Source organism: Sorex fumeus, unplaced genomic scaffold (genome assembly GCF_029834395.1).
Source record: "Sorex fumeus unplaced genomic scaffold, SorFum_2.1 ptg000128l, whole genome shotgun sequence".
In the NCBI taxonomy this organism is placed as follows: Eukaryota; Metazoa; Chordata; class Mammalia; order Eulipotyphla; family Soricidae; genus Sorex; species Sorex fumeus.
In genome coordinates, this window is record NW_026606185.1 from 10547137 (window position 1) to 10670619 (window position 123483).

Sequence of the window (123483 nt, forward strand, 5' to 3'; positions counted from 1 at the left end):
TATTATAGAAGGGACAGATCTTACCTCTTAAACCTGGTAGCTAAGAATATAGACAATAGGGTTCACCTTATTGGGAGCCCATCACATCCTAGTTCAGTGATTATAAACTGATGAACTCTCTAAACTCATATTTCCTCAGTTGTAGTGTAGAAACAATATGTGAATGTCTTTGTGCATGTGTGTGGTGTGCATATGTATACTCCAAATTATTTATATTTGTATAAGTCAATATATGTGGGATGCTTAGATCCATGCCTAACAGATTACTGAAATTATTATCTGTTATAATTAGCTATAATGTTGTCTATATATGTATGAATATTTATATAAACTATCATTTTTCTTATCTATAAATTGCCAGTTGGTATACATGCTTTACAAAATGATATAAATATGTATGTGATAATCTGGCACAAAATATTGATTCAATGCATTTCTTTAACTATTAAAGGAATACCGAGACCACCTAACCACAATTTTTCTTTAATTTTCTTTACTTTTATTCCCTTAGAATTAAAATCACTACACATAATTTTAAATATGTGCAATGATAAAATTATAGGTGATTGTTCAGTACACCCAAATATAGCATTTTAATCTTTAATAAAGTTTTCTTTTAGTCTTAATTTATTTTCTTAGTTTATGGAATGGTCTTTTATACCTAAGGCCTGAGAAATTCTATGAATAATTTTGCCTAGAATCAATGCCTTTAAGACTGAATTCTGACCTGATCAACACTAAATGGGATAAAGCAGAAACTAAGGAAGCTTCCAGAGTGAAGCTGCCACATGGATTCTAGAAAGCCCTGCAGGCTAGACCACCACAGAGGTCAACAGGGCCCTTGCTTCCTCAACTGAGGTACAGGGGAAATTTTAAGTTAGGACCCTTGGGCAATCCCCCAACTGTTACCCAAACAGTCACCAGACTCACAAGGGACCAGGACAGTGAGCGTCTATGAAAGTACTCCTGAGAGGAAATGTGACCAGGCGGAGGTGCTGGATAAAGGGAACTTCTGGCTTGGCTTCGTCCAGAAATTTCCTGTCAAGTGTTTCACTTCACCTTTAGGAAGGGATTGAGGAACTCTTGGGAATGGAGTTCATGAAAGTTAAGACACAGAGAAAAGAAAGTCTGTACCCAGGTCATTTCTCAGGGTCTCAAGATTATACTGTTTCACCCTCAAAAACATAGAATTGCTCATGACTGATTTTTGAGAAATGCAGGGTGTTTTACTTTGCAGTCTTTGAACCTGAACTTTCTGGTGGTCCTGGGTTTGCACTTGGTATTGTCTGTTCATTATTTCTCTCTTTCTTTCTCTTTTTCTATTTCCTTCCCTCCCTCCCTCCCTCCCTCCCTCCCTTCCTTCCTTCCTTCCTTCCTTCCTTCCTTCCTTCCTTCCTTCCTTCCTTCCTTCCTTCTCTCTCTCTTTCTCTTTCTTTCTTTCTTTCTTCCTTCCTTCCTTCCTTCCTTCCTTCCTTCCTTCCTTCCTTCCTTCCTTCCTCCCTTCTTTCTTTCCCTTCCTTCCTTCCTTCCTTCCTTCCTTCCTTCCTTCCTTCCTTCCTTCCTTCCTTCCTTCCTTCCTTCCTTCCTCCCTCCCTCCCTCCCTCCCTCTTTCTTTCTTTCTTTCTTTCTTTCTTTCTTTCTTTCTTTCTTTCTTTCTTTCTTTCTTTCTTTCCTCCTTTCCTTTTTTCCTCCAGGACTGAAAAACCAAAACCAAACAAATGCAGAAACAAAAAGGAAAGAGTGGAAATGCCTTTCTCCATGGCATACCTAGCTATGCAAAAGCCATTGCCTACCTCCTCTGATTCCATCGACTGTCACTAGAGCACTAAATACTATTGTTTTTTCTACATTTTGTGCCAATAACCTTGCTCCAGCCCAGACCAATTGGAATTTAAAAAAAAGGTTATGCCAGTTGCTACAATAATTAAAGTATGCATCAAATCGTTATGCAGAAAAGAATATATATTTTTTAAAGAGAGTATTTTTCTAGGATTCCTCCTGGGTGTTTAAAAGAAGCAGATTTTGGAATACTGGAGAGAAAAAAAAGCACAGGTTTTTCTTTTCATTTCATGGATCTTTAACCCATATTTAATGCAGACTCTGGATTTTAGACACAGTAAGTGTGCTTGTAATTATTTCAAACAGTTAAAAAAGCTAGTTAATGATGTTCAACATAAGTAATCATGTTAAATAGTAAAATTTAATTTCTTAAAAACTTAAATCCTCATATCTTCTGGAATGCATTGTGCTGTAGGATGTCTGAGTAAATTAAATTCTCTCCCTCACACTAAAGCATCAATTTCCTTATGGTAATTATCTGCTAGATTGGATCTGTCAGAGGCAGGGAAGCAAGCCTGACATTATACCCTCTTTACAAAAAATGATTACAAAAAATTAAGACGAATGAGTAAAATTAAGGCTGCGGCTGGTAAGCCTCTATAAAGCTCTCATGGATCACTCTACATAAGATACCATTGTGCTCTGGACTAAGCTTTTAATGACTAGCTGTATAATCAGGGGAAGTCCATTAAAGGACGGTAGAAGTAACCGATTACAGAGATAACAACGAGAAATGATTTTCCACCAAGTAGAAGCAATTTATTATACACAAAAACGCATTTCTAATGGGAGAGTCTGGATAGATGAGGAACTTGGTAAAGTTAACAGGATTTCTTTTCTCGGAAGTTTAACTAATACTTGGTCTGGTGTGTTGTCTTCTCCCTGAGGGGTGTCTTTTGGCTCTCCTGTGACTAGAAACAACCAGGACCTGTAAGTGCGTGCTGGCCTCCGAGGCTGCTTTGGGAGCTATGCTGTCCTCTTAAGTGAAGACAGAGATGTTCTTCACTTCTGAGCTGGACTGTCTCTACCCTCTGGATAAGGAATTGTTAATCGGCTGTTGTTAAATTCAGCCAAGTGTGAAAGCACTCAAGGAATATAATTGTATGGCCAGCACATTAGTTTAATTAACTCTAAGGCTAGAGAAAAAAAACAAAATCCCTATGGAATCCCAAGGAAAGCTGCATGATCTTTGGGCATAATGAAAAATGCATGGCTTGGCATTCAAGGCCTCGTAGCATCTAGCATCCCCATCCTATCTCCTGAATCTCCTCCTTCCCAGTCCTCCATATAACTTTTTGCTAGTCTGGGTTGAGCTTTTTTGTCTATGCTATTTCTTTTCCCCACATTGCTACAAAAGAAAGGATTGAGTCATTTAATTCAATCCCCACACTGCAATTATTTTCACCTCGTTGACTTACTTTCCTACTTCTTAGTTTTCAACCTGTAAAATGGAACTTTTATTGGCAGCACAAACTCTTGAGTTATTGTAAGCAGGAAAGAAATATCAAGAATGGCATGTGATAATTAAGTATATACCCTGCTTAAGGGTTTTTAAAACTCTGGACTTCACCTTACCACCAGTTGCAAGTCTATATGTTTTTTTTTATATTTTCCAATTTTTTTATAGATCCTAGTAGTAATAGGAGTTTCAAAAATGATTGTTGACTGTTCACAATCACAAATCATCCTGTTATTCGCCTCGAGCAGGCCCCAGTACCTTCTCTTTCATCCTAGCCCTGAGATTATATTCAAGGCTCTTTAGGAGAATGAGACCCATCATTGTTACTGGTATTTGGCATATTGGGTATGCCACGGGGAGTTTGCCAGACTCTGCCGTGTGGGCAGGCTACATTCGGTAGCCTGCCAGTTTGTCCAAGGTAGGAATGAGATAATAAGATGTCATAATAAGATGTCGCACAGCCGCGAATGTGGCCGCGTGGTTCCGGGAGCTGGTTTTTATAGTCTCTGAGTCTTGGCCGTTGATGGGATTACACGGAATCAGGGGGCCAGTTGGTGGGTGTGACCCCCGCCTACTGGAATTTGGAGGATCTGGGTGGAGGATGCTCGGCCCCAATCCGAGTAGGCTTGGAGATCTCGGCCCCAGAACCCACGTGGATTTGTCCCTCTGCCGGTACCTTCATGTGTGCGGAGAGTGGTCTCAGCATGGTGGTGGCTGGTCCTGGAGGTCTTCAGTTGCCGGAGCTCTGCTTGGGGCGGGGAGGTCTCCTGCCTCCGCGCATGGCTGTCCTCACCAGAGCACCTTGGAGCAGGTTGAGCTTTCCTCCCTGCCCCGACCAGGGCTCCGGCAGCCGAAGACCTCCAGGACCAGCCACCACCATGCTGAGACCACTCTCCGCACACATGAAGGTACTGGCAGAGGGACAAAGCCACACGGGTTCCAGGGCCAAGATCTCCAAGCCTACTCGGATTGGGGCCGAGCATCCTCCACCCAGATCCTCCAACTTTCAGTAGGCGGGGATCACACCCACCAACTGGCCCCTTGGCGCTGTGTAATCCCATCAAAGGCCAAGACTCAGAGACTATAAAAACCAGTTCCAGGGAAGAGAACAGTGCAGTCTCCTGCCCCCGTGCCTGTTGACTGTTAAGTGTGAATAATTGGAATTTTCCTCATCTTGAGTGAAAATTACCAGCAATGAACTCTCATTCTAAAACTCATTTCACCTCCATTTTAATACACATATCATGTTGTTTATGCCTTTCTTGAGTCTCTGGCATTAATAGTACTAACAGATTATAGGTAATAGACAAATACAGGCCATAGAGTACAGGCAGTTAAAGCTGTAAACTAAACTATTGCTTCACAATAAAAATTTTCTTGAAAAGGGAGGTAGTATTGTGTCAGGCAATTTTCCACCAATCATTTTAAGAGCTGACTCTATTTTATTTTTCAGGGGCATACAAAGCAACAATTGTGTGAATGCTGCAAGGAACAGTGGTCTTCTCTAGGTGCCCATTCCCAGAGGTGGTGTCAAGAGAGAAGGTAGAACTTCCCACTCAGATGGCTACTGCAACCTTGCCTCCATCTGTAGCCTGAATTTCAAGGGCATGTCTAGCTGCATCCATAGAATGGTGAGTATGTTTCTGATTGCCTAGTTCAATAACTTCAAGCAGTTTCTCTGTGTGGTCAGCACCTTCTTCCACAGCAGAAATATCCTTGCTCGTTCTGAAGGTATATTTCCCTCTGATAGAGGACTTTTCTGATAGGCCTAGGGAAAGTGGACTACTTTCATTATTGTTGGTCTTATATTTACACAATCACATTGATTAAATTATAATTTTGGTAATTGTTTATGTGTCTGTATCTAGAAATCAATTTAACTCAGGTGGTAAAAACTTACAGTGAATGCTATAAATTCACTGCTGAAAGAAATAGATGAGACTGATAAATGGAAATATAGTCCCTGTTCATAGACTGTGGGCTGGAGCAATAGCACAGCAATAGGGCATTTGCCTTGCATGCAGCCAGCCCGGCCAAGCCGGGTTCGATTCCTCCGCCCCTCTTGGAGAGTCCAGCAAGCTACCGAGAGTATCTCGCCCACATGGCAAAGCCTGGCAAGCTACCCGTGACATATTCAATATACCAAACACAGTAACAAGAAGTCTCAAAATGGAGACATTACTGGGCCCGCTCGAACAAAGTTGATGAACAATGGGAGGACAGTGTTTTTCATAGACTGGAAAAAATCGATGTTCTATAAATGACCTTCCTATCCAAAGCATTCTATAGATTCACTGTAATTCTCATTAAGATTTCAATAACATTCTCAGAGGGGTTGGAACAAATTCTACTAAAATTTGTAAGAAACCATAAAACTGCATTTTTTTTTTTGCATTTCCAACATTTGTATGAGACCATAAAACTCTGCATTGCATACTTTTCCAACATTTGCAAAGGTATAATAATAAAAACTTCAAGGCACTATAAGAAAGAAAGAATCTACATCCTTTTTAAGGATTAACACTGCATTCTATGTGTGTATTACTCTACTACGATTTGTATTCCTCTTCTTCTTGGATAGACACTTGTGTTCATTCTACCTTTATGATGAACAGCCAAATGATGCTAACCATGGAATAAAAATATCTCATCAAGATCATGCTTTCAACTCTTTTGTACAATATCCAGAGGTGAAATTGTATAATAATAATTTTAATTTATTGTGGAATCACAATGTTGTTTTCTATAATGGTTGTAGATTTTAGCACTCTAACTAACAAAGCACATAGTTTTCTATTCACATCTCTACATCTTTAATAACAGTTGGTTTTTCTACTTTTTAACAGTGATTTTGTGTAATAATATACTATATAATATACTATATGAATAATTATACTTTTGATTGATGTTTTTCCAAGGATTAGTGAGTGATGCTGAACTCTTTACTCATGCACCAATGACCATTTATGTATTTTCATTGGAGAACTGTGTATTCATTGTTTTGCCTTTTTAATTGATTATGTTAGCTTTTGAGCTTATTAGTTAAGGTAAAGGTAAAGGCCCTCCCGTTGATCGTCGATTTGCTCTAGCGGGCCCAGTAACGTCTCCATTGGAGATTTTGTTGTTACTGTGTCTGGCATATCGAATACTCTCGGTAGCTTGCCGGGCTCTCCGAGAGGGGCGGAGGAATCGAACTCGGGTGGGCCATGTTGGCCGCTTGTAAGGCGAACGCCCTACCGCTGTGCTATCGCTCCAGCCCAGCTTATTAATTATATAAGTATATTCTGGATTCTAACCCTTTATAATATGCCATTTGCAAATATTTCAGATGTTATACATTGTCTTGTGTTCTATTAATCATGTGTTTTGGAAGTAGGCATCTCCAGAGGTCCATGGAGGTCAGGGAGTTTCTATCAATGATCCTTGCTCCTGGGGTCCTTACCTGATGAATATGGTTGGGCCTGGAAATATGTTGCTATGCAAGTGGTCACCAGCATTACATTCAGAAGAGCTCAAAGAGTTATGTGATGTCAGGTGTTGAATTCAGAGTGTTGCACATGGAAGGCATGTTCTCCACCTGTCTTAGCTACCTCCTAGTCCTGATTGTCTTTTGATGTGCATTAATGTAGCACTGTAGCACTGTCCTCCCATTGTTCATCAATTAGCTTGAGAAGGCAATTGTGAGACTTGTTGTTACTGTTTTTGGTATATCTAATACATCACAGGTAGCTTGCTAGGCTTTGCCATGTGAGCGAGATACTCCCGGTAGCTTGCCGGGTTCTCCAAGAGGGGCAGAGGAATTGAACCTGGGTTGGCTATGTGCAAGGCAAATGCCCTAACTGCTGTGCTATCGCTCCAACCCAATGCATTGATGTATTCCAACTAAATCTAGTCTTTGTTATCATTGCACTGAGAAGTTAATGCCAAATAAAATGACATGAGGTATTTCTGTTTCTTTCTATATTTTTCAGTTTTAGATTCTGTATCTATGTTTTTATGTATTTTTGAGATAAATATAGTGTAAATTACGAGTCCAACTTCTCTCAAAGTATATTTATTCATGTCTCCCTGTATTTTATGGGGCAATCTATTCTAGGTTCAGCTACAACCTAACTTGGAATGCATGATTAAATTATTTTACATTGCAAGGTTTTCTTTATCATATTTCTAAATGAAATTATTTTGTTTTACTGACTTCTGCAATTCTTTTCTGAAAGAATAGACAACAAACAGACAAAAAAATCTGATTATAGTTCAGAACTTTAATGTTCTTTGTTTGTAGAAACTTGTAGAGACTTTTACAAGTCTTAACCTCCAAGGCATTTCACTAGGAAGGTCATGCTGAGCCATGAGGGGCAGTAGAACTATTATTATTACCTCTTCCCAATCTGTGCTTCCAGATATAATTCACTAATTACATATCAATAAACCTAACTAGCACCTGAAATTGTCCATACAGTCCTTAATAGATGCTCTATAGTTGATTGATATGCCCAAGGAAGTTCTTCTTGTTCACTATACAGATGAAATAAAAAATAGAAATTCTTTGAAGTCAACAATTTAGAGGGGTGGGCACCAGTTACCCAGATATGCTATGTTGCTTTCTTGAGATCATACGCCTGTCTGAAGGAAGAAGTTTCAGTTGCACATTATCTTTTCTATGCCACTTATATTCCCACCATCCCAAACTGAGCAGATTTAAATGTTTCTAAGCTCACCCTCAAAAATATTCAACTATCAAATTTTCGTGCATGGGTTTCAATTATACAATGATTAAATACCCATCTTTCCACCAGTGCCCATTTCCCACCACCACGGATCCCAGTATCCCTCCCACCCCCCACCCCCACCCCCCATCCCACCCTGCCTCTGTGGCAGGGCATTCCCTTTTGTTCTCTCTCTCCTTTTGGGTGTTGTGGAAAATTTGTAAGTCTACAACTGTACCTCATGGTGTCTCACTAATAAAAATTAAAAAATATATATTCAACTATATCAAATATTTTTACCTAACTAAGAATGCATTGTTACCCTAAATTTTAATTGTCTAACTGCCTGAAAATATTTTATAATTTAATTTTGTTTTTTATAGATTGGGATTCCATTAGTCATGATACTGTTAATTATGTTTTCTAATGCATATAACTACAACACCACATCCATCACTGGTGTACTCATCTCCCTTCCCTAAGAACCTTAATGTGCCTCCCATCACCCCCATCAACAACTCAGTTGTGTGGATTAGTTTTCCCATTGTGTTGTCTTTGGCTCTTTGTTGCTATTTTGCTGTGTATCTCTTTTCTCCAAAATTTTATTTTATTAAAATATCATGATATATAAAGTTATTCATAGTTGACTTTTAGACACACAATGTTCCATCACCAGTCTTGTCACTAGTGTTAACTCATCTCCAGTGTTCCCAGGTTCTCTGCCCTACTTTCTCCCTAACTCGCCATCTTGACGGGTAACTACTAAAGTCCAGGTCTTCTGGTTTCAATGCTGTTGACACAGTGGTTTGAATATTTAGCTCTGCCTTTCCTTAATGCCACCAATCTAGCTTGACCCTTGTGCCTACTGCTACTCATCTGTCTCTTTTTCTCAGCCTTTCCACTAGATCTTTTTCTTTCTCTTTCCTATACTTTGGGAACAAGGGTGATCTAGGAATCTCCCTTTGAAACATTGCCTTTCCTCATTCAGCTACTCTAAATACCACATATAAATGATATCATACTCTATTTATTCTTCTTGTGACTTAAAATCGATCTGCCAAACAACCAAGCAATTCTGCTCTGGAAGAAAAACATTCATTCAACAGAACATATGCACACCATTACTTATTGCAGCATGCAGGACAATGGCTAAGATTTGGAATCAACCTAAATGTCAAACAACAGATTAGTGAATCATGAAGATCTGAAATATATACATTATGGAACACTATGCAGCTGTAAGGAATGATGAAATCTCACAATCTTCTGAAATATGCCGTGTCTTTTAAGTCCCACATATCACGGTCCTGGTCCCGGTCCTCCCGTTGTTCATCGATTTGCTTGAGCAGGCCCACTGGAGACTTTGTTGTTACTGTGTTTGGCATATTGAATACATCATGGGTAGCTTGCCAGGCTCTGCTGTGCGGGTGAGATACTCTCGGTAGCTTGCCAGGCTCTCCGAGAGGGGCGGAGGAATCGAACTCAGGTTGTCCATCTTGGCTGCATGCAAGGCAAACGCCCTACCGCTGTGCTAAATAATTCTATACCAATCTCTTTCCTTTCAAACTCTTTTGCTTTTTACTTCAAAAACATGTTTTGATGGGTTGGGGAGATAATACAGCAAATAAAGTGCTTGCCTTGCAAACAACCAATCTTGGTTTACTCCAATGCACCATTTAAGATATACAGAACAGTGTCGGGAGTGATTCATGGCCACGGTGCTAGGAGTAAGCTCTGAGCACTGCCATTTGTGCCTTCCAAAACCCAAAAAATGTTTTGATATGAACACAGTCACAAAAAGCACCTGACTGTAAGTAGCATTAACTTCAGTAAAGAGTACAATCTATGAAACAGAATGAAATTGGAAATGCTTTGGGGTACAACACAGATATCTTGTCTTACTTGTGTCATGAAGTCATGAGAGCATGTTTCTAGATAATGGGCAGATAGAAAACTTCTTTTGTCAGAAAATAAACCTCATATGTTGATTTTAAATGAACATATTTCCCTCCCCTCTAAATTGAAGAAGTTGATTTCAAAGAACTAATTTTTAAAATTGACTTGTTTTGGGGTTTTGGGTAACACCCAAAGATCCTCAGGTGTTATTCCTGGCTCTGGGCTGGAAGGATAGCACAGATGGTAGGGTGTTTGCCTTACATGTGGCTGACCTGGGTTCGACTCCTCTGTCCCTCTCGGAGAGCCCGACAAACTACTGAGAGTATTCCGCCCACACAGCAGAGCCTCGCAAGCTCCCCGTGGCATATTCGTTATGCCAAAAACAGTAACAGCAAGTCTCACAATGGAGACGTTACTGGTGCCCGCTCAATAAAATCGATGAACAACAGAATGTGATACAGTACTATAGTGCTACTCCTGGCTTTGTACTAAGGTATTACCCCAGTCAGTGTTCAAATGACCATATGGATTGACCTCAGGTCAGTCTTGTGCAACGATTTATAAAAATGTGATTAGTGAGGTACACAGATTGGGATGAGGTGATCACAATAGTTCTACTGCTCTTCTTGGCTTGTCATGACATTGCTAGTGAAATACCCCGTAAACTAGGACTAATAAAAGTCTATACAAGTAGTGTGGAATGGATTGGTACATGTTAAGAGAAGTTTGATGTGCACTTCTGACAGATGAGGATATGTTTCAGATGTATCTGAACATAATTGGGAAATATCACATGACCTAGAAATAAGTTAAATGAACATATTTGTATCTTAGACTTATACAGAAAACACATATACACACAGAGAGACCATCAAAAGACTATTACAAATGATGAGGCCTCTGGGGAGATATCTCAAAGGGTTAGAAATCATACCTTCATGTGAAAGAACCCAAGTTTAGTCTTTAGGACTTAAGCACCACTGAAGTGGCCCTAGTGGTCCCCTGTACCCTTGGGCCCAAGCAGTGTCATGTCACCAACCCTGATCATCCAAGCATCGCACCCAGTTAGCTGAGAATTGCTGTATTCCCAAAGCATTTCTTGGGAGTCCCACTTCATGTGCCCCTTTCCTTCAAAAAGTAATGATGAGGACCCCAACTAGAGGCCACAGAAAACAGGAATATAAAGATACTTTAAAAAATTGTTAATGTATATATTCATCCAAACTTAATAAGGTTTCTTAAGTAAATAGGATGAATTTTGAATTTTGGCTTGTTCTAAGGTAACCAGCTTAGTGATTTGATCAAAATGAAAATAGGAAGTAACATGTGCACTGAAAGGAGCAGATGATGTGAGTGAATGGCATCACTTGGGTTTTTCATTTATAACAGATTCCCAGCACAAGATTTGGCTCTCTGGTTTGTATATCAATACCTGTTTATGGGTTGCTACAGGTAACTTAAAAGATCTGTTCTCAATTAAGGCAAATTTTAGCTGAATATAATTTCCTGTGTTCAGTCTCTCTATCCAAAATTTACTCTATCCTAGTTCAGAGTAATCTTAGAACAATCTGTTAAGTAGTCTTCATTTAGTTTTTATTTACAGGGAACAATCCAAAGTCCTCACGCTGATATTCAATGATCCTTAACAGTCTGACCCTAGATTGCCTACTATTATTAAGTACTGATGTACTACACAAGCTATTCTCAAAGACGTGTCTGGGGAGCTTTTTCAAAAATGCACTTAATACAGAAGTTGGCTGCATAAGCAGACTGCACCAGGATGTTCTGTCTAAGGCTGAAGCCCCAAGCCTGCTTGCCAGTAGTCCATCAGGAAGAAAAATCATGAGCAGGTTGTACATGACACATTTTTAGGTATGGCTTTGTTAGGTTTTGTTTTTGGGTTCAGACACTGTAAATAAGGCCTTACTTACTCGTGGTTCATCATTCAGAGAATGGGAACCAGGTGTGGTGCCGGGGATAGCACTCACCTGCAATACTTTAACTCCAGCCCTGTATCAGGTATTTTTAAGGTAAAATAATGGACAGGTAAATTCTACTTGAAATTTTAATCTGGTTTAAGCATTTAAAATAGAAAATAAAGTAAGTTATATGTGTATGTATATCTCATGAATGTATGAATACATGCATGTAAAGGGTTTATGTTGTATGGCTTTATACATATGCATGAACAACACATTACTTCTATCTAACACATGTACTGAGTACAGAAGAGGACTGTCTAAGCAGCCTGCACCAGGTTAATGTAGAGTCCCAAGCAATGATCCATTTAGGAAGGAAGATCATGCTCAGAAAGAAAATTACAGAACCAAGATGGAGCCATGCATAGACAGACTAAAATTCATATCTGTTCTTATTGCCTTGGTCTTCGTGGCATTAGTGTTCAATGAAGGCTAATGCCCTTCTTCCTGAAACTTTATATGCAAATATTGCCTGGGCATTAGAGACTGAAAAGAATGTGGGAGAAGAGCCTCCATCCCTGATGCTGACTGAATGCTAGAGACAGTATGCAGCCTGACTGCCAAATGCTTCCATTCTACTTCTGATTCTGATGAGACTCCCTCAAAGTCAAATCTAACTGTAAATCTTCTATAATGTACATTGTGAGAAAAAGTTGGGTAGTAAGAGGATGCACCACACAACATGACAAAGGGGATAGTGGACTAGATCTTTACTGGAACATTGTTCAATTTCACATTGCAATAAAACATGAGGAAGTTTACATTTGGTTTTGTTGTTTTTTGGGGGATATGGGAGCATTAGGCTTACTCCCGGCTCTGTGGTCAGGGATCACTCCTGGTGTTTATTTTTAATGTTGAATAAAATAACATCCATAGTTATTCAATTAACATATTCCTTTCTTTGCCAACTATGTGTCTGAGATTTTGCATTTTTGGTAACTTCAGTATGGCACCTCTTGCCATGTATATGTATGCAGAAAGATATTTAGGACTCTACTATCTCCTAGTAAGCCAGATACTTAAAATTTGCAAAATCTTAAATGATAAGACTCATTGATTTTTATTGTTTTAGAAATAAAGCTGTTTCATAAAAAGTGGACTATTCCATATTCCATAGTGCAAAAACTTAAAAAATAATCACCTCCCTTAGAAGCACATTGGTGTGTGGGTGGCAAATGGGACTGGGCAGGGAGAGTAATTGGAAGGAATACCAAATCATATGTTCTCCCAAATAAGAAATGAGAAATAATGTCTATTTTATTTAGAATATTAAAGTGAAATGTGAAATATTTAAGTGAAGTATAATTTTGATTTGGTACATAAGTGATGTTTTACTCTGTTTCTGTAAACTTTCCATCTTATGACTTAAATTTCATTCTCCAATACAGATTTAGTATTCTTCTTAGAATGTTATTTATGTCCTCCCTTAGCAAATGTCTTCCCTGAGAAAATCCAGAAAATGAGCTAAAAATTTTTAGTGATATTGATAATTAACAGTAACAACAAAGTCTCCAATGGAGACGTTACTGGGCCCGCTCGAGCAAATTGATGAACAATGGGAGGACAGCAACAGCGGCAACTAAAAACAGGTGATATTGCACTGAATAAAATATCCTTAAAATTGACTTTTGAATTATTTTACTTTTTTTAGATTTTTAACTCTATTGCCTAACCTTGCACAGTATTTCTTAATTGTCTTGACCTACAGAGCTTTCTTTTCTTTGGAACGCTCAAAGATCCTAAGTTATGTAATACATATCACATAATTTATCTCTTAGCTACACATGGTCTTATTGTAATCAAGAATTCAGCTAAAGTAACAGAGCTTAACATAGTCTCTGTCACAGATATTCCCCCAATAAATATATGCATGTTTATATGCTCAAGCAGAAGGATTCAGAGAAACATTGACTGTGATAAAGATAAAGCATTCTGACAAAGTAAAGAGAACAAAAAGAGGCAGTAGATGTGAGTATGCCTATAAAAGTAAAATCCCTGGTTTTCTGTCTTATGAGTTGTAGGTTAAAGTAAAGAACTATTCAGAGTCCTAACTGAACCATAATGCATCCAAATAGATCCCTGTTTAATCAACCATCCACTATCTATTTACTTATTGCAGAGTTTTAAGTAGCTAATATGTTGCCATGCCTTGGATTCTGATTGATACCAAAATAGATGAACCACATTTCCTTCAAAAAATGTGGAAGGAACATGCATAACCTATCTTTTTTTAAAGTGGAATAAATGCTATACCATAAATATAAAATTTATTTAGGCAATGATTTTAGAATATGAATATTATTCTTTGTTAAGAGTCTCACAAGAAGGGGACATTAGTATTGTTCTAGTGTGTTAAATCATACATTTGACTGACATGATGGCAGGAAATAGGTGAAGTGTGTGGCACTCATGGGTCTACAGAAGAAATCTATAATTACCCAAGATGGGATATTTCTTGGATTCCATTGTTTATGCTTCTCTGCTGGACCTCAAGTTGGGTGTGTATGCCTTGGCTAGGATCCCTTATTTTAGAACCATTTAATTAATTATTGCCATTTATTTAATTCTTGACACTCCAGATTTTTAAAATTTTCTTTCTATTAATTTTAAATTTCATTTTATTTTTATAAAGTTGTTCACCATAATTTATTCCAACACCAAGTCCTAATTCTGTGAAGATCAGCCATAAGCATGGTGGGGATTGGGTTCTAGAGGTTTTTGGTTGCTGTGGCTCAGTTGGAGCAGATGGTAGGATTATCCATCCCCTCTGGATGCCCTGGACGAGAGTCTGGAGTGGGGTATGGAGGCATTCTGCAGCTTGTTGCTCTCTTCCAAGGTATGTTTGTGAGTCTCTGGATCACAGTTTTATACGATTTGTGAGTCTCTGAATCATGGCCTTAATGAGCTTATATGGTGCCAGAGGCAGTTCGTGGGCATGAGAGCCAGGCTCCTGGAAGACCTAGGAGATGGGGAGAGGTCACCCATTTCCAACTTCGTGAGAGCCCAGAGATTTTCCAGATTTCTTTAAAATCTAAATCAGTTTCTCATGTATCTTTCCAAGAGTCCACCTGAATTCTATAGCAATCTGTTTTGTATCCTGCTACTCCAACACCTTTGGGATGGCTAGGAGTTGGGGAGAAAATGTGGCATATTGCCAGCAGTAAAGAGCACGGGGGCACTAGTATATACCTAACAGTCTCACGGGGTACATACTTCCTCTATGAAGGATACACACATGCCCCAACCCGTGGGACTAGTCAAAGTGGGTAACTGGGAGAGGGTGCATGAGTGGGAAAGAGAGAGAGAGTGAGCAAGAGAGAGAGAGAAAGAGAGAGAGAGAGAGAAGAATGGAAGCAAGTCAATATTCTGATCAAGCTCCAACTTTATTTCTCCCAAGCTAGCCTTATATAATTGATTACATGAGGAAGTAGGCAAAATGGGGAATTAACAAAGCATACAGATTTTCAATAAATCATGGTGTGAGCCCTAGTGGTGGGCTCATGGCACTTATTCCGGGCATAGCTAAGAAACTTACACAATGTGTTTTAACATATTTTCAAGAAGAGAATAGTCTTATCTTAAATCGCAGGTCAGGCTTTACTGACATTTTGGCTCCCGGTACATACACCCCTCGAGATCAAAGGAAAACTTTTTTCATTGGAACATATGGAAGGATTCTGCACTGGAGGCAGGTGACAGCAGATTCGCTTACTCTCCACCTTCCTGCATACAATAGGAAGTTAGTGCCAGAGAAGGAACCAGATTTCTCTTCTGGCTCTTTCCTATCTTTGAATGGTGTTCACTGCTCCCACATATGGATGAGGATCTATGTCTGCCCCTTCCACTGGTGCATTTCATTCAGCATTATGCCCCAAAGATCCATCCATGTAGCTGAAAATTCATGACTTCATCTTTTCTTACTGTTGAGTAGGATTACATTGTGTATATGTAGCAGTCATCTGTTATTGGGCATTTGGGTTGTTCCCAGATTTTGGCGATTGTGAATAATGCTGCAATGAATATAGAAGTGCAGATTTTTTTTCTGTATTGTGTTTTTGGGCTATTGGTGTATATTCCCAAAATATACTGGAAACACTAGGTCATATGGAAGTTCATTCCTAGCTTTGAGGAATGTCTATATTGTCTTTCAAAAAGATTGGACCAGTTCATATTCCCACTAGTGGTCAAGAAAGGTCCCTTTATCTTATCATTCATGCAAACACAAGTTGCTCTTTTTGATGAGTTCCAGTCTCTATGGTGTGAGGTAATATCTCATTGTTGTTTTGATTTTCATTTCTTTGATGCTGAGTGGTATAGAGCATTTTTCCATATGCCATCTGGCCATTTGTATTTCTTCTTTGAGGAAATTTCTATTCATCTCTTCTTCCCATTTTGATGGGGTTGAAATTTTTTTCTTGTATAGTTCTATCAGTGCTTTATATATCTGGGATATTAACACTTTACTGGATGAATGGTGAACAAATAATTTCTCCCAGTCTGTGTGCTGTCCTTGTATTCTAGTCATCATTTCTTTAAGGTTCAGAAGTTGCTTATTTTAATTCAGTCCCACTTGTTTATCTTTCCTTTCACTAGCTTGGTCACTGGCATTTCATCCTTGAAGATGCCTCTAGCTTCAGTCCCATGGAGAGTTCTGCCTTATATTTACTTCTATCTTCCTTTTAGATTCAGGTCTAATACTGAGGTGTTTTCTTTATTTTTATTTGGATTTTGTCACTGAGTTAAGAGTTCTGTGTTCGGTTTATTTATTTATTTATTTATTTTTGCATGTAGACAACCAGTTCTCCCAAAACCACTTATTGAAGAGTTTTTCTTGTTCCATTTTGTATTTTTTGCTCCTTTATTCAAGATTAACTGACAATTAGGCCTGAGGGTCAACCTCTGAATTTTCAATTCGATTTCATTTATCTGAGTTTCTTTCTTTATTTAAATACCATGCTACTACCATGCTACTCTAATTATTACAGTTCTGTCATACAGTTTGAAGATGTGGGAAAATGCTGCCTCACAGAATTGCTTTGATTATTTGGACTGGGGAGGTGGGATGTTGTTTCTTATGAATTTCAGATGTTTTATCTTTTCTTTAAAAAATATCATGAGTATCTTTGCAGGAATTGCATTGAATCTATATATTGCTTTGCCATTTTGATGATTTTTATCTTCGCTCCATTCCTTCATATTCTCTTTCACTTCTCTAAATAGCCTTCTGTCATTTTCTTTATATCGATCCTTCACCTCTCAGCTGATTGCTATAGTAGCATGAGCCTGGACAGGTGGCTTTAGGATGTAGACTATTAGACTATAACACCCTTCTAAAGATCATATCGTAGGTTCCATGTGGTTTGGGCAAGTTTCATAGTCATAAAATTTAGTGTTAGGACAAAGTTTTGAAAAAGAATAAACCAGTGTATTTGTCTGACATTCAATAACCTGTCATCAAGAGAGTTTATCTTGGCAATGTTTGAAATTCTGTGTCTCTGAATATGCAGAATGGTTTCTCTTTACCTTCACCCTCTCATCTGCTTTTTACTTCCTCTTCAATTTAGGACTTTCTATGTTCTTCTCATTATTGAATTGAACTTAAGTAGTCCACTCACAAAAAGGAGCTTTTGATGGAAATGACTCTAAAAGGCTTGAACCAAAGTATAAAGGGGATTATTCTAATGACTAAAGATAGCTAAGGTGTTCTGAAGAATATCTCCTGATTTCAGAAGCTGGAAACTCCACATACTCTGAAGATTGAACCATAAATAATTCAAAAGAATTAAAATAAAACCACAGCCAACATAAACACCTTCCACCATCTTAGTTAAATGTGCCTTTTAAGCAGAAGAGCATAAATTCAAGTGTCCCTGAAATACTAGAGCTCTCATCACAAAATAATGGTCCTCACAACTGAGCCTAATATTCTACAAATGGTAATCGGAATCTAATATGAGATGGTTCATGTTTAGCTTCCATGAGAAGTTGACACAACCGAGGGGCATAGCATGTTCTCTACATTGGCTTTATGGATGCATGGTTTTAAATAGAACGACCAGTATGGACAGACAGGACAGTGGGTAGAGCAATTCTTTTACACGTGGCCAACCTGTCTTCAATCGCCAGCCTTCCATATGGTCCCTTGAGCCCACTAGGAGAAACCCCAGAGCACCCCTAGTTGTGGTAAAAAAACAATACATAAAAAAAATGTCATCAGAAGATTATGCCCACATTACCACACCAGTATATATAAGAGCCCTCTTTAATGATCACAAAAATTGGAGTCACCTTATGCAGGCACTGTTCTGATCTCTGTGACATTAGCTCATGGAGACAACTACTTCTGTTAAAGGAAATCTTATTCAAGAATGTTTTAAGCCAGGCTTCCCCACACTCCAGAACAAGGAAGAAAGAAATGCTCTAACCCCATTGTCCCACTAGCTACTCCTAAGGTGTTTTCCTTCATGCATGCTTCTTCAGAAAAGGAGTAGTTTAATTTGTCCCTGGAGCCTTGGATGAGATCCAGTTCCTACGTCCCCTGGTATGAGTGGACATAACTGTCTTCCCTTTCTCTGTCATTCCACCATCTCTGCCATCTTTTCTGAGAATCTCTTTAAAATATCAGGTCCTTACTCCATGCATTTAATTGTCATGTATGTAGAGAGGTCCTTTTATTTTTCAACTTGTAAATTTATTTTAAAATAATTCTTGGAGAGATACAGGCCACTGATTTTCTACAATTTGCATCACCACACATTAGCTTATGTTGAAAACCAATCCTTTGGTACTCTTGTTTTAGAAGTATATTAATATTTCTGCGACCTTTACTAGGTGGCAGCTGAGACATATTCTTTTAAATAGCAAAACAAAGAAAACGGATAATGAAAATGCATGCTATTGACCCTAGTTTGATGAGCACATTAGGAGAGATGAATCTTTTCCTAAAGGAAAGTAAAAGTCAAGGATATTTGTAAAGTTCAAGTAGACAGATCAGACATAGCCCAATATTTTTTAGATTCAATAAGGCTTTTGGATTCCTTTCTCCCCTTTCCTTTTATTTGTACTTAGGAACCATGATTTATCTTTATTGTTAATGTTGTTAACAATAGGGTCTCATACATACAATAAATCTAATAATCCTTTGGATAATATATTAATAATTCATCTTTTGGTAAGCTATAGTGCTTTATGTACATTAAGTTTTATATTGTATATTGATAATTTGGACTTTTAAAGTTTTATACATTGAATTAGTATCTGAACTGTAGCACTGTCCTCCCATTGTTCATCGATTTGCTCGAGTGGGCACCAGTAATGTCTCCATTGCGAGACTTGTTGTTACTGTTTTTTGGCATATCAAATATGCCACGGGGAACTTGCCAGGTTTTGCCATGAGGCCGGGATACTCTCAGTAGCTTTCTGGGCTCTCCAAGAAGGATGGAGGAATCGAACCTGGGCCAGCCATGTGCAAGACAAACGCCATACCCGCTGTGCTATTGCTCCAGCCCAATTAGTATCTAGATGACAAAATAAGGATTGAAAGGCATCTTTCAGAGTTCATGAATGAACAGCCCCCAGTGTTAGAGACATCAGTAGCTCAAGGAGATAAATTTGCTCTTCAGACACGACCTGCTTTTGTTACCATCAACCTCTTCCCTGGGAGTAGTCCCATTGGTTAGTCTGTCTTTCAAACATATCCATAAAGATTCACCTAATCTGACTACAAATATAACTATGAGGAGACGCTCAGGTCACTTACTTTTCCTCTTAGTTAGCTAATTAAGCATAGAGAATATGATCCTGAATCTTTCAGTTTGAGGAACTATTTACCCAGCATGTTGATTTAAGTTGCTGATCTGTAGAAACAAGTCCACATAGTGTGGTTCATCTATGAAAAATCTCTTTGAATAAGTTCCTCCTCAACCTTTGCTTTGTGTGTCTAACTCCCTTAGAAGTCTGTCAGGGGTTCAGAATGATGCTAGGCACCATGTTCCATTGCCTATTCTTGAGATTTTTTCTTCAGTGAAAGAGTCAATGGATTCTCTCCTCCAAAGCACTAAAATTGTGGTTGTTCTGTAACTGGTTTACTGTGCTTCTTCAGAGATTCTTGCTTTTCTTGAGCACACTGATAATTCCTCTCTCCTGTTTCCTGAGGACAGAACACACACACATACACACACACACACACACACGCACACACACACACGGTCTGCTAAGTAGAAAAATAGACTTTATCTATGAATTAGCAAATTATTTCCAAAATGTGGGAGCAAGGAAGTAAAGCTTTATACATTTACAAATTACAAGGTAGAACCAGTAAGATTTGCCCTAGAAACCCTATTGGAGTGATTGACATGCCTGAGTTGTCATACATGAAATCATCCCTTTCCCTCCGTACAAGTCATCAGCAGGTATGACAAAAATGTCAGGAACTATCTTTGATTGTCAACTTGTACGGGTGTGTATACATACAAGTGAGAGAGGAACTGTTTTTATGGTGGTAATTGAGGAGACTCAAAACCAGACATATGAGTATATTAAATAAACCACAGAAATATCTAAATATCATTTACCTAAAGTGCATAAAGAATTAATTGTGATATAAAATCTCACCCAAAAATCCCCGAAACCTTGCCAATTGAGATTACAACAATAAGTGCTAGAAGAATGAACTGTGTTCCTACTGGGTGCTCTACCCCCTAATGAGTACTGATTGTTGTTCATTCTGGCCCAATACAAGTAAGTAACCTCATTTTAAGGAATAATATTCGTTTGGGTAAATCCAGTAAGAAGATGTATAAGCTCATATAATTGAGATTGAATTGAATTATGCATTAGTATATGTGTATAGAACATGTATCTTAGAATAAAAAATATAAATAAATATGTCAGTAAATAGTAAAGAATTTTATTATTTGAATAATGACATAATTTACTATATTAAAGATTTAATTTGTGTACTTTTCCGAGCTGAACGTTTAATGTACATTTGCCCTTCTTTGTAGCTTTCTCACACAACCAAATTTTAATGTTTTTACAGACTACTCCTGTTTTCTTGTTGCTAATATTGTCTGTAGATTCCCTGGTGCAGGCATTGTGTCTTGGCTGTTTAATCATACACATCAGGAAGTATACAAGTGTACAAATAACAAAATTCTCATTAATAATCTATTCTTGTGATTATAATCTATGAATTATTTCTATAATTTAACTGTGAAAATCTTATTTAGTCCTCAGAACTTAGAGCTTGGAACTGGGACATAATTTGCCTAGAACTTATGGGAGCTGATACTTGGACCCCTTTAAAGCTGACTCTGAAGTTTAAACTTATAACTAGAATGCTTCCTTTTCTCCTGAGAGTTCTATGGAAAGATAAAATAACCACCTTTGAAGATGAAATTTAGATACATTTTAGCAGAGACGCATACTCATTCATTACTTAATGATAACAATTGGCATCTGATGCCAATGTATGTGCATTGAAAGTACAGACAATCATTTTTGTCTTTCTTCATTTTGGCAGCCTAGTTTGGCCTAGAGATATTTTTTTTCTTTTTGGGTCACACCCGGCGATGCTCAGGGGTTACTCCTGGCTCATGCACTCAGGAATTGCTCCTGGCGGTGCTCGGGGGACCATATGGGATGCTGGGAATTGAACCTGTGTTGGCCATGTTGGCTGCATGCAAGGCAAACGCCCTACCCGCTGTGCTATCGCTCCAGTCCCGGCCTAGAGATTTTATCAGCCTTTCCTTCCACATCTTTCTCAACGCTGCCATATTGCTGACTCCTTCAGGGTCATGGGAATGAGATCCACTGTATTTATGCTTTTGGCATATTGGATATGCCACGGATAGTTTGCCAGGCCTTGCTGTGTGGGCAGGATATTCCAGTAGCTTGCTAGGCTCTCCGAGAGGGATAAAGGATGGGGCGGCTTCTAATCAGACTCTATCGTAGATACAACCATCCAGGACCTGATGATACAAGAACAAAAGATCAAGTACGACATCATTGGTCTGACCAAGACAAGAAGGCAACAATCAAATCAAGGCATTTTCAACGCTGGAGAACTGCTCCTCAGAACATGCGACAAAAGAGGTTTCGGAGGTGTTGGTGTCCTTGTCAATACAAACTTGGCCATGAGCATTGATTCACTGGAATGTCTAACAAACCGAATCAGATGATTACACTTAGATAGATGTGGCTAACTGCCAGCAGTTTCTATCTTCATTGTCTATGCACCAACATCCAATTATGATGAAGGAGAAATTGAGAAGTGTACATGGAGCTGGAGAAGTTCTATAAAGAAGACCATACCTTCTACAAGATCAGTGTTGGTGATTTTAATGCCAAGATAGGACCAAAAAGATCAGCTGAAGAACTCCACATCGGGACCCATGGCCTAGAATGGAAAGAACAGGGTGAGAGACTGTCTGAGTTCATCATGTTGACCAAGACCATCCACGGTAACTCACAGTTCCAGAAGGCCGAATCTAAACATTGGACATGGGAGTCTCCCAGTGGACGGTTCCACAATGAAACTGACCACATCATATTCAATTGAGAGTTTTGCCTGACCAATGTCACTGTTGTCCCAAAATTCCAAATGGGATCTGACCACCGTTGCCTTTGTGCAGAAGTCTACTTCACAGAGTGGGGAGAAAGGGCTGCAAAGATTAAGAAGAGCACTCCCAGAACGACCACAAACTGGGAGCTCTTTGGCACTATTGCTGCAACATGGAAAGATGCCGTCATTGACAATATTGACGAGGAATACAGTTGACTGGTTCAGCACCTCAATGATTGTGTGACGAATGCCAAAGAGGGATAGCCACAAAAAAAAAAAAAAACACCTGTCTTCGAAAACACTTGAGCTTGTTTGCCAACGTGGCTTGGCGCATGCCTCAGGAAACCACAAGCAAACATCCAAGCTCACAAAGCAGTGCAGAGATGCAATAAAGGAAGACCTCAAAGAGAAAAGAGCAGCAGTGCTGGTAGATGCGGCAGAGGCCAGGAAAATTATTCTAATGCCCACCTGTCCTTCATTAACTACAAGACCAAGATAACTGCCCTCCGACATCCTGATAGATATATCACATCTTCCAGAAGGCTAATGGAGGAAAATATCCATGACTTCTACTTGGATCTCTTTGATAGCCACGTCCACCTGCCCACATACCAAATTCCGCAGGACGGATATGTCTTTCCCAATACTCTTCCTTCCGAAATTTGACAAACCATTTTGGTAAAAAAAAAAAAATAAAAAAAATAAAAAAAAAAACAGCACCCAGCCCAGACAAGGTCAGACCTGAATACTTGAAGAACCTGCCATCAGTAATCATCAATACCCTGGCTCAGCTCTTCACATGCTACCTGTCTGAATGCAAGGTTCCATCCCAGTGGAAAACTAGCAGGACTGTACTACTGTACAAGAAGGGAGACATCCATGATATTGGCAAGTATCATTTGATCTGCCTATTTTCTGCCATCTACAAGCTGTTCGCTTGAGTCATCCTGAATAGGATTGGCAGAACACTAGATGAAGGACTACCGTGCAAACAAGCCGGGTTTTGCAAAGGATTCAGTACGATTGACCATATCCACATGATAACCAAGCTCACTGAGGTTTCTCGGGAGTTCAAGATACCGCTCTGTCTGATGCTCATTGATTTAAAGAAGGTCTTTTATTCTGTTGAGGTGAAAGTAGTCATCAAAGCCCTAGTCAATCAGGGCTTTCAAACTCAATACATCAGGATCCTTCGTGAGCTGTATTACAGATTCACTACCAGGATCTCACCATTCTACAAAAAAGGGATCATCTATGTCAAGAGAAGGGTTCAGCAGGGTGATACCATTTCACTGAAACTCTTCAGTGCCACCTTCAGTCATGCGATGACTGGAATGGGAAGGAATGGGAGTGAAAATAGATGGTCGGCAACTACACCACCTCCACTTTGCTGATGACATCGTTCTAATAACACCAAACATTAGGCAAGCGGCACAAATGCTGACCAAATTCGACTGTGAGTGTGGAAATGTCAGACTTCAGCTGAATCTTAAGAAGACAATGTTTATGAGAAACAGTTTCATTTCTGATGTTCCATTTGCTCTCAACTGAACGACCATTTCCAAACGCAACAGTTATGTGCACCTATGTCGAGAAGTCAATATGATGAATGAGCTGGCACCTGACTTGCGCATGAGGAAGAGAGCAACTTGGAAAGCCTTCAAGAGCATCAAAGAAATAGCTAAGGAGCTGAAAACCTCTGGCTCTGGGCATTTCTCTTTGATTCCACTGTTCTTCCTGCATTAACATACGCCTGAGACCTGGGCCCTACTCTGTTCAGATCTCCCAAAGAGGAATAGTAAGAGCTATGCTTGGAGTATCACATTTCACTCAATTGAGAGAAAGAATCTGGAGTTTTGACCACCATCATCGTTTGAGAATCAGGGGAGCTGTCTCATTTGCCAAGGCGTCGAAAATCAGATGTGCTGGACACGTAATGAAATTTGGAGACGACTGCTGGACTAGAGCCATTACTGACTGGATTCCACGGGATGTCAAAAGACTGCATGGCCGCCACCTACAAGATGGTCAGACTTCTTTGTCAAGACTCTGAACGATCGGTTGGAGGCTCTTGGTGTTCCTAGAATGAACAGTTGCTATTGAGCTACACTGGCATGCAACAAAGGACAAATGGAGACGTTACTGGTGCCCGCTTGAGCAAATAAATGAGTAATGTGAAGTCAAGTGATCAAGTGATCAAAAATTGGCATTTTATTTTCATTCACATTAGCAGCTGATTGAAAAAAATAGAGAAAAAGAGCTAATTGGAAAATGGATCTAACATATATGTTGTCATTGCTGCATCTCGGAAATTCCTGCTTCTGCATAATCCAGCTTTCAGCATGGGTTCACCCATACCAAAGCAGGTGAAGCAGCGTCACTGTTCAGGTAAGTATAGGTCTAGGTATTTCCTTTCTCAAGTTAATGCTCATTTTGTAAGATCTAGTAAGATACACATGAAATATTTAATACAGTTTGTGTCCCACCAACTTCCCCAAGGGTCTTGGGCATGTCAGAAAATGTTTAGTCTGTGGTGTTTTGGGGTTTTTTTTGTTGTTGTGTTTTGCTTTTTGGGTCACACCCAGTGATACACAGGGGTTACTCCTGACTCTGCACTCAGAAATTCCTCCTGGTGGTGCTCAGGAGACCACATGGGATGTTGAGAATAGAACCTGGGTTGATTTTTTTTATTAGAAAAAAAATTTAAATTTATTAGAATGTCCAAATTAATTTACATAACCCCGTTTTGAGATTCTTAGAAAGAATGGGAAAGCGAATGCATTTTGCTTCCATTTTAGAATTTTCTGTTCATCCCAGTTGTAATTTTATTCCAAAATATATTATAAACCACCAATTTTTTAATCGTTGAGGTTAGTAGCTTACAGTATCCTCATTTTCAGACACAAGTACTTGAGGAGGAATAAATCTTTTCTAGTATTAAAATCATAACTAATTTTTATTTGTTTTGGGGGCCATAACTGGCAGTGCTCAAGAATTACTCCTGGCTTTGTGTTTAGAGATCACTCCTGGAGAAGTTTGGGGGACTTGTATAGCTACAATGCATAATATGTATATATTATTATAATGTATAATATAACATAAGGGCTGGAGCAATAGCACAGCAAGTAGGGTGTTTGATTCCTCCGTCCCTCTCAGAGAGCATGGCAAGCTACCAAGAGTATCCTGCCCATATCGCAAAGCATGGAAAACTCCCCATGGTGTATTCAATCATGCCAAAACAGTAACAACGAGTCTCACAATGGAGACGTTACTGGTGCCCACTCGGGCAAATTGATGAACAACAGAAAGACAGTGTAATATATATATATATTTATATGTATATATATGTATATGTATATTATATCTCACCCGCACAGCAAAGCCTGGCAAGCTCCCCGTGATGTATTCAATATGCAGTAACAAGTATCACAATGCTACTGGGCCTGTTCAAGTAAATCGATGAACAACGGGAGGACAGTGACAGTGATATATAGTAGGAGCTACTTGTATAGCCTCCTATGGTGATAAATGCAGACCCCATTATCTTCTTAATGCTCATATTTTATTTAAATATACAAAAAACAGCTAATATATACTCACAGACAGTTAATTTATTGGATTTGTTTCTGGGATTTAGATTGTTTCTAGTTTGCATTTTCAAATATTTTTAAAGTGGAAAGCTTTCAGGGTTTTATGGTTTATTTGTTTGTTTGTTTGTTTGTTGGTGGGGGGCTTACAATTGATGCTGAAAATTACTTGGTTCTACATTTAAAAATTACTCCTGGCAGTGGTGATGGCACCTTATGGGATGCCATGGATTGAAGCTGGGTTGGCTGCATGCAAGGAAAGTGACCAACATGCTGTTATATCTCTCCAGACCTAGGTTTCAGTTTTATTTCCATTTAAAAGCAAGTGTAGTGCATATGCTGCTGAGCCCATATTGCTGCCTGTTCCACATATTGCTATCGAGCTCATGTGGTACCTCAGCACACATCACCCTTGTCTCCCCTCTAGAGATGTTTACTTTTATACTTTCAAATCTAATGATGGAATGTGTACAGGGGCTCCCTCTCCATGTTGGGAAGCCCACATTTGCCCATCTCTCTCTCTTTTTCTCTCTTCTCTCTCTCCCCCCTCTCACTTTCCCTCTCTCCTCCCCTCTCTCCTGCTTTCTCTCCATCTCTTCCCTCTCTTCCTCTCTCTCTCCCTCTTCTTTCTCCCTCACTCTCTCCCTCTCTCCCCCTCTCCTTCTCTCTCTTCTGTCTCTCTCTCTCTTTCTCTCTCTCTCCTCCCAACCCCCCATCATCCCTCTCCTCAAAGCTTCCAAATAAAAGCTGACTTAACTTCATTGCTTCTCTCCTCCTGAAATTCTTTACTGTGAGGGAAAGGCTAAGAACCCAAAAGACCTGGGTAAAGTCTAGGACTGACCTTCGTTTCCTGTAAGGAGAAAGGCTCACAGTCTTTGATTCCCACCCCTCACCCCCCACACCCCCGTCCACCTGCCTTCCCAGGTAAATGTTGAGGCTGTGACCTTGCTCTTCCCCACTTGACATAAGTCACCAGGGTACCCTCCAGCATCATTAAGTGGTGACCACGAAGGAATGATGATGCAATAAAGAACTTCAAGAGGAAGGAGGAAAATTTGTGGAGGCATGCTCTCTCTGGGAAAAATCTCTAGTGGGAGGACTGTACTGTTTAACCTCTGTGTGAATGTGTGGTCTCTGTGAGGAAACACAGACTATTGTGTGTCTTTTGTGCCACTAACCACAGTGGGAAGGACACAAGAAAAACCCACTAGCATTTAAAAACTAAGATTTTGTGGGAGTATGCTATAAAATTAACCCCCAGGTTGGAACCCTTCCCCTATCTCTGCTCTCAATCCAATTATGTAGTCCACAAGAGATTCCCAGGTAGTAATTGAGATGTTAATGAGGCTAGCAAGCAGTCTCAGGTTTAAGCAAACCACAATCAGGCAGAAAGAACTAGTGAGAAAAGATGCAGCAAGTGAGCAAAAAGGAAGTTTTTCTTCCCACTCCAGATGCAAGGTTTTCTAAAGCTACTGCATTATAGGCTAGGTTAGGCATGCACCTGTGGCCATGTCTGAGGTCAGGTCAGACCGCAGGGTTGCTTGGGGTGCAGCGCAGAGGCCATTGATGGATATAGAGATGGCCAATTCTATTGAGACTGACAAATTTTAGGGACACTTGATAGGATACTACAGAGTGGTGTCCTCTCCTGCAGCTTTTGAGGTTTCCTTGTCAGGGCATGGGATTGGTGTCCCCTTCTACAACTTTTAGGGACTTTTTCCAGGACATGGGGTGGCACTCCCTCCTGCAAAACTTTAAGGTAATAAAGGCTTCTTACCATAGAAGTTATGGCATGTAATGGAAGGTTACACTAGAGATGTAAGCCAGAAGGCCTTAAAAAATCCCTCTGGAGAAAAAGGATGACAACATTGCCTCTTTTAGCTTTTCCTCTCCATAGGTTGTTGCTACTTAGAAATACAGAAAACTTAGACTTCAATTCCTAACTATTCCCCCTTTAGGGTATTTAGGAAAGGTCCTGGCAGTTTCAGAAGCTCAAATATCCCTAGGAACTGCACAAAAGCTCTGCTTCTCACCCTCCCCACCAGGAGGAATCCAGGGTACTTATTGTCTATTAATGAGTCAGCTACTGATAGCAGACTGAAGGGAATCTACACTTTGGAAGGATGGGTGTTGGATCATTGTATGACTGCAACCATGAACAGATCTGTAACTGTGACTGTGACTCACTTAAAAAAAATAATTAATTAAGAAAAAAAGGGGGGGGGGCATTTTAAAATGCAGCCTCTGCTACAAAGAGCCACTTTGATTTTAGTGGTTTTTAAGAATGAAGAATAGGGTGAAAAGTGTTGAAATAACCATAGTCAGCTTTTCAGACTATACTTTTAATTAGTCTGGCCAGCACATGGACATGCATGCTATTATTTAGATAACTTTATTTCATGTCAACTTTGTCACCAGATATCAAACCTAGTCTTGACCTCACTGTCACTGTCACTGACCTCCCGTTGTTCATTGATTTGCTCGAGCGGGCCCAGTAACATCTCCATTGGAGACTTTGTTGTTATTGTGTTTGGCATATCGAATACATCACGGGTAGCTAGGGTTGGATCGATGGCACAGCAGTAGGGCGTTTGCCTTGCACACAGCCAACATGGCCGACCCGAGTTCAATTCCTCTGCCCCTCTCGGAGAGCCCGGCAAGCTACCAAGAGTATCTCGTCTTGACCTCAAGCGAACTTTATCCACAAGTTTAAAATCCTTGTTGTTTCATGGTAATTTACATGTTTTAAACCCTTTCAAATCTGTTTTCCAAGACATCGAAATTCTAAGGATGAAACTTTTTGATATGTTCTGGTAAACTCATAATGTGGAGCAAACTTTTGCCAAGTGCAGTATGTGTTTAAGATCTTTAATTGTGAGCATCCTAAAGCCTTTTGGATATCTATAGGACTGGAACATTGCATTAATTCAGAGAGATCTGCAACAAAACTTCAATAATGAGTACTGCAGTGTACAATTTTGTCATGCTAAATAAGACAATGATTAGCAACTTTGTTCCAAATTTCTTGAGAGAGCTGGTTGTACTAAGTTCAATAAGATGAGGAAATAAAATCTGTAGGCTGTGAGTATGAGGAGGATAAATTTATATTTTAAGTAGAAGAATAATATGGAAATATCATTGGGAAAAAGAAAGGAACCCTGTTAAAGTGAGGCTGGTTCTGAAATGGAATTTTAAAAAGTTGTAGGAAAGAATGAATGTAAAGGAATATATAGAATGTTGAGGTTGTATTTTAAGGAAAGAAATTATGGTGAAACTGGAGTGTTATAAGACCTTTAAATTATATCTGCAGAATTGTGTTAATACTTTCATTTAACACAATTTGTGTTAAATGTGGAAAAAGAGATTAGGCCGGTGGTCCAGACTCATGTTACAGTGCTCCTAGATAATTGGACACTTAAAACATTACAGGAAGTTAAGGTTTTCAACATGTGACTAACTGAATTAAACACAATATTGTTAAAGTATATGTTCTACTTCTACATATTTCATTTGATCTCTGACTCACAGAAAAAGAGTAGATTTTATCACACTGTGAGTAAAGTGAAACATTTTCTCTCTTTGACAGTACTTTTTTGATGCTTCGAGGCACTATGTTGGTTTGCATAAAAACAGATAGTAAGTCTTTTTCTTTTGTAGTATGGTCTCTTCCTAATAGATAAAGGAAATATCAGAGATAGTTATGAGACCCCAAAGCCCTGAGTCAAAGGTGAAGATGTTAAATGACAGGATAGTTACAGTAATAACAGGTACTGTTTCAAGTGTCCTACTAATCTAGAGGTAGTTCAACTCAAGGAAGAAATGGAAATTATCTCTGCTATGAAAAACAAGAAAACTCCAGAACTGTTAAGGATTTTGTTCCCGCTCTGCAATGACTGACCACAGCCTGGGATCTGCTCTCATTTTCAAGAAAAGTCTTGGAGATCAGGATCTATCCCAACTCTGGAAAGGGATTTCATGGTCTCTTCCTTCCACGACACTCCTACAAAAAGTGAAAGGTCTAAGGCCACCTCCAGCTCAATGTGCTTACCTCACTGTGCTTCACATCTTTACACTGGCTGAAAACCTGGGTTATAGTTCTAACTCTTGTAATTGTTAGTTATGCTACCTTGCATAAATACTTAACTCTCATAACTTTGCCTAGTATGGAATAACACAAGATTTATAAATGTCTGGTAATGGGCTTGAATAATCAAAATATCTTAGATTAAGAAATTATTCGAAAATTAACAGTATTTGTATCTATGTTACAGAAATATGAATGAAGTTTATGGATTCAGAAATATAACCACATCTGGAAAGCAAGAAGTATCCCTATATCCCACATACTGAAATGCTTCTGAAAACTGCAAGCTGGTGCTCCTAGTAGCTAGACTCTGGCAGGCTCTGTGCTGAATCTGAATGGGAAAAAGTAGGCATTCCTGCTTGTTGATACTCACAGAGCTCAGAAACGAACGTTCCTCTTTCTAAAAAAGAAAAACTTAAGATTGCAAAGGAAAATTTGTATCAAATTATCATATCGTCTAATTATCATATCATCAGATGTGATGTTCCCAAAGTACAATGAAAAATGCCACTCTCAATTGTCCAGGTTTCCTATTAATAACACATTTGTTTTCTATAGGTCATTTGGCTATGTAATGTGAAATCTATACATATAATCCCTAAAACCATAGTTATGACACCTCTAATTAGACCCAAGATTTCAACTCCAAAAACAGGATCTTATAAAATAAACTCTCTGATAGAGGTGGTTTTCAGAAAATTGGGACCAGCATCCTGGATAGGGCATATTCCAGAGTGATAAGGCTGGGTATCCAGTCCATCATACTGCTGACAGAAGAGAGCACCAATCTCTTATGTACATGCTTGAAAATTGCTCGACTCTTTTTATTTCCGCATTTTATTATCCACAAATCTTCCCTGAAGTGAGTGAGGGTGCTTTTTCAGCATTCCAAAGTTTCTTTCTGCTTCTTATTGAAGGGGTTGTACGGTTTTACAGTCGTGACCATTTTAGACAGTGGTGCCCGGTGACGAAAGAGGTCAACTTTCATTTCTTTCTGTAAGAGGCTATAACAGAGAATAGAAAAAATAAACACTGATAAACATAGAAACAATATCTCATCTATTCCCAAACAATTGATATACATGTGCAGGATGGAGACAATGTAGAAACAGAAACTGTAAATGATTAATCCATGTGTACTATACAATTTATTTTATTTCTTTGGTTTTAGTTTTATTCATTGTATTATATACATAAGATTACAGCTAGTTCCATTGACTTAAACATCTACTCCATTTCTAGAATACAGAAAATATAACTGAATGGAGATGAGTCTATTAACAGTAAGTCAAATAATCCAGAAATTAGCACAAAAAAATCCAAGAGTTGGGACTAGAGTGAGGGAAGAACAAAGAATCAACTTAGTGGGCCAGGGAACAACATATACCCAGAGTCTTTGTCAGGAATAAGATAGGCATGTACTTGTGAAAGCAAGGCAGTACAAGTAAAATGAGAAGGTGCGGCTAGATAAAGAAATGGGAATGCATGAGCATGAGCTGTACAATGAGAACCTTGGAGGGGAAGAATTGAAGAATGGTGGGCCGGAATGAACTGCTTTCGGGACTCAGAGCAATTTCACCCTATGCATGGGGCTAAGTTGAAGCTTTCATATGATGTTCTTAACCTGAGTTTGCTTGTCTATCCAGTGAAATAATGACTTACTGAATTTGTTGTTAGAATTAAAAGAAAATTTCTGTGAGAACATGGGTTAAATTTACAGAGAATGATGCTTCCCACCTCAGATGTGTTTATTCCATTGGCACACAGGCCATGCCTATTCTTTTGAAACTGCAACCACTTAAAGCAACTTTGCTATCAATTTTCTGCTTTTAAAATTACACACAAAGAACATGATAATTCTATGTGGCAGAAGTTAGAGGGAACACCCAAACCAAATCTAAAATGGCCTTCCTTTTATGTTGTGATTATCATGCAGTAATGATTTGTTTTGCTGTGGGAAATGACGGTGACAGTGAGAATTCCAGCTTTTTTGAAAGTTGTGTTCTGGTAGAAGGATGTTTCTAAGAACATTGGAATGGGATATTACAGGAGGGTGCACGTTTCTTTTGTTATAAATTGGGTGGACCACACCCAACTGTGCCCACGGGTCTTACTTCTGACTCTAAGCTCAGGAACCACTCTGGGAAGTGCTCAAAAGATTATATGGGGTTCTGTGCTCAAGGTGAGAAGGGTTGAGAATGAAAATAATAAGGGATTTGAAATGGTCCCACTTGCATTGAGAAAGTAATTGTGTCCCTCCTTAATCACTCACCCTTCAGCTGTAGTGTGTCATTCTAGATTACATGTATAAAAGACAGATATCAAATGCATCTAGAAGAGTGAGAAAGGACTGAGCTGAGAAGCAGGGACTTGCAGCCCAGCAGTATGGCAGCACCACCAGGGCAGGCTTTTGGACTCTGGGGAGGTATTCTTCTCTAATGGTAACCCCGCCCCTAACCTCGGAACTGGAATTGGTCACAAAGAGTAGCTTCACTTTGCTCCTTGGCCAGCAGTGCATTTCTTCACCACTCTGTGACTCAACCTACACGTACAAAGACATCCTTACGTAGGCTCCTAACCACACAAAAACACACAGGAAACAACTCTAAATTTCAAAGGTCACAATGGCAAAACAATGCAGAAAAACACTAGGCTTAGTGAGTGATGAAGCTAGCCCAGGTGACCCAAAGAGTAATAATGAGCTATATAATCTCTCTGCTAAGGAATTTAGAATGGAACTGTTATGAATGCATATGGAGCTCAAAGAAATCATGGAATGAACCACCAATAAAATACAAAAGGATATGAGAGCAGAAATGAGGGGGGGGGGGAACCAACAGAAACGACAGTCCTGACAAACCTTGTGGGTGAAATGAAAAACTCACTGGAAGGCTCAGCATCAAAGAAACAGCTGCTAAGGACAAAATCAGTGAGCTCCAAGATGAGAAATAAGAATTTCCAGACTAAAGCAGAAGATGGAAAAGAGCCTCAAAATAAACCAACAGATGACAAGAGAACATCAAGATGAAGTCAAGAGGAACAACATAAAAATCATTGGGGTACCAGAGGGGCTGGAAGAAAACACTGATAAAGAAGCAATTGTCAAAAACATCATGCAGAAAAGTTCCTGGATTTGCATGCACCCAAATCCAGGAGGCCCAAAGGTACCAGCTAAAAGAAATCCAGATAAAAACACCCCAAGACAAATCCTAATCAGAATGACAAAAATAGAGATAGAATACTGAAAGTGTGGGAAGCTGACCTCCTTGACCCTCCGACCCTGGCAGATGCATGTCTGGTATTGTAGCTATCTTGGCCCCCCCTTACGCAAATCCGGAGCTACGTATAGATATCTCTGGGAAATATCTCTCTGTTTCTAAACTGCACTCTGTCTCTTGTGTCTTGTGTTCATTCAATTGGTCCCTCCTTGCACCTACGTACCCTGGGGCCACCTCTGCGGGCTGGAGGAGTGGTCTGGCGGCCCCCCCAACCCCCGCAACTGGTGCCCAACGTGGGGCGCCAGTTGTGGGGGCTGTGCATCTCCTCCTGGCCGGGGCACCGCATGAAAGCATCTAGAGCAAAGAAGAAAATTACTTATAAAGGAGCAGCCTTAAAAAGTAGGTAAAGGGATATTCTTGCTAACCTTTCAGTATCATTATCAGGAGGGAGTGGGGGGGTGGGTGTACACTGGTGCTGGAAAATGTACACTGGTAGAGGGATGGGTGCTGGAATATTATATGAATGAAATGTGATCATGAACAGCTTTTCAAGAGTCTATCTCACAGTGATTCAATAAAAAAGTCAAAAAAGAAGTCAGAGCAGATTTACCAGATAAAACTCTATGGATCTAAAGACAGTGGTGGAATATAGTCAGAAAACTCAATGATATGAATGCTTTAACAAGAGTACTTTAGCCAGCCAGACTCCCATTCAGATCTGAAGGAACAATATACAACTTCACAGATAAAGAACATCTCAGGAAATTTATAGACTCAAAGGCCCTCCCGTTGATCATCGATTTGCTCGAGCGGGCCCAGTAATGTCTCCATTGGAGACTTTGTTTTTACTGTGTCTGGCATATCGAATACTCTAGGTAGCTTGCCGGGCTCAACTGTTAAAACAAAAAATAAATGGGATACTTTAAGACAAGACAAACCCCACAAGTATGCCAAACTCCTATAAAAAGATGGCACAAATCCCCATGACAATAATCTCTCTCAATGTCAGTGGACTTAAAGCATCAATAAAGAGGCACAGAGTGGCAGGATGAAATAGAAAATTGAATCTGACATTCAGTTGTCTGCAAGAAACACATATGAACAATCAAAGCAAGCACAGGCTCAAAGTCAATGACTGGAAAACAGTTCTCCAAGCAAATTCCCTCAGAAAAGCTGGGATACCCATACTAGTATCGAACCACATAGACTTCAGACTGAAGAAGGTTATAAGATACAGTTAAGTCCATTTATTAATGATCAAAGGATCTGTACACCAGGAAGAACTCACACTCTTAAATATATATGTATCTAATGAAGAACCAGCAAGATACATAAAAAATTGCCAATAGACTTGATGAAATACTGATTGCAATACATTAGTAGATTTCAGTACCAATTTTTCACCTCTCAATAGATCAACCAGAATAAAGTTCAGCAAGGAAAATATTTATTTGAGGAAAGAAATGGAAGAGAGGGGGTTAACATATATATATATATATATATATATATATATAATATGACTTTTCATCCCCCCAAAGCTGGATACACATTCTTCTTCAGTGCACATGGGACATATTGGGCCACAAAATACCTCCATAAAATTAAGAGTATAAAAATTGTATCAACCTGTTTTTCAGACCATGATGCACTAAAAATGGAATTGAATCACATAGATAAATGTAGAATCAAATCAAACACCTGGAAATTAAATAGCATGCTACTGGACAACAAGTGGGTTAGAGAGTAAATCAAAGAAGAAATCAAAAGATTCCTGGAAACTAATGATAATGAGGAAAGGAAATAATAAAATTTAAAGTTGAAAGCACCAAGCTGGACTCCCAAAAAAACAATCAAAGAAAGTGAAAACCTTTTTTTCAAAATAAACAAGATCAAAGAAACCACTAGAAGATTCACCAAAAAATGAAAAAATTCAGAAAAAGAGAAAGAACCCTAATAAACCGAGTCAGAAACACAAAGGAGTATATCACAACAGAAACTACAGAAATCCATAGGAACATCAGAGATTATTTTGAGATTCTTTATGCCATAAAAACAAAAGAATCTTGAATAAATGGATAAATTACTATATTCCTATAACCTAAATGTTGAACCAAGCAGATTTAAAATACCTGAATAGAACCAACACCATCGAGAAAACTGAAACGGTAATCAAAAGTTTTCCTTAAAAAAAAAAGGACCGAGGCACAGATGGAATCACTAGTGAATCTTTTCAAACCTTTAAAGAGGACCTGCAGCCAATTTTTTCAAGTCTTTCCGGGAAATTGAATAAACAGAACCACTTCCAAACAGTTTCTATGAGAAAAATATCACCCTAATACTTACATCAGACAGAGACACCAATAAAAGAGAAAATTACAGGGTGATATTCCTGATGAACACAGATACAAATACCTTCAACAAAATACTAGCAAATAGAATCTTAGAACTCATCAAAAGGATCATATACCATGACCAAGTAGAATTATTCCCAGAGATGCAAAGATGGTTTATCATCCTCCAATCAACATAATATACCATATCAATAAAAGAAAATATAAAAACTGTAATCATATTAATAGATTCAGAGAAGGCATTGATAAGATACAGCACCCATTCATGATAAAAACTGTCAACAAAATGGGAAGTGAAGGAACTTTCCTCAATTTAGTCAAACCATCAAAAGCTCACAACAAGCATTCTTCTTTTTTATTTATTTATTTTTTTATTAGTGAATCACTGAACAAGCATTATTCTTAATAGGGAAAACTAAAGACTTTCCTTCTAAGATCATGTACAAGATAAGGTTGCCCACTATCACCGATCCTATTCTATATAGTACTGGAATTACTTACCATAGCAGTTGGGAAAGAGAAAGATATCAAGGGCATCCAGATAGGAAAGGAAGAACTAAAGCTCTCACTGGTTACTGATGACATGATACTATCCTTAGGAAATTCCAAAGAATCTAAAAAGAACTGCCTGGAAACAATAGATTTGTCTAGTAAAGTAGCAGTTTACAAAATCACTACTCAAAAGTCCATGGCTCTTCTATATCCAGATAATGAAATAGAAGAAAGAGATATTAAAAAATAATCCTGTTCATAATTGTGCTTCAGAAAATCAAGTACCTCAGAATCAGCTTAACTAAAGAAGTGAAGGACCTATACAAGAGAACTCCAAAACACTATTTCAAGAAATAAAAGAGGAAATGAAGAAAGGGAAACTCATACCCTGTTCATAGATTGGAACGACTAGCATTGTCAAAATGGCAATACTCCCCAAATAACTATACATATTTAATGAATTCCCTAAAAGAATATATTAACATTTTTCAAAGAAATAAATCGAACACTCTTGAAATTCATTTGGAGCAATAAGCTCCCATGAATAGATAAAGCAATCTTCAGGATAAAGATGGGAGGCAAACCTTCCTCAATTTCAAACTCTATTACAAAGTGGTAGTAATCAAAAGAGCATGGTATTGGAATAAGATCAGTGGAATAAAATTGAAGATCTCAACACCGACCCTCAGATATATGATCACCAAAATTTGATGAAGAAGGAAGAAATGTGAAGTGGAACAAAGAAAGCCTCTTCAACAGGTGGTGCTTGGAAAATTGGACTGCTACATGCAAAAAAAATGAACTCAGACCACTTTCTAATGTCAAATATAAATTACGGATGAAAATGGATTAAAGATTTCAATATCATACCTGAATCCTTAACATAAATGGAGGAAAATGTGGGCAGAACCCTTCAAGATATTGAAGCTAAAGGAATCTTCAAGGATGAAACATCACTGACAAAGCAAGTGGAAGCAAATATAAACAAATAGGACTACATTAAACTAAGAAATTTCTGTACCTCAAAAGAAATGGTGACCAAGACACAAAGACAGCTCACATTTTGGGAAAATTATTCATGAAATACCCACAAATAAATTGTTAATATCCCAGATATATAAAGCACTGTTGAACTTTATAAGAAAAAAAATCCAACACCATCAACAATGTAGAGAAAAAATGAACAGAAACTTTTTAAAAAGAATAAATACAAATAGCCAAAATAAATACATGAAAAAAATGGTCTATGTGCTAATCACCAGGGTAAAGCAAATCAAGACAACAATGAAATATCATTTCATACCACATAGACTGGCACACATCAAAAAGAACAAGAGCAATCAACGCTGGTGTGGATGCTGGGAGAAAGGGATGCTTCATTGTTGGTGGAAATGCTCACTGATTCAGTCTTTCTGTAAAACAATATGAGACTTCCCAAACTCCCCCAAAAGCTAGAAATTGAGTTTCATATGACCCATCAATATCACTTCTGGAATACACTAAGGGTCCCAAAAACACAGCAGAAATGCCACTTTTATGTTCATTGCAGCACTATTCACAATAGTCAGAATCTGGAAACAACCCAAGTGCCTGAGAATAAACAACTGATTAGAGAAACTATTAGTACATCTATACAATAGAATACTATGCAGCTGTTAGGAAAAATAAATTTATGAAATTGGTTTCTCTTTTTCACAGAGGATGCAAGTTCGTAAGATTTCTGTTCAAGTTGGGTTCAGTATTTTGAACAAAGAATGACCAAGAGTGAATACTCAATAACTTTTTGGTAAACCGATGGATTTTATGCCAAAAGAAAATTATCTAGGAGAAAGAAAGTGTACTAGAAAGAACTGACTCACTACCACCACACATCTATCTGCCAGGGCAGTGAATTTATTTGTACTGGGCCAGCATCTAGACCTGGTTAAAACTACATATGCATTTTCAAAACTGTGTCATCCTATTTTCAAGGCCAGGACTTCCATCAAACGCTTTCAAATTTGAGTTATAATGAGCAATAATATTCTGCTTCTCACTAGCAGATTCAAATAATAGTCTTCAATGACATTTTCTCTAATGTCTCCTGTTTTCAATTTGTAAAATAGTGCTTTAAATAACATATGAATTTCAACAAAATTTAGTTTTTGTAATGAAAAATAAGGTGGCTACTTATAGAACTAAATACAACTGCTTATATGAATGAAACATACTGAGGTAAATATGTTTAATTCATATAAGCAGCATGCATATTTTGATGATAATGCACAAGAATAATATGTATGAAAAGACTTTGTGTCCAACATGAAAGATAATAATTACCCAGTGTGCTTTAAATATATTCATATATTTTTAAATAACATCAGTGAGAAAATGAACACTTTTGTCTTCTTGGAATATTTGGACTTGACTTTTAAAATAATGTAAATTTGTTTGTATTATTTTATTGTTCCTTAATAGAATTATCATAACTAGGATCGCACTACCCCCATAGTATATGAGTATATCGAGTAAAGAATTGATACTTACCGGTATACTTCTGAATCTGGTGATGGAGTTGTTGGTGGAATATTAGAATTTGCTGGGTGGGTGGCTGTGAAATGAATGTTACCAGTGTATCCTGGAATATTTGGTGTCCTAAAGTAAATAGTATAGGGGGGAAATAAGTAATGAAAATTTGTGAAATAATGGTGGTTACCAATACAAAAATATAAAGGAGTATGCCCTCTAATATAATATAAGGTCTAATATAAAGAGAACTGAAATGGCACAGAGATGCAACAAGTGAATAATAGTTCTACACAGTTTATTAATAAAGGTAGAAAACATTTATTAGAAAATAGTTGTTGGGTGACATTGCTGGTTACATCAGCAGTGCTCCAAGCTAACTCCTGGCATTGTGCTTCGAGATCACTTTTGGCAGTAATTGAGGGACCATGTGTAGTCCCAGGAATACTACTTGCTTGGTCACATGCAAGGTAAATACTATACCCATTGTGCTATCTCTTCTGTTTTAGAAAGTAGTTCTTTATAGTAAGCTGGTTCAACACAAAGCTAAAGATTAGGAGACATGCAATAGTGCTTCTTTTTTACTTCTTTTTTTAAGAGTTGTTCATAGTAATTGATCACATTCAATATTTGAACACAAATCCTACCACCATTACACCTTCCAACCACCTTTATTTCGAGTTTCAAATTTTTCCACCACCACCCAAGTCTGCCCCAAAGGCAGATGCTAAATAATTTACTTTGTTTTACTTGTTATGAATGATTGACTAAAAATGATCCAAAAAGATTTCCTTAGAGGAAAGTGTGTGAAAGATGTTGTAGCTCATCTTAGAACCATTAAGCCCCTGAATTAGAGATCATTAATATGATGCTAGAGTTTGAGTCTTGTGTGCATATATATATATATATATATATATATATATATATATATATATATGTTTATACACACACACACACACACACACACACACACACACATGGGCTGGAGCGATAGCACGGCGGGTAGGGCGTTTGCCTTGCATGCAGCCAACATGGCTGACCCAAGTTCAATTCCTCCGCCCCTCTCGGACAGCCCGGCAAGCTACCGAGAGTATCTCGCCTGTATGGCAGAGCCTGGCAAGCTACCCGTGATGTATTTGATATGCCAAACACAGTAACAAGTGTCACAATGTTACTGGGCCTGCTCGAGCAAATCGATGAACAATGGGAGGACAGCAACAGTGACAGTGACAGTGATACACACACACACACACACACACACATGCACACATATACATATATACACACACATATACATATACATATATACACACGTATGTGTATATATATTTAATCAAGATTGGTTGTCTTCTGCCTTACTTCAAATGTGGTGTGCTACTCTTGGTATATCAGTGGCATAATTGTATGAAATATCCAGGAGCAGCTCCGTTCTCCTGGAATTCTACAATTTTTTTCACAGGGTGCTAGAACAGGAGTCAATTTTTTTCTAACCAGATGGTGATTTTGGATTCTGAAGGTATCTCTGCAGTGTGTTGTTCTCTTCCAAGATTTATTTATCTGAATCATGGCTGTTAATGCGCTTAAATGGGCCTAAGTGAGGTGGTTCATGTGAGTGACTGCCAGGAAACTGAAAGGTCCGGGAGATGGTAGAAGGGGCCCATTCCTGACTCAGTGAAGCCTGGAGTTTTCAGTCACAGGTCCTGGGTACCTGGGTTTTTCAGCGGATTCATTCTTATGCTTGAGGGACTCAGGACAAGCCTGTGAAGGTTGGCCGTGAGTGTGACGGCGATTGGTTCTGGAGGTTTTTAGCTGCCATGGTTCATTTGGAGCAGGTGGAGGGACTCTCCTGCCCCCCTCCAAGGTGCCCTGGTGAAATCAGCCTGGCGTGGGGTAGGAAGACATCTCTGCAGCACTCTGCTCTCTTCCGAGATTCACAATAGGGCTTCTTAAATGACGCACTTTTTGGTCATCACTAATATTTATTATATAACTGATTTCACATAATTTCCTAAAATTTCAGAAGAGTAAACAAGCTCTGATTTGTTTAGTTAAATTCTGTTACTCTCCTGCTTCCATGACTTGCCAGTCTGAAAGGGGTGGGAATAAGTAAAACTCAAAATTTCAGGGAAATCTTCACTGTTAATGCCAAAACCTCTTAATAAAATACAAAAAGACACTAAAAAGAAACATTTTAATATGTAATTCATAGGAGTGTGAAGGATAAAGCACCATTTTTACCGCATACGAAGAACATGGTTTCTTCCTGTGGAAGAGAATTTTAACTCCATGGTTCTGTGTGAGTTCAGTTCTGAGTATGGTTAAGATATATCTTAACCATAAGGAACTATGACAAAAACAAATTCAAACTATTTAAAGTAGGAAGAAAGAACATGGTATATGTAAATCGTGAAGCTCACATCATCTTTTTAGAATTCAGTTTGCTGTCCTGCTTCGAAGGGAGAGAGAAAAACACCATGGTTGCTCCAGCAGGGAAGTGTGTTGCTTCCACTACAGCTGAAGTTTGCCCTTCCCAACCCTACGCCCTTTCCTTGGTAGCATGGCATTCCTTTGACTTGGTTCCTTATTCTCATTTGATGCTCAGACGAAATGCGACAACACAGCAACAACGAGCAAACCTCAGCGGAAAACAAAGGTAGGGTTTCTATGTGGATTTTGTAGCAATATTCTTGAGCTTCACATACATCCAGAGTCAAACCAACCTTCTTCAGCAGAAGTCACTTTCAAAATATGGTGCATAAGAAGAGAGGTTGTTCAAAATTCAGGAGAAAAAGGCAGTAATACAATTATAAGTATGGGCAGGGCTCATCTGACCTCATTTTTTTACTCCTTAGCTCACCGAACCAGTCAGCTGATATAATCTCAGAGAGCATTATTGCTTCAGTTATGGATGGGGGTAATAATAATACCAATTCAACGACATGAGAGAGAACCTGCTTAAAAAACAGTGGAAACATTTAATGATTTATACTGCAACTAATTGATGTCTTGTTCTTTGTTTGGGTGCAGGTATCAGAAAATTTGAGAAAAATAATGCATCAGCAAGGAATAAATAAGCTAATAACTTCATAGATGACTTCCAGGTATACCATTCATAGCTCTATAGATGGTGATTAATGAACTTTAAGCAAATAAACTCAGAAACACTAACAAAGTCTACATCCTGGGCAACAACAGAACAAAAAGTAATGGATATTGAGAGAGTAGAAACGTTAAGCAGCTAAATTTTAGGGGAATTTAGCCCAGTTTACTTGAAGTCATGCATCTTTCCCAAGTTTGAGGACTCCTCAAACCACAGTGAGAATTTATTTATTTATTTATTTTTGAGTGAGTTGATGGTGGTTAAGGTCACACCTGGTTGTGCTCAGGGCTTATTATTGCCTCAGTATTCAGGGATCATTTGTGACCATGCCCAGGTGGTTACACGCAAGACATGAACCTTACCCTCTTATCTCTCTGCGTTCCACAATGAGATTTTAGTCAGAGACTGAAGCAAAGGGAAAATATCAGCAGTCTCTTATGGGCACTTAGCATTAAGGGTCATCAATGAGTGTGAAAGCAAGCTAGCAAATCTCTAGCATTTAGTAGGTTGCTCAACTCATTGTAGCTAAAAGACAAGATTTTAGAGAAATAGGAAATTTACAAATAGTATCCTAGCAGGTGGAAAAGGCAAAGGCCACTAAACACAGTTTAGACTTCTATAAAAATGTGAAGACAGTGGATTCCAAATATTGCTAGACACTGAAAACTCATAGTGTGGAGTATCTTAAAAGTGACAAATACCTGTGTACAAGTCATCGACATTCTGATTTGACTGCTGGAGGTTGTTATCTAAGAGCTGCAGTTTTCAAAAAATTTCCAGGTAATTCTAATTTAGTAAAAATTAGGAAATCTTCATTTCAGTGCAATTTTTTTCAATTTTTTTTGTGGGATTTAGGTGAATAAACTAACTCTGCCACAATTTGGAATGGCCCATAAGATTTCTGGAAATTTTCTCTGAGCAGTGAAACTGTTTGTCTGAAAATGAAGTAAAATTACTCATGTGTATGTCTCTCCACCAAACATTCATTAAAGCTTCCATGCATGTTATAAAGGAAATCCCCTTTCTCTCTGTGAGAGGTTTTTTCCACTGCCCTTAAAACACCTGCAGAAATAAAATGCCTCTAAAGTCCTAGCCTGCCATTAGAGCAATTAAGAAATTAAAGATGGAAGCAAATAATTTGTTCATTAGGAAAAAATCTGGACATAAACATCATATAGCCATAAGTGCTTTGCACCATACAAGTTATTTATGTTAAATACACTGCATTGTAATAATAAAGTTATATCATGCTATATCATGACTAATAAACTATGATAATTATAGATAAGGTATTTAGGCTTGAAAAATGAGTTATGTTGCAGAGCAAACTGCCAAATAACTAAAACTGAAAAGTCCTCCAAAATGTGACTAAATTGTTTCCTCGTTAGCAGGAATATCATGAAGGGATTTTTTTTTCAATTTTAGGTGATAAGTGTTGATCTGTCAAAAAAATAACAGTATATAGGGAACACTTTAGGGTGCTACTGCTCAGAGAGGTGGGCACAGCTGCAGTGCCCAAGTCTTATTTCTGACTCTTTGATGGGCTCAGGGGACCATATGGGGTGCCAGGAATTGAAACCACATCAGCCATGTGTGAGGCAAGCACTTTACCGACTGTAACATCACTGTAGCCCTAAAATTTTCTATTCATATTATATTCTCATGATGACCTCAATTTTGTTCATTAACACATAAATTGAATAAATTATTGATTTACTTTATAACTGTTTTCTTGACAAAACAAAAACAGAAATTAAATAACTTTAGAATCTAGGGAAGTTCAGTAAATCAGTTCAAAAGGGGGATCACAGGTGATATATAATTTAAAGCTATAAAGAAAACAGAATAGACATGCTTGTGTAGGTAATATGTAAGTGTACCTATGAATCAGAATTTTTTTCATAAAATTTTTCTCTTTGTATCACAGGCAGGTCTAATACTGAATATTAGATACCTTTAGAAAGTTTAACATGATTCAGTACTCATTTTGCTCTCACATAACACCCATAGGCCATAGAACATACTTTTTTGTATAAGCAGAAGCAAAGGAAGAGAGAAAATTTAAGTAATGTTTCCAGGGCCAAGACAACTGGTTAAGTCAGACTGACCCCTGCCCAGAAGGCTGTACTTTGGAGATGGTTCCATGAATTACATGAAAGCAGTGTCAGCGTCAAGTGGCTTGGTCAGGTGGCATTCACCAGGACAGCAGTACAAGTTCAAGTCAGTGCTCTGAATCATTGAAAGCTATTCCTTCAGGAACACCTTTAGGTTGATATCAAGCTGGTTGAATTGCTGACAGGTTTCATGTCATGGAGTTGAGACCCCGCACAAAGTGGGGCATATACCATTGATGAAACATAGAGATATACACAAGGGAGAGGTCTAGGAAGAAAGCTGCAGAGGGCTGTCATTTAATTCCAGGGCTGCCTTAAACAGCATGTGGCCTTAGACACACAAAAAAGATGCTTCTGAGCCACTATCTGTTCATGATCAGGGGACTGTAGTTCAATCCCCTTGCAGGGGGCTGGGAACAATATCCTGTTTCTTAGGTGAAGTGTTAATATGCAAGTAGTGCAGAATTGTGTGCTGGAAAGGGAGGCAGAGTCTGAAAGATTTGCAGAGTGGAAGGGAGATACTCCAAAGAAGGGATTTTCATGGAGACTGGGGCAGAGGTGCTGCAGAGAGTGTTGGATTTGGGGTGGTGAAACTAAGGTAAAATGTAATGAGGATCCTGTGAACTTTGATTTGTTTTTCTTTAATTGTTCAAATAAAAATACTTCTAAGACCCGTATCATTTTTCTGCTTGCTTTGGCTATTAAACTGTTGTTCTCTGACTGTACTAGGATGTGGTATTCCCAAGATTGTTCAGGAATTAGAGTTTTATCGCCAATCTTGTCAGTCTAGGCAATAGAGATTTTCCTCTATTTTTTTTGTTTGAGAATTTCACCTTTGAAATTTGGAAAGGAATACAGAGAAAACCCACAGTCTTTGCACCATGGAGGAGCTGAAGTTCTGGGAAAAACATAATTGTCAGAGGCAAAGAGCATATTCCCACAGGAACTGAGAGAACAAATTTGTCTTGAAGATTCAGAGATCGTTCTCTTTAGGTCTTCAGGTAATGATTGATCTAAGCTGACCAACTGGGGTCTTACATCATCTCCTCAGACCTCAGCCTCCTCATCTGTAAAGTGGAACCTGCCCACAGCTCTGTCTTCATCACACTATTTTGAAAAACAAATGAAAGACTATATGTGAAAGTACTCTGAAAAGGCAGAAGTAAACTGATGTAAGGAAGTGCTATTCATAGCCTTGCTCTTGCCCTGGGTTGTGGTAACATTTGTTTTAAAGGTGCAACACAACAGTGACAGCCAGAGACCTTCCTACTTCTTACATCTCAGAACTTGACTTGTAGCTGCCTGAAGGGTCCATTTGAGCACTGACTTATCTTTTGCAAAGGATTTAGCAAATAAATGATTGAGGAAAAGGAGTAGTAAGTATGAAACTTCCTGAAGTCCAAAAATAAAAGATTTCAGTGTAGCGAATGAGAGCACAGTTGGAGTTCCTTGTTGGAAAGCACCAGGTTTGGAGCCTGTGGGATCAGTTTAGTCACTTTCCACCTGTCTGTTTTCTCTCTGAAGTGAAATTCTCTTGATCTGAGCTTCAGGGCCTTCCTGGGAAGTGAAGCTGAACGAGGAGAGTTGCACATACCAGAGATCTCATGGTGCTACGACTAACGTGGTCTATTCAAAGAAATGTACTTCCAGCAATTCTCTATGTATTCCCGGGAAATTTAGTATATGTCTTGGGGACTCATCTGTACGCTTCTAACACAGATCCACTGTTCCATCTCATTGAACAAACGTGGTTGTTAATCAATGCCACTTGAATGCAAAGCATCCTGATACTACATGGAACTATAAAATCATTACTAAAATAAAATTATCTTCAATCTTCGTTATTACGATCTAATAATGAATATTGTCTTTTGTGTTAAAATTAAAGATATAAAATCAAATCTAAAAAATACAGGGGAGAATTAAGCCAGTTTTTAACTTACTTGTTCAAAAGTGAAAAGAGACAATTTAAGAAGGGTACATTCAGAAATACTCAGGGATCACTCCTGATGGTGCCCAGGAAACCACAAGTATTGACAAATAACCAGGGTTGGTTACATATAAGGAATGTACCTTAATGATTTGCTATCTCTCCAACCCCTAAAATTCTGTTTTTAAAGATTTATTCTGTAGAAATGCATGTGTCACTATGCAAAGATAAATGTAGATATTGTTTACCACTGTATTTCCTACCATAGTAAAATATTTAGTAAGAACTTAGCCTGTATAAATTATGAGTAACCTACTAGGGGAGTATTTTACAGATACTACAAAGATTTATTATCTCTGAAAAGTGTCAAGGAATAAGTCCTTTGATATTTCAATCATCAGCACACAAATCTGCACACATAAATCAATATACAGACAGTTATACATTGTAGACATTCATTCATATTTGAGACAAAAATCTAAAGTACATATCAAATTTTTAATATTGAGATGAATATTAGGGGTATATATAACTATTAATACTTTAAAAATATTTGAATTAACATTGATATGTAAGTATATAAAAGCAAGACAAATGTATATGACAAGAGAATAAATCAAGTTCTTAATAACTCATTTTTGTTTGAGATTTGACTATCATTTTATTATCATTTCTGTACATTTTTTACAATAATGTCAAATTCTATAATAGTAAAATATTTATAGCTATTAGTAACAAAGGCTTATACTAAAACATTATAATGTCAGATGACTTGGTCACTGAAAAACAAAATCAATTACAATTTTTGAAAAATGGTATCTTTATGAATGTTTACATTACAGTGCTATACCCATCTGACCCCAAAAGTTTGTGATCATCATTGTGTCTGAAATACAGCGTCCATCAAAGGTGTAAGACACGTTTCTATCAACCTTGGTATGAATCTACCGTGATACAGTGCCATGAAGAACCTTAAAAGCAATATCAGTTTCTTTTTTATAAAGTTTAAAGTGATAAATTAAACAAAGCATCAATTTTTCTTTTGAAGACTATGGTTCCCTAGCCAATACTTGGTACAAAATTCACAAAGTTTATGAGTTTCTGTGTATGGGGGCTTCATGAAATGCTCATTGTAGCATATACGTTTTTCCTACACTGTGCTTTTATACTGAATGCAGTATTATAAATTATTCGTATGGGTTTTTTGGTCACGATTCATATTTTTCAATTAAAACTATAATCAAAAAAAGGAGAAACATAAAGTCTAATGACAATGACTTCCATGCGAAGAAGGAAACCAGAAATGAGTTCAGATGAGCCCTCAGCTCATAATATAGTAGTAAATCGCCACTAACTTAGCAGAAAAAAACACAGGCATTTATTTATTGTTTTAATTTAAGTATTACATATAAGACTATACTTTTATGCATCTCAATATCTAATAATAAAAATGGAAAGCACTTTTCTGTGTTAGATGTAAATTTTTGTTAAATATTAGATCAGAGAAGAAACTGCGACCTGGGGGTCCCTCTAGTGCCCCAACTGGATAAGTACAGTTTGATTCTTCACTTCTTGTCAATAGTTCATCCTCAATCTCATTTTCCTTAAAACGTGAATTAACAAAGCAAAAGAGACAGGAGAGAGGTTAAGGAACTTGCCCTGCCTGTGCCAACTCGGGACTGGGAGCACTGGCAGGAGTGATACCTGAGCACAGAGCCAGAAGTGAGCTATAAGAACCACCTGATATGCACCAAAAACCCCCAAAACAAATACAAAAGGAATGAACAAGAACAAACAAAGAAATAAAAAAAAAACTAGAATTAAAAGCAAGAATGGTATGTTTCCAAATCATTCAAGTTAAGTGGTAAGTTCTACATAAAACATTTTTATTACTGAAGCACTTGTGATTTACAAAGTTACTCATATTTGAGTTTCAGATATGAGTGACCCAATGCCCTTCATCTGGGGAATATAAAGTAACAAATTGGGAGACTAAAACCCAAGAATGGCTAATATAAGTACCAGAAGGCTGACTCCAATGCTTGGAGTTCAGCTGCACATGCTGAGGGAGAAGGCATCTCAGATAGAGAGGGGAGCACCAAGTAAAGGGTGTTGGGAGGAACCTCCAAGGCTGAGAGATACATGTTGAAAATAGACTATAGAACTAACATGATAGCCACTCAATGACTCATTTGAAAACCACAGCACCCAAAAGGAGAGAGAAAACAAAAGGGAATGCCCTGCCACAGGGGTGGGGTGGGGGGTGGGGGGCTGGGGGGGGAAGGGATGCTGGGAGCATTGGAGGTGGGGAATGGGCACCTTTGGAGGGATGGGTAGTCAATCATTGTATTACTGAAACCCAAGCACAAAATTTGTAAGGTCAACAACTGTACCACATGGAGTTTCACTAATAAAAAATAATGACCCAATGCCCAACCCACTACCAGTGTCAACTTCACTCCACATGTCCCCAGGTTTAGAATTTTAAAATACTGTATTGAAAGATGACTCAAAAGAATTGACTTTGATTCTTTAGCAAGAAAATTTTCATTCAACATTTAAAAACTGAATTATATATTTTTAAATGTTAAACAATTTCAATAAGAATTTTTATTTATTTATTTGCCATATATGCCTCTCAGAGAGCCCAGCAAGCTACCGGGAGTATCCCACCCACACGACAGAGCCTGGCAAGCTCCCCGTGGCATATTCGATATGCCAAAAACAGTAACAATAATGGGTCTCATTTCCCTGACCCTGAAAGAACCTCCAATATGGCAGCATTAGGAATGATGATTAAGGAAAGGCGTCTAAAATCTTAGGGTTGGGATGAATGGAGGTGTTACTGGCGCCCGCTCGAGTAAAATGATGAACAACAGGATGACATTGATGCAGTGATATTTTGAAAGAGAAAATATCGAAATTTTATCACTGCAGAAAATTTCAAAATTTTTTTTTCTGAGACTGGGAATAAAGTTTGCCCCAACCCTTGTTCATCCCTTGGATTACATGGTCCCACAGCATCTCTGGCAACCCTGAATGACCCAGGGCACTGCCAGAGTGACCCTGGTGGTTCCCAGGATCTCAGGGCTGGAGTAGATTGTTCAGTGCAATGAATGTCTTGAACCCTTTTCACTGAGCAACTGACTGGACACAGGCCTGCTTGACACCCTCAGTCCTAACCCCCCCACTCTCACTCTTTTCTCCTTTCCAAAATTTTCCTCATATTCTTCTTTAAAAGTTTTGCTACTTTTGTTTTTGTTTTATGGTCACATAGTCTGTGCTTAGGGCTTTTTTCTGCTCTCAACTCTCTGCTCAAGGGTCACTTCTGATGGTGATTGAGGGACAATTTGTAGTGCTCAGGAGACTATATACAGTGCTGGAGCCAAAGCCCAATTTGCTGGCCGCTTGCAAAGCAAGAATTTTACCTGTGTGCACTGTCTCTATGGTCCAGAATTGTTTTTCATTTAATAGAAATTATTTCCTTTGTAAATTTATGGAAGAATCATACCAAATGTTCCTTTCTCATGATTTAGCACAAATGTTACCATTTTTCAATACAGAATGATGAAAAGCATCACTTCAGATACCTAACCATCAAAGGCACTAAGCTAACCTTTCTCTATTGCAGGAGGACACATCCAAAACTGTGAAAATTTTACTCCTGACTGTGCTCTGGGATCACTCCTGCTCATGTTCAGGGGTCCATGTCTGGAGATAGGGGTTCAAATCTGGCCAGCAGCTGATAAAGCCTTACCTTCTGCACTCTCCATCTGGCCCCTAACATGACTGTTTTTAGGAATTTGTTTCAAACTGCTTTATATTTCAGGTGTTTTGTGCATAGATCTTTTCTGATTACCAGAATCTTAAGCAATGCAAAGGGAAAGCCTTTGCCTTTTTAGTTTTCTAAACATAGAATCTGGAATACATTTGGTTACTTTCCCTTTCTTTTAAATTTTTAGATAAAAGTGGTTCCTCAATGAGATATGTAACTTTACTACACATTTTTTGCTTATTCTAATGCTTTTGATGAGGACATAACTATAGTTTAAAACATACTTTGAGTATACTTTAAAACTATTACTGTCAGTCAAAAAAAAAAAAAAAACTCGGGAGGGATGGGAAGAAAGGACGTCCACCCAGGACATAGGAAGGGGAGAGGAAATTTATGGGCAATAATTCAGTGGAAGTGGTATGTAGTGATTTTATATGTAAATACCACAAAATTGAATGCTTTTATAACTATATTACCTAAACTATTAAATAATAGTTAGCAATTATTACAAAAATTAAAAATAACAAAACCACCGCCAGTTTAAACATATTTTATAGTTTTTCTAATTGGTCATAAGAATTAGAAAAAATCTAAAGCAGATAAAATTATTGAAGGATACAGAATTGATTTGATAAACCTTTAGAATATGGCTGAAGGGTAACTAGTATGAAATTTAATTTAATTTAATTCTGATTGAAACTCACCGACTTGTGTTTGTTTGAAGAATTTTGGAGACTCGAGGTTTAGCCAGGGATCTGTTATCACCACAGGGGTTGTCAATGTCATCAATGTTTGTAGATTGCACATGACCTCTGTTGGGACACAAAGAAAAGACTGGGTTTTTTCTTTTTCACACCTAGGAAAAATGCAATGTATTCTAACTTCCATAAGAAATATTATCTGCCAAAATAGTTTTTTAAGCTTTTAAACACATTAATCTCAATGATGGAACTTTGATTTCAGAATTAAACAATCAAGAGTTTAGTGGGCAGGGATCTTGTCTTGCACACAGTCAACCTGGGCTTGAACTCAGGCACTGCATATGGTCCCGTGAGCACTGCCAAAAGTGATTTCTGAGCACAGAGCCTAAAGTAATCCTTGAACACAGCCAGGTGTGTTCCAAAAACAAACAAACAAAAAAGAGGAGGAGGCATCGTTCTCTCTTTCAAAATAAGAGCTGCCAGCTTTTGATATCAAAGTTTGAGTCAAGTGTGACTAAGGGGTACTACCAGTATAAATAGAATATTTGTTTCTGCAGCCCAAGAAACAAATGGGGCTATGTTGAATATAAGATGATGAAAGTTATCATTCAGATGGAGCTTGAAAATCAGAGAAGACCTGGCAAGACCTAACCAGGCAAGGCACTGGTTAGCGTAGGGCTCCTGTGGAAAAGAAAACATGGGAATATGCTAAAAAATTCAGTGTAAGCACCTATGCGCCTCTGAAGGCCTGAGAAAGATTTGGTAATGAGCAAATCGCCAAATCAGCCCAGACAGACTAATGTTTGATCTCTGGCTGAAAACTTTGTGGTCTTTTCAGAATGGAGGTAGGCAGATTCCTCTCCCTTTCAATAGGCCAAGAGCCACTCCACCTGACCTCCAAGATGTAAGTGGCCTGGTTCCATAGCTGCTATTACACATGGCCTTGTGCACAGCTTGAACAAAAGCTGCTCCAAACTTCACAGTACTAGCCCAGAAGAAGTACGGAAAATTTTATGGGAAAAGTAGCTTAAAAGTTCCCCAGGCTCACTAAGCAAAAAAAAAAAAGAAAAGAAAAGAAAAGAAAAGAAACAGGAGGCTCAACTGGCACCAACAAACTTAGTAAATCCTCAGATAATGACTTTAGAACACCATGTTAAGATAAAACAATGATCACAAATTGAACTTTTATTCATCTATTTTATTATAATTCCATTTTCCATTCTGTTGTAACAAGCAATATAAAATAAATTTTCTTGTGTCTGCTAAGTGAACAGGCATGGAGGGATGGGAAACTGAGGCACTGGTAAAGGGAAGGAGATTTGTTGTTAGATTGATGTTGGAATATAGAATTCTTGAAACAACTGTATCGTGAGAAACCTTGTTTAAAAAATAAGATCTGGTAACAAGTGACATAGATCAGAGTATGTCCTAGTTACCTCTAGTCTTGAGCAAAAAAGAACAGCAATGAGGGTTGAATCAAAGCCTTGGACCCCTGAATTTTTAAAAAAATTTTATTCCATGTTATTATGACTTGAATATTTGTGTCACTCTAAAATTCTGTGTTGAGAATGGGGAAGGATATTCACCCAATACCCATCTGATAAGGGGTTGATATCAAAGATATATAAGGCACTGATTGAACTCTACAAGAAGAAAACATCTAACCCCATCAGAAAATGGGGTGATGAAATGAACAGAAACTTTCTCAAGGAAGAAATAAGAATGGTCAAAGGCACATGAAAAAAATGTTTTTCATCACTAATCATCAGGGAGATGCAGATCAAAACTACTATGAGATACCACAGAGACTGGCACACATCCAAAAGAACAAAAGGAATCGCTGTTGATGTGGGTGTGGGAAGGAAGGGACTCTCCTTCACTGTTGGTGGGAATGCCGACTGGTTCAGCTCTTTTGGAAAACAGTATGGATGCTTCTCAAAAAATTAGAAACTAAGCTCCTATTTGACGCAGCAATACCACTTCTGGGAAAATATCCTGGAGAGGCAAAATAGCATAGTCGAAATGACATCTGCACTTGTATGTTCATTGCAGCACTGTTTACAATAGCCAGAATCTGGAAAAAACCCAAGTGCCCGAGGACATATGACTGGTTAAAGAAACCCTGGTACATCTACACAATGGAATACTATGCAGATGTTAGAAAAGAACTTTGTATATAAGTGGATCAACATGGAAAGTATCATGCTAAGTGAAATGAGTCAGAAAGAGAGAGACAGACATAGAAAGATTGTACTCATCTGTGGAATATAAAGTAGCAATGGGAGAGTAACACCCAGTGGAAGCTGGTCTCACATGCTGGGGAAAAGGGCAGCTCAGATAGAGAAGGGAACACCAATTAAGTGTGGTTGGAGGAACCAGCGGGATGGGAGACGCATGCTAAAAGTAGACTATTGATCGAACATGATGGCCACTCAATACCTCTATTGCAAACCACAACACCAAAGGGAGAGAGAGAACAAAAGGGAATGCCCTGCTGCACAGGCGGGGTGGGGGGAAGTGGGGTGGGGACAAGTGGGGTGGGGGGAGGGATGCTGGGATCTTTGGTGGTGGAGGGTGGGCTCTGGTGGAGGGATGGGTACTGGAGTAGTGTATGACTGAAACACAAGCACGAAAATATGTAAATCTAGTACTGTAACTCACAGTGATTCACTAACCAAAAAAAAAGTATAAAAATAAATAAATAAAATGAAATTCTGTGTTGAAATCCTAATGATCCATGGTGATGATTTAGGAGGTAGGAGTATTAGTAGGGTGAGATTCCTAGCTCATGTGAATTAGATGTGTGTTCTGTAATTATTATTATTTACATAAGTATATTTTTTGGTGATATACAACAATACTCCTGGGTTGGAACTGTTTTGACCTCATGCAATGCAAGTACATTATTCCCTGAGCAATTGTTTTTGCCTAGTTTAGTGCACATTTAAAAAAGAGCCTGCAGACTTTTCCCTTCTTCCAAGTTGAAAACTTACTGAGAAATGTTCTCATAACCAAACCTAGAATAGAGCCCTCACTCTGGTATGCTGTCACCTTGATATTGAACTTCCAATATAAGCACCTGTGAGAAATAAGAGTGTGCTGCTTATAAGCTCCCCAGTCTCTGAAATTTTTAAAACATCAGTCCAAACAGATGGATACGTAAGGTAACATTCAATATAAAGCAAAAAGAACAAATGATCATCGCTGTTATCCCTGAAAACAACTTAAATTTTTAAAAAATAGCATACATATGCTATCCTTCAATATCAATGAGTACATTTGTAGCAAGCACATAATTCGTTCTCATTGACAACAACCAATACTAGTTTCATCTAAAGATATTTTATAAAATACCCAATTTGCATTCAGATGTGTCAAGGTTGCCAGTCCTTCTACTACCCTTCAACTTCGATGCCTTCTGCGACCCCTTCCTGGGTGCACTGGAGCCAAGGAAACCCCTCCCGTAGCCCTCTGAAAACCCTTGTCATGCCCCCAAGGACCCAGAAAAATAACACTGGCCTCTTTTCATTCAGGTTTGTCAAGGACACCAGCCCTCACTTTGTCCCAGGTATCTGTGCCATCTGAGACCCCTTCGTGGATCTTCTGAACTGAGAATGACCTCTAGAGCCCTGGGCCACCACAGCAACCAGAACACTGACACTGACCATTTTTGTCATTCAGGTGTGTCAAGGGCATGAGTCTTATTCCTGCCTATAAACTTCAGTGCCATCTGTGACCACTTCCTGCATCCCCCTATGAGATAGACTCTCCCAAATCCCTCTTGTGACAACATCACTACTTCACCTTCATGAAGTTCAAGAAATCTTGGATTTTATATATGTCCTCAAATATGCAAATGGATATATTAGACACTGAACTGCATGGTCAGTAAAGTAACATTCTCAGGGCACATATGTTGTGAGACTAATAGATTATACGAAATACTACCTACCTGCTGAAAAATAACAAATTAAATCAGATCTCAGGTATCTGACATCTTAAACTCAACCATAGCACTCACAAATCTATAGGGGAAAATGGTGAAAAAAAGAGAGATTTCACCTGCTTTGGCAGACTGGAATAGAAATCCTGGCAAATCATGGAGCTCAAATAAATCCTCAAGCCTCACAAATGAAGAACCCAAATCAATGCTCAGTACAAAGGCTGTGGAACTAAAGTAATCACTAGAAGAAAAATCCAACCAACTTAAACATAAACTTATACAAGCTATCAAAGAATTCATACAAATGGAATTGAAGAAGTTAAAAAATACAATATCAAGTCACAACAATGGATCCCAACATGCAGAGGACCTTATTAGTGATATTAACGACAAAATACTAGCCATCACCAATAATGAAATAAAAAAGCAAATATAAATTTTAGAAAATGGTAGAGAATGTAAAAATTTTGATGTATAATAGCAAGAGAAATAATCTCTGAGTCATAGGAATACCAGGAGAGGAATAAGATAAAGGAGAAGAACATCTGGTCAAAGAAATAATAACTGAGAATGTTCCTGATATCTTGTACAGATTCAAGAGACCTAAGAAGTTCCAAACAAAATAGACTCAAGCAAAAGAACGCCAAGACACATAGTAGTAGTCAAAATGGTAAAACCAAAAGACAAAAAGAGACTAACTAAACCAGCAAGAGAGAAGAAAACCCTCAAATATAAGGGAAACAACATAAAAGTTACAAGAGACCTAGGAAAAAGTAGAGTGACACGTTCAAAGTACTGACCAAAAAAAATTCCAGCCTAGAGTCCACTATACTGCAAAGCTATCATTTATTTTTTTCAGTTTAGTATCATATTTAATGGAAATTTTTATTGCTTATTTTTTATTTTTATTTATTTGGGGCTGGAGTGATAGCACAGCGGGTAGGGCTTTTGCCTTGCATGTTGCCTACATGGCCGACCCGAGTTCAATTCCTCCACCCTCTCGGAGAGCCCGGCAAGCTAGCAAGAGTATCTCGCCCAAACTGCAAAGCCTGGAAGCTGCCAGTGGCGTATTCAATATGCCAAACATAGTAACATGTCTCACAATGTTACTGGGCCCGCTCGAGCAAATCGATGAACAATGGGAGAACAGTGACAGTGATTTATTTGTTTATTGAATCGCTGTGAGATAGATTCTTAACAAAGCTGTTCATGATTGGGTTTCGGTCATACAGTGTTCCAACCCTCCACCAATGTACATTTCCTAGCACCAGAGACCCCAATTTCCCTCCCATCATCCCCCATCCTACTACAAGCCTTCCTCTATCACAGGCACTTGTCTCTGCTCTCTCTCATGCTCTCTTTCTGTCTCTGTCTCTCTCTTCTTATGGTTTGCAATACATATACTAAAAGATTGTCACTTTACCTACTTTTAACACTCATTTTTTCCAGCATGATCATTTCCAACTATTATTGCCATACTTGTCTCTTCTCTATCATACCTATCCTCCACTCCACACACACACTTGTGTTAGATTCCAGCCATTGACCAGTAGGATGGTCCTCCAGTCCTCCTCAAAGCTATCATTGAGACTTGAGTAAGGGATAAAAAACTTTTCAAACAAGAGCTGACAATGTTTAGCTGGAGAACCCAGGAGAAATGAACAGATTATTATTTGGGTCATATAATTTCCCAAAGTAGAATGATTAGGAAATAGAAAACCTAAGCATAAAATTGCATGGAAATTGAAACAGCAGTTAATGTCCCCTAGAATAAAAGTCCCAGTCCAGATGGGTTCACTGGTGTGTTCTATCTAACCTTCAAAGAAGATTTACTGCGTTTACTCCATAAGCTCTTTCAAAATATTGAAGATACAGGAAGGCTTCTTAACATCTTTTATGAAGCTAACATCAAACTAATATCCAAGGTAGGCAGGGATACTTCCAGAAAAGAAAATTTCAGATCAATCTTCCTGATAAATAGCAATGTAAAAATCCTTAACAAAGTCTTAGCTAACCGAAACAAACAACATATCAAAATAAACTTACATCCTAATCAATTGGTATTCATCCCAGGAATGCAAAGATGGTTCAACATATGCAAATCAGTTGACATAATATACCACATTAATAACAAGAAAGGCAAAAATCATACGATAATATTAATTGATGCAGAGAAAGTCTGACAGGATTCAACATTCATTCATGATAAAAAAAACATACAACAAAATAGGGGTGGAAGGAATATTTATCAAGATAATAATGACCATCTATAAAAAATACAACCAGTATCATCCTTAATGGTGAAAACCTGAAAGAATTCCCTCTGAGATCAGATACACTCTTATGTTGTTCACTCTTACCACTTCTATTCAACATAAAACTAGAAGTTCTGGCTACAGCAATCAGGCAAGAAAGACAATGGTATCTGAATTGGAAAAAGAAGAACTCAAACTATCACTACTTGTAGATGTCTTGATAATATATAGATAGACATAGAGAGAGAACCCTAAAGAGTCCACAAAAAGCTCCTAGAAACAATAAACCAATACAGTAAAGTATCCAGCCACAAAGTCAACACAAAAAATTAGTTTCCTTCTTATATACAAAGAATAAGATAAGAAAGCCTTTAATGAGTCTATTCTATTTAAAATCATATCCAAAGACATCAAATATTATTACTCTTGAATCTAGAAAGGTCAATAATAAATTTTATATGAAATCAGAAATGACCACAGGTAGTTAGTCATGTTGAAAAATAAGAAAGTGGGAGGCATTTCATTACTTAATTTGGAACTGTATTCCAAAGCTATAAGTGATCAGAACTGCCTGTTAGTGGAATAAAGAAAGACCCTCTGATCAATGGGTCAGAATCAAATGTCCTATGACAAACCCAATATATATGGACAGTTAATTTTCAGTAAAGGAGCTATAAAGATGAAATGGAGTTGCCTCTTTGGCAAATGGTACTGGAAAATTGGATAATTATGTATAAGAAATTAAAGCTGGATCCATATGCTACACCTCACACAAGGCCAATTCAAACTTGATCAAAGACCTTGAGATCCAACCAGAAACTATAAAGTACATTGAGGAAAATACAGTCAGAACACTTCACGATTTGGACCTCAAAGGCATCTTCAATGACTGATACCACTGGGCAAAGGCAATGCAATCAAATATAAACAAATGGGACAATATCAAGTAAAAGAGCTTTTACATGACAAAAAAAAACATGAGCTAAAGTAAACTGAATGGGAAAATTTGCATTCAACACATCAAACAAATGCTTAATATATAGGATATATAAAGTCCTCACAATGATCAACCAAAAAAAAATCAAAAAATCCTATCCAAAATTGGGGAGAGAAATTGAATAGACACTTCTCAGAGGAAGACAGGCCAAACATGAAAAAATGCTCAGCATCAGAGAAATATAAATGAAAACAATATGTCACCTCACACCAGTAAGAATGTTAGGTATCAAAAGCAGTATGAACACTCTTCTGTCTGGAATGTGATGAAAAGGAACTCTCATTTACTGATGCTGGGAATGTTGACTCGTACAAACCCTGTGGAAAACAGTATGGAGAGTTCTTAGAACTGAACTGCCATATGACCCAACATTTTCAATTTGGAGCATCTACCCCAGGACATAAAAACACACTCTCACAAGGACATAAGCACACTATTATGCTGCACTCCATACAGTAGCTAAGATAAAGAATCAACCCAGGTATCCAGTGACAGCTGAATGGATTATGAATATGTGGTATACATACACAATGGAATACTACGCAGCTTCAAGGAACAATAAAATCATGCAATTTGCTGCAACCTGGTTGGAACGGAAAGATATTATGTTGAGTGAAGTAAGCCCGTTAGAACCTGACAAGTTACCTGTGGCATACTCGATATGCCAAAACCAGTAACAACGATGGTCCTCATTTCCCTGAAAAAGCCCCCAATACGCCATCGGGCTACACTAGCATGTGACAGAGACGAATGGAGACATTACTGGCACCCTCTCGAGCAAATCCATAAACAAAAGATTGACAGTGATACAGTGATACAGTGACATTAGCCAGAAGAATAAAGACAAATACAGGATGATCTCAATTATCTCAGAATACTGGATGAGGGTATGTATTGCAGTAAAAAGATCAAAAGAGCATCTTTTACCCCCATATTTAGAGAGGAGATGAACAAAAAAGATTAGTCAGCGGAAGGGGGAAAGCGAATGGAAAATAATGGATAATGGCAACATATACATTGTATAATGGAAGTATATCGGCATAAGTGCTTCAGTTATACTTTTGACATGGGAGAGTGTACAACCATATATCCAAAACACAGACTCAACAAAACTGAAAACATGAGTGCCAAGCTGTCAACCACTGAAACTTTATAATATGTCTGTCAAGTTGACAAGCAGGGATAGGATTTGGGTGGGGTGGAGAGGGAACATAGGAACAGTATTGGAGGGAAGTTGATACTGGTGGTGGGATCGTTGTTGAAATATTATGTTCCTAAAACACAACTACCAATACCTGTGTAAATCACAGTTGTCTCTAAAAGTGAAGTGCAAATATGAGTGACTAAAATTAGCTACAATTTGGGTGTAAATATAGTAAATTTTAGAACACTAAGAAACATTACTTACGTATAGAGAGGAATATACTTGCTTCTGGAACTTCTACTCACACTTTAAAAAAGGAGAATAATTGCGTTATTGACATTAACTTAATATACAACCGGTTTCTGTTACATTTATTAAAATAAAAGAATGTCTCCAGAATTACAACAATTTGAGGTCAATATCCAAAATTTAGTTATTTTTTATTGATTTAATTTTAATTTTAAGTAAAATTTAAAAAGAATAAATTGATTCCAAACTACCATTGACAGAATAACTCTGTGGATATTTATGATTAAATTTCAAGTCTTTTCTATTGGCTTTTTCTTTTGTTGAACACTTTCTAAATGACTAAACTGATTATATTCAGCAAATCTGAATCTCTCAAATTTGTGGACATACAGAATTCACATTCAAGTGTCTTCTATTCATCAACAAGTTCAACGATTGACCTAATTTTATTACTGAGGAAAAGAAGTTTAGTAACCTACACATGGTCAGAAATATTTACAGCTGAATGAGAAGTCAATGCTTATTCAGCAGTTTTGTTGTTTATACCTTGGAATAAATTATTACAATTTTATATTGGGATATTAAATTGCATTTTATTGAGATGTTAGTGTCTTGCATGATATAGAAATTTAAAATGCTAATAACACCTTTTTCCCATTAGCTTACATACTATTAATATTTAATACCAAGAAATTTACGTTTTTATTTTTCTTGGAATATACTTAATGCTAGAGCAATTTATTCACATGTGTGTAAATGTGTTTTATATATGGCAGGAAAAATATATATCTGAATAAATAATTATGGTTTTCTGGGTTTGTGAGAATCTTTTATTTCATCTTGTTTAATTCTTATTTACTGTTAATGGTAGGGTTTCATTCATGAATAATTATATCACCACACCCTCTCTGCCAGACTGTTCGCTTCCCTCCATCATTTTCGATCTGACCCCTATGCTATCCCCTATCCCATTCTTCCCATGTTAAGCTTTTACTGAAACCAATTCTCAGTTTCCGTTACCTTTGAGCATTTGTTATTCTTCTACTAAGTTTTTTTCTATCCTGCATATGAGAGTGAACATTATGTGTCTGTCCCTCCCTGAGTAGCTTCACTATTCATAACACACTCCAAATCCATTCATATAGCAGTAAAAAGCATAATTTCATCTTTTTAATAGAAAACTAGCATTCCACTTTGTATACTTACCAAAGCTTGTTTATCCAGTTGTACAAATTAGTTGTTCTTGGACCCTTGGATCAAATCCAAGAATATTTTTTATTTCTTTCTTGATTAATTCTTTGATCCAGCTATTATTTAGCAACATGTTATTCAGTCTCCAAGTGTTAGAATTTCTCCACATCTTCTTTTTATGGTTACTATATGCCTTTTTGTCATTGAGGTCTAATTGGATGCTTGGTGTGATTCTTATGTTTGTGAACTTATGTGTATTAGACTAATGTCTTAAAATGTAATCTATAGAGGAAAACATTCCATGTGCACTATGAAGGAGTGTGCATTTAGAATTTTGAAGTTGAGAAGGTCCTGTTACAAACCCAGTTATAATCCCAGCTCTTCTAGTTCTTCATTTGGGGTTTTGGTATCTTTGCGGATATTGTGTCTAGTGCATCTATTCCGAGGTGACAGTGGGGTGTTGAAGTCTCCCACTACTGTTGTTTCCATCCATGTGTTTCACTAACTGATCCAAATCTCACAAACTGATCCAATATTTGATGTGTATGTAATGGATTGAATTAGTATTTTGTAGTCTATTGATTCCTTGACCAATAAGTAGTATCTATTCATGTCTCTAATTACTTTCTTTAGATTGAATGCAATTTGGTATGATATAAGTATGACTGGGATGGAGCGATAGCACAGCAGTCGGGCATTTGCCTTGCACGTGGCTGGCCAGGCCGAGCCAGGTTTGATTCCTCTGACCCTCTCAGAGAGCCCAGCAAGCTACTGAGAGTATCTCGCCTGCACTGCAAAGCCTGGCAAATTACCCATGACGTATTCAATATGTCAAACACAGTAACAACAAGTCTCACAATGGAGACGTTACTAGGCCTGCTCGAGCAAATCTATGAACAATGGGAGGACAGTGCTACAGTGCTAAGTATGACTGCGCCAGCTTTTTTTTCCCTCTATGGCTTGTCTGATTGTTGTCCATCATTTTATTCTGAGCCTATATCTATCCCAGGACTTTAGATGTGTTTTATGTAAGTAGTAAATTGATGAATTTTGTGTTGAGATCCCATGATTCTGTGCCTTTTAATGGGGAGATTAGTTCATTAACATTCAGGGATGGTGTTGATATAAAGGGCTGTGTTGCCATTTTACTGTGTAAGGTTGCCAATTCTACAGTTGGCTATTTAGTTTATATAAATGGCCTTTCAGAAGTTCATTCATGTTGGTTCTGTTTGTCATCTCGTCTTTGTCTGTGAGTGTTTTAATCTGTCCCATCTAAGTGAAAGTAGGGGACTCAAGTTGAAAGTTTCCTTCATTCAGTAATTTGTCATTCCATTCTTTTCTTGCCTATAATGTGATGTTTTATCTGAAATACCTTATGGAATTCTTATTTTATTTCCCTTATATTTAAAGGGTTTTCTACTCCTTGCCACTTTAAGAAGTTCATCTCTCTTTGGTTTGTGCCAGTTTGATTACTGTGTGTCTTGGTGTATTCTGTTTGGGTCTATTTTGCTTGTCACTCTTTTGGTCTCCTGAATCTGAGCAGCTACTCTCTATAGAGAGTGGGAAGTTCTCCACTATTATCTATCCCTGCACTCTTTCTTCCCCTTTTCCTTTTCTTCTCTTCTGGTATTCCTATAATGAAAAGATTATTCTTCCAATATTTGTTCATTAAGTATCTTACAGTCTCTGATTTTTCTTTCATTCCTTTGTTATTTTTTTTCCATTTTAAACTTCTGTGTCAATACTAACCTGTATTTTATCTTCAAGTTTGTCTAAATGGTTCTTCCCATGTGAAATTCTGTTACTATGGCTTGCTAGTGTGTTCTTTAGCTTCTTCATTTCCATTTGTATTGAATTTCATCTTCTGAAAAAAAGTTTTTCTTTGACTTGGTTGAATCACTCATTAAGTGATTACTTATTTCACTGACAAGTGTTTGCCTAATCTCTGTTGACATGCAATGAGTATAGATTTTAGGTTCTCACTGACCATGCTTGGGTGTTTCGGTGGGTTTGGGAATTTAGCAGGTTTCTCTCCCTGTCTGTGACTGCAGCTGAGTTTTTTAGTTTCTCTGCTCTTCTTGAGTGTTGTGGGTATTAGTGGTGGATATTTAGATTTCCAGTTGCTTGAGAAAGAATCTATTAGGTTGTTAATACCAGGCAATAATACCTTTAAAGACTGCCATTTCAAATCGTCTGCAATTTTAATTCTTTTGTAAACATAAGTAATTTTACCTGAGAATTGATCTATTGAGTTGTTTATACCAGATGGCTGCTAATAATACATCTATTGTTCAGTTTACAGGGCCAATCCCTGGTCTGGGTTCTGATACAACGGTGCAGGACAGAATGATGAGGTCCCCTGGCTTGCAGCCATGTTGCTATCTGGGATTTCAGGGTGGCGAGCAGCAGGTTCCAATTCCTCTTATTTTAAAATTTACTTTATTTTTTCCATTTTTAGTGAATTACCATGATTTACAACACTGCTAATAATAGTTTCATGTATAAATTATTCCAATACTACACCCACTACTAAAGTGCCCACTCCCCTTTACCAATGTCCCAAAGTCCCCACTTTTCTTTCCTAGGTAATTTTAGCTCTGAAATTCATTTTTTAAAAATAGTATGTGCAAGTTTTTGATACTAGTATAATGTTTGCTTCAGTAAGTTATTTGAAAATAAACCTGTTTTTTCAAAATTATGAAATAACTTGAGAATCCATGTAATAACTTTTAGTAGAACCTTCTGATGAACCTATTTGGAAATTAGCTTCTTCACTTGGGAATTTTTTAATTACATTTTTAATTTATTTTCTTGCATCTTATATGTTAATTTTTCTAGTTCCACTTAATTCTATCTCAGGGGGTTGAAATATTCTCAAAGAGGCATCCATTTCTTCTAGATTTTTCATCATAGCCATACAAAGATCCTGGCCAGTTAGCTCATTTGGTTAGCCATACAAAGTTTTTCATATTAACCACTCATGTTTTATTATTATTTCAGATGACTATGTTGCATTTTCTCCCCTTTTATCTCTGATTGTACTTCTAAAATTATCTCTTTCTTCCTCATGAGTCTACTTAGATTCTGCCAACTCTTGTTAATTTTGAAAGGATAAATACTACTTCATTTATCCTTTGTATTGTTCATTGATTTATACTCTATTTTTTATGGGCTAGAGCGATAGTACAGTGGGTAGGGTGTTTGCCTTGCATGCGGCCGACCCAAGTCTGATTCCTCTGTCCCTCTCAGAGAGCCTGGCAAGCTACCAAGAGTATATTGCTTGCAGGGCAAAGCCTGGCAAGCTCCCCCTGGTGTATTCTATATGTCAAAAACAGTAACAACAAGTCTCACAATGGAGCTGTTACTGGGGCCCACTCGAGCAGATTGATGAACAACGGGAGGACAGTGTTATCCATGATATAGACCATTACAATGCTGTTCGTGATTGGTTTAAGTTGTACAATGATCCAATACCCATACCTCCACCAGTGTACATTTCTCACCACCAATGTCCCCAGTTTCACCTCCACCATCCCTCTATGGCATGAACTTTTTTTATTTCTTTCTTTCTCTCTCTCTCTCTCTCTCTCTCTCTCTCTCTCTCTCTCTCTCTCTCTCTCTCCTCTTTTTCTTTTGTGCATTATAGTTTGCAATACAGGTACTAAGAGATAATCATGTTTCTTCAGGGCATTCAATATTGTTATCAGAACGGTAAGGCTAGAGTAGATTTTTAACTGGATGACAGCTTTGGGGTATGGATGTGACTGTCGAGGTTTCCAAGAAGTACAGGGAGGTGGGGGAGTTAGCCCATCCTGCCACCCCACAAAAAGCCTGGAGATTTCAATCACAAAATTCACATACCCAAATTTTCAGCAGATTTTATCACGGTGAGATGTCCTGAGATGGTGGAGTCAAGCTGGGAGCATGGTGGCGATTTTGAATTGTGGAAGCAAGTGGCTGCCAGGGTTTCTGCTTAGGCAGGCACTAGGCTGAACCTGCCCCCCTCTGATTTATCCTATCTGTTCAGCCTTGCCGGTGACACAGTTAACCTTGTGGCTTTTGATCTCTTCTGAGATTTATTTATGGGTCTCTGATACAAGGATAATAAATGAGCTTGTATAGCTGAGTTGGAGGTATATTGTGGGCATGTTTCTCACGTACATAACTTTTGGCCATTTAATTTCTCCAGAAACTTGGTCCCAAGTTGTTAAGGTCTGATCAGAGGCACGGCGGCAATTTGGGAGTATCAGGAAGGCTGAAATCACCATCAGGCTGCTGATACACTCATCCCTCAGGTACAGGTTGACCTGCTCATGGTACTATGCTCTAATTTTTATTATTCCCTTGCTTTGACTTACTTTAGGATTAAGTTCTTGTTGTTTTTCAACTTCTTGATCTATGAGATTAGGATATTTATTTTTAGTTTTCCTGATACAAGGTAGTGGAGGTAGTGGAGGTAGTGGTATCACCACCACATTCTGGACACTTTCTGGACTGCGCAGCCTCTTCGCGGCTGCACGACACATCATAAGACACTCATACCCATCTTCCAGGATTGCCGCACCATAATTGAGAGGGTTCAAATATGCTTTGAAGCATGGGAACACCTACAAGGGAGATTAGAGGCCGCCCCAAAAGCCTCTATCCCTCTTGGAGAGCCTGGCAAGCTATCAAGAGTATTCCGCCCGCATGGCAGAGCCTTGGAAGCTATCCGTTATGGATTCGATATGCCAAAACCAGTAATTACAATTGGTCTCATTCCCCTGACCCTGAAGGTGTCACCAATATGGCAGCATTGAGAAGGATGAGAAAGGAGAGGCCGATAAAACCTCAAGGCTGAATTAGGCTGCCACAACGAAGGAAGACAAAAATGACCTTCGGTACTTTCAATGCACGTATGCTAGCATCAGATGCATCCATCAAGAACCTGATGGTACAAGCGCAAAAGATCAAGTGGGACATCATTGGTCTGACCGAGACAAGAAGGCACCAATCTCATCACACTGTTTTCGACACTGGAGAAGAATTGTTCCTCGGAACATGCGATATAACTGAAACCAAAGCACAAAAATTTGTAAGTCTATTACTGTACCTCATGGTGTTTCACTAAAAAAAATGTCAGAATTATTTAAGTTAAAATAATAATCAAGTATAGTTTCATGCTCAAAGCACTAGATTTGGGGTGCAGGATCATTCCCACTGTTGAAGTTAGGTCTTGGATGTTACTCTTAGCAGTGCTTGGAAATATTGTGGTGCAGGGGGTGCAGGGACACAAGTGGTACTACATGGAAAGTAGAGATAACTACATGGAAAGCAAGGATAACTCAATGGACTAAGTGCAGAGTATGTGTTATCTCTCTTGCATATTTTCTAATTGGAAATATTTATATGCTTGTAATAGCATGTAGTAGTAATGGGAAATTGAATTTTTCTATCAACATAAAATTCTCAGATCCCCAACTGAGATCTACTGAGTGAAAACCTATAACTAATGTCCAACAATATAGGTACTTAAAAACTTTCTAAATGACTTTAATTTGTGCTGAAGTTTGAGTGAGATCACATAGAAAACAGCAGGGTGAGCAAAACTCAGTCTGTATAGACCAATTTAAAAATATCAAATACTCCTGAGTTTGTAGAATTCAGTGTAGGAGATAGCTATCAAAGAGATTTGAAAGACAATTTAAGCTACAGAAAGGAAGCAGTATAACAATAAGCAAAAGTAGACTGTGAAACCAACCAAATTTTCCAACGAACTTCATAATTATATTATGCCTTTATTCTTTCTGACTAGTATAATTTAGGATTTTGCCAGAGAATTATACAAGTCTTTTCCTCCATTTATCAATTAAAATTTTGTGTAATTTTATTTTTCCTGTGATATGTACAAAACAATTGATTTAATATGCTGATTACTAAACTTCAAGATAGTTTCCAACTATCTTGAAAACATTTAAACAATAATGAAGCCAAAGGTGACATAAAATAATTCATAATTTAAACCTTTGGTCCATTAATTTTGCAATATTTTACATAAAATTATTTATAAGATAGTATTTTCAATTTTTAATATAGCACATCACTTAATCACTTAACTTCCCGTTAGTCGTCGATTTGCTTGAGCGGGCGCCAGTAACGTCTCCATTTGTCCCTGTCCCGTGCTAGTGTAGCCCAATGGCATCTGTTCGCTCCGGGAACATGAAGGGCCTCAAACCGATCGTTCATGATCTTGATGAAGAAGTCTGACCATCTGGAAGGTGGGCGGCCACGCAGTCTTTTGACATCCCGTGGAATCCAGTCGGTAACAGCTATAGTCCAGCGGTTGTCTTTAAATCTCATTACGTGACCAGCCCATCTGATTTTCGACACCTTGGCAAATGAGACAGCGTCCCTGATCCTTGATCGGCGACGGATGTCAGAACTCCGGATTCGTTCTCTCATTTGAGTGAAACGTGATATTCCAAGCATAGCTCTTTCTATTCTTCTTTGGGAGACCTGAATAGCGTTCTCATCTTGTTTGCGTAGGGCCCAGGTCTCTGAAGCATATGGTAATGCAGGAAGAACAGTGGAATCAAAGAGATGTGCCCGGAGCCGGAGGTTCTTCGTCCTCTTAGCTATTTCTTCGACGTTCTTGAAGGCGTTCCAAGCCACTCTCTTCCTCCTGCGCAGCTCGGGTGCCAGGTCATTTCTCATGTTGACCTCTCGACCTAGGTACACATAGCTGTTGCATTCGGAGATGGTCGTTCCATTGAGAGCGAATGGGGCGTCAGGAACAAGGCTGTTTCTCATAAACATTGTCTTCGTAAGATTCAGCTGTAGTCCTACCTTTCCACACTCGTGGTCAAAGTCGGCCAGCATTTGTGCCGCTTGGCTGATGTTTGGTGTTATTAAAACAATGTCATCAGCAAAGCGGAGGTGGTGTAGTTGCCAACCATCTATCTTCACTCCCATTCCTTCCCATTCTAGTCGTCGCATGATGTTCTCGAGGGTGGCACTGAAAAGTTTCGGTGAAATTGTATCACCCTGCCGCACCCCTCTCTTGACATCAACGATCACTTCTTTGTAGAATGGTGAGATCCTGGTAGTGAATCCGCAATACAGCTCACGGAGGATCCTGATGTATTGGGCTTGAATGCCCTGATTGGCTAGGGCTTCAATGACCGCTTCCGTCTCAACAGAATCAAAGGCCTTCTTTAAATCAATGAACGTTAAACAGAGCGGCATCTTGAACTCCCGAGAACCCTCAATGAGCTTGGTTATCGTGTGGATATGGTCGATGGTGCAGAATACTTTGTGGAACCCTGCTTGCTCGCATGGTTGTCCTTCATCTAGTGTTCTGCCAATTCTATTCAGGATGACTCGAGTGAACAACTTGTAGTGATTAAGTGAATATAGCACATATGCAAGAATTTTAATTTTGAGGGCCCAAGGCTCAAAGGGCTAGTGTACTGCTTCAGAAGACAATATGTGGTAGCAAGGATTGAACCTGGATAGGCCACTTGGAACACAGTCACCATACCTGCTCTGGCCACAAAAACCATTGGAGAGAGGGGCATATTCTTAAGGATAGATAGTTCATAAAAAAGAAATCTAGTGATGAGACTATGAGGAGGCAAAACTTACAAATTAATGGGTCTGACAGGTACCAGGAAATGTCTTGTCTGAAATCTGTCCCAGAGTCCACCAACCATCTAAAATAATCATCAAAATGAAAGGTATGCTTAGTGGACAAGGTTTTGAAGTTGATCATGGAAATTCCAGTTAGACCCCCAATACTTCCCTCCTGACCCACTTTAGGTTTTCAACATTGCTATCTGACCTTCATAATTGCTCTATTTTTTCCTAGCTAAAATCAACTTCATTATACATATAAAGATTTAAATATTGTTTAGAAAACCTGGTTTGATTTTCTATCCAAGTTCATTTACCTTGGACTGACTTCACAGTACAATGCTTTCCAGTCTCCACTTTCCAGCCCAGTTCAGATTCTGAGCTTTGAACTTTGTTAGGATAGATTTGGATATTAAAATAGTTCAATGCAAAGTAGCATATAGTAAAATGATCAATTTTAAGAATATGTGGTAATATTTTAAAGTATTGAGAGATAGTTAAAATAATTATAAGAAACCAGGGCAAGTATTTTTTTTTGTCACTTAACTGATTTTAATGTCTAAGAGAAAAATACCATAATGAAAATTTAAACCTTTCTATCACATTTTCCCTCTTTAAATATATATGTATATATATATATATATATATAATTCAAGATAATGTGGGCTTTTAAATTTTGGTTCATAAAATTCTTTAATATCCATGTTTTGAGTTTATTTTAATACACTTATTTTCCTTTACAGACCCATATCTTTATACTTGAAACATTATTTATGGGAAGTAGTACCAGAGCTTATCACCCCTTAACCTGTAAGGGGTGAAATACTACACATAAGGTTGAAGAATCAATGGTATTACATTTTTAAGCAGAATGGAACTCAGAAGATATGTAGCTAAAGCAAATAAGCATTCTGGAATAAACTGGAATGATTATTGGTATTTAGCCTAGGGGGAAATACTAATAAAGGTAATGTAACGCTATTTGTAAAATAGTAACTTGGGTGGGAGAGTGGGAGAGAAATAGGAAGAAACAGGGAATTATAAAGCTGAGTAGTGTCTTAGATTTAAAAAAGGAATTGGGAATAAGTCATGTCAAATACAGATTTTAAAATGATGGGTTTTTTTCGTACAAAAGACATATGCATATCATTATTCAATGCACAGTAGCTAAGGTATGGAATCAATCCAGTTACCTAGTGACAGCTGAGTGGATAATGAAGATATGATATTGTATATACAAAGGAATTGCTATGCAGTTGCAGAAAAAGGATTAAATCTTGCAACTGACTACAGCTTAGATAGAACTGGAAGGTACATTTGTTTTCCTGGGGTTGTTTGTTTTTGGGTCCCAAGTGGTGGTTTTCCAGGCTTTCTCTTGGCTCTACACTTGGGGATTAGTCCTGGTGGTGCTCAGGGATCATGTGGGGTCCTGGGGATTAAACTACATTGACTACATCTAAGATAAGCACCCTGCCTGCTGTACTTCCTTTGAACCCAGATGATATTATATTCAGTGAATTACTTCAGAAGAAAAAAGGCATACACAGGATTATATCACTTATCTGAGATATAAAGATATATAGACAAGGAATGCATGGTATCAAATGGTGGTTATCCTGGCCCTGTAGCACTGTACACTGTCCTGCCCTTGTTCATCGATTTGATCAAGCAGCACCAGTAACATCTCCACTCTGAAATTTGTTACTGTTTTTGGCATATTGAATACATCACAAGGAGCTTGCCAGGCTCTGCCGTGTGGGTGGGATACTCTCAGTAGTTTGCCGGGCTCTCTGAGAGGGACAGAAGAATCGAACCTGGATCGGCAGCATGCAAGGCAAATCCCCTACCCGCTGTGCTATCGCTCCAACCATCCTGATCATGGTTTATATAAATTAGAAGGACAAAGAAGGAAATAAATTGAGGTGGTAAGAGAAATGAAGCAGATGAAAGGTAGCAAGGTTAGGAGTCAGGGACTCCTAGCACATTGGTAGAGTAGAGATAAAATAAATACTATGAATTTTGGAATTTAGTTCAGTAATAAACTTTTGGAATTTAAACTGCTCAGTAATACAGGCATTGTTGTTTGGAATGTTTACTGACCTGCGTTATTTCTGGCACCTCTTCATATTTTTTTTGTGATAAAAGGTCTGCAACCTTTTCCAATGTTGTTTCTTCTGGATCAAGTTTTGGTGCTAGTATTCTGTCCCAAGGAACATCTTCATAAGCTCTATAAAATTATTAAGTAATATTTTACTGAAAATATATATTCAATTGGTAAATCTCATATGTTTCAATAGGCCTAATTCTAAGATGTTTCCCATAATTCCTGAATGCTGGAATACTAGTATTACAATCACTTCACCTAAAGTGTGCTTAGAGCAAGAGTATGATAGAATATTATCCTTGAAACAGTTCAGAGCAAAAGAGTATGGTAGTATACTATCCTTGAAACACTTTATGTGCAACTTTATTCATCAACAGATAATTTTTATGTGCAACTTTATTCATCAACAGATAATTATGATCGATCCCTAATCAAATGTATATGAGTAGTTCAAAGGGAATCAATTATCTTAAGTGGATCCAAACTAAACAGGTGAGCTTTACTAAAACTAAGCAAACAAACAAAAAATTATTACAATGGCAAATGTTCCTTAGATTTATTTAAAGAAATAAATTATTAATTAAAAAATTAAAAAAATAAAAATAAAAAAATAAAGAAATAAATTCGGTGAGTCCTATAGCTTCAATGGATGACTTCTATCAACAATGAGGACCCTAGCTTCAATTTACACTATACTTGATTCTAGCATAAGACCCTTGAGTATAGAATCTAAGTGAGGTCTACCTGAACCTCTGACATATAAAATAGTGATATAATGACTAAGAAAACAGTAACACATAAGATCACTGATATACCAACAGAAGATAATGAAATCCCTAAGGAGATCACTAGTGCTGACATTCCTTCATACTTTGCCTGCAAAAGCTTTAGGATAGCAATAATAACAATGTTCAATGATATGAAAATGATTGTTGAACAAAGAATAAACAAGCTTAAAAGAGAGCTGGATGGAAAAACAATTTAATAACTTCTTGTAATAGAAATAACTGAACTTAAAAATGCAGTAGGAAGTATTAGAAGCAATATGGATGAAGCAAAAAAAATAAGTACAGTAGATGGTACGGTAAACAAATGCACACAAGAAGAAGAAATTTAAGAGATTGAGAAAAAAAAGGAGTATAGGTAAAAATGGAGGAATATTGGGAGCCAAATGACAATGCCAAGAGGAACTATTTCAGAATTAGAGGAATGCCATGAAGAAAAGAGGGAAAGGAGAAAACTAGTTGAAGAGATAATTTAGGATAATTTTATCAACCTGAAGGCAAGATGAGAGCATGGATATAAGAAGTCTGAATCCAGCTAAAGTAAGCACAAAGGACTGGAGTGATAGTAAAGAAGGTAGGGAGTTTGCTTTGAACGTGGCAGACCTGTGTTCAATCTCTGGCATCCCTTACGATCCCTGAGAACCTCCATGAGTGTTCGTTAGTGTAGAGTCAGGAATAAGCCCTGGACAACACCCGGTGTGTCCCCAGTCCCCTCCCCCAAAAGAGTAAACACAAGTGAAAGTACCCCCAAAAATTTGTAATCAAAATGGGGTGTTGAGATCTTTGGGGGAAGAATCTGGGCACCCTGGTGATGGGTGTTGGTTTGAAAGTATGTTCATGAAAATATTATGAATAGTGTTGCAAAGCACAGAATCTCAATAATTATTTAAAAATGGAAAGAACCAAGAAAGACTTCTTATGGTTGAAAGACAGAAGAAAACCTTAAATACAACAGACAGAACATAACATTTACAGCAGCTTTTTCTAAAGAAACTCAACAAGGAACAACATATGCAAAGTATTGAATGAAACAAATATCCAACCAATAAAGCTATACCAAACTAGACTGTCACAAAGTGGAAGAAGGGATTAAAAGCATTCTCAAACAAATAGAAGTTGTGATCCTATGTGGAACCTAACCCATCCCTGACAAGAACACACAAGAGCAGCATCTAAAAAGATAATATCACATGGCACAAACAACTTTTACATTTGCAGGTTTTACCAATTCCAAACTTCAAAATATCTTGTAAAGAATTTTTTTGATGTGAGGAAACTTTGGGACACTGTTGCTGAGAGATGCACATTGGTGGAAGAATGGGTGCTGGAATACTGTGTGACTTAAATCTAATAATAAGCAGCTTTGAAAGGGTCTATCTCACAGGAATTCAATAAAAAAGTCTAAAAAAAGAATTTTTTAAAGTCTATCAATGGAAAGAAGACATTATTTTTACCACAATGAAACCCAAAAAAATAAAATAAAATTTAATGTGATATATTTTAGATGCCAAAGATGAAAACTTATTATTGTATTTGAAAATAAGTATTATATTATGTTATATTAAAATATTTTAATTCCTTTGTTTTTGTAGGCTAACAATATACAACATCCATCAATCATCACAAATTAACTTTAATGATTCAGTTTGTATTAATTCCAATTGCCATTTATTTAAGTCTTGTTGGAGAAAGCAACAATTTGTTATAGTGATAGCACAGCGGTAGGGCCAATCTGAGTTTGATTCCTCCACCCCTCTCAGAGAGCCTGGCAAGCTACCGAGAGTATCTCACCCACACGGCAAAGCCTGGAAAGCTACCTGTGACGTATTCAATATGCCAAACACAGAGACAACAAGTCTCACAATGGAGACGTTACTGGGCCCACTTAAGTAAATTGATGAATAATGGAAGGACAGTGCTACAGTGATACTGAGAGGTCTGACTGCAGAGAGAAGGAAATCTGGGGAATTTGGTAGAGGAAAGCTTAACTGGTGGTGTGTTTGTATGCATGAAATAACTGCATTTTGAGTAAATTTAAATCAAGGTGTTTTAACAAATATAAATCTTTTTTAGATTTAATATTCCAATACCATACCACCACCATTATACCTTTATGCCACCATTATTTCCAATTTTCCCAAGTACCACCCAAGTCTACCCTAATAGCAGGCCTTAAATGATTGATTTTGCAATGCTTGTTATGATTAGTTGACAAAAAATGATCCAGAAAGATTTCTTTAGAAGAACATGTATGAATATTGTTATATCTTACCCTGGAGCAATTAAGCCCTGGTATAAGAGATTACTAATATGTTACAGGTTAAGCCTTTCGTGCTAATATTTTCTTAATTGAGATTAAGATCCTTCTACTGGAAAAATATGTGCAAAGTATTGAATGACAAAAATATTCAATCCATAATTTTATACCCACCTAGACTGACACTACTTCCACTACCCAGCCGTCGCCACACTCCAGGATGCTTTCCGGACCTGCGTGGCAGCTCCGGCGGAGACCCACACACGACTGAAGACCCACAGAACAAGATAAGCGGAACTCTCGGAGTCCTTGGACTCCAGGCTCGGGGGACCCAGGGACAGAGCTTCTCTGCTTGCTCCCACCAACCACAGGAGACAAAGGGATTCTAATCAGGAGACCCACCCTACCCTGCCCTGTCTGCTTCCATCAACCACCCAGGGATCGAATTGCACATAGGAGACCCACCCTACCCAGAAAAATACCCCACTGGCAGTCTTCCACTATCGACACTACTTCCACTACCCAGCCGTCGCCACACTCCAGGACGCTTTCCGGACACATCATAAGACACTAAATAACCATCTTCTGTAATTGTCATACCGTATTTGATAGGGTTCAAATATGGTAACACCTACAAGGGTGATTAGAGTTCGCCCCAAAAGCCTCTATCCCTCTCGGAAAGACTGGCAAGCTACCGAGAGTATTCCGCCCACACGGAAGAGCCTGGCAAGCTATCCGTTGTGTATTCGATATGCCAAAACCAGTAACTACAACTGGTCTCATTCACTTGACCCTGAAGGCTTCACCAACATGGCAGCACTGAGAAGGATGAGAAAGGAGAGGCTGACAAAATCTCAAGGCTGACCTAGGCTGCCACAACGAAGGAAGACAAAAATGATCAGCTGTACTTTGAATGCACGTACACTAGCATCAGATGCATCCATCGAGGACCTGATGGTACAAGCGCGAATGATCAAGTACGACATCATTGGTCTGACCGAGACAAGAAGGCACAAATCTCACCATGCCGTTTTTGACACTGGAGAAGAATTGTTCCTCGAAACATGCAATAAAAGAGGTGTTGGAGGCGTCGGTGTCCTTGTCAACACAAACTTGGTCAAGAGCATTGATTCATTCGAACGCCTAACAACCCGAATCGGACGTTTACATTTGAATAGATGTGGCTCACTGCCTGCAGTTTCTATCTTCGTTGTCTACGCACCAACATCTCATTATGATGAAAGAGAAATCGAGAAGTTCTACATGGAGCTAGAGAAGTTCTATAAAGAAGACCACACCTTCTACAAGATCATTGTGGGTGATTTTAATGCCAAGATAGGACCGAGAAGATCAGCTGAAGAACTTCAAATCGGGACCCATGGCCTAGAATGGAATGAACAGGGTGAGAGACTGTCTGAGTTCATCATGTCGACCAAGACCACTCATGGTAACTCACAGTTCCAGAAGGCAGAATCTAAACGATGGACATAGGAGTCTCCCGGTGAACGATTCCACAGCGAAATAGACCACATCATATTCAATCGACGGTTTTGCCTGACTGATGTCGTTGTTGTCCCAAAATTTCGAACGGGATCGGACCACCGACTCCTTCGTGCAAAATTCTACTTCATAGAGCTGGGAGAAAGGGCTGCAAAGTTCAAAAAGAGAACTCCCGAAATGACCACCAACTGGGAACTCTTTGGTACTATTGCAGCAACATGGGAAGATGCCATTGTTGACAACATTGACGAGGAATACGATCGACTGGTTCAGCACCTCCATGAATGTGCGAGGAACGCCAAGAGAGAGATAGCCACAAAAAATCGCCTATCTTCGAAAACTCTTGAGCTAATTCACCAGCGTGGTTTGGCGCATGCCTCAGGCAACCGCAAGCTAACGTCTGAGCTCGCAAAGCAGTGCAGAGATGCGATCAAGGAAGACCTCAAAGAGAGAAGAGCAGAAGTACTGGTAGATGCGGCAGAAGCCGGGAAAAGTATTCGAAATGCCCGCCTGTACTTCGCCAACTACAAGACCAAGATGACTGCCCTCCGACGTCCTGATGGATCCATCACATCCTCCAGAACAGCAATGGAGAAGATTATCCATGACTTCTACTCAAATCTCTTCGATAGCCATGTCCACTTGCCGACATACCAAATTCCACAGGATGGATATGTCGTTCCCAACGTTCTCCCTTCCGAAATCTGACACGCCATTTCTTCGGTAAAGAAACAAACAGCACCCGGCCCAGACAAGGTCAGACCTGAACACCTGAAGAACCTGCCCTCAGTACTCATCAATACACTGGCTCGGCTCTTCACTCGCTACCTGTCTGAATGCAAGGTTCCGTCCCAATGGAAAACCAGCAGGACCGTACTACTGTTCAAGAAGGGAGACATCCATGACATTGGCAACTATCGCCCGATCTGCCTATTGTCTGTCATCTACAAGTTGTTCACTCGAGTCATCCTAAATAGGATTGACAGAACACAAGATGAAGGACAACCATGCGAGTAAGCCGGGTTCCACAAAGGATTCAGCTCCATCGACCATATCCACACAATAACCAAGCTCATTGAGGTTTCTCGGGAGTTCAAGATGCTGCTCTGTTTAACGTTCATTGATTTAAAGAAGGCCTTTGATTCTGTTCAGACAGAAGCGGTCATTGAAGCCCTAGCCAATCAGGGCATTCAAGCCCAATACATCAGAATCCTCCGTGAGCTATATTGCGGATTCACTACCAGGATCTCACCATTCTACAAAGAAGTGATCGTTGATGTCAAGAGAGGGGTGCGGCAGGGTGATACCATTTCACCGAAACTCTTCAGTGCCACCCTCGAGAACATCATGCGACGACTAGAATTGGAAGGAATGGGAGTGAAGATAGATGGTCGGCAACTACACCACCTCCGCTTTGCTGATGACATTATTTTAATAACACCAAACATCAGCCAAGCAGCACAAATGCTGGCCGACTTTGACCGTGAGTGTGGAAAGGTAGGACTACAGCTGAATCTTACCAAGACAATGTTTATGAGAAACAGCCTCATTCCTGACGCCCCATTCGCTCTCAACGGAACGACCATCTCTGAATGCAACAGCTATGTGTACCTAGGTCGAGAGCTCAACATGACAAATGACCTGGCACCCAAGCTGCGCAGGAGGAAGAGAGTGCTTGGAACGCCTTCAAGAACATCGAAGAAATAGCTAAGAGGACGAAGAACCTCCGGCTCCGGGCACATCTCTTTGAGTCCACTGTTCTTCCTGCATTAACATATGCCTCAGAGACCTGGGCCCTATGCAAACAAGATGAGAACGCTATTCAGGTCTCCCAAAGAAGAATAGAAAGAGCTATGCTTGGAAAATCACGTTTCACTCAAAGGAGAGAAAGAATCCGGAGTTCTGACATCTGTCGACGATCAAGAGTCAGGGACGCTGTCTCATTTGCCAAGGTGTCAAAAATCAAATGGGCTGGTCACGTAATGAGATTTAAAGATGACCGCTGGACTAGAGCTGTTACCGACTGGATTCCACAGGATGTCAAAAGACCGCGTGGCTGCCCACCTACCAGATGGTCAGACTTCTTCGTCAAGATCATGAATGATCGGTTTGAGGCCCTTCATGTTCCCGGAGCGAACAGTTGCCATTGGGCTACACTAGCACGCGACAGGGACAAATGGAGACGTTACTGGCGCCCGCTAGAGCAAATCGCCGACTAACGGGAAGTTAAGTGATTAAGTGATAAGACTGTCCAATGTGGTGTGCTACTCCTGATATATCAGTGATTGTGACAGCATGCTCCAGGAATTCTAAAATTTTGATTACGTGATACAGTTGGAGTTAAATTTTAAACTAGATGGTGATTTTTGGGGTCTGGAAGCTTGTTGATTTCTTTCAAGATTTGTGAATGAATCTCTGGATCATGGCTGGTTAATGAACTTATGTGGCACAAGAGGCAGTTCATGAGCATGACTGCCAGGCTCCCAGAAAAACAAGAGGATGGGAGAGGTCACTTATCCCTGACTCTGTGATAGCCTGGTGATTTCTGTCACAATACCCAAATACCTGAGTTCAAAAATAAATCTTAAAAATCATTTTCAGTCAAGCGAGATTTGACAATACTTGCTACAACTAAACCAGCCCTGGAACAAACTCTAAAATGCCACTAATGTACAAATAGCAAATAGCCAGTTCTAGAAGCAACAACACATAGTCGTCAGTTCTTAGCCTGTATTCTTACCCTGTTCCTATTGTGTGTTTATGTACTTACTAACTGTCCTTAGCATCTGTCAACTCATGTTTTTCTTTAGTTTTTTATTGGCCTGTATTTTTATTTTTAATTGAGTCACTATGAGTTGCAGTTATAAAGTTTTCATAATTGAGTTTCAGTCATAAAAATGGTCAAATACCCATCCCTCCACCAGTGTACATTTTCCACCACCATTGTTCCCAGTATCCCTCCAGTCACTCCCACCCTAACCCAACCCCTGCCTCAATGGCAGACAATTTCCTTATTACTCTCTCTCCACTTTTGGGCATTATGGTTTGCAATACAGATAATGAGAGGCCATAATGTTTGGTCCTTTATCTACTTTCACCACACATCTCTCATCCCAAGTGATCCTTCCAACCATTATTGGTGTAATGGTCCCTTCTCTATACTGACTGATTTGTCCCCCAGCAAATGAGGCAGACTTCCACACCATGGAGCAATTCTCCTGGCCCTTGTCTCTACTGCCCCTGGGCATGGTTCTCATATTATGTCATTTTATTTTTCACAAATGAATGCAGTCATTCTATGTCTGTCCCTCTCTTTCTGACTCATTTCACTTTTGCATGATACACTTTATGTCCATCCACTTCTAAGTAAATTTCATGACTTCATCTTTTCTGGGCTGAAGCGATAGCACAGCGGTAGGGTGTTTGCCTTACACGCAGTCAACATGGCCGACCCGAGTTCTATTCCTCCGCCCCTCTCAGAGAGCCCGGCAAGTTACCGAGAGTATCTCGCACGCACGGCAGAGCCTGACAAGCTACCTATGATGTATTCGATATGCCAAACACAGTAACAACAAAGTCTCCAATGGAGACGTTACTGGGCCCACTCGAGCAAATCGATGAACAACGGGAGGACAGTGGCAGTGAATCTTTTCTAACAACTGCATAGTATTCCACTGTGTAGACACACCAAAGTTTCATTAACCAGTTGTCTGTTCTCAGGCACTGAAGTTGTTTCCAGATTCTGGCTATTGTGAACAGTGCTTCAGTGAACATACAAGTGCAGATGTCATTTCTACTGTGTTTTTTTGAACCTTAGGATATATTCCCAGAAGTGGTATTGCTAGGTCATATAGAAGCTTAATTTCTAGTATTTTGGGGGAATTCCAATATTGTTTTCCAAAAAGCCTGGATAAGTCAGCATTCCCACCAACAATGGAAAAAGAGTCCCTTTCTCCTCACGTCTGAGCCAGCACTGGTTGTTCTTGTTCTTTTTGATGTGTGCCAGTCTCTGCATTGTCAACTAATGTTTTGAGAGTCAGGTGGGGAAGCAACGTTTCAATGAATAAATGGTCTGACTGTGAGCCATTTATGCCTGTCCAGGTGATCCTAAAACTTGGCAGTCTGTATGTATTTGTTTGTCTCTTTATGTAGTTTGTGATCAGCCTGGATTGTCAAACCAGTTTGGCATATTTTATGACAATTTCTGATCACTTTATGATTCTATTTTCTAATTTTCTGTATTTCAGGGATAAGAATCTTAGTCTCTTACGTGATGCCCTTAGATTCACAGCAGACCTATCAGAGGAAAACCTCCAAGCCTGAAAGTAATGGTGGGATATAGTGAAAAAACTCACTGAAATGAATGCTTCACAAACAAAACTCTATCCTGCTAAATTTCGCACAAACTCGAAGGAATGGTAGACTATTTTTTAGATAAACAGCAATTCAGGAACTTCATAGACTCAAAACCAAACCTAAAATAAGGGCCAGTCTCTGTGGTGTGAAATGATATCTCATTGTTGTTTTGATCTGCATCTCCCCAATGAGTAATGATGTAGAGCATTTTCTCCTGTGCCTTTTAGCCATTCGGATTTCTTCTTTGAGACTTAAGTTTCTGTTCATTTTGTCGCCCCATTTTTTGATGCGGTTGGTTATATTCTTCTTGTGGAGTTCAACCAGTATTTTATATATCCTTGATATCAAACCCTTGTTGGATATATATTCGGCGAATATCCTTTCTCATTCTGTAGACTGTCTTTGTATTTTGGTCACTGTTTCTTTTGAGATGCAGAAGCTTCTCAGTTTAAGATAGTCCCATTTGTCTATCTCTGTTTTCACTTGCTCTGACAGTGGAGTGACATCTTTGAAAATACCATTAGCTTCAATTTCATGGAGGGTTTTGCCAACTTTGTCTTCAATGTACCTTATGGATTCTGGTCTGATATTGAGGTCTTTAATTCATTTTGATCTTACTTTTGTACTTGGTGTCGGGGACAGATCTGAACCCACTTTTTGCATGTAACTGTCCAGTTTTTCCAGCACAATTTGTTAAAGAGACTATCCTCCCTCCACTTCACATTTCTTGCCCCCAATCGAAGATTAGATGATTATATGCTTGGGGGGAGATGTCAGTATATTTGACCCTGTTCCATTGGTCTGCAGCTCTGCCTTTGTTCCAGTACCATGCTATTTTAATTATTACTGCTTTGTAGTACAGTTTGAACTTCGGGAGGTTGATTCTAAATTTCAGGAGTGTTTGCTCCATTTCTTTGAAGAATGTCATGGGTATCGTAATAGGGATCAAACTGAATTTGTACAGTGCTTTGGGAAGTATTGCCATTTTGACAATGTTAATTCTCTTGATCCATAAACAGGGGATATTTTTCCATTTCCTCTTGTCCTATTTTATTTCCTCAAATAGCGTTTTGTAGTTTTCTTTGTACAGGTTCTTTACTTCCTTAGTTAAGCTGATTCCTAGGTACTTGATTTTCTTGGGCACAATTGTGAATGGGATTGTTTTCTTCAGGTCACTTTCTTCTCTTTCACTATTTGCATATAGGAAAGTCATGGATTTCTGGGTATTGATTTTATAGACTGCCACTTTACTATTCAAGTATATTGTTTCTAGGAGTTTCTTGGTAGAGGTTTTAGGGTTCTCTAAGTATAGTATCATATCATCTGAGAATAGTGAGAACTTGATTTCTTTCTTTCCTACCTGGATTCCCTTAATATCTTTTCTTGCCTAATCGCTATTACAAGTACTTCCAGTACTATATTGAACAGCAGTGGAGATAGTGGACATTCTTGTCTCATCCCTGATCTTAGGGGGAAGGATCTCAGTTTTTCCCCATTTAGGATGATGCTTGCTGTAGGCTTGTGATAGATGGCTTTAACTATATTGAGGAAAGTCCCTCTCTCCCCATTTTGGCGAGGGTTTTCATCATAAACGAGTGCTGGATCTTGTCAAATGCTTTCTCTGAATATATTGATATGATCATATGCTTTTTATCTTTTCTTTTGTTGATATGATGGATAATGTTGATTGATTTCCGAGTGTTAAACCATCCTTGCATCCCCAGGGTGAATCCCACTTGCTCATGGTGTATGATCTTTTTGATGAGTAGTTGAATTCCATTTGCTACTATTTTGTTGAGAATCTTCACATCCATGTTCATTAGGGATATCGGCCTGTATTTTTCTTTTCTTGTGGTGTCTTTGTTTCCTTTTTCTATTAGAGAGATATGGGCTTCATAGAAACTGTTTGGGAGAGTTTCCGTTTTTTAAATTTTCTGGAAAAGCTTGAGAAGAACTGGCAGTAGGTCCTCTTTAAATGTTTGGAAAAATTCGCTAGTGAATCCATCTGGACCTGGGCTTTTGTTTTGGGGAAGAATTTTGATTACAGTTTCAATTTCCTTGACGTTAATAGGTCTATTCACGTACTCTAGATCTCCTTGATTCAGCTTTGGGAGATGATAGGAATCCAGGAATTTATCCATTTCTTCTAGGTTCTCTTGTTTCATGGCATACAGACTTTCAAAGTAGTCTCTGATGATCTTTTGAATTTCTTTGGTTTCTGTTGTGATATCCCCCTTCTCATTTCTGATTCGGTTTATTAGGGTTCTCTCTCCCTGTTTCTTTGTAAGTTTTTCTAGTGGTTTATCTATCTTATTTATTTTCTCAAAGAACCAACTTTTGGTTTCATTGATATTTCATTGATATTTTGAATAGTTTCTTTGGTTCCCATGTCATTGATTTCTGCTCTAAGATTTATGATCTCTTTTATTCTGCCTGATTTGGGGTCCTTCTGTTGACCCTTTTCTAAGGTCTTGAGCTGTGAAGTCAAGTTGTTTATGTGCATCCTTTCTTCCGTCCTGAGAAATGCTTGCAGAACTATAAGTTTTCCTCTTAATACAGCTTACTACATCCCATAAGTTCTGGTAGCTCGTGTCTTCATTCTCATCTGTTTCCAGGTATCTTTTGATTTTGTCCTTGACTTCTTTCCTGACCCACTCGTTGTTCAGCATTGAGTTGTTTAATTTCTAGGTGTTCGATTTGGTTCTCCGTGTCTGTGTGTGATTCACTTCTATCCTCAGTGCATCATGGTCTGAAAAGATGGTTGATACAATTTCTATCTTCCTGATTCTATTGAGGTATATTTTGTGGCCTAGCACATGGTCTATTTTGGAAAATGTTCCCTGCTCACTGGAGAAGAATGTGTATTCTTTCTTTTGGGGGTGTAAAGCTCTGTATAGGTCTATAAGCCCTTTCGCTTCTATTTCTTCTTTCAAAGACAATGTTTCCTTGCTGAGTTTCGTTCTTGTTGATCCATCCAGAGGTGATAAGGCAATGTTGAAGTCTCCGGCTACTATTGTGTTGTTAGCAATGTCCTCCTTAAAATTTGTTGCAGTTGTTTTAAATATTTAGCTGTTCCCTCATTAGGTGCGTATACATTTAAGAGTGTGGTTTCTTCCTATTGCACGTATCCCTTATTGAATTGAAAATGGCCTTCACTGTCCCTTCAAATCTTTTTCAACCTGAAATTGATGTTGTCAGATACTAGTATTTCCACCCCAGCTTTTTTGAGGGTTTCTCAGGAACATAAAATTCTGTCTTTGAGGCTACAATGACAGGGAAAATAAAATAATGAGCAATTATTCCTGGAAAGACCTGGACCAATTAAACATCCCTCTGATTTTCTGGCATCTTTTATAAACACTTGCCAACTGATAAGGAATGGGAGGAATCTTTTAAAGGAGTCTTTTAATGGAATGGGAGGAGTCTTTTAAATACTTAGAGAACCCTAAAACCTCTACCAAGAAACTCCTAGAAACAATATACTTGAATAGTAAAGTGGCAGGCTATAAAATCAAGACTCCCTTCTAACTTAGACCTATACTAAGTCCCTCCCTACTAGGGCGCTTCCTTGCTTCTATTTGCCAATAAACATTTCTACTTTTCAAAAACTTGAGTCTGAGCATCTTTATTACTCAATATTTTAATTTTTGAAAATATTAAAGAATTTGGGACTCACAGATGAGCACAGAATATTATATGTACAAAGAAAAAGACTGTCTGGGAGGGAAAGGGTTCCTTTCTGCCTTTTTTCCTCTGGACACCAAGATGGCAGCTGCCTCAGAGCTTTTTGGAAAGCCAGGTATGAACCAGTCGTGACAGGGCAACTGAAACCTCATGGGAAGGGAGGCGTTCCCGGCTCGTCCTTCATGCCCTACCAAGGTCACGAGTTGCCCCCCCTCCCCCACGAGTGGCTCTCTGGCACAGTCATGGCTCCAGAGCCACAGAAATCAATCTCATAATTATCTGACTCTCGGCAGAAATACTTCCAGGCTTATTAAGTAAAATTTCAGTAATCCAAAATTGCGTCCCTGCTATTGTGGCCATGCGACATCATTTGGTTCTTGTAACCAGGTGTAGAAAACAAATTATTTCACAATGCCTTTTCAGCAGGTCTGATTTTGGGGTGTAAACTCTAAATAACAATGGTGCATCTTTTGTCGAAACAATGAATCTAATCAAAGTAGATAGAGTGTTAACTAGATTTCATCTGCCTCATAGGCATTGGGAGGGTTGGGAGGGAGGTTCTTGGTGGTGAAAAATAAGTACTGGTGAAGGGAAATGTGTTTGATGATTGCATGACCTAGACCTAAACCTGAAAGCTTTGTAACTTTTCCCACAGTGATTCAATAAATAAATTTTTTAAAAAGTCTGTCAATAAATATAAAATAAAATTTAAAATAAAATTTCCATTGGTCAAAGATAGTAAAGAGGTTATGAAATATGCCTTGTATGTACTTGATCTTGGTTCAATCCTTGGCACCCTATGGCCTCCTGAGTACTGCCAGACATAGCCTTGGAAGCTGCTGAGCAGCCAGAATGGCCCTGGCTTCCCTAGCTCTGCAGGGCCTGAGCAGCACCACATTCTAAGGCCAGAGCACTGAAGCCCTGGACAAGCACTGCCAAAAGTAGCTGAGCACTGACGAAAGTGGTGGAGTACTGGTAAATGTAATCTCTGCCCTCCTGAACTCTGCATGAAAGGCCTTTAGATAAATGAATTGGTTAAATAAAATAAAAATTATATTGGAAAAATACTTACTTCTGTGTAGAGGATTTGTAAAATGAATCTTTTGCACTATATTTCTTTCTTGGCTGTGTATGTGACTCTTCATCATCCTAGGAAAGATGAATATGAATAATAAGTATGAATTATTAGTAGTAGTATGAACAATAAGAAGTCAAATTTATGTTTTGAAATTTTTACTAAGACTCTGTAGTTTGCAAAGTTATTAATATTTTCTCATGCACATAATTCTAATACCACATGCATCACCATTGCACACACCTCCCTTTTCCAAGGACCCCATACAGGTTATCCAAGAGTTCTATTCCTGTTTTTTAGATTGATGTCTATATTGCTTTCCACAGATCCTGAATTAGATGACATTGCCACCCACAGTGAATAACCACAACCTTGCAAATACTGTTTCCAGACATCTAATATGTGCCATTTTTATAACATAAGATGATATCTCATTGTTGTTTTGATTTGCATATTTTCCTAATCATGATTGATGATGATCACTTATATATATATGTATATATATACTTATATATACATATATATATATATTTGGTTCATCTGTATGTCTTCTTTGAGGAAGTGTCTGTTCATCCTCTAACCCCACTTATGGATAGGTCGTTGGATTGTTATGTTGAGCTTTCTGAGTGCTTTATAGATTTTTGGATATAGGCCCATTTACCAAGGGCTGGATTGAGTACAAATATATTTCACCCAGCTATAAAGTGTCTTTAGTACAGCTTAAAGTTATTTCCTGTGCTTTTTAATCTGCTGTAGTCTTGTTTGGTTTTGTGGAAGAGATAAAATTTAAATGTTAATTTTTAATGATTTTTCTCTTTCCCCATCAAGTCCATTTCTTCATCTTAAAAATATTTGAATATCAATGAGATATACAGTCACAAAGTTTTTCATGAATGAGTTTCAGTCATACAATGTTCCAATAACCATCCCTTCACCACTGTGCATTTCCCACCACCAATGTCCCCCAATTTCCTCTCCACTCAGTGCCCCACCTGCAGCCTGCCTTTAAGGCAGACATGTTTTTCTCTCTCTCTTCTCTCTTAGTTTCATTTTATTTCGTTTCATTTCATGTGGTTTACAATACTGGTACTGAAAGAGTATCATGAATATTCCTTTCCCTCCTTTTCTTGTTCCAGTTCTTGTCCAGAATGACCATTCCCAGCCTTCATTGTCATTGTGGCCCCTTCTCTCATCTAACTGCCCTCCCTCTACAACATTGTGGCAAGCTTTTTATCATGGACCAGACCTCTTGGTCTTTACTTCTACTGTCTTTGGGTATAATTCACACTCTATGTTGTTTTATTTTTTAATATCCCGCAAATGAGTGCAACACTCTATTTTTGCCTCTCTCTCTCTCTATTTCTTTCTCTCTCTCTCTCTCTGAATAATTTCACCCAGCATGTCCATGTCCATCATCACTTCACTTGTATCACTTGTCATCCCGTTGCTCATCGATTTGCATGAGCAGGCGCCAGTAACATCTCCATTCACCCCTATCAGGTGCTAGTGTAGCCCAATGGCATCTGATTGCTCCAGGAACACAAAGAGCCATAGAATTCATGACTTCATTTTTATTTCCAGCTACATAGTCTTCCACTTTGTAGATGTACCATAGTTTCTTTATCCATTCATTTGTTGTCAGGCACTTGAGTTGTTTCCAGATTCTGACTATTGTGAAGAGCAGTGTAATGAACATAGGAGAGCAGATGATTTTTATTTTCATTATAATTTTGGGCCACAATCCTCAGGAGTTGTATTACTTGTCATGTGGCAAATTAATTTCTAGGCTTTTGAACAATGTCCATATTGTTTTCCAGAGAGGTTGAACCAATCAGAATTTTCATTTGCAGTGAATGAGAGTTATTTTCTCTCTGCATCTATAACAGCAGGTTGTTCTTTTTGATGTGTGGCAGTCTCTGTGGCATGAGATGACATCTCATTGTTGTATTGATTTGCATCTACCTGATATTTAGAGCACTTTTTAGTATGCATTTTCGCCCTTTGTATTTGAGGAAGTTTCTGTTCATCACTACTCTCCATTTCTGATGGGGTTATATGTTTTTTTTCTTGTAAAGTTCTACCAGCGTCCTATATATCTTGGATAATAGTCCCTAATCAAGTGAGTATTGGGCAAATAACTTTTCCCTATCCATGGTATGTCTTTGTATTCTGGTAATCATTTTCTTCAAATAAAGAAGCTTCTTAGTTTAATGTAGTTCCATTTTGCTTCTACGTGCTTTGCTTTGTAATTACTGGTTTTGGCATATCGAATACACAACGGACAGCTTGTGAGGCTCTGCCGTGCAGGTGGAATACTCTCGGTAGCTTGCCAGGCTTTCCGAGAGGCATAGAGGCTTTTGGGGCGACCTCTAATGGCCCTTGTAGGTGTTACTATATTTGAACCCTGTCAAATATGGTACGGCAATTCTATAAGATTCTTATAATGTGTCGTGCGGCTGCTTTGCAGCCACGTGTATCCGGAAAGCATCCTGGATTGTGGTGGTGGCTGGGTAGTGGAGGTAGTGGAAGTAGTGGATGTCTGCCAGTGAGGTATTTATCTGGTACTGGTAGGGGTAGGGTGGGTCTTCTGTGCTCAATCCAATCCCTGGGTCTCTGGTGGTTGGTGGAAGCAGACAGAGGAGTGTAGGGTTGGGATCCTGATTTTAATCCCTTCTTCACCTGTGGTTGGTGGGAGCAAGCAGAGAATCTCTGTCCCTGGGTTCGTTGAGCCTGGAGTTCAAGGTCTCAGAGTTCTACTTATCTTGTTCTGTGGGACTTCAGTGATGCGTGTGTCTCGGCCAGGGCAGAAGCACGGGTCCGGAAAGTGACCGGGCGGCTGGGTAGTGGAGGTAGTGGAGGTAGTAATTACAATGGGCATCATTCCCCTGACCCTGAAGGCGTCACCAATATGGCAGCATTGAGGAGGATGAGAAAGGAGAGGCCGATAAAATCTCAAGGTTGAACTAGGCTGCCACAACGAAGGAAGACAAAAATGACCTTCTGTACTTTAAATGCACGTATGCTAGCACCAGATGCATCCATCGAGGACCTGATGGTATAAGCGCGAAAGATCAAGTGGGACATTATTGGTATGACCGAGACAAGAAGGCACCAATCTCATCACGCCGTTTTCGACACTGGAGAAGAATTGTTCCTTGGAACATGTGATAAAAGAGGTGTCGGAGGAGTTGGTGTCCTTGCAAACACAAACATGGCCATGAGCATTGATTCATTCGAGTACCTAACAACTCGAATCGGATGTTTACATTTGAATAGATGTGGCTCACTGCCGGCAGTTTCTATCTTCATTGTCTATGCACCAACATCCAATTATGATGAAGGAGAAATTGAGAAGTTCTACATGGAGCTGGAGAAGTTCTATAAAGAAGACCACACCTTCTACAAGATCATTGTGGGTGATTGTAATGCGAAGATAGGACCGAGAAGATCAGCGGAAGAACTTTACATTGGGACCCATGGCCTAGAATGGAACAAACAGGGTGAGAGACTGTCTGAGTTCATCATGTCGACCAAGACCATCCATGGTAACTCAAGATTCCAGAAGGCCGAATCTAAAAGTTGGACATGGGAGTCTCCCGGTGGATGATTCCACAATGAAATAGACCACATCATATTCAATCGACGATTTTGCCTGACTGACATTGCTGTTGTCCCAAAATTCCAAACGGGATTGGACCACCATCTCCTTCATGCAAAATTCTACTTCACAGAGCAGGGAGAATGGGATGCAAAGTTTAAGAAAAGAACTACCAGAATGACCATCAACTGGGAGTTCTTTGGCACTATTGCGGCAACATGGGAGGATGCCATTGTTGACAACATTGACGAGGAATACGATCGATTAGTTTAGCACCTCCATGATTGTGCAAGGAACGCTAAGAGAGAGACAGCCACAAAAAAACACCTGTCTTCAAAATCTCTTGAGCATATTTGCCAACGTGGTTTGGCACATGCCTCAGGCAACTGCAAGCGAACGTCCGAGCTTGCAAAGCAGTATAAAGATGCCATCAAGGAAGACCTCAAAGAGAGAAGAGCAGAAGTGCTGATAGATGCGGCAGAAGCCAGGAAAAGTATTCATAACGCCCACCTGTCCTTCGCCAACTACAAGACCAAGATGACTGCCCTCCAACGTCCTGATGGATCTATCACATAATCCAGAATGGCAATGGAGAAGATTATTCATGACTTCTACTCAAATCTCTTCGATAGCAATGTCCACCTGCTGACATACCAAATTCCACAGGATGGATATGTCGTTCCCAGTATTCTCCCTTCTGAAATCCGACACGCCATTTCGTCAATAAAGAAACGAACAGCACCCGGCCCAGACAAGGTCAGACCTGAACACCTGAAGAACCTGCTGTCAGTACTCATCAATACGCTGGCTCGGCTCTTCACATACTACCTGTCTGAATGCAAGGTTCCGTCCCAGTGGAAAACCAGCAGGACTGTACTACTTTACAAGAAGGGAGACATGCATGACATTGGCAACTCTCGCCCGATCTGCCTATTGTCTGTCATCTACAAGTTGTTCACTTGAGTCATCCAGAATAGGATTGGCAGAACACTAGATGAAGGACAACAATGCAAGAAAGGCCGGTTCCGCAAAGGTTTCAGCACCATCGACCATATCCACATGATAACCAAGCTCACTGAGGTTTCTCAGGAGTTCAAGATGCCGCTCTGTCTAACATTCATTGATTTAAAGAAGGCCTTTGATTCTGTTGAGACAGAAGTGGTCATTGAAGCCCTAGCCAATCAGGGTGATACCATTTCACCTAAATTTTACAGTGCCACCCTCAGAACATCATGCGATGACTGGAATGGGAAGGAATGAGAGTGAAGATAGATGGTCGGCAACTACACCACCTCCGCTTTGCTGATGACATTGTTTTAATAACACCAAACATTAGTCAAGCGACACAAATGCTGGCCGACTTCAACCGTGAGTGTGGAAAGGTAGGACTACAGCTGAATCTTACGAAGACAATGTTTATGAGAAACAGCCTCATTCCTGACGCCCCATTCGCTCTCAACGAAACGACCATCTCTGAATGCAACAGCTATGTGTACCTAGGTCGAGAAGTCAACATGACAAATGACCTGGCACCCGAGCTGCGTAGGAGGAAAACAGCAGCTTTGAACGCCTTCAAGAGCGTCGAAGAAATAGGTAAGAGGACGAAGCACCTCTGGCTCTGGGCACATCTCTTTGATTCCACTGTCCTTCCTGCATTAATATACGCCTCAGAGACCTGGGCTCTACACAAACAGGATGAGAATGCTATTCGGGTCTCCCAAAGAGGAATTGAAAGAGCTATGCTTGGAATATCACGTTTCACTCAAATGAGAGAAAGAATCCGGAGTTCCAACCTCCATCAATGATCAAGAATCAGGGATGTTGTCTCATTTGCCAAGGTGTCAAAAATCAGATGGGCTTGTCACTTAATGAGATTTAGAGAGCACCGCTGGATGAGAGCCGTTACCAGCTGGATTCCACGGGATGTCAAAAGACCGTGTGGCCACCCACCTACCAGATGGTCAGACTTCTTCATCAAGATCATGAGTGATCGGTTTGAGGCTCTTCGTATTCCTAGAGCGAACAGATGCCATTGGGCTACACTCGCACGCGACAGGGACAAATGGAGATGTTACTGGTGCCCAGTCAAGCAAATCCACGATTAACGGGAAGTTAAGTGAAGTTAAGTTAAGTGGCCAGGGCCCCGGCAGCCGAAGACCTCCAGGACCAGCCAACACCATGCTGAGGCCACTCTCTGCACACCTGAAGGTACCAGCAGATGGACAAAGCCACGTGGGTTCCGGGGCCGAGATCTCCAAGCCTACTCAGATTGGAGTCGAGCATCCTCCACCCAGATCCTCCAAATTCCAGTAGGCAGGGGTCATACCCACCAACTGACCCCCTGGCGCAGTGTAATCCCATCAGCGGCCAAGACTCTGAGACTATAAAAACCAGCTCCCAGAACCGCGTGGCCACGAATGCGCCTTATTATGACCTCTTATTATGACATCTCATTCCTACTTTGACAAACCGGCAGGCTACCGAATGTAGTCTGCCCACACGGCAGAGTCTGGCAAACTCCCCGTGGCGTACCCAATATGCCAAATACCAGTAACAATGATGGGTCTCATTCTCCTAAAGAGCCTTGAATATAAGCTCAGGGCCAGGATGAAGGAGACGTTACTGGGGCCTGCTCAAGGCAATCGACGATTAACAGGATGATCTGTGATCTGTGAAGTGAAGTGATTAAGTGCTTTGCTTGGTCTTCATTCCTGAATGTGTCTTTAGCTTCAACGTCATAGAGAGTTCTGCCTAAATTCAGGTCTGAAATCAAGATCTTTAATTCATTTTGATTTTGGTGGGGTTTGATTTGTGCATGAATTATAAATAGGCAGGATATTTTTGTTTTTGTTTTTCTTTTGCATGTAACTTACCAATTTTTCCAACATCACTTGTTGAAGAGGCTTTCCTAGATCCACTTCATGTTGTTTTGCTCTGTTATCAAAGATTAACTGATCAAAGAGCCTAGGGTCTGTCTCAGGATATCCAGTCTATTCCATTGATCTGAGGATCTATCTTTATTCCAATATCATGTTGCTTTAATTAATGCTGCTTTTTAGTACAGTTGAAAATGCCTCCCATTTTCCCCAAAGTTTGCTTTAGCTATTCAGGAAGGAATGATGGGAAGGTATTGTTCCATATTAATTTCATGACTGTCTGATCTATTTCTTTCAAAAAATATGACGGGATATCCTTATAGGGACTGCATTCAATCTGTATCATGCTTTGGGATGTATTGTTACATTGATGATATTAATCCTCCCAATCTTTGAGTGGTGCTCTATTTCCATTTCTTCATGTTCTCCTTTATTTCTTGAAATAGTGTTTGTAGTTTTCTTTGTATAGATCCTTCACCTCTTTAGTTACACTGATTCTGAGGTACTCGATTTTTGAGGTACAATTGCGAATAGGATTTTTTAAATATCCCTTTTATCTTTTTTATTATTTTTATACAGAAAAGTCATGGACTTTTGAGCATTATTTTATATCCTGAAACTTTACTGTACAAACTTATTGTTTCTAGGATCTTTTTTGTAGAGTCTTTAGGATTTTCTAAGTCTAGTGTCATGTTATCTGTAAATAATGATAGCTTTACTTTTTATTTTCCTTGACCCTTGATAACTTTTCCTTGCCGAAATGCTATGACAAGCACTGTCAGTACTATATGGAATAGAAGTGGTGAAAGTGAGCAACCTTGATTTTACTTGATCTTAGATGAAAGGATTTTAGTTTTTCTCCATTAAGAATAATACTTGCTGTAGCATCATCCTCAATGGGGAAAAACTGAAAGCCTTCTCCCTAAGATTAGGGACGAGACAAGGATATCCACTCTCTCCACTGCTGTTCAATATAGTACTGAAAGTACTTGCAATAGCGATCAGGCAAGAAAAAGACATTAAGGGATCCAGGTAGGAAGGAAGAAATAAAGCTCTCACTATTCGAAGATGATATGATACTCTACTTAGAGAACCCTAAAACCTCTACCAAGAAACTCCTAGAAACAATAGACTTGTATAATAAAGTAGCAGGCTATAAAATCAATACCCAAAAGTCCAGGGTTTTCCTATAAGCAAATAGTGAAAGAGAAATTGACATGAAGGAAACAATCCCGTTCACAATTGTGCCCAAGAAAACCAAACACCTAAGAATCCGTTTAACTAAGGAAGTAAAGAACCTGTACAAAGAAAACTACAAAACTCTACTTCAGGAAATAAAATAGGACACCAGGAAATGGAAAAATATCCCCGGTTCATGAATCGAAAGAATTAACATTGTCAAAATGGCAATTCTTTCCAAAGCATTGTACAAATTCAATGCGATTCCTATATGTATACCCATGACACTCTTCAAAGAAATGGAGCAAACACTCATGAATTTCATATGGAACAATAAGCCCCCATGAATAGCTAAAGCAATTCTGGAGAAAAAGAAAATAGGAGGAATCAACCTCCCTAACTTCAAACTCTACTACAAAGAAGTAATAATTAAAATAGCATGGTACTGGAACAAAGGCAGAGCTGCAGACCAATTTGAACAGGGTCGAATATACTGACATCTCCCCCAAGCATATGATCATCTAATCTTCGATTGGGGGCAAGAAACATGAAGTGGAGCAAGGAAAGCCTCTTTAAGAAATTGTGCTAAGAAAACTGGACAACTACATGCAAAAAAGTGGGCTCAGCTCTATTCCTAACACCAAGTACAAAAGTAAAATCAAATTGGATTAAAGACCTCAACATCAGACTGGAATCCATAAGGTACATTGAAAACAAAGTTGCAAAACCCTCCATGAAATTGAAGCTAATGGTATCTTCAAAGATGTCACGCCACTGTCCAAGCAAGTGAAAACAGAAATAGACAAATGGGACTATCTTAAGCTAAGAAGCTTCTGCATCTCAAAAGAAACAGTGACCAAAATACAAAGACAGTCTACAGAATGGGAAAGAATATTCACCGAATAAACATCCAACAAGGGCTGATATCAAGGATATAGAAAATACTGGTTGAACTCCACAAGAAGAAAACACCCAACCCCATCAAAAAATGGGCCAACAAAATGAACAGAAACTTAAGTCTCAAAGAAGAAATCCGAATGGCTAAAAGGCACATGAGAAAATGCTCTACATCTTTAATCATCAGGGAGAGGCAGATCAAAACAACAATGAGATATCATTTCACACCACAGAGAGTGGCCCACATCCAGAAGACCAAAAGCAACCAGTGGTGGCGTGGATGTGGCGAGAAAGAGACTCTCCTTCACTGCTGATGGGAATGATGACTGGTTCAGCCCTTTTGGAAAACAATATGGACGATTCTCAAAAAATTAGAAATTGAGGGGTGGGGGGAAATGGGCACTGGTGGAGGGATGTGTATTTGATCATTGTATGACCGAAACCCAAGCACAAAGATTTGTAAATCTACAATTGTACCTCATGGTGCTTCACTAATAAAAAAAAAGAAAGAAATTGAGCACCCATTTGACCCAGCAATACTACTCCTGGGAATATATCCCAGAGAGGCAAAAAAGTATTGTCGAAGTGACATCTGCACTTGTTTGTTTATTGGAGCACTCTTTACAATAGCTAGAATATGGAAAAAACCTGAGTGCCTGAGAACAGATGACTGGTTAAAGAAACTTTGGTACATCTACTCAGTGGAGTACTATGCAGCTGTTAGAAAAGATAAAGTCATGAAATTCATATACAAGTGGTACTACATGGAAAGTATCATGTTAAGCGAAATGAGTCATAAAGAAGGGACAGACATAGAAAGATTGCATTCAACTGGGGAACATCACAAATCACACAAATCATCCTGTTATTCGTCGATTGCCTCAAGCAGGCCCCAGTAACGTCTCCTTCATCCTAGACCTGATATTATATTCAAGGCTCTTTAGGAAAATGAGACCCATCATTGTTACTGGTATTTGGCATATTGGGTACGCCACGGGGAGTTTGCCAGACTCTGCTGTGTGGGCAGGCTACATTCGGTAGCCTGCCAGTTTGTCCAAAGTAGGAATGAGATAATAAGATGTCATAATAAGATGTCGCAGTTCCGGGAGTTGGTATTTATAGTCTCTGAGTCTTGGCCGTTGATGGGATTACAGGGCGCCAGGGGGCCAGTTGGTGGGTGTGATCCCCACCTACTGGAATTTGGAGGATCTGGGTGGAGGATGCTCGGCCCCAATCCGAGTAGGCTTGGAGATCTTGGCCCCGGAACCCGCGTGACTTTGTCCCTCTGCCAGTACCTTCATGTGTGCAGAGAGTGGTCTCAGCATGGTGGTAGCTGGTCCTGGAGGTCTTTGGCTGCCGGAGCCCTGGTCGGGGCGGGGAGGAAAGCTCAACCCGCTCCCCTCCAAAGGGCCCCGGCGAGGACAGCCAGGCTCGGGGGCAGGAGACTGCACTGCTCTCTTCCTGGAGCTGGTTTTTATAGTCTCTGAGTTTTGGCCGTTGATGGGATTACACTTAGATGGCGCCAGGGGGCCAGTTGGTGGGTGTGACCCCCGCCTACTGGAATTTCTGCCCCCGTGCCTGGCCAAACAGGGTGTTTAAACTCCGTTCAAACTCAGTACATTTGGATCCTCTGTGAACTGTATTACAGATTCACCACCAGGATCTCACCATTCTACAAGTAAGTGATCATAGATGTAAAGAGAGAGGTTTGACAAGGCGATAACATTTCACCAAAATTCTTCAGTGCCACTCTCAAGAATGTCATGTGACAACTGGAATGGGAAGAAATGGGAGTGAAGAGAGATGTTTGGTAAATACAACACCTCTGCTTCACTGATGACATCGTTCTAATAACACCAAACATAAGCCAAGTGTCACAAATGCTGGCCGACTTTGATCATGAGTGTGGAAATACCGGACTGCAGCTGAATCTCATGAAGACAATGTTTATGAAAAACGAACTTGTTCCTGACATTCCATTTGCTCTCACCAAAATGAACATCTCTGAATGCAGCAGTTACGTATACCTAGATCGAGAACTCAAAATGACGAACGACCTGGCATCTAAGCTGCGCAGGAAGAAGAGAGCAGCATGGAACACCTTCAAGAGCATCAAAGAAGTAGCTGGGAGGACAAAGAACCTCTGGCTCTGGGCACATCTCTTCGACTTCATTGTTACCTCTACACTAACATACTCCTCAGAGACCTGGGCCCTGCACAAACAGGATGAGAATGCTATTCGGGTCTCCCAAAGAGGAATTGAAAAAGCTATGCTTGGAATATCACGTTTCACTCAAGTGAGAGAAAGAATCCAGAGTTCTGACCTCCATTGACGATCAAGAATCAGGGACGCTGTCTCGTTTGCCAAGGTGTCAAAAATCAGATGGGCTGGTCACGTAATGAGATTTAAAGATGACCGCTGGACTAGAGCTGTTACCGACTGGATTCCACGGGATGTCAAAAGACCATATAGCCGCCCACCTATCAGATGCTCAGACTTCTTCGTCAAGACCCTGAATGATCGGTTTGAGGCTCTTCATGCTCCTAGAACGAACAGATGCCATTGGGCAAAACTCGCACGCGACAGGGACAAATGGAGACATTACTGGCGCCTGCTCGAGCAAATCGACAATTAAGGGGAAGTCAAGTGATCAAGTGATGAAAACTGAAAATTTGATTTATTTTGGTTTCATTTTCTTTTTTTCCCCAGTATTACTTTCTTTTCCAACTTCAGAACTAAACTTTCTTTTTCCTTTGTAGAACCAACTTCCAGCAATGCTGTACTCAATATTGGGGCTGTACTGGTCTGATACTCAAGTTGCTGGTGCAACCCTTAAGATACTCAGGAACTACAAGGTCACACATGCAGAACTGGCAGGCTACTAGGAGCATACCCAGTGGTACGTGGTTCTTACCAGGGATACACTGAATGGAGCTGGAAGGAGACAGAAAGTGCTCACACATGTGAGCTACTGGGAGCACACAGAGGTAGTCAGGTGTAATGGACACACCTATGACTGGAAGGAGGGGCAGAGAGTTCTCACACAAAATAGCCAGCTGTTTTACCACTTAATGCAGATTCCTTGTCCAGAAAAATGTTTCTCCTATAAATTTTTCTCTTCCACTACTGGCCTCTTCTGTATGCTTTATCTACTTTTATTTCTTGTTAATCTTACTGTTACTCTAGTAGGAGTTATATTTTAGACATCTTTATATTTTAGACATCTTCATATAATAAACATCTTGATATTTTCAGTTTTGTATTATATCATTCACAAGTAGTATAAAATTACAACCACAAACATCCATTTTTATGCAGACACCTCTTGAGGTTAGAACTGTAAAATTTACACATGTAATAGATCCCCAAGTACAATATTTTTCTTCCAATACTAATTGTTATTTAAATAACTTTAAAATGAAGGCTTTATATTTATCCATTTATTCATATATTAGTAAACATGAGACTTGTTGTTACTGTTTTTGGCATATCGAATATGGTAGCATGCCAGGCTTTGCTATAATAGTGGGATACTCTCGGTAGCTCGTCGGGCTCTCCAAGAGGGACCCAGGTCGGCTGTGTGCAAGGCAAATGCCCTACCATCTGTGTTATCGCTCCAACCTATTAGTAAACATTAGTTAAAATTTTCAATTTACCTTAGTTTCATTCTAATGTGTAAACACAATTTTCCCCCTTTGTATTGAATCACAGTGAGATAACAGTTACAAAGTTGAGTAAAATTGAGTTTCAGCTCTCTTCACTCCTCATGCTATGCTGATCTCACCCCCAAACCCAGGTCAGTTCATCCGCTGGTACTTCAACCCGGGACTTAGATCTTCCCCACAGGACCCCAGGCGTCTACCCAGATGCCTGGAGAAAAGCAGCTTTGAACATCTGTCTTCCTCTCTTCACTCCTCACCCTGCACTGATCTCATCCCCAAACCCAGGTTCCCGTGGGGGCGTGGCCTCTTCACCAGTGGGCATGGCTTCTGTGGAAGTGGGCGTGGCCTATTTTTCAGCAGGCGGCCGCTTATGGGGCTGCAGGTAGTTTAGCCATACTTAGGAACTAGTCCCTAAGGAACCTAGTCCCCAACCTACACAGCAATGTGGAAAAACAACGCATATCCCCACCACATCGGGAGGAAAACGAAAAGAATCCAGAATTCTCTGTCGATACTGCTCACCTAAGGGACCTCTCTGACATAGAATTCAGATACGAAGTCATGCAGATGTTCAATCAACTCAATAAAACAGTCAGACAGATATTCAGTAACATGACAGAAAAAATCGACAAATTACGTGAAGAAATGAGAGCAGAAATGTCACGATTAAGAGACTCCGTAGATGAAATGAAAAACTCAGTCTCTTCTCTCAACAATAGAATGACCGCAGCTGAAGAGAGAATCAGTGAGCTGGAAGATCAGCTGCACCAAGCCAACAGGCAACAACAAACAGTGGCAAGGAATCTCAAAATAGCTCAAGAGCGAATTAGAGTCCTAGGAGATGATTCCAAGAGGAACAACATTAGAATCATTGAACTAATGGAAGCTCAGGGAAACAATCCCAACGAAAAAAACACGGTCAAACAAATCATTGCTGAAAATTTCCCAGAGCTCCACAATGCAGCCATTCAGGTTCAAGGAGCCCGAAAGGTACCAGCTAAAAGAGACCCTAACCAAAACACTTCAAGATATATCATAGTTAGAATGATTGATGCTGATGATAGAGACACAATACTGCAAGCAGCAGAGCAAAGAAGGAAATCACATACAAAGGAGCACCCCTTAGATTCACAGCAGATCTATCAGAGGAAACCCTCCAAGCCCAAAGGCAGTGGCAAGATATAGTGAAACAACTCACTGAAATGAATGCTTCACCAAGAATACTCTATCCAGCAAAACTCTCACTCAAAATCGAAGGAACGGTACACTATTTTCTAGACAAACATCAGTTCAGGAAGTTCATTGATTCAAAACCAAACCTAAAACAAGGGCTAAACGGGCTTCTATAAGACAAGACAAACCCTACAACCACACAGACCCTCAAAGAAAGATGACACAAAACCCCATAACAATAATCTCTCTCAATGTCAATGGTCTAAATTCACCAATTAAGAGGCACAGAGTGTCAAAATGGATTCAGAGACAGAACCCAACATTCTGCTACCTATAAGAAACCCATCTCAACAGCCAGAGAAAACACAGACACAAAGTCGAAGGATGGAAAACAATCCTGCAAGCAAACAGCTCCCTCAAAAAAGCTGGGGTGGCCATACTAGTATCTGACAGCATTAATTTTGCGTTGAAAAATATTAGAAGGGACAACGAAGACTATTTTCTCTTTATCAAGGGATACGTACAACAGAAAGAAATCACACTCTTAAATGTATACACACCTAATGAGGAAACAGCTAAATATTTAAAACAACTGTTAACAGATTTTAAGGAGGACATTGATAGCAACACAATAGTAGCTGGAGATTTCAACATCACCTTATCTCCTCTGGATAGATCAACAAGAACAAAACTCAGCAAGGAGACATTGGCTTTGAAAGAAAAAATAGAAGAGAAAGGGCTTATAGACCTATACAGGGCTTTACACCCCCAAAAGAAAGAATACTCATTCTTCTCCAGTGCACACGGAACATTTTCCAAAATACACCATGTCCTAGGCCACAAAACATACCTAAATAGAATCAGGAAAATAGAAATAGTATCAACAATCTTTTCAGACCATGATGCACTGAAAATAGAAGTGAATCACACACAGACACGGAGAACCAAATAAAACACCTGGAAATTAAACAACTCAAAGCTGAACATCGAATGGATCAGGAAGGAAATCAAAGACGAAATCAAAAGATACTTGGAAACTAATGAGAATGAAGACACGAGATACCAGAACTTATGTGATACAGCTAAAGCCATATTAAGGGGAAAATTTATAGCTCTGTAAGCATACCTCAAGATGGAAGAAAGGATGCACATAAACAACTTGACTTCACAGCTCAAGATCCTAGAAAAGGATCAACAGAAGGAGCCCAAAGTAGGCAGATGGAAAGAGATCATAAAACTTAGAGCAGAAATCAACGACATGGAAAGCAAAGAAACAATCTGAAAGATCAATGAAACCAAGAGCTGGTTCTTCGAAAAAATAAATAAGATAGATATACCACTAGCAACACTCACAAAGAAACAGAGAGAGAACCCTAATAAATTGAATCAGAAATAGAATGGGGATATCACAAAAGAAACCAAAGAAATTCAAACGATCATCAGAGACTACTTCCAAAGTCTGTATGCCACAAAATAAGAGAACCTAAAAGAAATGGATAAATTCCTGGATTCCTATCATCTCCCAAAGCTGAATAAAGAAGATATAGAGTACCTGAATAGACCTATTTACATTAAGGAAATTGAAACTGTAATCAAAAGTCTTCCCAAAAACAAAAGCCCAAGTCCAGATGGATTCACCAGTGAATTTTTCCAAACATTTAAAGAGGACCTACTGCCAGTTCTTCTCAAGCTTTACCAGGAAATTGAAAAAACGGAAACTCTCCCAAACAGTTTCTATGAAACCCATATCTCTCTAATACCAAAAGTAAACAAAGAGACCACGAGAAAAGAAAACTACAGGCCAATATCCCTGATAAACACGGATGCGAAGATTCTCAACAAAATACTAGCAAATAGAATTCATCAACTCATCAAAAAGATCATACACCATGACCAAGTGGGGTTCATCCTGGGGATGCAAGGATGGTTCAACATTCGGAAATCAATCAACATAATACATCATGTCAACAAAAGAAAAGATTAAAACCATATGATCATATCAATAGATGCAGAGAAAGCATTTGACAAGATCCAGCACCCATTTATGGTGAAAACCCTCTCCAAAATGGGGATAGAGGGGACTTTCCTCAATATAGTCAAAGTCATCTACCACAAGCCTAGAACAAACATCATCCTCGGTGGGGAAAAACAGAGCCTTCCCCCTAAGATCAGGGACGAGACAAGGATGTCCAGTCTCTCCACTACTGTTCAGTATAGTACTGGTAGTACTTGCAATAGAGATTAAACAAGAAAAAGTTATAAAAGGCATCCAGGTAGGGAAGGAAGAAATCAAGCTCTCACTATTCGCAGATGATAGGATACTGTACCTAGAGAACCCTAAAACCTCTACCAAGAAACTCCTGGAAACAACAGACTTGTATAGTAAAGTGGCAGGCTATAAAATCAATACCCAAAAATCCATGGTTTTCCTATATGCAAATAGTGAAAGAGAAGAAAGTGACATGAAGAAAACAATCCCGTTCACAATTGTGCCCCAGAAAATCAAGTACCTAGGAATCACCTTAATTAAGAAAGTAAACGACCTGTACAAAGAAAACTACAAAACGCTACTTGAAGAAATAAAATAGGACACAAGGAAATGGAAAAATATTCCCTGCTTATAAATGGGGAGAATTAACATTGTCAAAATGGCAATACTTCCCAAAGCACCGTACAAAGTCAATGCGATCCCTATTATGATACCCATGACATTCTTCAAAGAAATGGAGCAAACACTCCTGAAATTTATATGGAACAATAAGCTCCCACGAATACCTAAAGCAATTCTTGGGAAAAAGAAAATGAAAGGAATCAACTTCCCTCACTTCAAGCTCTACTACAAAGCAGTAATAATTAAAACAGCATGGTACTGGAACAAAGACAGAACTGTAGACCAACGGAACAGAGTTGAATATACTCACATCTCCTCCCAAGCATATGATCATCTAATCTTCGATAAGGAGGCAAGAGAAGTGAAATGGAGCAAGGAAAGCCTATTTAATAAATTGTGCTGGCAAAACTAGACAACTACATGCAAAAAAGTGGGCTCAGATCTCTGCCTAACGCCATGCACAAAAGTAAGATCAAACTGGATTAATGACCTCAACATCAGACCAGAATCCATAAAGTTCATTGAAGATAAAGTTGGCAAGACCCTACATGATATTGAAGGTAATGGTATCTTCAAAGATGTCAAGCCACTGGCCAAGCAAGTGAAAATGGAAATAGACAAATGGGACTATCTTAAACCAAGAAGCTTCTGCACCTCAAAAGAAACAGTGACCAAAATACAAAGACAGTCTACAGAATGGGAAAAGATATTAGTCAAATACACATCCAATAAGGGGTTGATAATAAGGATATACAAGGTAATAGTTGAACTCCACAAGAAGAAAACACCCAACCCCATCAAAAAATGGGGCGAGGAAATGAACAGAATCTTTCGCAAAGAAGAAATCCGATTTGCAAAAAGGCACATGAGTAAATGGTCTACATCACTAATCATCAGGGAAATGCAGATCAAAACAACAATGAGATATCATTTCACACCACAGAGACTGGCCCACATCCAAAAGACCAAAAGCAACAGATGTTGGCATGGATGTCGCGAGAAAAGGACCCTCCTTCACTGCTGGTGGGAATGCCGACTCGTCCAACCCTTCTGGAAAACAGTATGGAAGATTCTCAAAAAATTAGAATTTGACCCTCCATTTGACCCAGCAACACTCCTGGGAATATTTCCCAAAGAGGCAAAAAGTATAGTCGAAGTGACATCTGCACTTGTTTGTTCATTGCAGCACTCTTTGCAATAGCAAGAATCTGGAAAAAACCTGAGTGCCCAAGAACAGATGACTGGTTTAAAGAAACTCTGTTACATTTACACTATGTAGCTGTTAGAAAAGATGATGTCATGAAATTTACACACAAGTGGTACTACATGGAAAGTATCATGTTAAGTGAAATGAGTCAGAAAGAATGGGATAGACACAGAAAGATTGCATTCATCTGGGGAACATAAAGCAACAAAATGGGAGACTAACACCCAGGAGTGGCCGAGATTAGTACCAGAAATTTTGCTCCATGACTTGGAGGACAGCCACATGTGCTGGGGAAAAGGAAGCTCAGATAGAGAAGTGAGCACCAAATAAAGGGTGTTGGGAGGATCCTCCCAGGATGGGAGAAGCATGCTGAAAGTAGACTATAGACCAAATATGATTGCCACTCAATGCCTCTCTTGCAAACCACAACACCCAAAAGGAGAGAGAGAGAACAAAAGGGAATGCCCTGCCACAGAGGCAGGGTGGGATGGGGGGATGGGGGGTGGGTGGGATGCTGGGACTGTGGTGGTGGAGGATGGGCACTGGTGGAGAGATGGGTACTTGATCATTGTATAACTGAAACCCAAGCACAAAAATTTGTAAGTCTATAACTGTAGCTTATGGTGTTTCACTAATAAAAAAATACAAAAATTTGAGTTTCAGTATACAATGTTCCAACAACCAACCCTTCTCCATTGTACAGTTTCTACCACCAATGTCCCCATTTCTTCATTTTCCCTGCCATACACCTCTCCTCCCTCTTTTCCTCCCTCCCTCCTCTTCTCTCTCTCTCTTCTCTTTCTTTCTCTCCTTCTCTCTCTCTCCTTCCCCCCAACCTTGGATCAGTACTCCTGACCCTTGTTTATACTGTCTTTGTTTCTTAGTCTCATACTATGCAAATTTTTATATATACTGTTGTGTTCTGTCTAAAGAATTCCCTTGGGGATGGAGTGATAGAACAGCAGATAGGGCATTTGCCTTGCAGGCAGCCAAACTGGGTTCAATTTCCAGCATCCCATATGGTCCTATGAGTACCACTAGGAATAATTTCTGAGTGCAAAGCCAGGAGCATCACCGGGTATGACCTAAAAAGTAAAAAAAAAAAAAAGATTTTCCTAAAAGTTTGCTAATACATTACCTACCTCAGCTTTGTTTTTCTGAAAATATCTTTACTTTGTCTTCCTATTTGCCAGATTTAATTGCTAAAGTATTTTCAGTTAACTTCAGAAAATTTTACTAAGCATTTCCATTCTCGGGCTGGAACAATAAGCACAGTGGGTAGGGCGTTTGCCTTGCATGTGGCTGACCTGGCTGACCCGAGTTTGATTCCTCCACCCCTCTAGGAGAGCCCGGCAAGTTACTGAGAGTATCTCGCCTGCACAGCAAAGCCTGGCAAGCTACCTGTGATGTATTCGATATGCCAAACACAGTTACAACAAAGTCTCACAATGGAGATGTTACTGGGCCTGTTCGAGCAAATCAATGAATAACAGGAGGACAGTGCTACAGTGCAGTGCTACAGTGTCTTGCACAAATTCTCATAAAAAGTTTGCCACTTTTGGTATATCTGTTCATCTGTATTTGTGCTGTTTTAAATTGTTTTACTATTATCTCTATTATTTTTCTTTGGGAATAAGATTGATGTGTATGACTTTTATATAGAATGCCACTTGCTTCCATTCTGTGTCTCAGATTTATAATTTTCATCATTAGAAACAATTTTGCCCCTAATTTTCCAAAATATTTTTCCTACTTCATTTTTATTCTGTAAGTAAATCTAGTTATAGATATGTTATATTGCATATTATTACCTCACAGCTAAGAGATATTCTGTTCACTAACTTCTGCATTTATTTTGAATAATTTCTATTATGATGTCTTCTGTTTTATTGATCTTTCATTCAAAAATGGCTGTTCTGCTCATAAAACTATCCAGTTAACTTTCATTTTAGGTATTGTAATTTTCACATCTCGAAATCATCCAGGATCTTGTTTATAGCATTCATTTCACTCTTCTTCATCCTCAACTTTAGTGGCATATGTGAAGTAAATATTTAAATATATGAATTAACTCCTCTTTTTTGTTTTCACCTTGTTCTGATATTAATGTAGGCAGTTAGACAGGAAAGGCCCCCCTCCCAAGGCAATGACAAAAGCCAGCCCTGCAGAAAATAGGAAAACAGGAACTAAGGCTTAATAAGACCCTCACCTGGCTCCAGCAACAGACCCAAAGAAGCTCCTGCAGCAACAAAACGCCAGGAAAGGAATTTCAAAGAAGATCATCACCTTTCCCAACCCCCCTGGTAACCTCCTTAGCAATGGGTCCACCTGGGGGCAGGTTGGAGAAACTCTATGAAGGCCACCTTGAACAAAGGAAGGGCACACATATGCTGCCTGAGCCCATGTGCTGCTTGTGCCCACGTGGCGGAGCACATGTGGTACCCGAGCACATGTGTGGCCCGCATCTCCACTCTTGAGATGTGTACTTTCATGCTTTTGTGTTAATGTGTAGGGGCTCTCTCCATTCTTGGAGGAGCCCGAGTTCTCTCTTGAGTGCATTATACTCTTTCATTCTCTCCACTCACTCCCACTACCTCACTCTTCTCCCCTTCAATACCTCCAAATAAAATCTGTTTTACTTCACTGCTTGTCTACTCCTGAAATTCCTTTCTGCGAGTGAGACAAGAACCCAGTAACCCTGGGTCCCGGGTGGCAGAGGTGGTTGAGGAGAAAGTGACCGTCTTTCTCCTCCTTGCTTCACATAAGTCATCTGTAGGGTCCACCGGCATCAATATAATTATTTTCCTAAATACTGGTAACATTTGCTTCTTTTAAAAAAAATTAACTCCTTATTGAGTACCTGTATGTGATTTTGAGTTATTGGATTACTTATTCCAGTGTTAGATTTTTTTTCAGCATAAATTTAAGCCCTGCTTTTAACCTTTGTTGAAAAAAGACCAAGGGATCCTTTAGATTAGTGTTCGCTAACACTGGTTATAATGGTGATTTTCCCCATTAGTGCTCTATGGAGTACAATCCCGTGAAGTAACTTTCTTCATTCTGCTTACTGGGGGCAGGAAACTATCCCTGCCCTTTTTTGAGTTTCAGAGAATTATCATTATTTTAAACTAAGTCTTCTGCATATTCAGTTTTCTCAGTAATACAGAGACCAATTCAGAGTAAAACAGTAATTCAGAGACCAATGCCCAAACACCTACATGTTTCTGTACACAGATTAACAAAGCCATCTGTCTACGGCTCTTTCTTTCTGGTATTCTGCTCTGCAAATTACTCTTGTTCCCCTAATCCAAAATTTTGTATCCTCAGCTGTCACTGTCACTGTCCTCCCGTTGTTCATCGATTTTGCTCGAGCGGGCCCAGTAATGTCTCTATTTTGAGACTTGTTGTTACTGTGTTTGGCATATTGAGTACGACACAGGTAGCTTGCCAGGCTTTGCCATGCGGGCGAGATACTCTCGGTAGCTTGCCTGGCTCTGTGAGAGGGGCGGAGGAGGAGGAGAGGGGCAGAGGAATCGAACTCGGCTCGGCCCGGCTGGCTGCACACAAAGCAAACGCCTTCCTGCTAATACCACTTGTGGATTTTTTCTTCCCTGCACTATGGTTTATAAAATGACTCCAATAAGAAAGCTGTTGTAATTACAGTCAACATGAAAATTTCCCTTCAGATCGTATCTACAAATCTTCAGTATTTCTTTGTTCAGTGCCTGAGAACTTGTATCTCATAATCTCAAGCAAAGTAGTAAATCAGGAGCCTATTACTCCACCCCCTCCCATTTCATCAGTTTGTTCTCTTTTATTTTTTTCTCTTTTGACACTGTTTCGTTTTACTTTACAGCCCATTTTCTAGCTGTATGAGAGGATGAGCTGGGACTCTTCTCCGCCAGGAAGGGTGCTACTGGCATCTAGTGGCTAGAAATAATATATTGTACTTACCATATTAAATTACAAAAAAAAATCCCCAATATCACTTATAATTCATCCCTTGTAATGATTTATGCCATTGTTGAGACTCTCAGACTTCATATACTAATTTTATTGCATTTTTCAGTTTTTTCAGGATTACTTGCTCTCTCTCTATATATATTTTAAAACATCTTCTATTTCAATAACTTTCAGTCAGAAAATTTCAAGTAGTGTTTTAATTCTTTTTCATTTTCTTCAAGATTTTATCAAAAATCCTCATTCGTTAAATTCTATTTCTTATTCCTTTGCCTAGGTACTATGTTATTAATCTTAATTTTCTAATAAACTGTCTTTAATTTTTTTTTGCTTTTCACTGCCTTTTATTTGTATTTTTGAATATCTGTATAAAGGCAGTTATTCATTTCCCCAGGTGTGTTTTGTGAATAGCAGTTGAGAATGTAAAATATAATTAACAATCATACCTTTGTTTCTCTGCCTTTCCTAATAAATTCCTTCCCCTTTCTTCCCCCATTTTTTTCCTTAAATTTTGAGATTATACCCAGCTATGCTCAAGGTTTACTCTTGACTCTATTCAGGAACCATTCCTGGCATATGAAGAGCATATGGGATAATGGAGATCAAACCCAAGTTGATCACATGCAAGGCAACACTTACTCATTATACTATCTGTTTGGCTCTGGCTTCTGAAGCCATGTAGTTCATGACTTCTGAAGCCATGTGGCATAGTTATTTAGCCTTTTTGGATCTCTTGCATGTATGCCAGAATCTCCCAATAACCCAGGTGGATATTGGATAATTTTTCTTCATGCCCTGGCAATATGATAAGCCATTAGAAGACTTAACAAGATTTGATACTGTTTATTTCCTAAACGGGATGCAGAAAAATTAAATCTAAGACTTCTAACAAAGCAGGAAAGTAAGCTAACTATAACATGAAGAAATACAGTAGAACAAATTCTTTTTCTAACTGCAATATTTGCTTTTCTCTCTCCCTGAAGCGTGTGACAGTGGACATATTTTTCATTGTTAAGTATTGACAAGAAGATCATAGTTGAGTCCAGATGACATTTAAGAATTGATAATGATGTAAGAGAAGTAGTGGGGACAAAGCAGCATGACAGCCTACTTAAAGGGTCTAAGCAGTACAAAAGGGCCTAAGCATTATAGAAAGTCTAACAATGATGATGGTAAAAAGAATAATAAAGAGCCACTTGGCAGACTCAGCACCTATAACATTTTGAGAATTTGGTGCATCTTTTGTCGAAATGATGAATGTAATCAGTGTAGAGAAGAGTTAAATAGAAATCATCTGTCTCACAGGCATTGTGAGGGGTGGGAGGGGGGTATATTGGGGTTCTTGGTGGTGAAAAGTGAGTACTGGTGAAGTGAAAGGTGTTTGATCATTGTATGACCAAGACTTAAATCTGAAAGCTTAGTAACTTTTCCCACAGTGATTCAATAAAAAAATATAAGATGAAAAAAATGAAAAAAGAAAAGCAAGGTGGAGTTCATGCACAATTCAATCGGCTAATCAGTGGCTGAATAAATAGCAGTACTCCTACATAAAAAAAAATATATTGGAACTACACCTAAATTGAGAGTGAATTAATATTGCTGTAATAATTTGATAGAACTGGAGTGAAGGTGATGAGAATATATATTTTCAGGTATATACTTTTGTGTTGACTTCAGTTCATTAAATTCTTAATTATTTTTGAGATTTTTGACTTACATATATAAAATTGACTAGGTCCAAGATTTTTCTAATATCTTCTTATAGCACTCCAAAAATTTTATTTCTAGATTATTTCTGTTTAACTTGAAACATAAAAACTAATATTCCTATATAAAACAATACAAGCTGGATATGAGAACTTGTTATCAACTTCAAGACATAATATCATAATATCAACTTCAAGACATAATGACTTTGTATGGATAATTTTCATGACTAATTGAAGTTTTCTGTAAACATGAAGGCGTTAGAGACCCTGCAACCTAAGAGAGCCTGTCATCCAGAGGTGACTGGACCCTATGTCCATAAATCTCCACTAGTTATCCACCAAAATTCTCAACACAATTTTTGGTTTTAGTAAAGCTTTAAGACTTTTCTTTCAGTTCTAAAAAATGGTATCATATTATTTCTTGCATTACAGGTATAACTTTGGAAATACTCCACAAAAATGCCCTTAGAAATTGCACACAAATGTTTAATTATCAGGACTGAGACTGTTCTACAAATAAACTTATTAGTAAAATTATGTTTCCTATGACTTCCCCAGTAGCCTTTCTTACTCACTTTCCCTATTGTCTTCACAAAATCCTGTTTTATTTAATATATTTAATATGAAACCAATTAGAAGATTTACTAAGTCTTTGGGGTCTCATATAAATATATTATGAATATACAAATACATTTAACATATATGTGTTAAAACTTCTTTTGACTTCTAAAAGAAAAGAAACTATGTAATTTCATTTAGAGTATTAGTCACTATTTCCACTATTTAAGAGTTATTTTTGAGTATAATTTCTTCTCTAAAGCACTCTAATGCCTTTTTCTATTATACTACAGTTTATTTATTTGTTGGTTTAGGGACCACAAGCAGTGATGTTTGGAGCTTCTCCTAGCTTTGTTCTTGGGCAGTGTCTCCTGGTGTGTCCAGGGACCATTTGATGCCTGTATTAAACCTGGGCCTCCTTAATAATAAACATTAGCTGCAGTTCATTAAGCATAGATCCAGTCCCAGTTACCATTTTATTGAAATAAATTTTAATTTCTTCAGTTCTTTCTTGGGCTTGGTGTAGTCCAAAATATTCTTAGTTCAATAGTGCCCTCTTCCTGTCAGAGTAGCAAAGTGCAATTCCATTAGCAAAGTTTTTTTTTTCTTTCTTAAGAGATGTGTAGCTTCCAATTAATTTTTTTTCTTTTTGTATTCCAAGATCTTAAACACCCATCTTTTTCTTTTTTCTCCCTTTACCAACAAACCTTCAAAATTCAATCCTCTGTCCTTTTAGTCATATTTTCCAACTGCAGTAACACTTTTTTAAAAATATTTATAAAAGTACTATTTTTAATAGTTATTTATAGTTGAATTTTAGACATACTATGTTTTAGTTTCTGATCTGGAGTCAGACGCGCTACTGTTGCGCCACGAGGTCACGCCACGAGGTCTGTTTTAGTACAGATTCCAATACTAGTGTCAACTTTCCTCCACCAATGTTCCCAGGTTCCTTCTCATACCCCCACCAACTTCCTGTGTTCCCCCTTGACAGGCACCTTTCTAAGTTTAGTTGTTAAAGTTTGGGTCTCTTGATTTCAGTGTTGTAGGATCTATGGTTTGGATATTTGGCTCTATTATTCCTTAATACCACCTTTATACCTGACTCACCTGACCTGTCCTCTGTTACTTCGCATCTGACTTTTCTGACCTTCCCTATTCTTTCATTTCTTCTCCTCCCTGCACTTTGGGGTCAAGATTGACCAAAACATCCCCCTCCCCTTTAAAACATTGCATTCCCTCATTCAGTTATTCTAAGTGTCACAAATAAGTGATATCCTTATTCTTCTGAAATACTTTATTTAACATGATGCCTTACAGTTTCATCCATGTTTCCATGAATTGCATGAATTAATCAATTCTTACAGTTGTGTAGTATTCCATTGTGTGTATATACGACATCTTCATGAAGCACTTATCTGTCATTGAACATCTAGGTTGATTCCAAATCTAAGATATTATACTGAGTGCTGCAATGAATAATGGTGTGTATATGTTCTTTTGAACAGATCTTTTTCTGTTCTGAGAATAGATACACAAAAGTGGAATTGCTGAGTTATATGCAAGTTCAATTCTGAGTTTATTTTTACCCCCCATACTGTTTTCCAAAGGAATTGTACCATAAAACATACCCACTAGCAGTGAATTAGGGTTCCTTTTTCACAATACACATGCCAGCAGAGATTGTTCCCAGTATTTTTGACATGTGCAAACCCTCACTGGTATAAGATGATATCTCATTATTGTATTGATTTGGATTTCCCTAATAATAAGTGATGGTAAGATTTTCATGTGCCTGTTGGCCATCACTTCCTCAGAGAAGTGTCCATTTTCTCTCTCCATTTCTTGATGGAGCTTTTAGATTTTTGTTATTGCTGTTGATCTTTGTGAATACTTTATAGATTCTGAATATCAACTTTTTATTTGATGTATTGAGTGCAAATATTTTCTCTCAATTCAGTTGTTTAGTTTTAGTCTGCATTTCTTTTGTTGTACAGAAACTTTTATGTTTGATCTAGTCTCATTTATTTAGTTTTGATTTTGTAGTCTTTGCCAATGGCATCATATTGTTGAGGGCTCTTTTGAGATCTATGTCCAGCCAGGAGCATTCTGCCTATATTTACCTCAACGTGCTTTATACATTTAGGTCTGATGTCAAAGTCATTGATCCACTTTGAGTTGACTTTTGTGTAAGGTATGAGATATGCATTCAGCTTTAAATTTGTGCAATAGATAACCACATGCACAAATTTAAAGCTGAATGCATATCTCATACCTTACACAAAAGTCAACTCAAAGTGGATCAATGACTTTGACATCAGACCTTTGACATCAGATATCCTTGCCTTTGGTCTTATATTAGACATAAAGCTTTCACTTTGTTCATTGTGGAGTAGGATGCTATGAGTTTCTTTATATTATTTATTTCTGTATTGAGGCAATTCTTTCTATTCTCATTTAGTTGTGAATTTTTGTCAAAATTGAATACTGAATATCATCAAAGTGTTCTCTGAATTTAGTTTATTGGTCACATGATGTTTGTCTTTTCCTAAGTTGTTGTGGTATATATATCACATTAATTTATTTTACATGTCGATATACTCATATTCCTGAAATAAATTCCAATTGCTTATTAAGTATGATCCTTTTAAAGTGTTGAGGGTTATTGCATCTATAACATCAGTTATACTAATCTATAATTTTCTTTATTTTGTGGTATCTCTGCTTTTGATATCAGGATTATGTTAACTTCATAGGAACTACTTTAAAGAATTTCTGTTTCTTAAAATTTGTTGAAAGCTCATAAGAAATACAGATAAATCATTTTTTCAATGGTTAGTAGAACTGACTAGCAAAACCACATGGTTCTGGATTTCTGTTTGGGAGTATGCTCTTTATCGTATCACTTTCTTTGCTTCTAATTGACTGGTCCAGGTTTTCAGTTTCCTTCTGAATCAGTCTCACAATGTTATATAATTCTAAAAATTAATCCAATTCTGCTGTAGCTCAAATTCAGTTTCAAAATTTTAGTTCTTTTGTATTTATTTATTTAATATCTTTTGTATTTATGTGCTACCTGTTGGATTATTCTCCCATTTCATTTATGATCCCAATAGGGTTTTTTCTTTGTTATTTTCTTCATAAGTATGAGGGTTTGCCATTTTTCATTCTTCCATAGATACAGCTTTTAGTTTTCTGGATTTTTTAAAATTGTCATTATGATATCTATTTTATTTTTTATAGTCTAATTTTATGTCCTCTCTATTAATGACTTTGGGGGTCTCATTTCTTCTTTTTGGACTTCAATATGCAAGGTAAAATTATTTCTACCTTTTCTTATTTCCTAATATAAGTGTATTGCTATGAACTTCTCTCTTATTACTGCTTTGTTGTGTCTCATATGTTCTCATAGCTGTTGTCTTGATTCTCTTGATTCTCATTTTTCTTTCCAAGAAAGCTTCTACTTATTCTTATTATTTTTTGACCCACTAGTTTTTCAACAGTATGTTATTTAGTATATAGATGTTTGAAGTTTTCCTAGCTTTCTTTCTTTTTTTGTATGTTTCTAGAATTGTTTCATCATGATCTAAAAATATATTTGATATATGATCTAAATATTCACTATTTTGAGGGGTCTAGAAATGTGACCTTATTTTTTGGGGAGGTAGAGTGTTTTTAAAATTTTTTTAATTGGATAACCATTAATTGCAAAGTCATTTATGATTGAATTTCTAGCATATAATATTCCAAGTGTCCACTTGTCTCCACTAGTGTCCCCAGTTTTCCTCATATCACAGCCTTTTCTAAATATCTACTAGGTCCTGTATGTCTAATTTCTCAATAAGCTTACTATTTATTTATTTATTTATTTATTTATTTTCTGTCTGGTTTATATAGTCCACAGAGCATCCTACCACATGTGTTAAGATTGATCACTCTCATACAGTAATATAGCATATATTACTATAGTAACATACATAGCTTATAGTAATATATATGCACACATATATGTATATTTACATATATATGCTGATGAGACTTCATTTAGTTCAAATATGTTTGTGAGTGTTAAATTCCCTTGATGTACTATATAATATCCATCTTCTTGACAACTATATAATGTCCATCATGTCTCTTAACAACTTTCTTGGTTTAAATTATTCTATTTTGTCTAATGTAAGTATGGTGATCCCTATCTTTAAGTGCCTTAACCTGTGAGATTACTTTTGAATCTGTTCATTTTGAGCATTTTGAGCTGGATTATTTTAAATGCATGTTTATCATTAAAATTCAAGTGGATCTTCTGTAAGTAGCAAAATGTGGGAAGTATTGTTCCAACTATGAGATAATTGATGGAGAGTGCAAGCTAATGAATTTCAGTAGAAATGCTATGCCATGGAATACTATGCAGAAAAAAATGAAGTCATTAAATTTGCTTATAAATGAATGGACGGAGAAAATTATACTGAGAGAAATGAGTCAGTGGTAGAGGGACAGACACAGAATAATTACACTTATCTGTAGCACTGTAGCACTGTCCTCCCGTTGTTCATCGATTTGCTCGAGCAGGCACCAGTAATGTCTCCATTGTGAGAATTGTTACTGTGTTTGGCATATCGAATACGCCATGGGGAGCTTGCCAGGCTCTGAGGTGCTGTAGGGTATAAAATTATATTTGGTTGGAAACCAATAGCCAAGGACAGTATAAACATGTCAGGAGGACTGGCCCACAACTGAAAGCTTGTTATAGGCAGTGGAGGTGGAGAGGGTAGTTAGGACCAAGAAGTGCACAGTGATAGCTGATAATGATTACTCTGGACAAAAACTGAGTGTTGAAAGGAGGTAAAAACTTTCAGTACCTGTATTCTAAACCATAATTCCCAAAAGGAAAGGGGAAGGGGAATGCCTGTCACAGACGAAGGGTTCGGGGAGGTGGGGGGGGGAGGTGCGGGAAGGAAACTAGAACATTGGTGGTAGGTGATGGGAAATGTCCACTGGTGCAGGAAGGGTGTTGGAACGTTGTATAACTGAAATCCAATCATGAAATGCTTTGTAACTGTGTATCTTATGGTGATTCAACAAAATAACTTAAAAATTTTTAAAAAAACACAAGCTTTATTATATCTGTGTACTTCTTTGGCATTTCTTCAGTATATTTAAACAATGGTTTAGAGACTACAAAATGCACATAGAAAAATGGCTAAACATGTATATTTAAATTGATATATTATGTATATGTATCCACATTTTAGATTTATATGAATTTTTTTGTTGCCAATGTTAGTTTAGCCCGGCAAGCTACCGAGAGTATCTTGCCCGCACGGCAGAGCCTGGCAAGCTCCCCGTGACGTATTCAATATGCCAAACACAGTAACAACAAAGTCTCCAATGGAGACGTTACTGGGCCCGCTCGAGCAAATCGATGATCAACGGGAGGGCCTTTACCTTTTACCTTTATTATGCATTAACTTTTTCACAGAACATGTAGGTAACAATATGATATAGTCCAGAAGCAGGTATTAGAACATGACTTTTGTTTAAATAACATATTGTAAGAGTACTCTAGTTGAATAAGAAAAGGCAAAATAGGGGGAAGGCATGAGAATATAATTTCAACTAGAGATTAGTTTTAATCTGTCTCTCAATGTTAGTTATTGGGCTGGAGCGATAGCACAGTGGATAGGGCATTTGCCTGGCATGCGGCCAACACGGCCGACCCGAGTTCGATTCCTCCGCCCCTCTCCGAGAGCCCAGCAAGCTACCAAGAGTACCTCTCTCACACGACAAAGCCTGACAAGCTACCTGTGACGTATTCGATATGCCAAACACAGTAACAAGTCTCACAATGTTAGGGCCTGCTCGAGCAAATTGATGAACAACGGGAGGACAGTGACAGTGACAATAAAATAAATCATAAAAAATTTGAAAAAAAGAATGTCAGTTATTGGACAATGTCTGAAAGGTATAGCTTGGAAGGATACCAACCTCTTCCAGAGCGGTAGTAAGAGCCTGTAACAGGCATCACTCACTTCTGTGGAAAAGGTCATAAAGTCATGATTGATTAGCATTTACTACACACTACTCCCCTAGTACTGTTGTATATATAGTACAAGTTGATTCATAATATTTAATACGCAACAAGCCTGCATATAAGAAGTGTCTGAAACATAAGCAGCACTTTCTGAATAGAAGCTATTTTTATAGGTCATAAAATTGTCAAAACAGAGAAAATGAAAACATTAATTATAAATGTTGTTGAAAGCATCTAGTAAAATATCTTACTGTATCTGTTGATTCCTCGGTGAATGAAAATGTGTGGTTTATTGAGTATCCTTTACTGCGAGGTTGTAAAGGTGTGACTTTCATTGGACTTGTCCAACCTGAAAACAAAATGCATGCTTGGGTTAAAAGTACAACAGGAGGGTTGGGAGAGAATACAATGATTAGAGTGCATGCCAAGAATTCATACAACCTGGTCCTCAAGCAAGGCCAAGTGCAGCTCTAGAGACACTTGAGTACTGCCAGATACTACCCTGAAATGCTCAGTTCTACTAGGGGCTTCATAACCCCTTGGACTATAGTTCCCTTACTCTGAACCATTGTCCAGTTGTGAACCACCCTCCATTATAATAAAAATATTTTATTCCTCTAGAAATATTTTCTATTATAAAGCTAAATGGGTGTTAATTAACCTTTTAATGGATTGTCTAACTTTTTCAGCATTGGAAGTTGTTTTTTATTATTTATTTATTCATTTATTTACTTTTTGGGTCACACCTGGAGACGCATAGGGGTTACTCCTGGCTCTGTACTCAGGAATTACCCCTGGCGCTGCTTAGGGGACCATATGGGATGCTGGGAATCGAACCCGGTCAGCTGCATGCAAGGCAAACACTCTACCCTCTGTGCTATTGTTCCAGCCTGGAAGTTATTCTTAATCCAAGAATTTGAAGGTTAGAATGACTATAATAAGGTAAAATTATTTAGTACTTATTGTTAAAAGTGCTCTTTTGCGCACTAGGAATCTATTTATATGCATGTAGTTGTTTTAAGGATTAGACATGAAGGAGTATGATTGTCCTATAAATAGTTCATTTAAGGTAGAAATCTTGAGAATTGAAAATAAACACTAATCTTGGGCCATAGTGACAGTAAAATGTCTAGGGCCTTTGCCTTGCACATGGCTGACCCAAGTTTGGATCCCCAGCATCCCATATGGTCCCCTGAGCACTACCAGGAGTAGTTCCTGAATGTAGAACCAGGAGTAACCCATGAGCACCGCCAGATATGACCCTAGAAAGTAAAAAAATAATAATAGAAATAAAAGATAACGGCCCTTTATTTGTGCCACAAAACCTTGTTTAAAAAAATAAAAAATAAATTAAAAATATACTAGTCTTCAATAAATATTTGCAGTACTGTAAATGTCAATATATGCATTTACAACGATGAGATGCAGTATTTCCTACTTTGAGGTCTCAAAACAGAAACAGTCATGTAAGTAATAGATCACTTCAATATAATGTAGCAATTGTAATGTGGTAACTGTGGTTGTACTCTGACAGCTGTGGGAGTGAAGAGAAAAACTATCTTATCTAATCAGATTATAGAAGAGTATAAACATCCCCTGGAACATAACACCTAATCTAAACTTTACAACAGAGGACAGTTTGGATTTTAAAAACTCAAATATAGTCTTTCCATGTAGGGAAACAGTATGTATAAAAGTAGACTTGCCTGACAAATAAACTTTGGTAAGATATTATAAAGGGCTAGGTATATATTCTATTAATAATTTCTCATTAATAGTAAAACATGAAGACAGGCTAGAGTTAGGGCATAAAGAATACCTTTCTTTAAACTGTTAGATTCACAGAGATTTTTATTTCTCGCTGTTTCCATATACTCCTCTGTCCTCTCCTGCTTCTAATAAGCTACTTGACTTAGCTTGTCTCATGAGTGGACTAAACTTTGAGGGCTGGAGAAGTAGTCTAGCATTCAGAGTTCATGTCTTGTATGTGGTCAACCCCGAATTACATGGTTTCCCAAACACCACCAGATGCAGCTTCAGGGACCCCAGAGTTCTTCCAAACACTTCAGAGCCTAAGCAGTATAATATACTTATGTCCTTGCATTGAACCTCTGGTCTTGGTGAAGAATTTCCAGAAGGGGTACTGAGAAACAATTGGGAAATCATATCACCAAAAAATTATTTTAAAAAGTTGGAGATAAAATGAACTTAAAAGTTGAATTTTAGTATCTAAATAAAAAAAAAGTTGAAGACTGATAAGATGAAGGATTTGGGTAACATGCATGCCGTGGTAAATCCTTACATGACAATTGAGTTTTATAACTGACTCCAACTGACCTTGATGTGTACTTTCTAGTTCATATGTTTGCATGGCATCATTGATGTTTTTGCCCTTCCCAAAATAAGAACCGACAGCATACCTTGACTTTAGCATTGATATATTAAGAGCAAATTCAGGTGAGGTCACCCATACTTCTGACCTACAAAACTGAATTAACAAATAATCTTTGTTTTAAGTTTATAAGATTGTTACAATTTGAGGCAGCAATAGGAGAAAATTAATACAGAGAGAAATGTAATGGCAAGATAGAGTGAGAGAGAGGGTATTGAATTTCATACAATTTCAGTATTGATAGTATAATTAAGGATAGGAGAGAGAACAAGGGGTAAGGCACCTGCCTTGCATCCTGATTCAATCCCCAGCATCACATATGGTCCCCTGAGCACTGCCAGTCATAATCCCTGAGCACCAAATGTAGCCCCTTTACAACAACAACAATATAATTTTGGCTCTGGTACAGTTAGCCAAAGGCAATTGGGAAGGGTTAAAAGATTATTACTTTAATATTTGCCAGTGTCAGAAAAATGACACTTTTTTCCCCATTTCCTTTCAATTGTTGTTGGCTAATCAGAAATTTCAGAAGAATAATCCCAAGAGAACCAACCCCAATGTGCAAAGATTTACAAAGCCTCAACTTGCATCATGTCTGCTAATATTACATTGGTAAACTCCACTTAGAAGTTTAAGCCCAGAATCAGCAGAGGAAGGAAATAGACCTCATTTCGCAGCAAGAAGAGTTGTGGGTCACACAGGGTCGGGGGGGGGGGGCGCGGGGAGGGGACGGGGGAAACCTGCTGAGGGCTGATTTGGGAGCTGGTATTGCATACATCTTCTATATAGCTTAGTTCTCACTTCATTTCTTTCATGTTGTCAAAAATATAGTCTTGTAATAGAAAGTACTGAATTTCTTCTATTATTAAGAGATTAATTACATGATATTAAGAGATTAATTACATGATAAAATTCAGAAATTTGACATATCTAATGTTTTTATTGAGTGAGTTTTATAAAATGTGAAATTCTTTCTGTTTGAAGGGGTCTATCTATTGTGAATCTTATTTTAAAATAGGCCTTGCTATTTTTATTTAAATACTCACAACATAGTACTATTAAGAAAAAGAAAAATATCTGTTATTTAAAAGTCAGTTTATTTTTTGTGTTAAATATATAAAAGTCATGTTTTATATGTGAATGGTCTTCCCCAAGTTTTCTCAATCAATAAAACTAAAAGTAGGTTAAATACATTGATATTTCACAACAAAATTTACATTTGATGATGCTCAAGGGTCTCTCCTGACACTGCAACAAAAGATCACTCCTGATGGTGCTCAGGAATAAGCCATGAGCAGCATCAAGTGTGGACCAAACATCAAAAAAAAGTAGAAAAATGGACATTTTTCCTGGATATCTTGTACATGGGGTGTCCCACATATGTTTGTTAGGTCAAACTGTTTTTGATCAACTTCTTTACTTCTTTACTGGTCTTTTTCTTTTTTCCTTTGGATTATTTAAAGTATTAAAATCACTATTTTGTAAAGCTATTTTCCTTCCAATTATATAAAAATAACAGAAAAAACAACTGATTTTTCAATTTGGTTGTTAGAATTTTGTCACCCATATCTCACTTCTTAAGATGTGTATTATCATACCTCCATACTTTTGTATCTAATGCTAGGACATGAACTGAGGCTCTCTCTCTGCCATTGAAGAAGTCTTTGTTCTCTCTTGAGCACATTACTCTTTTTCCAGTGAGGGTAAAAAAATGCTCTTTGTGAAAAAGCTCTACTGTTTAATCTCTGTGTGATTGTGTGGTCTCTGTGAGGAGGCAGCTCTCCCTCTATGTCTTGTGTGCCACCAACCACAGTGGGAAGAAACAACGAAACAAGATTCTGCAGCTCTAGGTCATCAGATCAATCCCCAAGCAGGCATCCTTCCCTTTCTCTGCTCTCAGGCCAACATAGGGAGTGGCTACTGAGCCTCAGGAGAGAATTGAGATGTTAAATGGGGCCAGCAAGCAAGTTCAGGTCTAAGCAAACTAAAGACAGGAAGAAAAAAGCAAGTGAGAAAAAGATGCAGCAAATTAGCAAGGCAGAACTTTTTCTCCGAACCCAGAAGCAAGGTCTTCAAAACTCACAGCACTCTAGGTTAGCTTCAATATGCAACTGTCCCCAGTCACGCCCAAGGCCAGATCAGATCCCAGGGATGCTTGAGATGTAGTTCAGAGGTCATTGATGGAGTCATTCAATCCAATGACTGACAACTTTCAGGGACCCCTTCCAGATCATGAGATTGCCTCCTGCATTTTATAGGGTTTCTTTGCCAGAGAATGGAGTGGCAACCCCTTCTGCAAACTTTACAGGATTAATGGCTCCTTGCTACAGAAGTTATAGCAGATCATGAAAAGTTACACCACAGATGTAAATCAGAAGGAGTTAAAAATTCCTATCAGAAAAATTAAATTCTGAGAAATAGAATGCCGAAGACAACCTGTTTAAACTTTTTCTCTCTATAGGTTGTTGCTACTCACAAGTATGGAAAATTAGGCCTCAATTCCTAAATACCCCTTTTCAGGTTATTTGGCAATATACTGACAGTTTCAGAAGCTTAAATATCCCTATTAACTGCACTAACCTTTCCCACCTAATTTGTCAGAGTCAATTATGATAACAAACTCTAGGGGGAAAATGGGCACTTCAAAGACTCAGCCACTGCTACAAAGAACTTCTTCAACTTTAGTGGTTTCTGAGAGTAGAGGATTGGGTAAAACAATGTGGGAAATAGTTGTCAGCATTTTCAGACTATGATTTCCCCGCTGACCCAACAAATATGTCTGACTGCTGAGCCATTCATTGTCTCCTGAGTTCTCTGGTTATTACTAGGTGTTGAGCAGTGGTGAAAAAAAATTGCCTTTATTCTTTCTGAAGGAAGAAAAATTGCCTCTCATACAAGAGGGAGCTTACCATCTCTCACTATAGCTCTTGGGATTTTCAATTCTGCATTTTCAGGGATTTTTATCTCTTTTTCACTCCTTGCTTTCCACACAGTTAATATTCCCTATAGATTTCCTTAGACATGTTTCTTACTACTTACAAGTATGCTTGAAATTCTCATTGGGAGTTCTTACAAAACATAAGGTGAAGGTTTTGGTAGATTCATAAATTCTGCTTCTAGCTCAAAGGTGAAGGTATTTTGGCAGGTGATTTTTCTCACCTCCTGTACTTGCCAGACCCACTAATTTTTATATAACTACTCCCATTTTATTTTAGACTCGTAATCTTTTTTGTAATTTTTGTGTTTGATGGTTCCCTCCCTCCCTCCCTCCCTCCCTCCCTCCCTCCCTCCCTCCCTCCCTCCCTTTCTCCTTCCTTCCTTCCTTCCTTCCTTCCTTCCTTCCTTCCTTCCTTCCTTCCTTCCTTCCTTCCTTCCTTTCTTCCCTACTTCCCTCCCTCCATCCTTCCCTACCTCCCTCCCTCCCTTTTTCCTTCCTTCCTTCCTTCCTTCCTTCCTTCCTTCCTTCCTTCCTTCCTTCCTTCCTTCCTTCGTTTCTGGGACACACCCTGCCATACCAAGCAGTGCTTAAGGGTTATTCCTGGATCTGTCCTCAGGAATTACTTCAGGTGGTGTTCAGGGTACCATACGAGATTCTTGGGATTGATCCTAGGTCAGCTGTGTGTAAGGGAAGTGTCTTACCCACTGCACTAATTCTTCAGTCCACTGGTCACCTTAATCTATTTAATAACCAAAAGCATACTTATTTTTAAGGGAGATAGAAAGGTATATAGGTATGCTACACAATGATCAAAATTTAGGGGGTATTTTGCTACCAGCAGGTCAATCTGTACCTGTGAGGCGAGTGCATCAGCAGCCTCATGGCGCCTTCAGACTTGCAGATACCGCAAAATTGCTTACTGTGCCTTTAGCCAGACCCCAAAAACTTGGGGTAAAGTTTACCAAGAAAGTAAACAGCCAAAACTTAGGTATGTGGAGACACACCCACAAACCACTTCCGGCTCAGCTATATAATTGGAGGCATGTCCTCTCTGGTTCCTGATCGAACTGCTTAATGGCCATGATCCCAAAGACTCAGAAACAAATCTCGAAACCCAGAGGCTTTTGGCAGAAATGTGTCCGGTCCCTGCGGTAGGTTACCAGCGCTGGGCCAACTCAGGTAGGAATAGGTTTTATGCCTTGGCCTGTTCCCCCTGGTGGCCTGGTGGCTGCCATCCTCCAGAGGCCACTGGACAGTCAGGTTTGAACCCACAGTGATGAGATATGCGGGGCCTCATGGGATGGGGGTGGAGCCAGCCCTTTCATCCCCACCCCAGTGATACCCTGAGTCGCCGCCCAAAAATGGCCTCTCTGGCTCCTGATCAAGCTGCTTAACGACCATGATCCCAGAGACTCAGAAACTAATCTCAAAACCCAGCAGCTTTTGGAAGAAATGCATCTGTAACCTGCAGTAGGTTACTGTCGCCAGGCCACCACAGGGCGGAAAGGGTGCTGTCCCCCTGCCTGCTTCCCCTTGGTGGCTCGGTGGCCTCTATCAGCCAGAGGCCACTGGACAGTCAGGTTTGGGACCGCAGTAACAAGACACTTGGGGCCTCATGGGATGGGTGTGAAGCCGGCCCTTTCCTCCCCATCCCAACGTGACCCTGAGTTGCTGCCCATGAACGGCCTTTCTGGCTCTTGATCAAGCTGCTTTACGGCCATGATCCCAGAGACTCAGGAATAAATCTTGTAACCCAGCAGGTTTTGGGAGAAATCCCTCCAGATTTAAGTGTTAAAATTTCGGAATTTCAAAATCACATGGCCACTACTGCAGACATGCTACATCATATGTTATTCTTAACCAGCAATAGAAAAAAAAATGTCTACTGTTGCCTTTTCAGCAGATCTGAGTGTTAGGGTTAAATCCCAAATAATAATGGTGGGTCTGGTGTCAAAGTATTGAATGTGATCAAAGTAGAAAGAGAGTAATGTGGAAATCATCTGCCCCACAGGTAGGGGGAAGGTGTGGGATGGGGTTATACTGGGGTTTTTGGTGGTGGAGAATGGGCACTGGTGATGATACAGGTGTTTCATTTTATGACCGAGACTTAAACCCGAAAGCTTTGTAACTGCTCTCATGGTGATTCAGTAAATAAAATTATAAAAAATGAAAAAAAAATAAGGTGGAGTTTATGCCCTATTCAATCAGCTAATCAGTGGCTGAATAAATAGCAGTACTGCTACATAAAAAAATAACATAAACACTTGGAATTAAACCATCTATAACAAAGTATTATATATACATGTTGATGGTAACTTATACTAATGAATTCACTTTAAAAAATAAATATCGCTTTACAAATAGGCTTTAAAAGGACTTTATTACTGCTTTTCCTTTATAAGCTATAATGTAAACTAAGAATTTTTTATTTTATAATTTTGTTAAATTAATTTATAAATACTAAAATTCATATTCATTCTTTAGCCTATGTTTAAATGTTTAAAAATTATTAAATTCATTTTTTTATTTACCTCCAAGTTTTGCTCTGATGGAAATGTCTGGTGTTACCCTGGAGTTCCATTTCTTGTCCTGTTTCAATTCTTTAAATAAAATAGTTTGCCTTTTAATGGTTGTTTGAAATCCTGTGTCTGGTCTGGGAACTCGGTGTTGAGGTTTAATATCACTGAAATCGACCAAGGTTGGTATCCTTCTGCCAATGCCAGGATTCAAATCAGCATCACCACCAGGACTCAAAAATCCAGAGCAAGTATCACCTAAGGGCACATCATCCCTAATTGGAGCCAAAGGATATTCTGGCCCAGATGGTGGGGGATAAGGATAGTGTAAATGGTAGTCTGGCAGATCTGATGGGGGATAAGTGTGAAATTTAAGAAAAGAAGTGTTATGTCTCTTTTCAATTCTGCCACAGTCGTGTCTGTCTTCAATTCCTCTTACAAAGGGTATATTTATCTTTCTTAAGAGATTACAGTAATGTGGGTAATCTCTATTTTCTATAGCCTTTGTTTCTGAAAGAATGGATCTTTTAGAAATACTTATCTTTCCAGGTATGTGCTGTGAGTCCACATCCATTGTTTTCTTCTTATGAATTCTTGTAAATTGCTTATGATGATTCCTTCAAAACTTAAGATACTCCTTATATTTCCATTAATTGAGTACCAGTTAATATAACATTAAGTTTATTTGGATTTTTAAATATCTCTAAAGGTCTTTTTCCATTTTTTTGTCAAGATAAACATTTTTCTCCACCAAAGGGCGTATAATAAGAAAATAGAACATACAGGAAAAAACGGTTTTATTGCCTGGCAACAACTAGAACTTTAACATTGTAGGTAAATTATATATACATATATCAATTCATTTTTTTGGCTAAACAAAAATAGTGTTTGCCAGATTTTACTGAATATTTTCTCATTAAATGCCCAGGTAAACCATACTCTTTTGTCTTCTATTTAATTTATTTATTCATTTTTAGTATCCCACAGTAGTATTAAAGGTTTATTCCTGGCTCTTTGCTTGGGGAATCACCCCTGATAAGGCTTGGGGGAACCATAGCAGCGCTGATGGTAGAAACGCAAGTCAGCCATATGCAAGGAAAGCAAGTACCTTCCCTGTTTTACTACCTTTCCTACCCCTGTTTATTGCTGTGCTCAGGGCTTATTCCTGAATCTCCTACTCCTGGTAGGACTTGGGGAACCATATGGGGTGTCAGGGATTGAACCTCTGTTAAACTTACTACACAAGGCAAGCACCTTATCTGCTGATTATCTCTCCAGTCTCTCATTATTTAAAAATTTTCCAGTTGGTATTTTACAGTCATGATCACGATCACAATCATCCTGTTGTTGTCGATTGTCTCAGCAGGCACCAGTAACGTCTCCTTCGTCCTAGCCCTGAGATTATAAAGTGCCATATTCAAGGCTCTTTCAGGGTGAGGAGAATGAGACCCATCATTGTTACTGGTATTTGGCATATTGGGTACACCATGCTGAGTTTGCCAGACTCTGCCGTGTGGGCAGGTTACATTCGGTAGCCTGCCAGGTTGTCCAAAGCAAGAATGAGATAATAAGATGTCGCGCGGCCGCAGCTGGGTTTTATAGGCTCTGGGTCTTGGCCATTGATGGGATTACACGGCGGCAGGGGGCAGTTGGTGGGTGTGACTCATGCCTACTGGAAGATGGAGGATCTGGGTGGGGGATGCTCAGTACTGATCCAAGCAGACTTGGAGATCTCAGCCCCGGGACCCACATGCCTTTGTTCCTCTGCCGGTACCTTCATGCGTGTAGAGAGTGGTCTCAGCATGGTTGTGGCTGGTTCTGGAGGTCTTCGGCTGCCAGAGCTCTGCTCGGGGCGGGGAGGGAAACTCAACCCGCCCCCCTCCAAGGGGCTCTGGCGAAGACAGTCAGGCGCGAGGGCAGGAGACTCTGCACTGTTCTCTTCCGGGAGCTGGGTTTTGTAGTCTCTGGGTCTTGGCCATTGATGGGATTACACAGCACTGGGGGTGGGGTCGGGAGGGGGTCAGTTGGTGGGTGTGACCCGTACCTACTGGAAGATGGAGGATCTGGGTGGAGGATGTTCAGTCCCGATCCCAGCAGGCTTGGAGATCTCAGTCACAGGACCCGCATGCCTTTGTTCCTCTGCTGGTACCTTCATGCGAGTAGAGAGGATTTTACAGTATACAATATAAACTGAATATAAAACATTTTATAAAATAACAATATCATAATTTTGATTAGTTTCTTTTGATTTAGGGGACACACTTTACATTGCTTGAGGCCACTCCTGGTTCTGTGCTAGAGGATCACTCCTGGAGGTGCTCTGGTATTTATGTAGAGTGAGAGCTGTAACTGGGGTCTGTTGCATGGAAGGCAAATGCCTGAATCTACCCCTACACTATTTCTTTAGTGCCCCAAATATACTCCTTAAAAGTATGTGAGGAACACAGATAAGCTACAAGTGTTTATAGTTTAGAAATATAAATTTAAATTTATATTTAATTTTATATTAAATTTATATTAAACACAAAATCATTTATCATACTGAGGTTAAAGTGATATAATTAAGAAAGATTTATAGTTTGAGGTTTATCCTGTATAGGCCTTAAGTTAACCTTTTTTTTTTTTGCTACTGTGATGTCTAGGATAACAATACTGAAGGAGGACATTATTTTAGGAAATGAGGGTGCTAGCTTCAAACAAGTTTTAAAAAATACATCATCAAAA

General features: G+C 38.8%; 1 protein-coding gene across 1 annotated transcript; it reads right to left on the reverse strand.

Moving 5' to 3' along the window:
- Positions 1 to 30994: 30994 nt before the first annotated feature.
- On the reverse strand, positions 30995 to 121333 carry SPMIP7 (sperm microtubule inner protein 7). Its single transcript, XM_056138418.1, has 9 exons — positions 120775 to 121333; positions 113165 to 113262; positions 83449 to 83525; positions 69791 to 69917; positions 67703 to 67770; positions 58904 to 58945; positions 50304 to 50411; positions 38702 to 38809; positions 30995 to 31118 (listed from the first exon to the last, which is right to left on the reverse strand). Exons 1-9 carry the CDS (start codon positions 121331 to 121333, stop codon positions 30995 to 30997), a joined length of 1311 nt encoding a protein of 436 aa, XP_055994393.1.
- Between the last annotated feature and the right edge of the window lie 2150 nt (positions 121334 to 123483).

Excerpts from the sequence above, each read along its gene's own strand:
- SPMIP7 (XM_056138418.1), bottom strand. The coding sequence starts at position 121,333 with ATGGATGTGGACTCACAGCACATACCTGGAAAGATAAGTATTTCTAAA. Across the intron at positions 58,946-67,702 it reads CCTGTCAGACCCATTAATTT|TGTGAGTAGAAGTTCCAGAA; the intron begins GTAAGTTTTGCC and ends CCTTTTTTAAAG. Across the intron at positions 38,810-50,303 it reads CTTCAAACAAACACAAGTCG|GACACCAAATATTCCAGGAT; the intron begins GTGAGTTTCAAT and ends TATTTACTTTAG.